The sequence below is a fragment of the Saccopteryx leptura genome, chromosome 3 (genome assembly GCF_036850995.1).
Source record: "Saccopteryx leptura isolate mSacLep1 chromosome 3, mSacLep1_pri_phased_curated, whole genome shotgun sequence".
NCBI lineage: Eukaryota > Metazoa > Chordata > Mammalia > Chiroptera > Emballonuridae > Saccopteryx > Saccopteryx leptura.
In genome coordinates this window covers 144,151,517-144,262,238 of record NC_089505.1, presented here as the reverse complement: position 1 = coordinate 144,262,238, position 110,722 = coordinate 144,151,517, and the positions used below count along the sequence as shown (strand labels likewise).

Genomic DNA, 110,722 nt, shown 5'->3' with positions numbered 1-110,722 from the left:
ATACATCACCGCCTCAACTGTCAGCAACATTGAAAGCATTGTATCACTCCTGCTTTATTTATAATTAGGACAATGAATGTAACACACACAGGTCTCCCCACCTGTAAATGATACTGAAACTCATGACTGGACTCACAGCCACTACCTCATTCACCTGAAAAATTTAAGCAAATAAATAGGACAAACATTTTTTCTAACAAAACCACTTTTATTTTTAATTACGTACTACTACAGAACAGAACTCAGTGTGGAAGCAGTGTTCACTTGATTTCAACTGGTTATGTTTATTAAAGGCTTGTGTCCCTGTGTAACCCTACCATTGTGCATAAATGTTCACTGAATAATATCCCAAGTATGATTTCCTTCACTGTAGCATCTTAAATCAGTGGCACTACTTTAAAACCAAAAATTTCTTAATCCCTTTAGAAAAATTAAGTATATTTGCATTCAGAGGTCACAAGTGAGGAAACAGACCGAGTAAAATTAGATTTAACCAAGTGAAACTGCCAATATTTTACTTTTGATTTATGAAAATGGCAATGTCATATGGTTCAACCTTTTTCTACTAAAGTTTTTATAAGTTTAAGGAAATGTCATTTGCATTCAACTCTTTTAAAATGAAGTGATTATTAGGACCAATACTGGAACCTCTTAACTAGAGACAAAATTCCTTTTGATAAAATCTTTAAAAAGTTACTACAAACTGTAAAAACAATGCTGCTTTCTATATGGCATTTCAAGTTAAAAAAATTATGATCAAACTTGGATAAAAGCTCTAATTACAAGTCTCATTTTTCCCTTAATTCCACTCTAATACTACTCATTTCATAAATGAATAAATATACTATTTAGTATTGTACAATAGATACATACCATTGACAGTTGCTATACTATTCCAGGAAAGGCAAATATTTCACTGAAAATATAAATTTACTAGATATAAGTGGGATCATTTGTTTATCCTAAAGTTCATTGCTTTACTCAACCCAATCCCTATACCCCAAATATGAGAAATTTACACTAAGAAAGGGACTGCTTTCAGTAGAAATTAAACCACCTTGTACAATTCTGATGGCAACTAATCAGTGATGGATTTCATCATGTAAATATGTAGATTGAAAGGGGGAAGAACTTGATTTGGAAAATGAATGAGGTAAATGTCATACATTCAACAACTTGTAAATAAATACAAATACAGTATTATAGGAACATAACATAGGTTTAAGGGTTTTATTATCAAAGTCTTGTAAAACAATTTCAGAAACTGTACATCAACATGGCACAGACTGTAGCCTACTTTTGTTTTTACTGCACAAAAGTGAAGCTTGAAACTCCTGTAACTAAGAAAACAGTTAACTACTTTGCATTTAACATGGAATCACTGTGGCCATAGATTACTACTGCAGAAACAGTAACACAAATTTATAGGTTTTATACAACTTGAGATCAAATAAAAAGTACATTATCAAATACATTTGTCTTTAAAAGCATATGAAGATCAATTTAAAATGCACTACCCTCTTTTCCAACACTTATATTAAAACAAATTAATAAAAGTGGAAAATTGGAAATCAGGACAAAAGACAACTTTCTTTTACAGATGGACTCAGGATAGGCAGATAGCTTTCACTGATGTAGGTGTGGAATAAATTATTTCAGGAAAAAAAATTCCCAAACACCTTATGAAAAAGTATACAACTCTACTTCAAAATATGCTATTTACTCACTGCCAAAGACAGTTTCATTTGAAATCTTGTTTCTGTAATTAAAGCCTAAGCAGCCATCAAAAAAGGTTAGTGCATATATAACCTTTCAAAGTTAAACAAAAGCCACAAAAATTCAGCCACAAGGCTTAAAGGATTATCTATTTCAAATGCTTATTTCCAGATGTAACTATAGAATGTTAATTTGTCATGTCAATAAACAAGATCATAAGTAGATCCATCATGTTGGAGGATTTTAATGACATTTAGGATATTCCTGCCACAATTAACATGCAATCAGTGCATTCCCTACATGGCTCTATTACGGCAATGAATCAAATTCTAGAAATACTCTAAGTGAACTTACTTAATAAAGGAGGTCATACAACATAAACAATCCATGCCTGCTGTAGATGCATGCAGCTTTTCATTTTTGTTATGAAGCAGCACCTGAATAGTAAAACTGCTTGGTTACGTTCCTCAATCAGATCTCACCATGTCAAGAATTGGTTACCCATGAATCATTTCCTAAAAGCTTTGGATGTAAATAGTATCAACATCAGGAGCTTTATAACCATTTATAACAGCTGTATACACCTAAGGTTTGAGATGAACAACTACAGCATTAAGGAATCACACAAAGGAATGACACTGATGCATGTACACAGTGGGCTCCAGAGGCCATCCTCAGTCACTCATATCCATGTCTTCTTCATGATGATCATCCCCATTCACTTTGGATTCTCTTAGTGAATCACCAGTTCCCTTTTCCACAGAACATTCTTTTGTTTTAGGGGAACCTGGTTCTGTTGGTTTCTTGTCCTCCTTTTTCTCTTTCTCGCTGTCATACCCTTGTTCCTCTTCATCGTAATCCCGTGTAACCTGCTTTGCCAAGGAGAATAATAAAAGTAAACGTCTTCACAGAAAAATCACTCCTTACAGGTACTAGTACCACCCAAAATACCAAAATAAATTAGTCTGTAAACATACTTTTACATCTTTATCGCTCTCTGACTTCCTTTCCCGATCCTTTTCCTTATCTTTACTTTTCTTCTTCTTGCTTGTTGATCGTTCTCTTTCATCTCTGCCTCTTTCTTTGTCTTTATCTTTCTTCTTTTCCTTTTTATGCCTAGGATAACAGTAAAACATTTTCAAAAAAAGACGCTGTAATTTAGAGGACACACTCGATGAGCTTCACCCAGAAGTACACCAGTAAGTTTCAACTTTAGCTGCTGAGCCTGACCCAAGTTCCCATGGATAGAGGATGGTAAAGATCCACTATCAAAACACTGGGTACAAGCTGTGTACAGTAATAGAGGCAAGAAGACTAATTCAGTTATAGATCTAAAACGCTCAATCCTCAAAAGTGTTTATTATAACACAGTCTCAAGCCATAAAAAGAAAATAAAAGCACACTCACAAGCATTTGACTTCAAACAAGTTTCTGAAAAACAGCATAGACCTAAATCATTAACATTCTTACCTCCTAGGGGATGGTGAGCGAGACAATTTTCTTTTTGGAGACCTAGGCTTTTTAGGAGATCTTGTGCCACTCCTGCTTCGTCGTCGTCGTCTCTCTCTAGAACCACAAATGTACAAACTAGACTTAAAATACAGACACATCAAAGCGGATGTGTCTATGATGGAGCTCCATTATGGACCCTGACAGCAGGACTCTGACACTGAAATACCCATTTCTAAATGCCATTCTGAGCTGAAGAATCTAATAATAAACCACAAGTCTTTCTTTTTCTTTCTTTTTTTCTTTTGAGAAGGAGAAGGAGGGAAGGAGGGAGGGAGAGGAAAGGAAGGAGGGGGGGGGGGGAGAGAGGGAGACAGGAACATTGAGACACTCCTGTATGTGCTCTGACCAGGAATCGAACAGGCAACTTCCATGCTCTGGGATGATGCTCCAACAAACTGCACTATCTGGCCAGGGCTTAATTTTTATTGACTTTTAGGAAGACAGAGAGGAAGGGAGGGAGAGAGAGGGGAAGGGGAAGCAGAAGAGAAGCATTGCGTTGTTCCACTCAGTTATGCATTCACTGGTTGCTTCCCTTTGTGTGCGCTCATCAGGGATCGAACCTGCAACCTTGTTTCAGGATGGACCCTCTTAACTGACTGAGCTAACTGGCTAGGGCCAAACCACAAGTCTTTTTCAAACTTTGTGCTTTCCTTAAATGTCTTCAAGAAAACTGATTTCCTGCAATTCTTCTTTTCTTGGGGGTGGGAGGGAGAGAAGCATTAACTCTGTTGCAGCACCTTAGCTGTTCATTGATTGTTTTCTCACATGTGCCTTGACTGGGGGGCGGGGGGCTCTAGCCAAGTCAGTGACCATGAGGTTTCAAACCTGTGTCGTAAGGTCCCAAGGCCAACGCTCTATCTATTGTGCCACTACCTGGTTAGGCTCCAGCAATTCTTCTTAAAGACTTACATCATCATGATATCAGAAGTGTTAAACTCAAGGAAAAGACTGATTAACGAAAGTTCTAATTCAAGAGATAAAATCTGTCAAGATATTTAAGAAATCAGTTTTAGGTTCACACACCAGTATCCAGAAGGGGTATGGGATCATACGTTCTGGTAAGGCAGGTGCTAATAAAATAGAATAAAAAAAACCTCTTAAAGCATTTGAGAACTAGTTAATGGTCACAGAGAGATAACAATGGTTCCCTATACTCTAAGGAACTATTTCCACCCAATCCTGATTTGAGCAACTCATGTTTAAAATGTACAATGTATTTCCTCTCAAAATTGTGGCCTTTTCCCGTCCCTTACTGTCTGCTTCTGCTACTAATCTTGTTACTAGGACTGGCAAGATGACCATTATACAACTTAGGCACAAAACCCCATACTCTGTTAGTTGTGTAGTTGCTATAAAAGCTTTTTTTATTTTTTAAACCTTTTCAACCCTGTGTGACAGCCCTGCTCCCCCACCAGCACTGGAAACATTACCTACAACTTTTCATTCATCAAGTATTTACTGAGTTTGTCAGGACCATATACCTCATAGTTTTTGTTACTGCTTTGTGTAACTGTGATACTCCAAATTCCCTTGATGGGAAAGACATTTTATATTTCTGTGCCCCTTGACAGACTGTAGCACAACTGCAAATAGGTATTCAATACAAACTTATAGAATATGCTGTAAAGTGATCCAATAATCAAGCAGGGTAAGGGACTTATGAATAAGTACATTAAATAAAGCAAAAGGAAAAAAAAGGAAAAAAGCCTGTAGTTAGTAGAGAAATACACGTTGCACACGCCATCTTTATGCCCTTTTGTCACCTCCCTCAGGCCTCGCTGGGCATTTTCTTGAGCTCTTATACCTGTTTTCATTTTCTTTTTAAAATAGCCCTCCCAATCTGCACAGGGCCAGTTGTATGTACTACTCTTGCCATTTAATACAAGGGACTTGAGCCTCCTTGCATTTTGGTATGTGCAGGGTGTCCTGGAACCAAGACCCCAAGCTCAGGCAAGGAATGTATTTATCTTGTATGAAAATATTCCTCAGCCTGTAAAGAAACTGCATACTCTATTGCTATCGCATCACAACCACTAACCTACTTTCTGTTGTAATAGATTTACCTATTCTGGACATTTTATATAAAAGGAATCATATAATTTATGGTTCTTTGTGACTGACTTCTTTCATCTGGTAAGTTTTCAAGGTTCATCCATATTGTAATATATATCAGCAGTTGGACCATTTTCATTGCTGGATACTCCAATGGACAGATACACACCATTTTGTTCACTCATGTTACTTAATGGACATCTGGGCTGACTTTCTGGTGACTATGAATAATGCTATGAAAATCAGTGTACAAAGTTCTGTGGGGAATGTCTTTGTTTCCCTTGGGAAAATCCATAGAAGTAAAATTGCTGTTTCAAAAAATTCTTTTGTTTCACTTTTTAAAGAACTGCCACACTTTTCCAAAGTGCACCATTTTGCATTCACGCCAGCAATATACAGAATACAGAGTCCCAAATGCTCCACATCCAAGCCAACTCTAATTATCTCTTTTTGATTATAACCGTCTTAGTGGGTGTGAGTGGTTTTGATTTTCATTTCCCTGATGACTGTCACCCATCTTTTCATGTTTACCAGACATATGTTTTTGGAGAATAGTCAATTCAGAATCTTTGGCCATTTAAAAATTGGGTTGTCTTTCTGACTGAGTTGTAACAGTTCTTTATATTAGATACAAGTCCCTTTTCAGACACAGTTTGTTATTTCTAACACTGTGTTGTCTTTTCTTTTTTAATAGTATTCTTTGAAACACTAAAGGTTTCAATTCTGATAAGCTTCAATTTATATTTATCTGTTGTTTCTTATGCTTTTGCTGTCCTTCCTACAAAACCACCACCAAATTCAAGGTCATGAAATTTTACTTCCATGTTTTCTTTCAAGAGATTTTTAGTTTTACCTTTAGGTCTTTCATCCATTTTGAATTAATTTTTATATATAGTTAGCCTCCTATCATTTAATAATTAAGAAAACAAACAATGCAGCTCAATGTGCAAACTAGACCGGAAGAAAATGGAATTAAGTATGGCTAGCCCTTACTAAATTCATATAAATTCCAATGTTAAGTGTGAAAACTGTTTTCCTGTGGAGTAAAGTCTATGACACTGAATTTTTCCACTGGGGTAGGTTAAAGAATTACAAGTCTAAGAATGATCCAGTTTGGAACCTGCATTGCTTCCCATTATTTTATCAATGAATTACTATATATAACGTAAAAAATTTTAAATTAAAAAATTCAAATATGGACATTTTAAATATGATTTGCTATAATAAATAAATTTAATGTAATAATTGGGATGTGAAATGCATATAGCAACCTCAAAAACTGATCTCTGTTGAATTCCATGTTATTTCAATCACACACTACACCATAAGTATTAAATAAAAAGATGAACTTCAGGTTATTCTTCACAAATTGCCTTTAAAACTTGTCAACACTCAAGTACGTGCAGGGTGGCTAAAAGTAGGTTTACAATTGTTCATATAGAAAATAATACAATAAATAATAATACAAGAATATACTCTGTTTCATGCATTCACAACTGCAAACCTACCTTTGTCCACCCCTGTATGTACTGGGAAACATTTAATGTTCACAGTCTACAGATTTCCTTGCAAACAAAGGTTAAAAAAAATGCCCAGAATTCCTAAGGCCTTACCTGCTTGCACTTCTGGACCTTCTGGCTGTGCTGTAACTTTTTGGTGGTGTTTTGGAACGTTTCTTTTCTTTGTCCTCTTTCTTTTTGTCTCTAATAAATGAACACAATTTATGAATGCATTAGAACTTTCAGCTAACATAACTTTATTTTAATAGATACTGTATAGAAACAGAATTCAAGTGGTATCATTTGTGGTAAAAAAAATACTTAAAAAAAATCCCATTTTCCTGGGTTTCTACATAAAACTTCTCTCCAATAGAGAAAAAGTAGACTGGTGAGAAGTTATGTTTGGCATACCTACAAAAACTTTTTAATAACTATCTCTAGGTTCTTCAATAGTCCTTTCTCTTTCAATGGATTTCTCTATTTCCAGACCCATCATGGCGCTATATCCCATCAGGCCAAAACCTGTAACGCACCACCAAAGTAAATTATTAATTTTCTTCTAAAGCACACACCTCATGTTAAACCACCATCATGGACCAAGCCAACTTTCTCCCTTTTCTGCTGCTGCTACATATTCTGGGATACTCTCAGTGCTACCAGAAGAACTACCACATCAAGATCAAGATTGGCTGGTACTACAACCACATCTCAATCTTAGCCTTTCTATAAATATTGGTAAACCGACTTTTACTCTCCACAGCATCCCCCTCACCCCCTTAAGATCACCATTCTCCCAAAAACACTGGACAAAGGGTAATCAATATATTTATGAAAAATCCCTTACTGCCATACGCATACCCATCCTGAACTATTCTGTAATTTTAGAGATTTAAGTAGCTCTTTTGTTGCTCTATGATACCCTCCCCTCTTTGGTTACCCTTCTTCATCAGTTACCCTTTCTATTCAAGTCTTTATGATCACTGTAATAGTCCCTTAAGGAGTCTGGTCATGTTCTCCACTAATTTATCCTATACCCTCTTATCAAAAATCTTTTCAAAATAGAAACTTAATAGCTCCCTGGTTCATCACTTTTCAATCGCCTCTCCTTGTCTCCTGTATCTGGTCTGTCTCCTTACAGTTTCTGACCTCATTTCCTGGTCTTCCCACAGCAAAATACCTGCCATTTCATGAATTCAAGCTAACTCCACAAATAACATTCTCTACCTGAAACTATGTCCCCCACACTGGGTCCAGTCAAATCTATCTTAAGTCTCCTTTGACACTTGAGTTGGGGTGGTGAACACACAATACAATAAACAGAAAACGTATTATAGAATTATATACTTAAAGCCTAAATAATTTTATTAGCCAATGTCGTATCAATAAATTCAATGAAAAAAATCTATCTCAAGTTAATACTTGTCACTTCTCAATTGAGCCTCTTTCAACATCACTAACAATGGCCCTTCCTGTGTACATTCACCTTTTTACTAGTATAAAGAGAATTTCTTGAGAAAGGAATGCCTAATTCCTCTTTCTAAACAAGATTGTTCGAATTAAGAGATGACCCACTCTATAAAACTTGACGAAAAGCCTCGTTACAGGATGAACACACTGCAAAGCTATCCCAGAACTTATGTTCTCAGTTAAGTTATATGTTTACCAAGAAGAAAATGTTTTTGGTTCCACTGTCCTTTATTTTAATTACATAATAAATAAATAAATAAATAAATGGGTGAAGTAGTATTAAGAACTACTTCTAAAAAAATAAGTATTTTAGAAAGAGATAAAGGACAGTTGCTAAAAAATTTTAAGTATTGCAAAATTGTGTGTGATAACAATTTATAGAAAAAAAACAAGGTACTTTTCAAGGGACAGTTCCCTTACTACTTTAAAGGTGGTTCAAATGAAAAGACTGATTTGATGTATGTTACTTAAGACCACGCTTACTAATTTAAAAAGTTTCACCTTAAACAGAAAAGACCGATTATTAATGCACACTTACATAAAAATAAAACGTCAGGATAGAGATATATATATTTTTAAAGTAAATCTTCACTTCAACTCTACTGGTCCCCAAATCATGAGACAAGAGACTCTAAACATGACTCAATCTCTGGCATATAGTATATCTTAAATAGTTTAAGTGTTACTGATAAAATATATATGAAGATAAATTAAAACATGGCTGTCTGTCATAAACTCTTTGGCATACCCTCAAGAATGGCTGGTAGCAATGAATCTTTAGTGATGGTTGAGTGGAAAGGAGAAAATGAAGGGAGGTAGTAGGACAGCTAAGAATTTCTATGAGAAAGAAATCATATCCAGGTCTTCAGTTCTAAGTAGAAACCTCATGTTTACAAAAAAAAAACAAGAAAACAAATGTTGGCCTCACCAAACTTGCATTTCTCCTCTTGTCTAGCTCTATCTCCCATTAGCAGGTCTTTTGTCATTAAATACCACAATATCTGGGGTCTTGGGAACTCTAAAATTTGTCTCCCCGCCCAGTGTTAATAGTCTACTGTACCTTTTTAAAAAAATTATTATTTTTTTTGACAGAGACAGATAGGGACAGACAGGAAGGGAGAGAGATGAGAAGCATCAATTCTTCGTTGAGGTTCTTTAGTTGTTCACTGTTTTCTCATATATGCCTTGATCTAGGGGCTACAGCAGAGCGAGTGACCCTTTGCTCAAGCCAGTGACCTTGGGCTTAAGCCAGAGACCCCATGCTCAAGCTAGCAACCTTGGAGTTTCAAACCTGAGTCCTCTGAGTCCCGGTCCGACACTCTATCTACTGCACCACCGCCTGGTCAGGCTGTACCTGGTTTTTGATGTGCTCCTTGACCTTCTACCTCTCTCTCTGGAATGAGATCTTCTTCGTCTTGGACTTTTGGATCGTCGCCTACTCCTTGACTTAGAATGTGATCTCCTTCTTGATCTGCTTCTCGATCGCCTAATAAAAAGAAGACAATACATATACATAAATGTAAAAAGACTAGTTCTGCTTGTGACAGTTTTACTTAGCAGCAGATAAGACTCGTCAGATATATGGACTAACCATCAATAAGTGGAGGCAATTTCCTGGCAGTTGTTCCCTTTTTTTAGCGAGCGAGCGAGAGAGAGAGAGAGAGAGAGAGATGACAGACAGGAAGGGAGACAAATGAGTAACACCAACTCACACTTGCAACACTTTACTTGTTCACTGATTGCTTTCTCTTATGTGCTTTGAAAGGGGGCTCTAGCCAAACCAGTGACCTTTAAGTTCAAGCCAGCAACCATGGGGTCAGGGTCATGTCTACGATCCATGCTCAAGTAGGAGACCCAGTGCTCGATCTGGCAACCTTGGAGTTGCGAACCTCAGTCCTCAGCATCTCAGGCCAATCCACTGCTCCGCTGCCTGCTCACGCTGCTGCTATTTATTTAGTCCACATAATAAACACCTTTGATACTCTAGAAATATGTAATACCCATTGTTCAAGCTGTCATGCTAGGCCTACACCCACTGAAATTATATCACTGATCTTGAGGGAAAAAAGACCCAAAACACCCCAACAATATGCATTACCTTCCATATAATCTGTATTTTAGCATGTTATTTCTTTCTTTTTTTTTTAAAGATTTCATTTATTGATTCTAAAGACAGGAGAAAGGAGAGGAGAAAAGAGAGAGGGAGGAGGAAGAGAGGGAGAGGAGGGAGAGGAGGGAGAAAGGAGAAAGGAGAGGAGAAAAGAGAGAGGGAGAGCAGAGAAAGGAGAAGGGGGGGGAGGAGTGGGAAGCATCCACTTGTAGTAGTTCTTCTTGTATGTGCCTTGACCAGGCAAGTCTGGGGCTTTGAACCAACCTCCACTTTATCAACTGCGCCACCACAGGTCAGGTGGGCATGTTATTTCTTATTTGATTTCTCACTACTACAGGTTAAATCTATCAATTATCAATTACATATGCTACTCTACATGCTTTACAAACACAACTCATTTTATCCTCATAATAAGCCCTTAACATTATTCCGTTTTATAAATAGAAACCACTTAGTGTTGCCTTCTACAATTTCTAATTGTTGTTCTCTGAAATATATCCCACTTCCTTAATTTACAATTTAAGAGCATTGCAGGCCTTATACAGATTTATACAATTCAGTACAAACTGCCTCTTATTCTCCTTTTGTCCTCGTTGTTTCTACATGATCATTTCTTTCCTGTTATGTAACAAATGTTTCTCTCTGTATCCTCTTCCCCCATTCCTCTCCTCAATCTTATACTTCTTTTCTAGATAGTTTCTGTCTCTTCCTGAATTTAAGTACAGCCGACCTTTTGATGTGTCATTGATTCTCCTTCCTATATTTTATTCTCTTCTAAGATTAAACACAAATTGCAATCTTTGATCATTTAACTTCTAGTGACCATTAAACCTCTATTAAAAACTCAAGTATAGTTTATACTTTTGCCTTCACTTTCTCAAGGTGCCAGAGGTCAGACATTTAATAAATGGCATTAATCTCATTTATAAACCAGTTAAAAACTGAGGGCATTTCTTATTTAACGTCTTTCAGGGTAAAACTACACATTACAGAATAGTTGTAATTTAAATGAATTACAGCACTCTGGCCTTAGTATAGGCATGTACCCTAAATATTGACCCTCTTTGTTCTTTCAATGATATGCTAACAAAATTTGTTGCCACCACTTTCTAAAAACAGTTGTTTCAAAACCACACACTAGGATCTCAAGACCAATAAATTATTTTAATCACCTCTTATTTTTGACCATATATGTAACTATTAACTAAAACAAATTTTGGGGGGGGATTTTTCAGAAGTTAGAAGCAGTGAGGCAGTCAGACAGACTCTCTCGCATGTGCCCGACAGGGATCCACCTGGCACGCCCATCAGGAGGCAATGCTCTGCCCATCTGGGGCATTGCTCTGTTGTAGCCAGAGCCATTCTCGCACCTGAGGCGGAGGCCATGGAGCCTTGGATGCAGGAAGGGAAGAGAGAGACAGAGAGGAAGGAAAAGGGAAGGGTGGAGAAGCAGATGGGCGCTTCTCCTGTGTGCCTTGATGGGGAATTGAACCCGGGACTTCCACATTCCGGGCTGACATTCTACCGCTGAGCCCACCGGCCAGGGCCAAAACAATTTCCCTTAATAACATGTCTATATCCTAGGAACTTTTCATGTAATGTTGACCTACCTTTTTTTAAATTCAATAAGGACACTTATCTATCTATCTTATCAACTACTATACCCTTACAAAGTTACTACAGCGCTTAACTTAAAGGTACTTATTTTTAATGAAATATTGACCCTATAAAATATCATAATCAACAATTTCTTAAGAGTTAAAAACATGCTGAAAAACAAAAATTGTTATTAGAATTAGTAACTACTAATCTTTTGAGAATTTTTGCTTTAAGTCTGTGGTGGCGCGGTGGATAAAGCGTCGACCTGGAAATGCTGAGGTCGCCAGTTCGAAACCCTGGGCTTGCCTGGTCAAGGCACATATGGGAGTTGATGCTTCCAGCTCCTCCCCCCTTCTCTCTCTCTGTCTCTCTGTCTCTCCCTCTCCTCTCTAAAATCAATAAAAAAAAAGAAAAAAGAAAAATTTAAGTCAACAATAATTTTAGCTAAGCTAGATCACACATTTTTCTTGCCTTTGATTGTGTATAGAAAAAATACAGATGCAAAAAACCCCCCCATAAGGTCATTTTTACCAGTTTCTTTCTAAAGAAAGTGATTGGTAATAAAGTTTTTAAAAGTCAGTAAGTAGAGGTATCGCATCAACCTATTTACTACAGCATCTTCATTGAAACAGTTATTTTTCAAGAGTCATGTGCTACAGAGCCACTTTAATGAACTAGTTTATGTGAGCTTTTAAAAATCAAAGAAATAGAGATCAGCATAAAATATATAAGTAAAAAAGCTTATTTAAAGTAATGGTCAATTTTATATCAAAAACATTTTGTTCAGGAAAAGAAATATTTCACTGTTATTTCCCACTAGTCACATTAAAGTAATTAAAACTTGACAGTTCTAGGATGTATTTGGTATTATATACAGAAGACATACGTTCTTCTTAAGTGCTAAAAACTGAGCCACAAGAGCAATGACCTGGAAGATTAGGATTCTAAGTAGTGCCAACACTTCATATAGGAGTGAAATATTACCTGTATTTTAAACAAAGAAATGGGAGTTCCTTAGGAGAAAGTGAAAATATGAGAAAGAGCGTTAGGCAGAAACATCTTGAGCAAAAACTTGAAAGCATAAAGAAAGCAATTATGTTCAAGCAACTAGTAGTGCGATGAACTGTTTTGGAGTGGTAAATGACAGGTGTGGAAAGAAAAACTAGGTTGAATAATAAAATATTCTGAATGCCGCTTTGAGGTTTTTTTTTTTTTTTTTTTTTTTGTATTTTTCTGAAGCTGGAAACGGGGAGAGACAGTCAGACAGACTCCCACATGCGCCCGACTGGGATCCACCCGGCACACCCACCAGGGGCGATGCTCTGCCCACCAGGGGGCGTCGCTCTGCCGCGACCAGAGCCACTCTGGTGTCTGGGGCAGAGGCCAAGGAGCCATCCCCAGCGCCCGGGCCATCTTTGCTCCAATGGAGCCTTGGCTGCGGGAGGGGAAGAGAGACAGAGAGGAAGGGGGGGGGGGTGGAGAAGCAAATGGGCGCTTCTCCTATGTGCCCTGGCAGGGAATCGAACCCGGGTCCCCTGCACGCCAGGCCGACGCTCTACCGCTGAGCCAACCGGCCAGGGCCCACTTTGAGGTTTTATGTACCACCTTATTAAGGCCACAGGGAAGTTCTCCAAGATTGAAGAAAGTTCTGATATAATCCCAATTTGGGTTTTTGACAGACATCTTTAAGAATGAGACAGGTTGGGAGAAGGTAGGAAACAGAAAACAAAAATCAAGACAACAATGTTAATATTCTGCTATGGACTGAATGTTTGTGTCCCTCCCCAAACTTTTTTTTTTTTTGTGACAGAGACACACGCACAAAGATAGGGACAGACAGACAGGAAAGGAGAGAGATGAGAAGCATCAATTCTTTGTTACGGCACCGTAGTTGTTCATTCATTGTTTTCTCATATGTGCCTTGACTGGGGGTAGGAGGTACAGCAGAGTGAGTGACCCCTTGCTCAAGCCAGCGACCTCTGGCTCAAGCCAGTGATCTTAGGGTTTCGAACCTGGGTTCTCTACATCCCAGTCTGACGCTATATCCACTGCCTGGTCAGGCCCTCTCAAAATTCTTATGAGAAACCTCAGTGTGATACTGTTAAGCCGTGGGGCTTTTGGTAAGTGATGAGGTCAAGCTCAAATGAACAGGAGTAATGTCCTTTTGAAAGAGACCTCAGAGAACCTATGCCCATTATCTTGTGAGGACAAAGCAAAATGATGGCCCCTATTAACAAGTAGGTCTTCACCAGATACCAAATTTTCTAGCACCTTGATCGGTTGGGCTTCTTATCCTCCAGAACTGTGACAAATAAAGCTGTTGTTTATAAGCCGCCCAGTCTATATATAGTATTCTACTACAGCAGGTGAGTAGAGAAAGATACTGGCCAAGAAATGGCTTGATAATGTCATGGGGTCCAAAACAGCAAAATTAGTTTCAAAATAACGTATTTGCCTTTTTTACTGTGTTGACATTTGCATGAAAGGTGCAACAGCATTGTGGTGTAGGGCTCTGGTCAGCAGCCCCGTGGATAGAGCATCCTCCCAGAGCACTGCACATATGAGAAGCAATCAATGGGCGCATGCTAACTAAGTAGAGCAACAAACTGATGTTTCCCTCTTTATCTCTCTCAAAAAAAGAAGGCAATGGTGGTGTAAAAGTGCTGGCATCTTTTCAGCACAAACCAAGGTAAGTGAGCTGCACTAGTGGTCACTGTATTCTTCATTGGCATTTGTAGGAAGCACTTGCAGAATAAGAAATTTAAAAATTCCCTAAAACATTATTTTCAGAAGAGATGTCTTTGATCAAGTGATAACAAATATTAAATCTAGTCCCCTAGATTTCTGCACAAAATAGGAAGTATGGATAAATCACTTCTGATATTTATGTTTTTTTAATTTAATTTTATTATTATTTATTTATTCATTTTTTAGAGAGGAGAGGGAGAGACAGAGAGAGACAGAGAGAGGAGAGACAGAGAGAGAGAAGGGGGGAGGAGCTGGAAGCATCAACTCCCATATGTGCCTTGACCAGGCAAGCCCAGGGTTTCGAACTGGCGACCTCAGCATTTCTAGATCGACGCTTTATCCACTGCGCCACCACAGGTCAGGCCACTTCTGATATTTATTAATGTGAAGGGCTATATCAAGGGAGGCACTTGTGGGATTGAGTTTTGAGCTTAACCAGCTTTTATCATGAAATATCACCTTTACTTCAAATAACTGATAAATATATGGTTGCTCAGACTTGGGTATTTGAAGCCATTTTCTTGAAAAACGAATGAAGACTATCACATTAAGGAAAACAATTCAATTTGTTACCAATGAAAAATCTGAGTTTTCAAGAGAAAATTTTAGAAAACTTGAACCCACCATTGTGAATTGACAGTATTTTCTCATGAAATTTGTGGTGGTGACACCAGATGGCATTTTTTTGTGTTATGTAACAAAATATGTCAACAGTTGAAAACTTACATAAAGCAATCAATTAATTATTTTTCAAGCTAACAAACAATTTTATAAAAGAATGCTTGGGAAAAAGATCCATTCTAAGTGTAAGGAAAATTAATAGATTTTAATGTAACAGGTTATGACAAGTTCATTTATGGTTTCAGATTCCCTATTGCAACTATCTTTTAAGAAACTATCACTAGTCAAGTTTTTGAGTTCTAAGACCATTAGCTACAATTTATCTGAAAAGACCACAAAATAACTACTTTCCCTTTTCTATGTTTGTGTGAAGCCAGATTTTCTTTCTATACCAACGAAAATACATTGCAGTAAGTTGAATGCAGAATCCTATGTCTAGATTATAAACATTAATGAAATTTGCAAAAAAAGTAAAACAAAACCACTCTTCTATCTTTTTTTAAATTTCAAAGTTGTGTTACTATGAATGGGTTTACTATCATTTTTAAATGGCATTTTAAATTTTAATATAGCCTACATTAACAGCTATAACCAACATATACAAAACTCTTTGGGGTTCTCATAATTTCTATTAAATATAAAGAAGTCCTAACACTAGCAAGTTTGAAAGCCACTGGTCTTGAGAACCTTACAAATTTATACAGGATGTCACATGGAAAAGAAAATAGACTTATTTAGTCTAACTCTAGGCAGGATAAAAAAAAAAATTATACTATCAGTTTATCCAGCAATACAAAAAAAATCTCAAAAGAATAGCAAGTTATGTCATTTGCAAATAAATATTCCTGTATTAGAGGAGTCCTCTGCAGGTTGCATGATGACCTTCAACTTAAGTCTTAGAAGTTTAGTGAAAAGCTAGAACCCAAGTAAAAAATTTCAGGTGCAATTCCTTCCAGACTACTAACTCAATTTAGTGCTTAAGTCCAAACACCTTTCTCTTATCCCTAGATATTTTTGGGTTTTAAATCATCAATAATAAAATTTTATTTATTTAAAATTTTTTCATTGATTTGAGGGAAAGAGTGGGAAGAAGAGAAGGAGGAGGGAGGCAGAGGGAAGGGGATAAAGGGAGAGGAACAGAGAGAAAGAGAAAGAGAGAGAGAGAGAGAGAGAGAGAGAGAGGGAGGGAGGGAGGGAGGGAGGGGAGGGGAGGGGAGGGGAGGGGAGGGAGAGAGAAAGAAAGAGAGAGAGAGACATCAACTCTCCATTCTACTGGGATGATGCTTTAGCCACTGACCCACTCAGCCAGGCCTTAATCATATATTTATACCATTTCTCCTTTTATATATATATGCATGAATAATTATTCACAAACTGCTAACAGCACTGGTTACTAAAACACACTTTAACCAGGAGCTGCTAGGTGAACAAAGAGCAAATTAAGAAGGATGTGACATAAAGAAATTGTCTTTGTCTACAGTACAACTCAATTCCAAGAGCAATCAATCTAACCTGTGCCTAGAAGATGAAGGAGTTCTCCTCCTCCTGGAGCGTGATCTTGATCTTGAGTGCCTTCGTTTTTCTTCTTTTTTATCTGGATTTAAAAGAAAATAAATCTGGATTTTAAAATGTCAAATCGATTATTCCCATAGAGGAATTAATGTAAGAATTTCTTTAATTACAGCTTTTACATGTAATCCTTAAATGTTACAAATGATCATTTTACAATCAAAATGTTGAAGCTTACTGAATACAAATTTTACAGGGCTTTGGTAGATCTAAATTGAAATTAAACTTCTGATTTTTAGCTAGCCAAATGAAAAATTTCATTTCCAGACTGAGGAGGCTGTCAAGTGTTGTCCATAAAATACTATGAAAAGTTCTCTCACCCTTTAGAAGGTTTATAAACAAGGAGTCCCTTTTTCCACACCTAGGGTCTATTTTCCCAAAATAACTACATTTCACCAAGATTAAAACTTTAACTTTTTACATGTTTATGTAACAATTACATATCTCTAACCAGCAGAACTATATATACATAAATGTTTAACTTAATAGTAAATGGACACTTCAACCTTTGAGCAGTACAAACGTTCATGTACATCCTCATGCCTCCTTACCATCCAGAGTATGATCGATTTATCTTAAAAATGTGTAAGGCAACATTAAAAAAAAGGCAAACAGGGCTCTGGCCGGTTGGTTCAGTGGTCGAGCGTCAGCCTGGCATGCAGAAGTCCCGGGTTCAATTCCCGGCCAGGGCACACAGGAGAAGCGCCCATCTGCTTCTCCACCCCTCCCTCTCTCCTTCCTGTCTCTCTCTTCCCCTCCTGCAACTGAGGCTCCATTGGAGCAAAGTTGGCCCGGGCGCTGAGGATGGCTCTGTGGCCTCTGCCTCAGGTGCTAGAATGGCTCTGGTTGCAACAGAGCGACGCCCCAGATGGGCAGAGCATGGCCCCCTGGTGGGCATGCCAGGTGGATCCCGGTCGGGCGCATGCGTGAGTCTGTCTGACTGCCTCCCCATTTCCAACTTCAGAAAAATACACACACACACAAAATAAATAAAAAGGCAAACAGGCTCTGGCTGGTTTGCTCAGTGGTAGAGCGTCAGCCCAGCATTTAGATGTCCCATGTTCAATTCCTGGCCAGGACACACAGGAGAAGCGCCCATTTGCTTCTCTACCCTTCCCCTTTTCTCTTCTATCTCTCTCTTCCCCTCCTGTAGCCAAGGCTCCACTGGAGCAAAGTCAGCCTGGGCGCTGAGGATGGCTCCATGGCCTCTGCCTCAGGCACTAGAATGGCTTTGGTTGCAAAGAAGAGTACTGCCTCCTAGTGGGCATGCTAGGTGGATCTCAGTCAGGTGCATGTGGGAGTCTGTCTCTCTGCCTCCCCACTTCTCACTTCAGAAAAATACAAAATTTATATATATATATATATATATAAAGGCAAATAAATGCTCTTATTTCTATAAATTGGTTATCAAACATGATTTTAAGTTTATAAAACTGTAATTGGAACTAATTTCATTTTTTGAAAAAAAATTTACTCCTGGGGAGACAGCGAGCATGAAAAATACTACTCAAAGGGTTAAAATCTTGGTCCATCAAAATGTTCTTTCTTCACCACTTAGCTCTATGTTCCCTTGCTAAATTAATAAATGTCTATGTTAAAGTGGTTGAAGAAAATTCTCTTCTTCCTCACCAATTTGGAATTGTGTAAGTGTAGGAGATAAATCTAGAATACTCTGTCCCATTTCTTAGTTAACACATAAGAAATCTTTTTTTTACATAGGACCTAACAATAGAAATAAAACCACTGCATTTATGAGACAATCATCAAAGTGAGAATGAGTAGTTCTTTCACATTCAGATCATTTCATTCACAGAATTCAACTTATTGTTAATGTCATTATTAACAAAAAACTTGGAAAAAATTCATAAATTACTTTAAGTCATTCCAGTTATGTTTGCAATGAAAAGTTACATCATGGTGTTCTAGCTTTGGAATCAGAGATCAGTTGTGTATCTAGAAGCTCCTACTGTTTGATGTGATACTGATCTAATTATTATTTTGTCAATTAAATAATGCACATAAAGCACTTGGTATTAATTTATCCAAAATTTTTCCAAATATAATACCTACTAAGAATCTTCCCATTTACTAAGAAACAACAGTGAAAAATAAACAAAACTTCATTTAATGGGGAAAAAATAATCCAGGACCAAAGATTGAAATAAACACAGGGAGACAACAGGATAAACACCTATTATTCCCTCACAAAAAGTAATCTGCAAAAAAATAAGGTATTTACTTCTTTTAAACAAATGACATCAACAGAAGCATCCTCTCCAGGTCTCAATAAATAATAAGATCAATTGGGCTAGCGCTACATAGGCAATCATAAATGATTAAAAACAACCCCCAAGTCAAAAGTTAAAAACAACAAAAATATCATGCCCAAAGTGTTAGATAATCCTAGGCACTAGCAACACGTTAGAATGGATCATTTTTTGTTGGGGAAGCAGGGGTGGTGCCTGTCCTGAATGCTGAGGGATATTTAGCAACATCCCCAGACCTCTGCCCAGTAGATATATTTGGTACCAGCGAAGCAACTAAGTATCTTCAGATATTTCAAATATTTCTGCATAACAACACCAACCCACCCCTCTAGATCACTTCTGAAAAATCACTACATGATCTTTTATCAGAATTTGGAAAATTAAAATATGGTTAGAGTATTAAGTCAACAAATTTCCAAACTTATGTAATCGTCATTTTGCCAACAATCATGTAGCGTAAGATTCAAACAAGTACATAAACATATTTTACCTGGTTCTATGGCAGCAGAAATTAGGGACTGTGCTTCTCGTACTCTCTTCATGGCTTCCTCTATCTCTTTACTAGAGGTATCTGATTTCAGACTTGGTGAAACAAGACCAGCAGCTACATGATTCAACCTGAAACAAACAAGAACTGAGACCAGAAATATTTTAAAATGCACAAAAGCATTTCAAATAACTTTGTTTCATATAACATTTTAGTAAGACATTCCAGGAAAAAAGAAGAATTTCATTATTTTAGTAAAACTATACATAGCATACTACCCTTCTGAATATTAAAATGGCATTTGCATTTTAAGATTCAAGATATCTGAAATAAGAAAAATGCCTATTTAACTATGCTGAACACCCATTACCTTCCCATAAACATATTCTGAGAAACGCCAGTACATGGAAATATGGTGATGATAAAGATGTTAGATAAATAAAACGTTCTTTCATATGATTTAAAAAACATTCTACATCATAATTTTGTTGGGCAAGAGCATTATTTTAAATTTGTAGACGGGAAGAAACTGAGGCAGAGGCCAATGGCACATGAAAGTTACTCATAAAATTCCTGACTGGAAAGGGTCAAGATGTACCTTTAAGGGTTTATACATATGAGAAAAGACATCAAATTTAGGACAGAAGTTATCTTTAAGGAGAGAGGGAAATATAAACAAAAATGGGTATACAGGGAATATCAATTTTACTGATATTTTATTTTGTAAGCTGGGTGATCGATATATGCTTGGATTTTACCTGATAATTTTTAAGGAAATAAAAGCCCACTAACTACTATAGTGAAATGATTCTGAATGATTCTGTCCTTCCTCTGCCCATACCTTCCCACTTATGCATAGTGATTTTCACCAAGGACAAAAGCATTGAAATCACCAAATAAAATAACTGACTTTTTAATATGTATCAAGTAAGAAATATAATAATTACAGTAGAAAGAGAACTTTTCAAAGTACCTAAAAGACGTTGGCCCTTATTATGTGCCATACGCCACTCCTTCACTCTAGGACTGTGTTTCTCTTACTTCTGTCCCCTAACTCCTACTTATCCCCTAGGGCTTAACTTCTCTGATCTTCAAATTAAGTTTTCCTCCTTGAAGTAAGTTTCTGTAGCAACTCTGTACTTCCTCTTAGTTAGATCCACATGCTTTACTATATTTAAATACTGTCTCCTTCCTGACTATAGTATAAATGCTATAAAGGTACAAGTTTATAGGCCCTGGCCGGTTGGCTCAGTGGTAGAGCACTGGCCTGGCGTGCAGGGGTCCCCGGTTCGATTCCTGGCCAGGGCACAAAGGAGGCACCCATCTGCTTCTCTACCCCTCCCCCTCTCCGTCTCTCTCTTCCCTTCCCGCAGCCGAGGCTCCACTGGAGCAAAGATGGCCCAGGCACTGAGGATGGCTCTGTGGCCTCTGCCTCAGGCGCTGGAATGGCTCTGATTGTGGCAGAGCGACGCCCCAAGATGGGCAGAGCATCGCCCCGTGGTGGGCGTGCCGGGTGGATCTGACTGCCTCCCCGTTTCTGGCTTCAGAAAAATACCAAAAAAAAAAAAAAGAAAGGTACAAGCTTATAGTAGGTCCCCCCCCCTCCTCTCCAGAAAACAGAGAGGAGAGAGAGGGGGGGGGGGAGAGAGAGAGAGAGAGAGGGAGGGAGGGAGGGAGGAGGTGGTGGGAGAGAAGGAACAGGAAGCATCAACTCACAGTAGTTGTTTCTTATGCATGCTCTGACTGAGCAAACCAGGGTTTTGAACTGGGGACATGAACGTTCCAGGTCGATGCTTTATCTATTGCGCGACCACAGGTCAGGCAACATGTATATATTAAATGAATAAAGCAAATAAAAATATTTGGCTCTTTTCCTGTTATTTTGTTATAAACTATTTACAATTATTTTGAAAGATTCAAAATACACTAAATAAAACCCTCTATATACAGGACTTACCACTACATTTTTCTCCTTGTTTCTAGAAAACCAAATTATGTATTACTGCTTGCCCCGAGAAAACTTTCTTTTCAGTTATCTAAAAAATAACTGTTCTCTACACATACTATGTATCATCAATGGAAAGAGAAAAAGTCCTTACTTGGGATCAACAGTACTCATAAGCTTTAGCAACTGATCTGCAGCAAGAGACTGTAAAAATAAAAATTTAAGAACAGTGAGAATACATGAAGCAATAATGACTGTCATTTTATTTTTTCAGGATATTGCAAAAATCCTAGGACAATCTGACAAACCTAAAAAAAGTAACATTTTGGCACACTGATGACCAACAGAAATACAATGACATCTAAAGGACATCTTATATTATTTCCTAGTAGCCACATTAAAAAAAAAAGAAACAGGTAACATTGGTGGCTATAGTAGTCGATATCCAGAAGTGTTTTAGCAAATTAAAGATGATAAAGCCAAACAATGTAGATTTTACAAAACAATGACCTCTTTCAAGACTTTCTGAGGGAAAATAACGCTTTCAAGAAACATGTAAAACAAACCTCACAGTGCTTAGCCAATATAACAAAAATATTTCCAAAAAAAACTTTAGCCAAATTACAATGAGAGAAAACAAAATTCCCACTGAGCAAATGATAGGAAAACAAATTATACACCCATGTTGTCATCCGTTCATGACAATTTACTCTGGCTCCGTAAGATACTGATGATGTGCAAAATTCCTGTGAAAATATTCTCTACTTTGAACCATATAAAATGAGCAATTCTTTAATATGTAAAGAGCTAATGATGTACTTACCTTTTACATCTCTTTTTAACTAGATTATATGTATATAGAAAAACCCCAAACAAAAGCAATCATTTATCACCTGCTCTTGAAATATATAGTAACAGAAAATAAAAATATATTGTTAATTATAAGAATTAACTCAAAGTCAAAGGGTATTAAATTATACCTGAGAGTTCAAGTTTGCTCCAGGAAGCCCAAGTGCAGCAAGGGCAGGATCAAGAGTAGGAGCTCCCAAAGCAGCCAGTGGAACAGCGCCAATCTGTGAAAGTGCAAATACTGATTAAAATTTAATTTCTGTACCTTACAGGGTATGTGTAGGTGGGAGTCAACTTTGTTCCCTCTAAAGGGCAAATAAATAGTTTTAAGTGTGGTAGGCTATGCGATCTCTGTTGCAAATGCTCAACTATACCACAGTAGCTTGAAAATACATCAAAAAATGGGCACAGTTGTGTTTTAATGAGCAAAAATGGGGGTCTGGCCTACAGTTTGCCTACCTCAGGCCTCAATTTCCACCCGTTATTACAGCAAATTTATCTCTACAATCAGAATATAGGGGGAAATAATTTTCAATATATTCCTGTGCCAATTATAAATATTTATCATTCCTCACTCCAAACCCAGTTCTTTGCCCCATTTTTGCGATACTGAAGGTAGCACCCTGATAAGCATCTCATTGGAAAGGCGGCAAGTGAAGCTCTATGTATAGGGGAAACTGTAACGACAGTGAGAAAGGGTTTTCTCCTCCTGGTTCCTATGTCCCCTTACTGATTGTTACTGCAGCACCAGCTGGGATACCCCATGGCCTTTAACTCTCAGAGGCATCTTCCTAACAAGTTCTGTAGCACATTGGAAACTTCTCTAGTGTCTACCCCTTTCAATCAAAGGAGGTCTAAATCTTATCCCAGGGTGTGTGTGTGTGAGGAAGCTCCCTCATCTAAATGTGTCCTTTTTTTTCTTGTGTTCTTTCTTTCTCAACTCTAGAATTAATGGTTGCTTCCTAAATCAGCAATTCCTGTAATTCCTTAGAGTTCCCCTACTAAGCTCCCAGTACTAGTTACCAACTCCTTATACTAAACTTTCCCTGTTCAAATTACTATGTGGTTGTCTCTTATAATTCTAATTAATAATTTAAGACACAAACCATGCAAAATCTATAGCTCTGAAGATAGTTTGACCTTCTCTAAAAGCACTGTGCTAAAAGTTCTCCAAGTTTCAATTAGATTTTAATACAAAGTCTAAACTTTCTGTAATTTAAGTATATACTGAATGCAGTTAAAATACTGTTAATATAAGTTACTATAATAAGCTTAGTTATTACACAATTTTATACACCAATGGTATCTACATATTTCTCAGATATGTATTTTATTAAGTGACAAAGTTATACTAAAAAAGCTGGGAATTCCTAATTTCAGTCTCTTTCTATGCCATACCATTCATGTAACTAACTGAACTAGACAGGTAAAATGATTTAATGAAAAGAATTTTGTTAAACGGTTCTAGTTGAAGCTCCATCATTTGCTTTAAGTATAAAACCAGTGACCCAGTTACAATCTGAGTGGTTATAATTCACAGTATTTAAAAAACTCTGGCTCTAAAATGATATCCTATTTACAGCACTATCAGGGTTAGAAACATTACCCAGGAGAATTTTCTCCAACTTGAGTATTTCATCTTCCTCATATCAAATATATATCCATGATTTCATTTTTATTGCAAGCCATCTACTTAATTAAAACCTCAAGGTAAAAGCAAAACATCAAAAGGCATTGGCAAAGAAAAATAATGTCTGAAATTCACCTTTATTTTCTTCCCTGATCCAAATAAACATACCATTTTTAACAGCATGCTCAAAAGAAGTCTTATGCTCTACGAGATCTTTTTCATATTACTAGATTATTTTGAGAGTCAGTCACAAAACCAGTACAGTATATTTGTGATTTTCAGTGTTCTTAAAATGCAGACTTCTAAGAGATTCTCCTTAGTACTTAAGATTGCAATACAGCCTTTTACAGAATTTTACACATCATATCATTCCATGAACTAAAATCACAACAACACTTAAAAAGCTCTAATGTTTATCTTTATCTACAATTGCGTTTCTTTCTATCCTCTTAAAACTTTAACAGAACTAGTACCTGGGTAAGTGGGTTAGGAGTAGGCAGAAGTCCACCACCAGGCAGAAGACCTGCCACTGCATTAGCTGGTGCCAACAGAGACAAAGCCTTAGTCTCATCAGGAATAACTCCTGCAGAGAAACATCCTTGCATTAGAATACACCCTTTTGCAAGACAGAAAACACACAAAAACACCCAGAAAATGTCTCCCTGATACACCACCTGAGTTTGTTGAAAGTACTTATGTTCGCTAAAATATAAAGCTTGATTTCTATGATTATTTATCATTAATTTTATGTCAGAATGAAACTTCAATGTGTGAAAATTTGTTTCCTTTTTTCTCTACAAATGGTTAAGTTTCTAGAGTAAAAAAAAAATAGCACAATACACACTACTTTTTTGTTAACACTGCCAAGATTTCATCACCTGTACTCGATTTTTAAGTCATGAACCAAACGTAAGCAAGCACAGTCGGTTCTCCAGGGGTGTGCTCTCAACTTTCAAAAGCTGTTTTATGAACAACGACTCGTGTCGGCTGCTTCACTATAAAGCACACAGAAAAATCAAGATACACAAGACAAAAAAAGTTTGATTTAGGGGTTAATAATATGGTACAGTTACTATGATTTTCTTTTACACCTACCATACAAATTTTGTAAAACTTATGAGAAGAAAAGTATGTAAAAGAAATATTCTGTTGGAATCAAGCGTAGGGCTTTTGCTGATTCATGAAAATGAAAATGAATGCTTCTGAAGGTCTCTGAATACACACAGGATGTGTGTGGGAGTGAGAGAGAGAATAGGTACAACATGGCACATTCCTTACCTGTACAGTAAATGCTTTATGTTCCCACATGTGCCATGCTAACCATACCAAAAAATGTTGCTATATATATAGTGTCAGTTCAAAAACTAACTTAGCTAAACTCCTAAAGCCAAAAACATGTATGTCTGTTTTTAAAGCCTAATCTGTGTATTCAGATAAAATCTAAGGGCCCTAAGACAAATATTTATATAGACAATATAAATTCTATCCAACAGCAAAAGCCCTATACAGATGGATTAATCTGTTAATGTGCCCAAGCCCCCAAAATGAGAGTTCAATAATACAATTAAAACTACATATTTGCAAATACCAATAGTATTTCTGTAATACATATTAAGAAACTGCATCTCATCATAAAACATACAATATGTACAGGGCACTTAAGAGAAACTGGATAAGCTGCAGAAGAAAACTGTTGGGTGGTATTTTCAGCAGGGCCTGGTATATAGTTCAGGCTGAACCAGGGAAAAGAACTGTAAAACACAACAACAAAAAAGAAAAACCACTGTTAAATAAAGGTAATGGTTCCTTCCACCTATACTGAGAAGTGCCGATAATATAAACAAATGTATACTACACAGCACTGTTATCTTGCTTGTGTCAGAGCTGTCATCAATTTAGATACCAAGAGTTATGGAGGGAGGGGGAGGGAGAAGATCATTTAGATATAGGGCATTAAGACATTAATATTAACAAACCTACAGAGATTATGGGATAATCTTGCATGCAAAATTATGTATCAAGAGGATAATATTAAATATCAACATCTTACTCAAATTAGTGCATTTGCAACATTTCTGGCAAACTAAAATCCTCTTGAATTTATTGAGACACCTGATAGAAGATCTGCATTCATTAAAAAAAAGTCATGCATCTGATCCTCTGATTAAAAAAAAGACTATTTAAAAATAAAACTACAATTTAAAAATAGCAATGAGGCCCCTCACCAGTTAATTTTCATGCGTCAAGAGTATTTTTTTTACTGCTGCTTTGATAGAACCATGAAATACTGCATGAATGTGTAGAAATGAAAGAAAAAGAAACAGACAAAAGAAACAAACATTAACCAAGGAACCTAAATACCCCCAAATCCATTACTATTAAAGAGTTCCTTCCAAATCCAGGTTATCTCAGTTTTACCAATTAGGACTATTCCTTACTATAGATGACTTTGTGTCTACTGTTTTAAAACATGACCAAGAACCAACACCAAAGTTAAGAGCTAAAACTAGGGAGAATGGTGACAAAGGGATTCAGTACATCAGTTATTTAGTAGAAATAACATTAATACAGCATACCATATCATTAAATACATCAAAAACAGATTCCAGAACTAAATATTTCAGCATTTCTACATACACTCCTAAAATTTCACTTTTGAAACAGATCCAGAAAAATTACCATGGTTTAAAAATATTTATGAAAGTTAATTATATGATATACTGTATTATGTTCAGGGCTTGGGAACTATGATACAATACTTAGCCAGTAAGAGTTCTTTAAATTTAAAGGCTATTGTTCTGCACATTTACTCACATGATTTGAACCTTGTTCTAAAAACTATCATCTATATTTTACTTATCCTAAATTTAAATTCTGTATATTTTCTCTTGGTGGTAAGTCTTATCCTACAACAGGCACACTGATATAAAAGGAACTGCTTAATCAAAACATACTAAATCAAATGTTTATTAGCATATATATTTTAAAACCTTAAAATTGGGTTTACACACTTTAATATCATAGATATACGTACTATTATATAGCATGCCTTTAACCCATCTATGAATGCAACTTAATTTCTTTAGAAAACCACAGAGGCAATTTTTCTACGTTTTAAGGACTAGACATTTCACAACTTTTACAAGGTATGGTGTAAATGTTCACATGGTACTCAAAGATCTGATATAGCATCTATCGTTAACAATATCAAGATTCTACTTCCACTGACCAGTACATTAAGGGGAAAGCATTTAAGTCCTGGTCAGAATTCAATGCTGCAAATTAACTTAAAATCCAGTAATTATTTACTTAATTAAAACCCAGTAATTTTATCCTATTTCAGTTATTTCTTTGACCAAAATTATAGTTACCAGAAAGCAAATAAAGTAGCAGTACACTGGGAACAAACTAATGATAAAATATGGCTTATAAAATTTTACAAAACGGAATTAAAATAGTTGTCTTGTCACAGTGGCTTTTTTAGATCCGAAAACCCTGCTCATTATTTCTGTCAAATTACTTTAACAGCCTAAAATGTAAAAAGAGAGAAAATGTAGTTAACAAAAGGTTACACCAGGAAAACACTTGGGGAACTTGAGTGCTTGCTGGCCTTTAGTTAATGTCTAGAATCCCCTGTAGCTGCAGAGGACCCAGTTTTTCAGTCATCTGGAAGAGTTTTGCATTTGCCTTCTCCACTACAAAAATCACACACACAAATAACAGAGAGAAGAATTTATTATTTAGAGATATTCTAGAAAATATAGCAAGAATGAACAAGAAAATCTGGCAATAATAAAAACAAAACACCCAGTGCCCATCTGGCACCTAAGCTACAGGAAATCTTGAACTTTCATACAAACCGAAATCATTGTAACCCTTGGTATACTGGAATTCAATGTGGGATATTTTTTTAAAGTTATCAGTGGGAGGAAGCACTAAGGAAATAAAACCTAGTCATTTATTAAATATAGAAATAACATCATGCATTTATTTGAAGGCTCCTGAGTAAAATGTACATGGAATAAATAATTCATCTTCTGGACTTTTTCATAAAACTCGATGTTAAATTAACTAAGTAAATATATCTTAAGGAATTATAATCAGGAATACAATTTTAAAGAACTTAAAAAAATTTAAAAGAATGCAAAGGTTAAATATCTTATAAAAACAGTTCTGATTTCTAATTTTTAGAATTAAAGAAAAATCTGCAAGTAAAAACATGGACCACAGTATAACAAGGGTTTCAAAATGTTAATAGCTTAGCTTTTTAACATGCTACTAACGCTCACTCTAAAACTATACTGAGGTAGATGGTCATCAGAGGATGCCCACATAGATCGTTAAACAAAGCACAAACCTTCTGCATATGGTACGACTATCAATGCTCTGTCAACGAATACAGTGTTTGTCAGATGCTGTGCCACAACTGCTGAGTCCGGATCATGGAACTTAACAAAGCAGACTCGGGATGTGACTGGCAAAGGTGAATCACTGAAAAATAAACAAATAACATAAAAGTAGAGAAAAATAATATCAGCTAAAACATACATTATGATTCATAAACCCACACTTGCATTTCAAAAGCAAAATAGGCAGATAAAAATAGTAACTGCACGTTACTTTAGTTAACTGCAAAAAATGACATTACAAATAAAGTACTGCCCACTAAGCTCATGTAGCAAGTTGCATGTAGACAAGCACTGTTTAATTTTGCAGTATAACATGTCAAAATCAGTTTGAAACCTAAGTTTCAGAGTTCGAGCAAACCAAAAGTGAAGTGTCAACTTTTAAAAAATAATATCAGCCCTGGCCGGTTGGCTCAGAGGTAGAGCGTCGGCCTAGCGTGCGGAGGACCCGGGTTCGATTCCCGGCCAGGGCACACAGGAGAAGCGCCCATTTGCTTCTCCACCCCTCCGCCGCGCTTTCCTCTCTGTCTCTCTCTTCCCCTCCCGCAGCCGGGGCTCCATTGGAGCAAGGATGGCCCGGGTGCTGGGGATGGCTCCTTGGCCTCTGCCCCAGGCGCTAGAGTGGCTCTGGTAGCAACATGGCGACGCCCAGGATGGGCAGAGCATCGCCCCCTGGTGGGCAGAGCATCGCCCTGGTGGGCGTGCCGGGTGGATCCCGGTCGGGCGCATGCGGGCGTCTGTCTGACTGTCTCTCCCTGTTTCCAGCTTCAGAAAAATGAAAAAAAATAATAATAAAAAATAATATCATTACCAGTTGTTTTAAAATAACGGTTAACAAGTAGTCTTGGATTAGAAAATTTTTTAAGAGTAAAAAACATAAAGAATTTGCCAATTAAGGAAACAAAAAAATATTTGACAATGGAGTTTTATTTGTTGACTAAATATACATAAATACCCATTCCTCTTTCACCTACAGCATCAGAAAAAAATTTAAACACACATGGGAACATTACTCCACCCCCTAGTATTATTATACAAAATTTTAATAAGCAAAAGGAGTCACTTCCCTCAGCAATTTCCTTCTGAGATAAAACAAAAGCAAGTGCTGTAGTACAAGCTATGGCAGCCTGTAAGATAAGATACATTAGAAAGGGACTTTTTAAAATATAAGATGGTTCAAATTTTTTGCCATAAAACTTTCTGCGAAAGATTAAATAAAGGTAGGAGCTGCTCCGTAATCCCAAACCAAGTTATTTTAAAAACAATTCCCTAAGACAGTAATGACACCATCCCTGGTTATACATTAGAATCATCTGTGGGAAGAAAAATATCCTGGCTCTCTATGCCAAAGCAATTAATTAAAGATCTCTGATGAATAAAATACTGAGTGCTTCTTCCTTCTTTATTTTAATCCTGACAATTTTTATATGCACTCAGGGTAAAGAACCTCTGATTTATTATGATAATCCCATTATATCTTAAGACTCAATAATGAAAAGGAATATCCTGTTTGCTGTATCCTTGGAAACTTATTCGAGACCTATTGTTAGCCTTTCTAATAAACTTGATTTTCAGATGTAAGTAAAAATGTATTTATATCATATGTGATTACGCTAGGTATTTTTCAGAGGTATTTACTAAAAATGACCTTTTTCTACTAATTTGTGCATTAGAAGAAAAATATAAAGTTATTAGTTACAAGGACTAACCTAAATATATAAAACCTGAGAAGTCAAACCCAGTAGAATGAACAAGTTTACCTAAAGACATCACTCTTAGATTCCAAGCACAGATTCTTATCTAGGTTCAAAGCAAAGTTGACAACATAGTGACACGAAATTTAAGCCACCTTGTTATATAAATTTACTGCTAAATGTTTTTGAAAGGAAACTGTTTTTAAATGTAGAAATAATGTTTTTCTTAATGTGAAGAATTACTGGTCAAAAATTTAACAATGTTGCAGTAGTGGAAAGAATTCAATTCCAGTACTTCTTTTCTGACATTCATATTTTAACCAGTAAATTAAAAAGCTCTTTAAATGCTATCATTTTATATTCTTAACACTTAACATAATGATTTGGAAAGTAGTAGGCACTTAAACTTTTTTCGTTTTCTTTTTTTGTCACAAAGAGAGGGCCAGATAGGGACCAACAGACAGGAAGGGATAGAGATGAGAAGCAGCAATTCTTTGTTGAGTCACCTTAGTTGTTCATTGCTTTCTCATATGTACCTTGACCTGGAGGCTACAGCAGACCAAGTGACCCTTTGCTCAAACCAGCGACCTTGGATTCAAGCTGGTGAGCTGTGCTCAACCAGATGAACCCATGCTCAGGCCGGTGACCTCAGGGTTTCGAACCTGGGTCCTCTGTGTCCCAGTTCAATGCTTTATCCACTGTGCCACTGCCTGATCAGGTGGCACTTAAAATTTCTTAAAAAGTGACACTGTAGTCATCTGACTAAAAGAAAAAAGTTTCTATCAAGTATTAGTCAGGTATCACGTTCTTAAAGAACATAAACATTATAAACAGATATGTAAAAATAAATTAGAAAGTATTGCCTACATGATCACAATGTATTTCCATTTACTTAGCAATCCTAAAATGATTAATTTTTCCTTTACCCACTCATTATAGGAATGCTACCATTATTACTTGGGCTATTTCAAACTTGCAAATGGTGGTGAGGTAAAATAGGAATAATTTAAATACCATGAAAAGACAGTAACAGTAAGACAACTCAGAACCACAAATAATCCATCTCTTCCCATTTCAAACAGTCTAATTTAAAACCACTGCTATTTGGCCCCACAATTATATTACTACCATTTCTCAGTTAAATTTATTAAGAAACATGTTAATATAAGATAGAAAATGGATGCATGAATTTAATATTCACACCCTAGTATTCTGTGCAAGTACCACTCCTTATTATAAATACAAAGCAGGGCAGTGAAAAGAACTAAGAAACAAGATAGGAAAAAGTGGGCTGGCTCTGTATGATGCTTTTGTCCTGTACCTTAAGTGGTGGTATTGTGTCTAATGTTTCAAGTGTCCTCTAAGACTGAGAATCTTCTGGTATGCATATAGAAATCTAGATTTCTTTTCTACCTCAAGCCCACTGAGTCTCAGACTCCCTTTTAAAAGAGGGCTCCAATTCTTAACGAAATCCCTAGTTGGTATTTGTTCCCATTAAAGTTTAAGAAATTCTGGTTTAGGCCATTGATACTACACTTTCAATTCCCACCTTCATACTGCGCTAATCAGTTCTGAGCAGAGAACTTTCAGCTTATAAACAAAGGCATCTCCTAAGTCCCCCCAAATAGAAAGTATGTAGGCCCTGGCCAGTGGTCTCAGTGATAGAGTATCAGCCCAGCGTGTGGATGTCCCAGGTTTGATTCCTGGTCAGGCCACACAGAAGTGACCATCTGCTTCTCCTCCAGTTCTCCTCTCTCTCCCTCTCTCTCTTTCTCTCTCTTCCCTTCCTGCAGCCATGGCTCAGTTGGAGCAAGTTGGTCCCAGGCACTTAGGATGGCTCCATGGCTCCACCTCAGGCACTAAGAGCTCGGTTGCTAATCAACAGAGCCAATAGGCAGAGTATCGCCCCCTGGTGGGCTTACTGCCCCCCCATCATGTTGGGGGGGGGTGCACATGCCAGGGTCTGTCACTCTGCCTCCCCTCCTCTCACTGAATTAAAAACAAACAAAAAACAAATAAACAAAAAATAGAAAATGTGACAAAGGTACTATTCACCTGAAAACTTGATCCTGTTGACATTGACTTCACATGCCCTCTCCCTCACTATGTCCTTACTTAGTTCTATGAAAATACAGTAAAAGACTACATATATTTTTAAATACTTTTTTAAAGGTAAACTAAGGTCTCTCCCTTACCTAACTATATATATACTAAGTTACTTAAATGATGATTAAAGTATCTATCTTTGGCCATTGAAACAATATTATTTAAATAATGAATTTAAGTTTACCTGCATTGTTACAGTAGTAACCTTTGTTACTGCATAACTCTGACATGTGCTTTACTGGGGATCATCAACACTCCAGTCATATTTTCCATTATAAAATCCCACTAAAACCCAACATTTGAAGAATAGCTACTAAGTGTAAATTCCACTCACAAGTTGCAGGGCTAAATCAAGAAAATCATGACCAAGTGATAAAGGACAATCACAACATCAGAATTGTAATTGGTCTGATACTGGTACAGTGGCTTGGGCATAAAAAATAATCTAAATGAATTTCAGTTCACTCATTTTGTAAAACAGGGTAAAATACATTCTCCCTCTGGATTTTTAAGGGCTGAGTAAGATAAAATAGGAAACCATTCAGCATTAATAGACACTCAACCCCTGTTGAATTTCCAATATGCATTTTAGAAACTAACCTTTTTTCTTTAAAAAAATAAAATAAATGGGAAGGACAGTGACAAATACTTTCAATGGCTGTAGGGCTATCATACTGAAAGGAGAGGGTTAGAATATTGTTGTGAAGACAATTTTATCATTGAGTGAAATTACAGGCTAGCAATTTTTGGCTTAAAAAAAACCCCAAGAACTAGCTGGATTTAATAATGAAATGGGGAGAAACCTTGAGAAGATTGCCACTGTAATGTTTGGCATGATCCAGATTCCATGATACCCTCCCTCCCAAACAACAGGGAGCTCAGTAATATATGTAAAATGTCACCCCTCACTCCATGATATTTATGATTCCAAGGGCCTCATTTTCTAGAAGAGGGAGAAAGTTAAGCTTAACCTGTTAATGCTTGGTGCTATAGAGAAAAACAATAGTTAAATTGAAGAGAGAAGACAGGGAGAGGGAGCAGAGATGCTCTATTTTTATATAACAGAGGCTGATCAGGGAACAATTCTCTGATTAGGTGACATCTGAGCAACAAAAGGAAATAGACACGTTATGCCGTATCTAGGAGAAAAGAATTCCAGGTGGATATGAATGCCTTTGGGGGGAAAAACACACACCCTAAAAAAAACACACAAAAAAACCAAAAAACAACAATAATGATAAATAAAAAATCAATCAATCAAGTGTCAAATGTGTTTACAATGAAATAATTCATTATTTCATGTAATCTGAGCCATTCAATCTTATTCTGAGTAAGAACAAAGTTTTGAAATGATGAACCCTTTTGGACAACAAGGACTTCATAGCACATTATCAGAAGCGATACTGTTGGAACTTAGCAAGCTTAAGGAAATTGTCAAATAAGTATATATTTCCAAATTAGGAACATCAGATCAGCAACAAAAGGAACCTGTCTTGTTAGCTCAGTTGGTTAGAGCATAATCCCAATACACCAACCACCTCTGGTCAGAGCACATACAAGAATTAACCAATAAAGGCATAAATAAGTGGAATAACAAATTGATGTGTCTTTCTCTCCCCTCCCCCTTCTCTTAAAATCAATGAAAAATAATGAAATAAAAAAGATTAGCAACACAAGTAGACATCTACATAAGTACTATTCAATTTGAGGTGACTAAGGTAATGTAACATTCACTATATTGTAACTTTGTACATTTTTAGGAGAGAAAACAGTCTTTCTGTGGGATCCTATATATATGATGGAGTCAAAGAGCAAAAACGTGTCAATATATAACTCCTCCTTCCAATACAGGGAAAAGTCCTCTTAATATGTGCAATACTCCTGATCATGTTATCTAGTGCACATCAGCTATCCCAATTGTGATGGAACTACTTACTCCTTTGATTATAAACAAAAAAGCTATGATGGTCCATCATAACTCCCTTTCATAAACTGACCATGCAATGGATAGAGGATGAACCAGAAAACTGCCTACACCTCCCTATGTTATCTTTCCAATACATGAATCATATAAAGGACATCTTCAAAATAAAACACTTCAAGGTCAGCAAGCATAACAAAATTCTTAATAACCCGTGGGACTGGAAAGAATTAGTTGTAAATAAATTTAGTATCTCCAATACTTTGAATAACGTAATTATAACAATCAAATTTAGTTTATTAATTTTACTAACAACTTAATAAGCGTATGTTGGGAGAAAACTGTAACAGGAAAGCATCTATTTCTTTATGTTTATATTATGAAAGCTCTTTGTCCTTCATCACTAAAGCAAATCAAATTTCCATTCAAAATAATTAAAACTACATCTTCCCAGAACTGCATGATTCTTGCAAATAATTCTAAAACCTCTCTCAGAATGTACATTCCCCTAAAAATTAATCAGCACAACCATTTGAAAACACTAAGAATCAACAGAAAATATTTTAAACAAAGTGATGAAATAGGTAATAATACCAAAGTATGACCAACTTCTATTAATTATTTTGGTGTACAAATGTACAGAGCAATGATTACATCCACCAAAACAGTAGATTCCTATTTCCTGTTTAGTACTTAAGTGACATTATAAAAGTGGGATGGGGGAATATCCTGATAGTAACATCTGAATTTGCCCTCTTCCAAAAGAGCAAATGGCTTTTATTTCTAAAACTGTTCTATTATTTACATCTAACCTCATAGCTTCTTTAAAATTTTTTCTTTAAAAGTATTAAATCCACTCATTTAGTACTTTTGCGATTAAAATAATAAATGTGAGACAACAGTACATAAACAAAAAACCAGACACTCTAAATTAGTACAATTGTAAAATATTCTAAGTGTATAATTATTTAAAAAAAAATTCTAGTTTTCAGCCATAACCCCCTTTTTTGATTAAAAGCAAATACTCAGGTTCACTGAATTCAGTCTGACAAAAGAGTATTACTAATTCTGCATTCACTAGGCCAGAATCACGGAACAGCAATACTTAGCAATAAGTGAACCACCACCTACAAAGCTCAATAAATTTACATAGGAATGAACAATTTTGTTACTTTTCAAAGAGCTCTAAGAAACAACTGGTTTAAAAAAAATTAAAGCACATAAAATGCAGTTATCTTGTTTTAATTGCCCAAAGAACAACGACGCTGGCACAATTTAACGGGGGGAAGAGCCTGAGGTAAAGAGCCAGAATCTCCTAGTCCTCCCATACGCTTGCCCCTCTTTGCATTTTTAGTAGGAAACTATGCAGATTCCTTCATGAGCAAACACAACAGCCGCCTGAACTAGAGCACCTGGTCCGGGACAGCGTCGGGCAGGCCCAGGAAATGGTGCGGTTAGGCCCGGCCTGGGGAGGAGTTAGCAAAAGCGGCGATGGTGGACGGTACTCACTCCGGCGGGAAGAGGCGCAGTTCGTCGATCTTGCCTAGGAAACCGAAGAGGGTCCGCATCTGCTCAGAGCTAGCGCTCGGGGAGACATTAGTCACCTGGATTACCTCGGTGCCGCCGCCTCCGCCGCCGCCGCCGCCCGGCCCGCCGCTGGGGCCCGGGCCCGCAGTGCTGGGGACGACGGTAGTGTTGCTCATGGCGCTGCTCGCGTTCTCGCTCCTGCTTTAACACATTAAACACACAACAAACAGTGAGAGGGAGGGGAAAGAGGAACCGGTTCGCCGAGAAGACAGGACGGTGTCCACTGTTACGGCTTCTGCTGCTGCCTCCGCCGCTCTTTCTCCGCCCCGCCGCTCGTGGGAGGTTGGGGGGGGGGGGGAGAGAGCGCGCGAGTTCGAGACCACGAGAAAACAAACGGCCACCCCCACTTCGCCTCCAACCACCTCAATTGCGGCCCCAGCTCCCACAATGCCTCGCGTCACAATCGGCTCCGCCCCGCGCAGGCCCAGCAAGCCTCGCCCAAGGCTGGGCAACGCGAGAGGCACCCGGTCTACTGATAGACGTCAACACTTTCACGACCAATCTTTCTTTTCTTTTTTTGAAGAGAAGTGGAAGGCATTAATTTTTCTTTAAAGCAATATTTACTCCCCTAGAAAAAAAAAAGCCCACTTTACTGACTACTCCTAAAAATATGCTCACGGTATTTCTTTACATACACAATCTACTACAGATATGTGTAGTTACTAATGAAATTTCCACACTAGTTACCAAGGTTTTCTTCTCTAAAAGTATAAAATTTTCTGAGTTTTACATACATTTTGGTAACATTACACTAGGTTATAATTTGCTTTGTTGCTAAACTTTCAAAAATATTTTAATATGACACTAATGCTTTATTAGCTAACTTTATTTAACAACTGGACTAATTAAAAAGCACACTGTGCCCGGACTATGGTGGCCTAGTGGTAGAATGTAGACCTAGAATGCTGAGGCCCCTGTTGGAAATCTTGGGCTTGCCAGTCAAGGCACATATGACAAGCAACCAATGATCAACTAAAGTGAGGCAACTATGAGTTGATATATCTAGCTACCCCCACAGGCCCTCTCTCTGTAAAGTCAATAAATCTTTGAAAAAATAAAAGCACATTATACAGTACCTAAATGTATTAAAGTATAAGATCTGAACTACAGAAAACTTGCTTTACATGCATATTCTTGCTTAAATTTTTAAAAACCTTGACTATAAAGATTCTTGCCTAATTTTTCAAGTTTATCTAAACTAGTGTTTTACTTTCATCTAGTTTTATTCAATGAGTTGCAATATCCCAAACCTGATAAAACCTTTCATTTCAGCATCTTTATACAAGTTATTAATGACATCTGTCATTTAACTGCAGTGCCTTTCCTCACTGATACAACTTCTGCAAGCAGTTAGGGCTTCCTTTTCTCTGCTTAACAACAAAGAATATATGTTATAGTCACATGCGTTCCCCCCTCTCCTACAAAGCTGTGAATTTTCTAGGTCAGTTGAGGACTTAGCACAATGTCTGTCACATAATCCATGCCCAATAAATGTTGAACACGTGCATAAATATGCCTTAATAAAAAGCCATTTATTCTATGACAACTGTTAAAATAATTTACTTGATCCCAGATATTTTTGGATTAAAACCTGAGACTTTATAGAATATTTTCATTTAGGCCCTGGCCAGTTGGCTCAGTGGTAGAGCGTCTGCCTGGCGTGCAGGAGAACCCAGTTCGATTCCCAGCCAGGGCACACAGGAGAAGCGCCCATGTGCTTCTCCACCCCTCCCCCTCTCCCTCCTCTCTTGTCTCTCTCTTCCCCTCTCGCAGCCAAAGCTCCACTGGAGCAAAGTTGGCCCAGGCGATGAGGATGGCTCTATGGCCTCTGCCTCAGGCACTAGAATGGCTCTGGTTGCAACAGAGCAATGCCCCAAATGGGCAGAGTAGCGCCCCCTGGTGGGCATGCCAGGTGGACCCCAGTCGGGCGCATGCGGGGAGTCTGTCTGACTGCCTCTCGTTTCCAACTTCAGAAAAATGCAAAAAAAAAAAAAAAAAAAGAATGTTTTCATTTAGTAAACAACTGTATGGAACAATGCAGTCAAGAGTATAATTAGTGAGGGATTAGAACAGGAAGTTATTGAGAATTGATGTAGGGCCAACTGGCCAGTTTAATAGCAAAGTCACTTCTCTTAGCTCTTACAAAAAGAGGGATGGGTTGGTGAATTATTAAATAGTCATGGATTGCATGTTTTAAAATTTTTTATGGCATGCTGATTGAAAATCACTGTCCTAGAAAATAGGACCTGCTAAAGCCTCAGAAGAAAATCCCCTACCTCCTAGCCAAGCATGCTATTTCCACACTGCCTCTTCTAATGGTCTAAAACTCACTCTTGCCCAAAATCCCCTGGGAAGAGTGCCAAGTTCAATATCCAGTTGGAGTGCCTCTTTTTTTGTATGTGTGACAGAGACAGGGAGAGGGACAGATAGGAACAGACAGGAAGGGAGAGAGATGAGAAGTATCAATTCTACGTTGTGGCACCTTAGTTGTTCATTGATTGCTTTCTCGTATGTGCTTTGACCAGGGAGGGGGGGAGCGCTACAGCAGACTGAGTGACCCCTTGCTAAAGCTGGCAACCTAAAGGTTTTGAACCTGGGTCCTTCACATCCCTGTCCGACGCTCTATCCACTGTGCCACCGCCTGGTCACGCTGGAATGCCTCTTATGTGCCAAGTATGCTACAATGTCCTATGCTAAAAGGACAAATAACACAAGGGCGAGGTTCATGAATTTTTTAAAAATTTTAACATTTTTATTCTCTGTGGTAGACACACAATCTTTGATATTATCCTACACTTTTATGTATGCTTGACATATTTTATAATTAAAATTACACATTCAAGCCAAAGCAAAAGATAGTCCTGTGATAAAATCTTTTAAAGAATCTGAAGTCAGTTTCTGTATAATAACTTATCGAACATAGATAGATGATGCCACCATATGAAGAAACAAAGTGGAAAAACTCTTACTCTAATATGGAGTATTTTTAAAATATTTTATTTCAAATCATCAAGCAGCTACAAAAAGACACTGAACTCAGAGCCATAAGGCTGGCTTAAAATACTACCCCGTCATTTATTAAGCATGATTTGAGGAAATTTCACTTCACTTCTAAGAACCTACTTTAGTCAGGAACTGACTGAGGAGCTGAATCATAATTCTGAAAACCCTCCAAGTCTAATAAACAGATTAAACAATTAACTACAATTATTGTCTGTTTCCCATAGACATGAAATAGTTAAAAGAAAGTAAATATTTCAAAGCAAAGAAAATATAACAATCTATACTAGTTTTAAATCACTTCAGTTTTTTTAGGCTTCAAATTAAGCAAGACTATAAGAAGTACAGAATCTGGAGATAGCATTTTTAACTCCAATATCATAAAAGGTTTATTAAAGACCTGCAATTTATTTTCAAATATTATGCACCTACTATGGTCTAGGATTTTTGCTAGTCATTGGATATAGCAGAGAAAAAGAACAGGCGGTGTCCTTGACCTCATGAAATTTCAGGTCTAGTATGAGAAACTTTCAATAAACAAATTGTAAGGGATCCTTACAAAGATGTAAGGGAGTAATGTGCCATGATGAAAATAAACCAGGATAGGAGATGGGGAGGTGGTATTATTTGAGTTATTTGAATTTCTGGGAGAAGAACAATCTAAGCAGATGAAATAGCAAGCTAGAAAGGTCCTACAGATAAGAACAAGTTTGAATAAGTAGGAAGACCATTCTTTCTGAATAAATGCTTTCTAGTTTATATGAGAGAGACCTACATGGTGATTCTGTCAATATCATGTGAAAGATGTATATATACAGAGGAGAGTCACAGTTCATCCTTGGAAATGGGTTAGGGAAGACTTACAGTTATAATTGAATAATAAATATATATTACAAGGGTTAATGCTACTTCTAATCCAAAGCAAAAAGTGTTCTGTCATTTTGGCCTATATAGTCATATTTGGTTTCTATATACATATTATAGTTCTTAATTTCTGATAGGCTTTTGAAATACAAAAAATAATTTACAGGCTACCCATAATGGGCCCCTAATGCTCACAGGTAGGGAACCCCCCAGCACACTATTAAGAATAATTTAAACTGGTTATTGGCAAGAAAGTCTGTCAAAGAATATTAAAAAATAGTGGTTTAAGTAAATCCTCAAAGACAATACCAGTCCTCAGTCATAATAAACAATCTTTTGCCTGACAAGGTGGTGGCACAGTGGGCAGAGCGTTGATGTGGGGCACTGAGGATCCAGCTTCAAATCCCCAAGATCACCGGCTTGAGCACATGGGCTTACCAGCTTGAGCGTGGGGTCACTGGCTTGAGCATGGGATCATAGATATGACCCCATGGTCACTGGCTCAGCTGGAGCCTTCTCCCACCCCCACCCGCGCTCCGCCCCACCATCAAGGCACGTATGAGAAAGCAATCAATGAACAACTAAAGTGCTGCAATTATGAATTGATGCTAATTATCTGTCTCCCTTTCTGTCTGTTTGTCCCTGTCTGTCCCTCTCTTTCTCTCTTGCTAGAACAAATCAAAAAAGATTTCGTTTTTTCAGTCTTAAGTTTCTAAAAATCAAATTTATAACAGAATGAACTAGATAGACCCTTTCATTACATCCCTCACAAAAAGTAACTCAAAATGGATTAAGGACCTGAAAGCACAAAACTCCTTCCTAGAAGAGAACACAGGAAAAGTGACCTTTGAAATAGGGTTTGGCAATATATATTTTTTTTATTTATTCATTTTAGAGAGGAGAGGGAGAGACTGAGAGAGAGAAAGAGAGAGAGAGAGGAGAGACAGAGAGAGAGAAGGGGGGGAGGAGCTGGAAGCATCAACTCCCATATGTGCCTTGACCAGGCAAGCCCAGGGTTTTGAACCAGCGACCTCAGCATTTCCAGGTCGACGCTTTATCCACTGCGCCACCACAGGTCAGGCAATAATTTTTTTGATAAGACATTCAAAGCACAAACAATTAAATAAAAAACAAGTGGAATAACATCAAACTAAGAAGCTTCTCCACAGAAAAGAAAATCATCAACAAAATAAAAAGACAACCTATGGAATGGGAAAGATATTTGCAAACCATATATCTATCTGAAAATGTACAGAGATGTCATATAACTCAACAGGGAAAAACAAATAATCCAGTTAAAAATGAGCAAAGGACCCGAATAGACATTTGTCAAAAGAAGCTACCTGAATGGCCAATAGGTACACAAAAAGATGCTCAGCATCCCTATCTTTACAGAGATGCAAATCAAAACCACATGATATATCACCTCACGCCTGTTAAAATGACAAGCGTTAAAAAGACAAGAGATGGCCCTGGTCAGGTACCTTGGTTAGTGTCGTCATGATATGGCAAGGTTGCAGAGTTGATCCCCAGTCAGTGCACACACAAGAATCAACCAACAAATACACAGTAAGTGGAAAAACAAATCAATCTCTCTTTCTACCCCCCTTCCTCTCTCACTAAAATCAATACATAAAATTTTTTAAGAAGACAAGAAATCATAAATGCTAGGAGAATGTGGAGAAAGAGTAACGTGTACTACTGGTGGGTTTGTACATTGGTAAACACTATGGAAAACAATATGTAGGCCTGACCAGGTGGTGCAGCAGTGGATAAAGCATCGGACTGGGATGCAGAGGACCCAGGTTCGAGACCCCGAGGTCACCAGCTTGAGCGCGGGCTCATTTGGCTTGAGCAAAAAGCTCACCAGCTTGGACCCAAGGTCGCTGGCTTGAGCAAGGGGTTACTTGGTCTGCTGAAGGCTCGCGGTCAAGGCACATATGAGAAAGCAATCAATGAACTAAGGTGTTGCAACGAAAAACTGATGATTGATGCTTCTCATCTCTCTCCGTTCCTGTCTGTTGATCCCTATCTATTCCTCTCTCTGTCTCTCTCTCTCTCTGTCCCTGTTAAAAAAAAAGAAAAAGAAAACAATATGTAGGTTCCTCAAAAATTTACAAATAGTACTACTACATGATCCAATTATCCCATTTCTGAAAATATATCCGAAGGAAATGAAACCACTATGTTGAAAAGGTATCTGCACCCTCATGTTCACAGCAGCATTATTCACAATAGCTAAGACATGGAAAACTTAAGTGTCCACCGATAAATGTAAAGAAGTTGTGGTGTATATATATATATACACAATGGAATATTATTCAGCATTAAAAATGAGTGAATCCTGTCCGTGCAAAAACATGGATGGACCTTGAGGGCATTATGCTTAAGTGAAATAAGTTTAGACAAAGAAAGACAAATACTCTATGACCTCACTGTGGAATCTAAAACAAATAAACTTATAGAAAAAGACATCAGATTTGTAGTTACCAGAGGCTGGAGGGTGAGAATGGGGAGAAATTGGAAGGAGGCACTTGACAGGTGCAAATTTCCAAGTTATAAGATATGTAAGTACTAGAGATGTGTACAAGATGACTATACTTAACACTGCTGTATGACATATATGAAAGTTGTTAAAAGACTAAATTCTAACAGTTCTCATCTCAAGGAAAAATATCTTCTGTTTCTATATGAGATGATGGATGCTAACTAACTTACTGCGGTAATCATTTTACTATACATGTTTAGTTAAATCATTAGGTGTACACCCTAAACTTACACAGTGCTGTATGTTAATTATATCTCAATAAAACAACAAAAACATTTGAAGTGAAGACATTTCTAAGGAAGAATAACTGATGTATTTGAATAGAAGTTTTCCAATTAAAACAGAATAAACACAAGTGTGTACTATCACTCTACTGGCTGGGCACCAAGATCCCAGCTGGTGAAGTTAAGTCACCTCTGTTATTGTTAAACACCTTCTTACTGATTAATGGAAAAGACGGTGGAGTCCTCCAAATTGACACAATTTTGCAAATGTGCAAAAGCAACAGGCCTTTTGTCAAATTATTAAGCAGATCCTTCCCTCTAGCAAATACAGGGAAGGCAATGTATTAATCTTTGCGTTTCTAATGCACACAATATTATAGTGGAACTAACTCAGCACTTGACAAAAACTTACTGAATAATATCAATGTGCTAGAAACTTTACAAATGCCTTACACAATCTGTTCAACAAAGGCTAGGTGAATGAAGACAGGAATACATTTGTTCAACTTAGGAAAATTTGATTGATATTAACTCCCAAAGTAGTTAGCTATAGAAAGCTGTAAGGAAAAACCTAGGAAATAAATTGTTTCTTATAAATCTGTAACTTAAAAATGTACCTTTAGATCTATATTAATTTGTATCTGTAATTCTACAAATTAGATAATTGTATTTCCACGCTATTCCTAGTTCTATAAATTACTGTATTTCCCCAGATAAAAGAGGCACCTTTTTTCAAAAAACTTGAAGTCTAAAAACTGGGTGTGTCTTACACTGGGGTTGTAGATTTCTTTTACTTGCATTTCCTGCTTTTTCATGCTTGTTTTTGCACTCATTGTTGAAGACAGACACAGATGAGGACAAGCTAATGCAGGGGTCCCCAAACTTTTTACACAGGGGGCCAGTTCACTGTCCCTCAGACCGCTGGAGGGCCAGACTATAAAAAAAAACTATGAACAAATCCTTATGTACACTGCACATATCTTATTTTAAAGTAAAAAAACAAAACGGGAACAAATACAATATTTAAAATAAAGAACAAGTAAATTTAAATCAACAAACTGACCAGTATTTCAATGGGAACTATGGGCCTGCTTCTGGCTAATGAGATGGTCAATGTGCACCTCTCACTGACCATCAGTGAAAGAGGTGCCCCTTCCGGAAGTGCGGCGTGGGCCAGATAAATGGCCTCAGGGGGCAGCATGCGGCCTGCGGGCCGTAGTTTGGGGACCCCTGAGCTAATGGATGGGAGTTTTGACAGTGATGAGGAGTTGCATAAATTTTATGATGAATAAAACTTGAGTTCAATAACTTTATAGAATACATTGTTTTTCAAATTTCAGGCCCCAAAATTAAGGTGCGTCTTATACATGGGAATATCTTATACATATGGAATACGGATAGATTATTCTACAAATAACCAAAATCAAAATAGTAAATAATTAAAATCAAATATTGTAAACCCCATGTTCCCTTTCTTCTGTTCCATCTAAACAAAGGGGAGACACTAAAATACAAGTTAGAATTAGGGAACTGATGAACAGATGGATGGATGGACATATACACTAAGACATTATAAAAGTCTACTTAAGCTTATTTGCAAATACTTGCTTCTACTGTCTTATATTGCCTATTAATAGCAGGAATTCTAGACCCACATTTTAAAATGGACAGCACAAGCCTGGCTGGTGATGGTGCAGTGAATAAAGCATCAACCTGGAATATTGAGGTCGCCACTTTGAGGTTCTGAACTTGCCCAGTTAAGGCCCGTATGACAAGCAATCAATGAACAAGTGAAGCAACTATGAGTTGATAGTTCTTATTGCCCCCCACTCTGTAAAATCAATAAATTAAAAACATAGTTAATCATAAAAAAATAGTTTGAGCATTAAGATACTACTGCCTATATCCATATGTACAGTATTCTCTGCTATAATGCATATGCTTGGAAAATAAGTCAACTTATTTGTATAAATGTTAGGCTTTTTTGATTGAATGGGATTAACAAAAATATCTGGATGGGGAAGCTACATATACTAACCACTCAGCATTATCTTTTATGCTATATAAGATTCTTTTGGAGTTTCAAATGAGAATGGACACAAGAAAATGCTTCATAACATTAAAAAAAATTAAGCGAAAATAATCCAGTTAATTTATATGTATCTTTAAGTAAACAGTTTCAAGTATTTTTTTTTTTTTTGTATTCTTCTGAAGCTGGAAACAGGGAGAGACAGTCAGACAGACTCCCGCATGCGCCCGACCGGGATCCACCGGGCACGCCCACCAGGGGCGATGCTCTGCCGCGACCAGAGCCACTCTAGCGCCTGGGGCAGAGGCCAAGGAGCCATCCCCAGCGCCCGGGCCATCTTTGCTCCAATGGAACCTTGGCTGCAGGAGGGGAAGAGAGAGAGAGAGAGGAAGGAGGGGAGGGTAGAGAAGCAAATGGGCGCTTCTCCTATGTGCCCTGGCCGGGAATCGAACTGGGGTACGCCGCACACCAGACCGACGCTCTACCGCTGAGCCAACCAGCCAGGGCCCAGTTTCAAGTATTTTTAACATTAAATACGTAGTTTTTTTTCTAATCAAGGAGTTAAACATTTGTACCATTTGAACTTCTTTACCCACTATGATGTAAAATTAACTTTTTCTTCATGAAACAAAATTATTTCTAAAGTCTTATAAAACTGGTAAAATCCACAAGTGTACTCAACTCAGTAAAAACAGAATCTACATTAACTAAGTGCTTTTTAATCTTCACAACACTTAAAGGTGGTACAAATGATTAAGAATGGAGGCTTAGAAATGAAAAAGAACAAAATCTTACCATTTGTGAAAGCATGGATAAACCTACAGGGTATTTATTACGCTAAATGAAATAAATCAGTCCAGGCAAAACAAATACCATATGATTTCACTTATATCAGGAATCTAAAGAATACACATGGAAATCTAAAGAAATGAACAAACAAAACAAAGAATACAGAGAATAGACTGATGGCTGCCAGAGAAAAGTGGGGTTGAAGGACTAAGGGCACAGGGAAAGGGATTAGAAGTATAGACTGGTAGTTACAAAATAATCATGGAGATGTAAAGTACAGCATGGGAAATACAGTCAGTAAGATTGTAATAACTATGTATGGTGCCAGGTGGGTACTAGAAATAATAGCGACAACACTTTCTAAAGTATATGACTGGCTAACCACTATGCAGTACACCTGACACTGATACAAAATAATACTGGTTTTGATCAAAATAATATTGAACATAAATGGTAATTAAAAAAAAAATGCAGGCTTAGGATCAAACTGAGGAAATCTATCACCAATTAGAATAATTGTGCCCTTTGGTTCATTACTTTGTGGTTCAATTTCTTTCTCTGAAAAATAAAATTAAAATGCTTACCTCACAGTTGTTGTGAGGCTAAAGTGAGAAGAATAAAGCAAATGATTAGTAAAGATAAACATTACTCTATAAATGAATGGTTACCTCACTGGGTATCATTTCATATCATCACTCTACCTTGGACTAATGCTACTTCATCATTCACATGAAATTATGAATCAGAAAAGTAAATATACAGAAATTTTAAGATCCCACATTTTAATTAAGGTTTTTTTTTGTGTGGCAGAGTAAACATTTATTATACATAAATGCAAAATGTTGAATGAGTGTACAGCTACAGAGCGTACACAGGCAGCAGTCTCCCAGGCCACTCTTCTACATGTTGTCAGCCACTGGAAGAGCTGCCTCTAATTAGCCATGGGAACTCCAATTCCCTTTTGTGAAAAATCAGAATGATACCATTTAAAGGTTTTAAGATTTGAAATATTATGAATATGAAGCATACAGACATTCAATAGATGGTGTATACCATTACAGGCAAGTCTATGTTCAACTTCCTCATCTTTTTAATAGATGAATAATAACAATAATGTTCTTGTCTTACCTTAGAGCATTATTGTAAATGTGAAAATACTTTGTAAACTGTTAAGAGGTAGTAAACATATGAAATACACTATTTTTAGATGCCTTTCTCCTTTAAGAGTCTGTTACAACAGATTTAAGATTTTCATATTGATTTTGATCCTAAAGCAGTACTTTACAATGCATACAGGATAGATGGATGGCTAAACAAAACATTTCTTTTCTGACAAAACACAGATGTTTCTTGGAAAACTCTTTCTAGGAATGCTTCAATTACCCTTCTACATTTACCTCCCTTATTTTCAAAAGACATAACTACACATTTATTTAATTTTAAATAAAAGATGTGACATGGGTCAAAGCAACAGACGAGATGATCAAAGCATAGTTTAAAAAAAACAAAGAAATATTAGTAAGTATAATAAACAATATGAATTTCTGACACACGTTATTAAAGCTAAAGGCCCAGGATGTTTCTTTCCCCCATCTGCCACCTGAGTCACTTGAAACTACGAACTGAAGTTAGTTTCAAGACACAATTAGCTCACACGTGGAGACACAAATAATTTTGAAGGAGGGAAGAGATGGTAGAAAGGTAACTTTCATGGAAATGAAGAGTTAAAAGAAAGAGCTCAGCATCTTTAAAATCAAAAGAAAATCAAAGCCATATTAACTGTTATTAACTGTACATAAATTTAGTGATGAGTGCAAAACACTTGTCTTTAGAAATATGAAGAGAAAAACTGGGTTCACAGATATGCATTGTAGAGACCAAGTACAGGAGGCCCTCGGGCTACAACAATCTTAACATACACGTTTTGAGTTTACGAGGCTCACTCCCATAAACACTTAAAAAAAACTGAGATGTGAGTGTTTTGCTGTTAGTGATGTACCTACTACGTGGGTAAACTTATGGACTATTTGGACTTACACCAAAATTCGGGTTATGTCAGGAACTGTGTGGTAACCCGAGAGCCCCCCGTATTTAAATGTTCACTAGTATTTTAACAACCCAATGATATCTTTCAAATTATTTTACATTATTAAAAAAAATGTAGAAAAAATAAGTTAAACTAGCATTTATATTAATTTTAATTGTGAGTATAAATATTCCACTTGAAATTTGAGCATCAAATTGTTAAATAATAATCTGATCATGATTGTCAATAAACTATCAAATTATCTACATTTTCCTCTCTTATCAACTTAAGTTGACACTAAAAATAAAGTCTCAGGAACCGTATCTTGTCATATTAAAACTCTTGAGGAGCTTTCCTCATATAGAACAATATTTTCCATGCATAAGTTAATGCCATCCATTTTTCAATACCACAATTTCTCAATTTGCCTCAATAAATGCATCTTTTTTGTGTATGTGTGGCAGAGACAGAGAGAGTCGAGAGAGGGACAGATAGGGACAGACAGACAGGAAGGTAGAGAGATGAGAAACATCAATTCTTTGTTGCGGCTCCTTAGTTGTTCATTGATTGAGGGGGGGAGGGCTACAGCAGACCGAGTGACCCCTTGCTCGAGCCAGCAAGCCTTGGGCTCAAGCTGGCGACCTCGGGGTCTTGAACCTGGGTCCTCCACATCCCAGCCCAACGCTCTATCCATTGCGCCACCGCCTGGTCAGGCTGCATCTTTTTTTGAATTGTGCCTTTCACAAAAATTCTAACATCTAGCAATGTTCATAAGAGTAACACAAACACATTTGAAAAGGTCATTAAATTTTCAAATTAAATTTACTAGGGTGAGGTTGGTTAATAAAATTATATATTTCAAGTGTCGGTTTCTATGATTCATGATCTGTACACTGTATTGTTTGAAAATATCATTCAATTTTAATGATGGAGATAAGCTACTCTTACTTAAATAGTCTTATTTTCCCTTATGAAATATACAGCGTTTTTTTGGCCGGTGTAATTCTTAGGCTCAATATATTTTGGTTTCTTCATTTTCTTTTTTAATTTAGCAAAGTAGTTAGAAGGGTAAAACCTTCCACTACTTTAATAGAACGAGTATATCGTAGCTAGACAAAATCTGTTGCAAAAGGTTGCTATGCAGTAGTTTCCAGCTCCTGTAAAGGCAGACATTTCATATTATTTTAATAATCCTTTTTAAAAAAAAAAAAAAAAAAGCAAATACCTTCACTTAAACGTTCATGTTAAAAATGGGAGTTTTTTTTATTTGTAATGCATTCTTCCCAAAGTAATGCAATTGATATAAAAAGCTAACCCCTACAAATATAACTGTATATACTCTCATAATGAAGCTCAATTCAAGTTGATAAGCTTTCAGTTTCCATCAAATGAGATAAAACATAATTTTCCAAATTGCCCGAGGAAATAATTTTCACCCTCAATTGCACTCTCTACACAGGTACAACCATAGTGTACTATGGATACATACTAGTAAAATTTTTGCATACTTCTCTTTATATCTATTGTAGTTTACCAAATGTGTAAATCCTTTGGATTTTTCCATTGACCAGGCTATACCTCTCTTAGATCTTGCACATTATTTAAAACAATGTTGAAGCCTGACCAGGCAGTGGTGCAGTGGATAGAGTGTCAGACTGGGATGCGGAAGGACCCAGGTTTGAGGCCCCGAGGTTGCCAGCTTGAGTGCGGGCTCATCTGGTTTGAGCAAAAAGCTCACCAGCTTGGACCCAAGGTCGCTGGCTCGAGCAAGGGGTTACTCGGTCTGCTGAAGGCCCGCGGTCAAAGCACATATGAGAAAGCAATCAATGAACAACTAAGGTATCGCAATGAAAAACTGATGATTGATGCTTCTCATCTCTCTTTGTTCCTGTCTGTCTGTCCCTATCTATCCCTCTCTGACTCTCTCTCTGTCCCTGTAAAAATATAAAAAATAAAAAATAAATAAAATGTAAAACAATGTTGAAGAATTTATTGCAGAGGGAGGAGTGGCTAAAGTAACATTTTACACTTGAGCAATTCACCCTCCAAAGGTAGGCTGTTAAAATCCTACAAAAAGAGAAAAAAGTTTCTTTTTTCTAATAAATTAATCTCTTCTAAAACATAACTGAAGGATCCCTCAAAATGGCTCCATAATAAAAAGCAAGTTGAAAATGACAAGATAAAGGCCACTAGGCAAATCATAATGATTAACAAGAAAGGTTTTGGAGAGACATCTAGGTTCAAATTCCTAGCTGTAGAACTTACAGAAACTAGTGACCTTAAGCAACTTTATTAGTCCCTTTTATCCACAATTTCTTCATCTGCAAAATTGGTCACTGTGTTAAAAAGAGATAGCACAGGGGTATTATTAACACCGAGCGCGTCACTCAGTAAGGGCTTAATGGGTGACTATAATCATTATTGTCAAGACAAACTGGGAGGGAGCCAGAATCTCATTAGTGACCTAGCAAAAACGACTATGGTCCTTGCTTTCCTTGCTTTGGTATTGGAACTAACCGCTGGTCCTTTTCTGTGTTTATTTTTAGTGTATAGAACTCTACAGTATTAAAAAGGGGAAAAAAAGCTAGAGGGGATTAAAAACCGAATTTTATTATACAAGTAGCAAGAAACAGGACACGGGCAAAACTGTGTGCTGCAGGATTTATTCTGCCTTTCAAACATCCTAATGATCCCCAGCCGAGTAGATGGGGGCATAGGACGGTATTTCCCAGTACAAGCTTTTTAAAACAAAATCATTGCAGACAAAACAAAAGTTTAGTACCCGGGCAATATTAAAGATTATGAGCTCTTAATTATTTGTTTGATGTGTCAATGAAGCTGTACCTTCCAGACAGAAACTAACTTTCCAAGAAAACCGACTTAAAAACAAAATTTTCATTTCCTATTCTGAATTGGAGTTCCTTTCTTCAGCAAGCGCTCAATAGTAAAAACTTTAGCTCCACTTATTTTAAAAACCAAATGAGATAGAAATTATTATCCCTAAGTTAACAACAACAAAAAGTAGTGAGCTTTAAAAGGGGTAAGGTAGATTGGTTAAAGTTACATAGCTTGTAAGATACAGGAGCAGCTGAGATTCAAACTCGGTTATCTCGACCTCCAAAGTCCAAGATGTTTTCGCTCTAGTCAAGCTGGCGCCTCCACTTGTCTCCCTAAACCCTCTCTGATAGAGAGAACACATCTTAGGCAACTCCTCCCCCCTCCCGCCGTTGCCAACCCTTCCATCTCACACCACCTCCTTTGCTGGGTTATGAACTCAACACTACAACAGGCCAGATGCACTAATTCAAGGGATCGGAGTCTAGTCCGGAAGCACAGAAATGTTTTTATTCTCTCTGGTGGGTGGAGGTTTGGCGCCACCAACACCACCAGCGACAACACAGGCTGGGGTCCAGCGAGGCTGCAGACCGCACCCAGGGCTCAAGTTTTAGTCAAGGCCCACGTTCAGTTCACGCCAGAAGGAAGACGAGAAGGTTATTCTTCCCCGACACCCTGCCCACGGCGGGAGCACAGATGAGCACAGGATGGAGTCGCAGTATCCCTGCACACAGTACACCCTCTAGGGCTTCCTCCGCCGGTTAATCACACTTACTTGAGCGAAGTAATTGCAGGGCACAAGCCGGCACCGGCAACGGGAAGGGCTCCTCTGTCCTCCAGCTCCAGTCACGGACAGTGACGACATCGGTACGGCGCCGCCGAGAGCGAAGGCCCGGCACCGGGCCACGAGCGTGGCGCGCATAGCGCGCGCCCCCGGCGGGGATGGGGCCGCGCACGGCGCCTCTTGATAGCGTCACGCACGGGGATCTGCTTCTAGACCCGCGGGTTTGAACATGTCGCGTCTGAAGGTAGGCGCCGGGCGGGATCCCAGAGCGGGTTTCAGAGCTGAAAAGCGAGACTGCTGTGTATCAGTACCCCAGGGGCTGTTAAAGGCGGCGAGGAAGAGCGGCCAGCTAAACCTGTCGGGTCGGAACCTCAGTGAAGGTAAGATCCAAGGGACAGCCCGATTTGTGTCATGTCAGAAAGCACTGGTTCCGGGCACCTCCTTTTCCTCTGGCCTCGCTTTGGCCACCTTTGCCTTGGACTTCTAGCCGGATCCCCCATGCTCCTAATGGAGGTACTCATTGGCCAGGTCGCCCGGGTTCGGTTCCTACTTAAGCTCCAGGACTGCCAGGTGAAGGGACACTGATGGGAATATGGCCAAAATGTAAATGGGGAGCCTTGCGGGATTCCCACCGTCGATGAAATAAGCAACATAATATGTGACTAAATTAGCTATGAAATGATGGGCAAATACGTCGTTTCTTTGGCCCTCATTTTCCTCCTCTTACTGTGATCTAAAATCCTATACTTCAACAGCTCCTTTGTGAACTTAGTAAATGCCACAGGCCCATGACCAGACACTTTGCTTTGTGCAGTTGGGCAGAGCCCTAAATACGAAGAATGATGAGCATGCTTCCAAAATTGCGGATCAAGATAAATGCCATATAGAGTGAATTTGGGGCTACTCTGGACAACCTAATAAAGATCAACAAGCAGAAATTTGGATACAATGAATACGTAATAGCCAGATGTCCTTCTGACTATTGAGGGAGAGGGAAATGGGGGAAGAGACAATGTGTCTTAATTTGTATTTAATGTTTTTCTCTATTTATAGATATTTAGGTTTTAGGCTACTGGGATTAGAACCTTCCATTTTCTTTGGAATGATTGCTATTTTATTGTGCCATGTATAGAATATACCAAGCAAATACTTGCTGAATGAATGAAAGGCTATATGACATAAAATCCCTGCTCTACCAAAAAAAAAAAAAACACAAAACTTTAAATCACTGGGAACATAAGTATTTTAAAATTACCGATATATACATACACTTGCTTTTTGCAAAGCTTGGAACATTTTTCTTTATATGTGACTGGGGTTCACTCCTTTGCTTCCTCCAAGACCCTGCTCAGAGATCAAACCTGGAGAAGCCCAGCCTAATCACTCTACTTATAAATACCTTTACTAACACTCTGTTCTCTTACCTGTTTAATTTTTAAATAGCACTTAGTCACTGTCAGAATTTATAGTAAGTATTTGTTTGTTTATTGACTTCCCGGCCATCCCACTAGAATGTTAGTTTGCAAGCTTAGTTTTTTTCATTGTTGTATTCCTAACATCCAAAGTACTGTTCAGTACATAACAGATTCTTATTAAACATTTGTGGAAGTAAATGATTGAGTGAATATTTCCAAATAACAAAGTAGTGTGTTGGAATGTACATATTGATTGGACCCAGATGATTTAGTCTGTTAAAAGTTTTAGGGAACAAATGAATTTTGATTCTTAGTTTCGTGATGGCATGGATCAGCGCTCTCTAGATTATTATTGTATATATATATGTATAAATAGTGTCTAACACAATACCTGACACATACTAGGTTCTTAATAAATTAATAAATGATGTCGAATGGAAGAATGTACAATATTTCATAGGAGAGAAAAGATATAAATGAGAGAGGCACATGGTATTTGTAGCTTAAATGTAGAAAAATGATTGTTATAATCCAGGTGTTTATCTAGCTGTAACCTTCAATTTCATCTGTCAGTCAGCCTTGAACACACAAACCATTGTAATTCTGATCTATTATTTATATCTCCTTATATGGGGCCCCACTCCTTATCTCCGTATCTTTGCTAATGTAACTTTGAGATGCTTAATTCTTGCTGTGCCTTATTTTCTCTTTTATAATGTGTTAATAATAATAGGACCTACTGAGGCTTAAATGAGATAATACATGTAAAGTGACAGGTACATAAAAAGTACAATAAAAATCGGCTATTGGGCCCTGGCCGGTTGGCTCAGTGGTAGAGCGTCGGCCCGGCGTGCAGCGGTCCCGGGTTCGATTCCCGGCCAGGGCACACAGGAGAAGCGCCCATCTGTTTCTCCACTCCTCCTCCTCTCCTTCCTCTCTGTCTCTCTCTTCCCCTCCCGCAGCGAGGCTCCATTGGAGCAAAGATGGCCCGGGCGCTGGGGATGGCTCCTTGGCCTTTGCCCCAGGCGCTAGAGTGGCTCTGGTCGCAGCAAAGTACCCCCCCCCACCCCCCGGAGGGGCAGAGCGTCGCCCCTGGTGGGCGTGCTGGGTGGATCCCGGTCGGGCGCATGCGGGAGTCTGTCTGACTGTCTCTCCCCGTTTCCAGCTTCAGAAAAATACAAAAAAAAAAAAAAAAAAAAATCGGCTATTGCTGTTATCATTTGAGTAACTTCCTAAGGGGTTGCCTGGATTTCTTGTTTTAAATCTCACCCTCTAAATCAGTGTCATAACTAAGAGTTATCTTTCCAAAGCACAGATCTTACTTATCACGTCACTCACTTACTATGTCACTCCCTATAACTCAGGATTCAGTATGAAGTTCTTAGTACAGCATACAAAAGCCTTTTGCACTCTTACACCTAAGTATGTAGGTAAGGCCTCACATCTCTTTTCAGATTCCTATACTTAAACAATGACAAAAACAAAAATTCTTTTCCCCATAGTTTACATTACTAATCACTCTTAGTGTTGCACCATTCAGAGTTTTGATAAATGCATAATGCCATGTATCCACCATTACAGTTTTATATAGAATAGTTTCCTTCCTTAAAAATTCCCTGAACTCTGCCTATTCATTCCTTACTATGTTTCCCCTGAAGCTGTGGCAACCACCAGTCTTTTTATTCTTTTGATAGTTTTGCCTATTCCGAAATGTCATATAATTAAACTCAGAGTATGTAGCTTTTTCAGATTGGCTTTTTTCACTAAGCAATATGCATTTGAGTTTCTTCCATTTTTTTCCCCTGAATCAGTAGCTCACTGAGTAATATTCTATGATACGTATGTACCATTTTGTTTTTATCTATTTACCTTTAGAAGGACACCTTAGCTGTGTCCAGTTTTTGGAAGTTATAAATGAAGCTGCTCTTTGTGTATGGGTTTCTGTGTGGATGTGTTTTCAACTCATATGTGTATAAACATAAGTACACCATTGCTGGATTGCATGGTAAGACAATGCTTAGCTTTGCAGGAAATTGCCAGAATGTTTTCCAAAATGGATGTACCATTTTGCAATCCCATCAGCAAGGACTGAAAGTTCCTGTTCCTCTATATCTTGGCCATCATTTGGTATTAGCTGGTTTTTGGTGCTTATCTATTCTGATAGGTGTGTAGTGGTATCTCTTTGCTGTTTTAATTTGCTGTTCCTTAATGATATATGTGTTTCATCTTTTCATGTGTTCATTTACCATCTGTTCTATCTTCTTTGGTGAGGTGCCTGTTTAGACTTTTTGCCCATTTTATATTTATTTTTATTTTTTGTATTTTTCCCAATTGAGAAGCGGTGGGGAGGCAGACAGATTCCCGCAGGCCAAACTGGTATCCACCCAGCATGCCCACTAGGGGGCGACACTCTGCCCATTCGGGGCATTGCTCCATTGCAACTGGAGCCACTCTAGTGCCTGAGACGGAGGCCATGGAGCCATCCTCAGCACCTGGGCCAACTTTGCTTCAGTGGAGCCTTGGCTGCGGGAGGGGAAGAGAGAGAGAGATAGAAAGGAGAGGGGGAAGAAGCAGATGGGTGCTTCTCCTGTGTGCCCTGGCTGGGAATCGAACCCAGGACTTCCACACTCTGGGCCAAAGTTCTACTGCTAAGCCAACCAGCGAGGGCTTTTTGCCCATTTTTAAGTTGGATTATTTGTTTCCTTATTGTTGAGCATCTTTGTCCTTTATCTTTTTATGCTACATGTCTGCCTAATAACTGATGCTTCAATATAAGTGACACATAGAAGTAAGACAGTGGCAGTGGCCTGTTGGTTATGGTTTTTAAAATCTGTGTTATAGGAAGTATAGATAAAAACCTATAGCAGAATTTTTTGACATAATCAAAATATTGCAGAAAATGATATTCTCTTATGATAAACTTACTAAATTATCCCTTGTACTGGCCCACATATGCTTGTACTTTTAAAAATATACCAATGTTTTTAGAAAGTCCCTTCATTATCTTTATTATTATCCCCACGTAGTATTATCTAAAATTATGAAATATGTTCAAAAGATATTATCAAACATGGCTTTTTTTCAGATTGCTCTAAATCTTATGGTATACCATAAGAGATATTTTATCTGATATAAATGAGATAATAAATATGAAAGTATGGTATGAGGAATGCTACATATTCAAGTAGCATTTGTTGTATATCTACTACTATCTGTATTTAAATAGCATTTGTTGTGTACATTCTAATGTTTCTTCCAAATATTGCACTAGGTACCAAGGAAGGAAAACGATTTTATTTATTGATTTTTAGAGAGAGAGAGAGAAAGAAAGAAAGAGAAAAACAGTGGGGGAGGGGAGTGAGAAGAGAGAAACATCAACTTGTTGCTTCTTGTATGTGCTTTGACCGGGTAAGCCTGGGGTTTGGAATCAACAGCCTCAGCATTCTAGGTCAACACTTTATCCACTGTGCCGTGACAGAATCAGGCTATATAAGCATTTTAACATGAGATTTATTCAAATTTATTTATTAAGAATTGCATTTATTTTTTTCTCTTTAAGAATTGCATTTGTTCAATAATAAATTTTTGCTATACACCAAGTCTTTCTTTCCTCCTTTGTATACATATATGTTTATTCATTTACCTGTTTATATGTATACACATAGGATTACTTTCACATAGTATTATATCTGTATTTTTTAAATTGGCATCTTTTTTAACCCTTTGAATAGTACAAACTTTCATGTACGTCCTCGTGCCTCCTGACCATCCAGAGTACGATTGATTTATTTTAAAAATGTGTAAGGCAACACTAAAAAAAAAACAAATGTATGTTCTTATTGTTCCCATAAATTGGTTATCAAACAAACATGATTTTAAGTTAATAAAACTGTAACTGGAACTAGTTTAATTTTTTGGAGAAAAAAAACACAACTCCCAGGGGTCAGCGAACATGAAAAAAACTCACTACTCAAAGGGTTAATATTTATTAACCTTACTGGGGTATAATTTACAAACAGTATGTGCATCTATTTTTTGACAAATATATACAGTTGTGTAATCACTACCACAGTCGAGTCTAGAACGTTTCCAACACTTAAGAAGTTCCCTTATCCCTTATGCACCTTTACTGTCAGTGTAACTCTAGTGCTCCACACTGCTAGGGATTGATCTGCTTTCTGTCAGTATAGATTAGCTTCTTCCAGATTTCATTTAAATGAAATTATACATTTGTGATTTTGTTTTAGTCTTCTTTTGCTTAGTATAATGTGTGTGTGTGTGTGTGTTTTGAAGTTCATCCTTTTTACTCTCAAATAGTCCATTCACCTCTTGATAGACATTTGAGTTTTTTCTAGTTTGGGGCTATTATGAATAACATTGCCATGAGCTTTCAAGTACAGTCTGTTATCATTTATGTTGAGTATGAAGATAAAATAGAGAGAAGCAACTGGAGTCAGATATCCCTTCCAAATATGCACTGATAGGCAAGACAGTATAGCTTTGCTGGGGCTTGAATCCCATCTCTGCTATTTACTGGCTGTATAATGCTAGGTAAATTATAATTCTCTCTGTATCCCATTTTTCTCATCTAGAAAACGAGTACAGTAGTAGCACCTACCTCAGAGAGTTGTTACGAGCTTTAAATGAGTTAGAAAGTTGCCTGGTATTTGTAAATCTTATGTTATTATTATCTATTATTATTATCAATCTCAATATATATATATATTTGTTATAAAATTTATAACATTACCTTATAAATGTTGATCTCCATGTCTTCTGTTATTCTGTTAGCATAATGATAGAGTCCTGTCTTAGTTCAGTATATATGTACCATTAGGTGCAATGCAAAGTGCATATATAGGAAATAAAGTTGAATGAAAAGCAAGATCTCATGTGTAAAATATATATCATATACTGTTTTTAATAAAATCAACTTCCACTCTAATCTACTTAAAATTCCTTGCTATGTGACTTATTTGAAGTGTTTTTTGTTTGCTTATTTTTTTCAGCAAATTGCTTTTCAGTAGGCAAACTGAATAGCTATTATAAAAGTATGTCACTTAGTATCTAACTGCTTGTATTCTACCCCATTTCCCACCCCCCCCCTTTTTTTTTGGTCTTATTCTGGTGGAAATAGTGCCTCAGTGTGTCTGGAGAATAAATGTGGATATCCCTGAGGAAGCTAATCAGAATCTTTCATTCAGTGCTTCTGAGCGATGGTGGGAGCAGACGGATTTGACGAAATTAATCATATCCAACAATAAACTTCAATCACTTACAGATGATCTCCGACTCCTGCCTGCACTCACTGTTCTTGATGTAAGTTGACTGATTATAAACATGGGTCACTAGTTGAAGAGACTCTAAAGCTAAATTTAGATGTTGGTAAGCAGAAAACCCATTGCAGTTGGTAAAATACAAGGAAGAATAACAGATTATCATAAGGTATAATAATGGCCTGACCAGGCAGTGGTGCAGTGGATAGAGTGTCAGACTGGGACACAGAGAACCCAGGTTCGAAACCTCAAGGTCGCTGACTTAAGCACGGGCTCATCTGGCTTGAGCGCAGGGTCGTTGGTTTGAGCATGGGATCATAGACATGACCTCATGGTCACTGGCTTGAGCCCAAAGGTCACTGGCTTGAGCCCTAGGTTGCTGGCTTGAGCAAGGGGTCTCTTGTTCTGCTGTAGCCCCCTGGTCAAAGCACATATGAGAAAGTAATCAATGAACAACTAAGGAGACTTAGGAGCCACAACAAAGAATTGGTGCTTCTCATCTCACCTTCCTGTCTGTCTCTCTCTGTCTCTGTCACAAAAAGAAAGAAAGAAAAAAAAAAGGTATAATAATGGTTAGGGGTATAGAGTCAGTAGTCCGGCTTCAAAGTTTGAGTCTGCCACTTGATAGTTGTGTAAACTTGGGAAGTTACCTCTTTGTTCCTCAGTTTCCACATCTGTAAACCAGGACTGATAACCTATTTTTATAAGCATTGTTTTTAGAATTAAATGAGTTAATATATAAAAACAGAGTCAGTATTTAGTAAGTGGTTTTTGCCACTCATATTTTTCTATTGCTATTATTTTTAACATCATAATTATTCTAGACATTAAAGCACGTAAAATTGACTCTTGAACAATGCAGGGGTTAGAGGTACCAATCCCCTGCACAGTTGAAAAATCTGTGTATGACTTCTGACTTCCCAAAAACTTAATTACTAGTAGCCTACCTCTGACCAGAAGCCTTGCCAATAATGTAAACAATAGAGTAACATGTATTGTGTGTGTTATATGCATTACATACTGTTTATTTTTACAATAAATTAAGCTACAGAAAAGAAAATGTTATTAAGAAAATATTGATAAAAATACAATTACAGTATTTACTGAAAAAAATCCAGATGTTAAGTGGAACTGTGCAGTTCAAACTCATGTTGTTCAACGGTCAGTGGTACTTAAGATTATTTTTTTGTGTGTGTGTGACAGAGAGAGAGAGAGACAGAGAAGGACAGACAGGGACAGACAGGCAGGAAGGGAGAGAGAATAGAAGCATCAATTCTTTGTTGCAGCTCCTTAGTCTCCTTAGTTGTTCATTGATTGCTTTCTCATATGTGCCTTGTCTGGGAGCTGCAGCAGAGGGAGTGACCCTTGCTCAAGCCAGAGACCGTGGGCTCAAGCCAGTGACCACGGAGTCATGTCTGTAATCCCATGCTCAAGCCAGCGACCCCGAGCTCAAGCTGGTGAGCCCTGCTCAAGCCGGATGAGCCCATGCGCAAGCCGGGGTTTTGAACCTAAGTCCTCTGCGTCCCAGTCCCAATCTGATGCTCAATACACTGCTCCACTGCCTGGTCAGGCAAGATGATTATTATTATTATTTGTGACAGACAGAGAGAGGGACAGACAGACAGGAAGGGAGAGAGATGAGAAGCATCAATTCTTCGTTGTGGCACCATATTTGTTCACTGATTGCTTTCTCATAAGTGCCTTGTTGGGGGGGGGGGGCACTACAACAGAGTGAGTGACCCCTTGCTCAAGCCAGAGACCTTACACTCAAGCTGGTGAGCCATGCTCAAACCAGATGAGCCCGCACTCAAGCCAGCAACTTGGGGTTTCAAACCTGGGTCCTCTGCGTCCCAGTCCAACACTATCCACTGCTTCACTGCCTGATCAGGCCAAGATTATTTTTTTATTTAACTTTCTTTCAACATTGACTTCAGTTATTGAACTTAAATTTTTGTGACTTTATTCAGGGTCTATGTTTTAGGCTCTAGTTGCCATGTCATGTGATAAAGCATGAGTAATTTATTTCACAATCCACACACATCTAATGTCCTTTACTTAGGAACCTCAAATATCATCTGGTTCATGTCTGAAAAATTGGATTTAGTCAAATTTCTAGATTTTTATTTTCTTTATTTGAAAAGTGAATGGATTGGCCTAGGTGTTCTCTAAGGTTCCTGAAAACAACATGATTCTTTGAGAACATGAGAGAAGTTCCTCAACTCCTTCTCATTTATTTTTTTTGTATATGTTGACATAAATCATGCCATCGGAGGGCTGTTAGTTTCTAACCCTTCCAGCTCTCATTTGAGATGGAAATTTCACTTAATGAGGTGTTTTTTTAATTGTAATATTTAATAGTGATGGCATACTTGATGATATCTGAACAGCAGTTTGATCTTTTCAAACTTCTTTTCCTTTTCTGTACATAGAACAAATTTCAAGTACCCAATATGACGCTATTGAATCAGAAGAATGGGATTATTGTTGAACACAGTGGTAAAGCTAATATATGGTTAAGTATAAGACTTGAGATAGTAACTTTTTTTTTGTATTTTTCCAAAGTGAGAAGCGGGGAGGCAGAGACCTACTCCTGCATGCTCCCCACTGGGAATCACCCGGCACGCCCACTAGGGGGCAATGCTCTGCCTATCTGGGGCATTGCTCTGTTGCAGCCAGAGCCAGCCATTCTAGTGCCTGAGGCTGAGGCCACAGAGCTGTTCTTAGTGCCCAGACCAACTTTGCTCCAATGGAGCCTTGGCTGCGGGAGGGGAAGAGAGAGACAGAAATAAAGGAAAGGGGTAGGGTGGAGAAGCAGATGGACAGTTTTTCTGTGTGCCTGTGTGCCCTGGTCGGGAATCGAACCCGGGACTTCCACACGCCGGGCCGACATTCTACCACTGAGCCAACTGGCCAGGGCAATATGATAGTAATTCTTTTCATAACTTTTAGATACATGACAATCAGCTGACATCCCTTCCTTCTGCTATAAGAGAATTAGAAAATCTTCAGAAACTTAATGTCAGGTAAGATTTAAACTTATTTCTAATATTCTTTAAAAGTTTTTTCTAACACTAGAATGTATTGTATTATTTCAGAAAGTGGTTAAAGCAAAGTAAGAATTGTAAGTTTAATTCTTAGATTAGATTATTTTTGTCTATTTTTTGTTTCAGAATTGCCTACGTTTTTCAGTTTTATAAATCTAAGGCCAGTTGATTTACTTATTTTTTTAGTACAGTTGATTTTTTAAAAATACTTTTGTTTTATTTTTCATGAAACAATTTTATGTGATATTTCAGAAAACTTTTTTTTTGTACCTCTCTGTTGATATCTTAAGTTTTAAGTTACTTTGATATTCTAAAAAAATATCTAAGTTTTAAGCAATAGGAAGAAATTGAAAACGGTTCTTTCATTAATGATGAAAAACTTCATGGTTTTAATATTAGTGGTTTTTAATCTTTCTGAGGACTCCTGGTATTCAGTGGGTATGCTTCTGGTACTCATTAATAGGTGTATAGGGGGGCCAGGTGACTAAGGCTCTTTATTACACATCCAGACTTTCAAAAAAGAATAACTGCCTGATATGTTGTATGTACACAGATTAGGAGAAAATGGGTTAGGGGATATTTTATTTAGAAGAAAAAACAAAAAGGTTTAAGAATTCAAAACATAATTAGAAAACTATGGTTTATAAAATAGATATAGGTACAGATCTATCTAACGTAGCATAGCCAACTCTCTGTTTTCCGAGGTATGTTATTTGAGGAAAACAGTACCTCAAATAACAGCTCTTATCTGGTGAAAAACTTAAAATCATCATAAATCAACAAAAATATCTACACATAAAAAAGTGCAAATTATATAGAACTACATTAAAACTTCTCTTTACAAAGGAGGTGAAAGAGAATGGAGTGTGTGTGGCTTTAGTGTTAGCTTTCACTGAGTATGAACATTAGGGTAGAGGAAATAAGTGAGGAAAGGAAATGGAGGAAATATAGAGTTAGAATTACAACTCAGCCCAACTAGATCCCTATCAAATATTCAAAGATTTCAATTACATAACCAGCAGTAGTCACCAATTTTTGACAATGTTTTATGGTTATTTTAGCACACATCTTTTGACATTTTTGTTTCAACTAGTTTCATCTTAATATAACTTAAAGTTACTGTTAGTTACCCCCTTATACAGTCTCCAGTATTTGTTAAATAATTGTATATGGCATGGAAATAGAGTAGAATTCCTAAGTGAGTAGTTGAGATAAATCTGGGAACCAGTTAAGTCGTCGTCTCTTAATTATCAGGGAGTGTATTATCCTCAGTGACTTCAATAAGTTAAATAGCTCTAAAGAAGGACTGAACTGAAAAGTTAAAACTAAATACAAGGAATGGAGTTTCATATTATGTTCAAATGGGACATGTTTGGTCCTCAGCCAGAAATAGCTATTTTTGTCTTGAGTGCTGTTTAAATTATAATGCCATATAAGATGTGAGTCCATTGTAGTGTATGTGTGCATATCATATCAGAATTGTAAAATATTGAGAGTCCATTGTATCTTTCACGTTATATGTAAAATTAAGAGTTTATTATAAGCAAGCAATGAAAAGTTTACAAATTATTTATGTGGTTAAAAATTTTATTTCTTTATTGTTTTCTTTGAAATCCTCAATTTGATTACTTTAGATTACTATTTTACTGTGTGTATACTTTTAGGATGTGAAATTTGATAACCATTTAAAATTAGTAGCTATATTTCATATTTTTAATGAGCTCATGTAGTTGGTTAGCATAAAAAATAAATATTTAATATGTTGTCAACAAATTATTCAGCATTTATTTTATTAATTAATAGTCATAACAAACTGAAAATACTCCCTGAAGAAATTACACATCTAAGAAACCTGAAGGGCCTGTATCTCCAGCATAATGAACTAACTTGCATACCAGAGGGATTTGAACAACTTTCCAATTTAGAAGATTTGGTATGTCATTGTTTTTATATAATTTGGGGCTTATAGGACTTTTCGTTAGGCTGAGAATTTGGATGTATGATTGAAATCATGAGCAAAAGGGCAACTGATTATATGATAGTTTACCAAAAACAATGCATCTCAATTAGATTATTAAATTAGTAATTGTAAATGTGTATTTTTCTGTGTTTTCTTATGACATCACTTAGGCTTTAATGTGGGAATAGAGTTTGGGAAAGGGGTGATAAGGATCACTTTGTTATTCAGAGGCTTTTATGGTTTAGCAAATTAGAGGAAAGGTGTCTTTAGCATAGACCAATTCCCTTTTCTATCCCCATTTCACTTCCTCTTTATAGACCCTGTAGCTTTTCTGCCCTCTGAGTGCTCCTCTGAACACCTAGATAATCCCTTTCAGGCCTGCCTTTTCTTCTCTATTTTTTATTTTTTCCTCTATTTTTTAAAATTGGCCTCATAATCTGGCAAAATTTTTATTATATCTGTGTCACATCTTAAATAGAAATAACTGTAAAGGAATATAAATACAATTTTAATCATATTATTATTATAAAAACAATAGACTTTTTGTTTTATACTTTTACATAGGTGAGGTAGATAGTTTTATCCCCTAATTCAGAAAGAAACTAAGAAACTAGGCTTATAAAAAAGTAACTAATGGGAAGCCATTCAACTAATAATTAAGGAATGCTGGATTTTAACATAAGATAGTTTGACTCCAAAGTGTACTTTTTTTTCTACTTTACCACTGAAGGAGTAACATTCCAATGTGAGATATCTTATCTGAAAGACTTTAAGTATATTAAATCAGATGTTCTAATAATATCTACTCTACATAGTTATTTAATATTATACTTTTGTTCTTGTTCCTATTACATATTTAGAAAACTCATTTATGTCATTTTAGCCTCAAAAAAATTATTTTTTTACTTTATATTTATTTTTTTATTCAGTGATAAAAGGGGAGGCAAAGAGAGACTCCTGCTTGCGCCCTGACCAGCAAGCCCACTAGGGAGTGATTCTCTGCCCATCTTGGGTGTTGCTTTGTTGCTCAGCCACAGAGCTCTTCTTTAGTGCCTGAGGCTGAGGCCATGGAGCCATCCTCAGCACCCGGGACAGCTTGCTCCAATCGAGCCATGGCTGCAGGATGGAGGGAAGAGAGAGAGAGCGAGAGAGAATAGTGAGAGGGGGAAGGGTGGAGAAGCAGATGGACACTTCTCCTGTGTGTCCTGACCAGGAATTGAACCAGGGACATCCATACGCTGGGCTGACACTCTACTATTGAGCTAACCAGCTAGGGCCAAAGTTTATTTTTTATTAAAGGAACAATTATTTCTTTTACCTCTATTTTTTTCTGTAAGTGTATCCTTCTTGATATTTTCCTTTATCTGCTGTAGTGTTTGAAATATGCATAGTCTCATCAACCATTTCTTTAGTATCTCTGTCAATCTGTTTAGATTAGAGATAAGATTTGGAAAGTAAAAGGCATAAAACAAATGGCAAAGGAGGGACTATCAGATTTTTAAAAATTTGATGACAAAGGGTAGCAATTGGATTTTTTTGTTCAAGATTCTACAGTAAGAAGTAGACTTTCTAATAAACCATAGCAGTTCCCAGTTATTTCCCCTTATGGATTACAGGTAGCAAAGGATGTTTTAGTTGAGCATTGTGTTCTTAAAGACTCACTATCAACTAACCCATGATATGAGCAACAATATATTAAAACATTAAAAGTATAATCATCTGTAGTAATTTACACTAGTAACATTTCTTAGTTATGTAAAAACTACTTAGCTTAATGGAACTAAATAAATATTTATTGAAGAATTGGCAGCATAAATACTGCTTGTATTTTACATCTAATTTAATTATTAACTACAGTAGTTAAATGTTTAACTTTACTAGTAATTTGCTGATAATGGATTCTTTAAAGTAATTTTGTGAATTACTATATTTTCTCTGATAGAAACTTTTATTTTAAGCTTTTTATTTTGCAATGATTTTAGGTTTATGGAAATGTAAAGATAGTACAGAGTTTCTATATTTGCTTCACCCAGGTTTCCTTAGTGTTAACATTTTGCATAATCCTGGGACATTTGTAAAAAGTAAGAAATTAACTTTGGTACAATATTACTAACTAAACTATAGATTTTATTAGATTTTCCCAGTTTTTTTTACTAATGCTCTCTTTTTAAATATTATGTAATTATATAAATTTTATTTATAACAAGTTTTAATGTTGCAGGGAAATAATTATGACAAAATATTAAATTTTTAAAATAAATGCTATACTACATAGTATTTTAGTTAAAGTTCAGCTCCACAAGGACACATTTTACAGTAAGAACCGGAAGGGAATATACTCACATGTTCCTCATCATTCAGGGTAGTGAGACTATTAATATTGTTTTCTTCTTTTCTGTATTTCAGAATTTGCCTCAAATAATAAGAGGTAATGTTCTTTTTTTTTTGTTCCAGGATACAATCCAGAATACTACATTGCATTAGTGTCAGCAACTTTTAATTTTATACAGTATTTATTAGTAACCTGTTAATTCATAGAGATTAGATGCTGGTCTGGCATTTTTACATTTTCTAATCATATTTATTTAGAGTTATACAATGCAATTGAAAGTCTTCAGAAAGCATTTCCTTTAAGTTATTTCCTATTTATTGTTACTACTGGTCCTACCTAATAGTTTGCTGATAGCTAGTAAAGGACTTACACCAAATTCAAATATAAGAATTAATCTGATTTATAACATTGTTTTTGTTGTTGTTTTGTGACAGAGAGAGACAGAGAGAGGGACAAACAGACAGGAAGGGAGAGAGATAAGAAGCATCAATTTTTCGTAGCAGCACCTTAGTTGTTCATTGATTGCTTTCTCATATGTGCCTTGACGGGGGTGAGAGGCTACAGCAGAGCAAGTGACCCCTTGCTCAAGCCAGTGACCTTGGGCTTCAAGCCATTAAACTTGGGTGTGAGCCAGGGATCTTGGATTCAAGCCAGAGACCTTGGTCTTCAAGCCAGTCACCTTTGGAGTCAAGCCAGCGACCATGCATTCATGTCTATTATCCCACGCTCAAGCCAGCGACCCCATGCTCAAGCTGATGAGCCCACGCTCAAGTGGCGACCTTGAGGTTTTGAACTTGGGTCCTCTGCATCCCAGTTCAACGCTCTATCCATTGCGCCACTGCCTGGTCAGGCATATAACCTTGTCTCTTAAAGGGGTTTCAAAAAAATTACCTCATAACTGTTGAAAGAAATAACAGAAACAATGACTTAAACATTGAAGTATAAAAGTTAAGCAATTTTGAATGAATGAACAGTAGTGTAGTAGGCTTCTGGACTTAGTCAAAGAAGACTGCTGAGATCATCAGAAAATCAACAGGGAATATTTTTTCCTCAAATATTAAAATGGCCATATTTTCAGCTTTATTTTTTATAATGAATTTTTTTTATTTTTTTTTCACTTTTTCAAAATTTTTTTCCATTTTTTCAAAATTTTTTTCCATTTTATATTATAGTTTATCCATAGAGTTTGCCCAGTTTATCACAGGTATTAAATACATATTGAATAAACAAATGGATTTTTTACATTGAAAACAGGATATATAATATAGCATGCATGATTTAGTATTAATAAATCATGTAAACTATTCCTGAATTCAGAATTCATTCTAATTTCTCTCTGCTACGTTATTGGTATGTAGCGGGTCCACAGAGCACTGAGGTAACGAATGGCGATTTGTGAAATTGTCAGTAAATGAGGGTTACAAAACGTAGCACCTCGGACATAGGGTTTTATTAAAATAAAGTTTCAATTCTTGCAAAATTCTGAAGTACCCTCTAGGGATAATATATTTATTTTTTTATGTACTCATTCATTCTGTCGTTCTGTTTTTAAAGGATCTTTCGAATAATCGTCTTACAACGGTTCCTGCTAGTTTTTCTTCTCTCTCCACCCTGTTGCGACTCAATCTTTCCAGTAATCAACTGAAGAATTTGCCAGCAGAAATAAGTGGAATGAAAAGTAAATCTCTGTTCTAAAAAATATGTAATTTGAAGTTGGTACAATTTACATTTAAACAAGTAAATTTTAATATAGTTAGTTGTAGAGAAGTAAAATAATAGATTTTATAACGGTAAAAGCAAACAATAGCAACTAGTCAGATTATCTCCAGATCATTATTATTTAGCTACCTCCCAAATAATTAACACGGAAAAGATACTTTGGCAAATCAAAAATAGGAAAATAAAATATTATTATAAATTGTGATAAATTTTTTATTCTTGTGATAAAATTTTATACCTGAGAAATTAAGTTTTTGAGCTTTGCTGTATTTTCACTCATTCATTCAACATTTACTAAGAGGTTAGTCCCCTTTTGTAGGTGTTTCTACCTATAACCTAAGGTTCATCATTAATATGGTTCATACTTATGGTTCATAATTAATGATAAGAGATAGTCTAGTTTTGCCTAAATTCTGTATGGTTGATTACAGATCATTTTGGGGTGAATTTATAAAATAGTGTGTTTTACTTTAGATGAATAGTTATTTGTCATTTATAATAGGAATTCATAAGTTAATTCTGCATAAATCGAGTTGATATTTTAGGGGAGCCTTGTGATACCAATAGTTAAAACTGTTTGTCTCGACCGTTTTTCATAAGTTGAGTGGAAATATCTTGAGATACCAAAGTACTTTGTTTTTTAAAATCTGTTACAATGATGACGTGAACTTTTATTAAACAATTTTAAAATTAATTATCTTTATAATTAAATGTAAAAAATCTTTGTTTATATTTATTTAATTTAGTGTTATTTTAGGATTCCTGATTATTACAGTAGTATACAACAGCACAGATACTTAGGTTCTTACGATTACGTTTATGAATACATTTTCTAAATGTACCTGTAATTATAGACCACTATTTTTTCACTATTAAAATAATTTTATTTTTTATTAAATGTGTTTTGCAGGATTAAAGCATTTGGATTGTAATTCAAATCTCTTGGAAACTATCCCTCCTGAATTGACTGGCATGGAATCATTAGAATTGCTTTATTTGCGGAGGAATAAATTATGTTTTTTACCAGAATTTCTTTCTTGTAAATTATTAAAGGTACTATTTAGTTGATTATTAAATAAGTATATAGTTTCCTAAAGTTAATATTGAAAATGAAATTTTTAATATTATTTTTACATGGAAATATATATAAGTGCTATGTTTTTCCTATATAAACAATTGTCAGAATTTTAATTTGACTAAATACATTAATGGTATTATTAATAATGGATTTTTAAAAAATAATCAACTTAAAAGAAAGAAATTTGTCCATTTTATCTGGTGAGTAGTTTATCACTGGAGAAGTAGTAAATAATGAGGCTAACATGCTAAGGTGGAGCCATACTGTAGGAGAGCTGGACTACCAGAATCCCAGGGAGGAGTAGGTACAAAACACACCTGACCGTAAGACACACCTCGGGTTTTAAGGAGGAAAATAAGAAAAAAAATTCTGAACCAAATGGTATGTTAAAATATTTAATAAAATACAGTATTTATTTCTTTAAGCTGCCACCTCTCATGGTTGCTTTATCGTAATCAGGCCTATTAAAAATTAATTACTTTCTTTTGTTTTTAAGTATTAAGCATTAACATTGTCTTTTAAATTTGCTGTGCTTTGCTTTCCTTTTTATGTGTGTACTTTTATGCCTTAGTGTTAAAAAGTTTCTTTTATGCAGGATGCTGACAGAATTGGAAATGAAAAAGTTATAATTTATAAGATTACTTATTTATTTGATAATTGTAGGATCTGTTCTTGGAAAATTTATAAGTTTATATAATGCTCATTAATGAAAATGGTGAATAACTAACTGACTGCAGTGTAAGTAACTTTTTTAACTTACACTGATTTGTTTTAAAACTTTGATCCATCATCATTATTCTTCTTGGATATGTATTTTTATTAAATTTATAAATGTAACTACTAAATCATTTCTCTTTTTTGGTTTTATAAACTGAACTTTGTACCAAGTTAAACCTTTAATTATTTTTAAATTACTAGAAAAATTTTGAAACATTTCTTATTCATTTTTCTTTAGCTGTAAGATAGCTTAAACATAATTGAAAATTTAAGCTCCTTAGTATTGTAGAAAGTTTTTTCCATGTGCTCTTCAGTGATTTGAAATTAATATTTCAATTTCATCTTTATTATGTAGTATGATATTGAATACAGAAATATACATGATTAATCTTTGGTTTTGTAGGAATTACACTTAGGTGAAAACCAAATTGAAATGTTAGGAGCAGAACATCTTAAGCATCTACATTCTATCCTTGTGCTAGACCTGCGGGATAACAAGTTAAAATCTGTTCCAGATGAAATTACACTACTACAGTCATTGGAAAGGCTTGACCTAAGCAACAATGATATTAGTAGGTAAGTTTAAAGATCAAATGAATAAGAAATCTTGTCTGTATTTGGTCATAATTTACATGTTAAAATATTTCTAAAAAAAATCCATGTAGAGCCTGACCTGTGGTGGCACAGTAGATAAAGCTTTGACCTAGGATGCTGAGGTAGTCGGTTCAAAACCCCAGGCTTTTCTGGTCAAGGCACATATAGGAGTTGATGCTTCCTGCTCCTCTCCCCCTTCTATCTCTTTCTCTCTCACCCTCTTGCCCCCCTCCCCTCTCTAAAATGAATAAAAATACAAAAATATATATATATATATATTTTTTTTTTTGTATTTTTCTGAAGCTGGAAATGGGGAGAGACAGTCAGACAGACTCCTGCATGTGCCCGACCGTGATCCACCCGGCACGCCCACCAGGGGCGACGCTCTGCCCACCAGGGGGCGATGCTCTGCCCCTCCGGGGCGTCGCTCTGTTGCCACCAGAGCCACTCTAGCGCCTGGGGCAGAGGCCAAGGAGCCATCCCCAGTGCCCGGGCCATCTTTGCTCCAATGGAGCCTTGGCTGCAGGAGGGAAAGAGAGAGACAGAGAGGAAGGAGATGGGGAGGGGTGGAGAAGCAGATGGGCACTTCTCCTGTGTGCCCTGGCCGGGAATCGAACCCGGGACTTCTGCATGCCAGGCCGACACTCTACCACTGAGCCAACCGGCCAGGGCAAAATATATATTTTTTAAAAAAGCATGTAGAGATCTTTTTTTCATAAATATATATTAAACAGGTATCATGTACAGACCTACAAAGAGTAATTAGATTTTGTCCTTGGCAGCAAGCTGAATGTGAATGTATTTACAAGTTACTCTGACCTGGTGAATGTAAATACTCAGAAGGCTGCACTTTGATCTGCTTTCCTCACTGTTCTAACTTCTGGATCAGTGCCCGGATACCTAGAAGATGCCTGATAAATATTTGCTGAGTTTGTTAAATGAATATAGAGCCACAAGAAAGATATACATTGTGGGCTTGAAAGAGATACAGGAATTACAATTTATTGAGAGGTATCAGGGTAAAGCTTGTGGGAGAAACAACATTTTTAGATGATCTTTAGGATTGGGATTAGGGCAGACATGGCCAACATACGGCCCGCGGGCCGGATCCGGCCCACGTAATGAGTTTATGTAGCCTGTGATTAAATTTTTAATATTCTCTGCTACTTTAAAATCTCAGCTACTCAGAAGCAGAAGTGAATTCCACGCGGAAAAGAATTCCACGTGTGACTGATCTAGGATTAACTTCCAATAATTGGTTGAATGGATTCGTGATACTTCTTTATTTTTTAAAAAAGTTTCATTATAAAGATTTACAACTTTTATACTTATCTATACTTGATACGAACTGTTTGATGTTTAGCGGCGATGTGAAACACATTCTTTTAGGCGGAGTTTGCCAGTGCGCACCCAAGGTCAAACAATTCGTTATTTTTGTGGTCAAGGGGGCTGAGTCAAGTGGCATTGTAGCATAGACAATAGCTGCAGTTGATAACTGAAAACGTGTCCAGGCTGTTTGTAAAAGGAAATAACTTTTATTTGCGATAGAACCCCTTCAAACTCATTCTGTTAATTAAATATTGTTTCAATTGACTGTGATACAGTTTGGATATTTACACAGTATGTAATTATATTTTTATTAAAATATATTTTTATTAAAATAAAATTGTATATTAAAATGTTTTTCACTCACATTCAAACAAATTATGTAATAAAATTTTGTTTACTTAAACGAATCGTTTATGTAGTTAACATTTTTAAATTTTAATATTTCGTCTGGGGGGGGGGGGGATTTTCTTTCTAATCTGGCCAGGGGGCAAAAACTGTTGTCCACACCTGGATTAGGGTGAGGCAAGCTGATTGCCTAGGGCACAGAATTTAAGAACATACTCAGGCACGCTTCATTCTAGTTCCACCCAGTGATCTTTAAAGGATGACCACAATTTTCAAGTGCACATGTAAGGTGGTCAAAATGAATCACTCGGAAGGAGGAAACTACAAACAAGGCTTTGGAAGTTCAGAAGTTGTAGGGATGTATTAAAACAGGGAGGAATCAAATTGAACTAGTGAATAGGGTGCAAATAGAGATTTTGTGAGAATTTAGGGCTTGAAAGATAAGTTGAGGCCATGTGGGAGAGGCCCTTGAAATAACTGAAGAGTCAGTGTTCATTAGTTGAAAAGGTGGAGAGCTACTGAAAGGTTAAGTACAGAACCCATTTTTTTTTTTTTGTATTTTTCTGAAGTTGGAAAGGGGGAGGCAGTCAGACTCCCGCATGCGCCCAACGGATCCACCCAGCACGCCCACCAGTGGGCGATGCTCTGCCTATCTGGGGCATTGCTCTGCTGCAACCAGAGTCATTCTAGTGCCTGAGGCAGAGGCCACAGAGCCATCCTCAGTGCCCCGGCAAACTTTGCTCCAATGGAGCCTCTGCTGTGGGAGGGGAAGAGAGAGACAGAGAGGAAGGAGAGGGGGAGGGGTGGAGAAGCAGATGGGTGCTTCTCCTGTGTGCCCTGGCCAGGAATCAAACCCGGGACTCCTGCATGCCAGGCTGATGCTCTACCACTGAGCCAACCGGCCAGGACAGAACCTATTTTATTGTGATCTCATTACAAAATAAATTCGTGATAATGGGTGCGATACATTGGATAGGAGTGGTTTTGTAGGTGGAAAATCTAAATAAACTATTAGATTAACCTAAAAATGTTTAGCATTAAGGAGCAGTTTCATGATGGCTATGTAGATTTCACATGCAACAGGATCTAAACTATGGTGACAATGAGAATGAAAAGAAGAGAGATTTGAGAGGCGTAATGTCTTAGAACGAGTGTTTAGAATCCATGACCTGTGTTGGCGCTGAGGAGGGTAGTGAGCAGAGTCATAAAATGGAATAGAACCTTAGTACAGGGAAGGGCAAAGTAGGTTTACCGTTAGTTGTGAATATGTAAAGCACTATTCCTGTATTATTTACTATTTATATTCCATACAAACACTTGTAAACCTACGTTTGTCCTACCCTGTGTTTGGAAATAGAATTATTTCTATGAAAACAAAAAATATGACTCAGACTTACCTAGGATTGTACACCAGTTAGATGTCTGAGGTTTTGTGTTTGGATGTCAAAAATGGTTTGCTATTCGTAGAAAGAGAAAAGTTAGGTAAAGCTGATTTTTTTCTATTTGTATATTATAATAATTATTTTTAAAAATCAGAATTGTTTTTCGTAATGTACATATTGCATATGGTATGTCTTGGCCATAGATTTGAATGCTTGAAGAGAGATAATTTTCACTTCTAATATTGACAGAATTAATAAATGACCTAGATTAGGGGTCTCAAACTCAACTCAGCATGTGGGCCGCAGAGCAAGATCACAGCCGTTCCGTGGGCTGCACTAGGTCTACAAAAGGCAACTGTTACGCAACACTTTTCTCACTGCAGTTGAAAACCAAAAAAAATCAGTACAACAAGCACAATCGTACATGCAGTTTACTCAGTGTCACAAAACGACCAGAAACTGTAGTTCGCATCACAACTGCTGTTAACTAAGCTAATATCTAGCTAGGATGCTAGAGAAATGAAAAATACAAGTAGGCCCCTAGGCTTACTTAATTTTATCCAAAATATTTTGAACTTCGTGGATTAGTCTGCGGGCCGCACAAAATTGTTCTGCGGGCCACATGCGGCCTGTGGGCCGCGAGTTTGAGACCCCTGACCTAGATATTCCTAAAAATGCTTGCCTTACAACTAGTGAATGAAATAATCTCTTGCCTCTTAGAAATATTGACATATAAATTTTTCCACATGGCAGTTTTATTTTGGCTACTGTATAAAAGCAGTGAAATGCAAATCTTTAAAACAAAACCTATAATAAAAATGTTAAAGTAATTGGTAGAAATATTTCTGCTATATTCCTCTTTTTTCAGAGATCTGGATAAAAGGTACATATATATCTATCACTGAGCCTAGAACATAATGGCAATAAATATTAGTTTCTTTCTACTTAGATAATTCTTTCTAATTAGACAATTCTTTTCATTTTGTACTTCTCTAGAATCTCCTCTAAACAAAAAAAATTTTTTTTTGTGACAGAGAGAGAGAGGTACAGATGAGACAGACAGGAAGTGAGAGAAATGAGAAGCATCAAGTCTTCATTGCAGCACATTAGTTGTTCATTGATTGCTTTCTCATATGTGCCTTGACCAGGGGCTACAGCACACCGAATAACCCCTTGCTCAAGCCAGAGATCTCAGGTTCAAGCTGGTGAGCTTTGCTCAAACCAGATGAGCCTGCGTCAAGCTGGCAACCTTGGGGTTTCTAACTTGGGTCCTCTGCGTCCCAGTCCGACGCTCTATCTACTATGCCACCGCCTGGTCAGCCTCCTCTAAACAAACTCACACTGCTACCAGAATATATTTTATAAAATAAAAATCAGGTCTTCTGCTAAAAAGCTTTGATGGTTCTGTATTATAACACTTTATCAAATATGTCTATACATCAGAATCACTAAGAAGCTTTTAGAAAAACAAATACAGTATTTCCCCTCACATCTTATATGCTGGAGATATGTTCCAAGATCCCTACTGGATGCCTGAAACTGGATAGTACCAAACTTTATTGATAGTTTCTGTTTCTTATGCAGACCTATAATAAAGTTTAATTTATATTAAGTACAGTAAGAGATTAACAATAACTGAACTATAATAAAACAATTATAACAACATACTGTAATAAAGTTATGTGAATGTCTTTGAGGGTGTTATTAAGTAAAATAAGGGTTACTTGAACACAGACATGTCATACAACAGTCGATCTGATAACCCAGACGGCTACCAACAGTCTTCAGTGGGGAGTGCAGTTAGCATGGCTGCACAGGACAAAGGGATGTTCTTGTTCAGGAGGTAATGAGTTGGACTGCATGAGACTGCATCATGCTACTCAGTACAGTGCACAATTTAACACTTGTGAATTAATTCTGGAAATATCCATTTAATATTTTCAGATGGAAGTTGATCACAGGTAACTAAAATGTTCCAAAGTGAAACCGAGGATAGGGGGGATTACTGTACAAATTCTGATGCACTTAAGAATCAGGACATCTAATAATGATGGGATTGTAGAATTGGTTTTTTGTTGTTGTCTTGAACAATCTCCTAGGAGATTTTGATGCCTCTGATTTTTCAGCAATTGGGAACTGATATCTTACAAAATAAAGTCCAGTCTTTTTGGATAAAATTCAAGGGCATCGCACAGTCAGACTTTATTCTCTCTATATGTCATCTTTCATTCCTACAGGTATGCTGTTCTCAGACCACACTACACTGAACTATAAATGTACTGACTTTATTTTGTTCTTTTACTCAAAAATGCCCTTTTCCTGCCTCACAGACTGATGGAATCCCATTTCTGTTTTTAGGATTTGCTACTTCCTTCTCCCCATTGCTAATTTCTATATTTCTGTGGTTTAGTGTTTGTTTTATTACATATATATTTATTGGTGTATAATTTATATACAATAGAATTCACTAATTTAAGCATACAATTTAATGATTTTTGACAAATGTGTATGTTTGTGTAACCATTGTCATAGTCAATGTAGAACATTTCTGTCTCCCTTAAATGTCCTCATACCCTTTGCAGTCAAGCCCCTTTTAATACCTCAACTCTAGCAATTACTGATGTGCTTTGCCTCTGTAGTTTTGCCTTTTTAATCACACAATATATAATTTTGTGTTTGTCTTCTTTCACGTAGCATGAGGCCTTTGCAATTCATTCAGGTGATGTCTGTATCAGCAATTCATTTTTATTATTGAGTGTTAATCCATTATACAGTGACACCAGAATTTACTCATCTCTTCAATAGTTAGCTGATGGACATTTAAATTATTTTCAGTTTATTGGCTATTGTGAACATTCGTGTAAAAGTCTCTGTGTGGACATTGGTTTTACATCTTCTGGGTAAATCTGTAGGAGTAGGATTGCTTAGTTGTATGAAAAGTGTATCCTTAACTTTAAAAGACTGCTTTCCAAAGTGCTGTACTAGTTTATGTGATAATTCTTATCTACTTTGTTTTGGTTAACCATATACGTGACTTTTTCCTTTGTTGAACTGAGGACTTTTTAAGGGCAAGAATCTTGATATCCTTATACCAAAGCCTACATAATATTGTGGATACTTAATTTTGAGATTGGATATTCAGTCTCAATAGGTTATTTTGTGTGATGAAGATAGAAATGGCCCTGGCCAGATGGCTCAATTGGCTAGAGCACCGACCGGAAGCACAGAGGTTGCCGGTTCAATCCCCGGTCAGGGCACATATAAGAACAGATCGACATTCCTCTCTCTCTCTCTCTCTCTCTCTCCCCCTCTCTGGCTAAAAATCAATCAAAAAAAAAAAAAAAAAAGATAGAAATGACTTTCTCATGGAATGAAAATATGAATTGAGTGATTAAAAATTATCTTTTTGTCTTTTTTTAGGAAGAATTTTGTTTACTTGCTTGAAGGGAAAAATTAAAATATTTAATATCAGCAAGGATGACTATTTAAATCAGTGATTAATTCAAATTTATATATTGAACATATTTTAGCACTGGATATAATATAGCAGATGTTTTATAGCTCACATTTTTTTTAGCAATCACAGTATGACAATTTCAAACATATCTGTTTTTTTGGGTTTTTTTTCTTTTACATGTTCAGCATTTACCTCAAAAGGAAGTATTGTAGGCCTGCATTGCTTGGGTTTTCTTTGTTACATATATATGTTGTCAGTTTGATACTCAACTGTTCAGTTGAATTATACTTCATCTTTTTTTTAATTTAATCAGAATTTAAATTAAAAAAAAATTTTTATTCATTTTTAGAGAGGAGAGAGAGAGAGAGACAGAGAGGGAGAGAGAGGAGAGAGAGACAGAGAGAGAGAGAGAGAAAAGGGGGGAGGAGCTGGAAGCATCAACTCCCATATGTGCCTTGACCAGGCAAGCCCAGGGTTTTGAACCGGTGGCCTCAGCATTTCCAGGTCGACGCTTTATCCACTGCGCCACCACAGGTCAGGCCCTACTTCATCTTAATGTTTCCCTGAAATTGATTTAATCTTTTGTAGTCTGCCATATTCATTGGGAAAACTTCATTTGAAATTCCTGGCACTAGAAGGAAATCCTATGAGAACCATTCGAAGAGAAATTATAAATGTAAGCATATTTAGAAATCAGCTTCAATTTTTAAATTTAAAATTCAGACATATGTGTTAATGTATAAAACTTTAAGATATGTCTTAGTAAATGTGTTCATCTCTTTCTCTTTTCAGAAAGGAACCCAAGAAATTTTAAAATATTTACGAAGCAAGATTAAAGGTACTTTTAAATTTTCTTCTATAGATTGAAGGATAATATGAAATATAGTGAAGCGTTAATAGTGCATAAATTTACATGTATTTTGGGTATAGTTAAGTAGAGGAAATGTTTCCTGGCATGTGTGGCTCTAATTTTGAATCCAGATAGGCCACAAGTATATTGAAGTTATAAAAACATCCTTAAATCAACAATAATATCATTCTGTCTTTAACCTATTGTTTTGTGTGTTATAGTATACCAATTAGAAAAAATAAGAAAGATTCAATAAGCACCAGTGCTTTAACTTTGAAAGGCGCAAAATTTGACTTTTATGGTGTAATATTTGGAGTTTATACACACGCACACGCACACACACACACACACTTGCTTATATATGTGATATAGTGTGTGAGTTTTATATATATGATACATAATTATAATAAGATACATGGATATATATACACACACATTGACTGGAAAGTATATTAACAGGTATTTGAATATCTGCTGCATTTGCTAAGTTCTGATAAAAGAAAAGACAAAACACATTTTTCAGTATATATTCATTTAGCATGAACATTTGTCAAAGGAGAAAATGAATCTATGAATTTAATATTTATTTTTAGAGAGAGGGGAAGGGAGAGAGATGAAAGTCATCAACTTGTAGTAGCATCACTTTATTTGTTCAATGATTGCTTCTCATATGTGCCTTGACAGGGGGCCTTCAGCCAAGCCAGTGACCCCTTCCTCGAGCTAGCGACCTGTTGTTCAAGCCAGTGACCTTGGGCTTCAAGTTGATTCCATGCTCCAGCTGGCGACCCTGTGCTTACACTGGATGAGCTCATGCTCAAGCTAGTGTGACCTTGGGGTTTTGAACCTGGGTTCCAGGTTGCATCAGTGTCCCAGGTTGATGCTCTATTCACTATTCTACCACTGGTCAGGCTCTATGAATTAAATTAAAAACAATTCTTTTATTTATTTATTGATGTTAGAGAGAGAAACATTGATTGGCTGTTCCATTTATTTATGCATTCATTGCTTGATTCTGTTATGTGCCCTGACCTGGGATTGAACCTGAAACCTTGGTGTATTGGGATAATGCTCTAACCAATGCTAAGCTGCCCAGGTAGGGATGTAAATTTAATTTTTAATGCTTCACTAAAACTATTATATATCCCTTTATTTTTTCCAACAAGAGAGACAGAGAGAGGGACAGATAGGGATAGGCAGGCAGGAAGGGAGAGAGATGAGAAGCATCGATTCTTCGTTTCAGCACTTTAGTTGTTCAATTATTGTTTTCTCTTATCTGCCTTGCCTGGGGACTGAGCCAGTGACCCCTTGCTTAAGCTATCAACCTTGGGCTTCAACCCAGTGCACTTTGGGCTCAAGCCAGTGACCATGGGGTCATGTTAATGATCCCACGCTAAAGCCAGCAACCCCACACCCAAGCTGGTGAACCCGCACTTAAGCCTGATGAGCCCACACTCAAGCAGGTGACCTCGGGGTTTTGAACCTGGGTCTTCTATGTCCCAGGCTGTTCTCTCTGTACCACTGCCCGCTCAGGCTTATATAGATATGATATATCCCATTTTTATTTAATGTATATAATATACACTAGAGAATTAAGATTAGAGCAAAAACATTTGTTGTCTAATAAGTATGTATATTGCAGCAGATACCACCAAACCACTCCAAAACTTAGTGGATAAGTGCAGCAACTGTCAATTTAGCTCAAAAACTCTACTGGTTATGCACAGCCTCGCCTAGCACCATATGACCAATTAGTATATGTGAAATAAATAATCGTATACATCAGTAATTTTTATTTTATGCCTTGGCCTTATAATAAATTATTAAAATAAGGTCTTTCCAGAAAGTTTTCTTTCTTTTCAGGTTTGCTTTCTCCTATAGAAAAACTTGTTTATTCTAATATGAATAGAAGTCATGTCAGAATAATCAAAAATTTTTAAGGTAATTTTTTAAGAGTAGTTTAAGGTTTACAAAACATTGAGAGAAAGGTAAAGAGATTTTACATATATCTTCTAACCCACACATGTATAGCCTCCTCAGTATCAATATCACTCACCCAGTGATGAACTTACATTGACATGTCAGAATCATTTGAAGTCCACTGTTATCTTATGGTTCACTCTTGGTGGTGTACCATTATTTTAATATCATACAAAGTATTTTTGCCACTCTAAAAATCCTCTGTGATCTGTCTCTCCATGCTTAGCAACCAATGATCTTTCTCTTGTCTCCCTGTTTTTGCCCTTTCCAAAATCTCATATAATTGGAATCGTACAGTTAGTAACCTTTTTAAATTGGCTTCTTTCACTTAGTAATTTTTTTTTTTTTTGTATTTTTCTGAAGCTGGAAACGGGGAGGCAGTCAGACAGACTCCCTCATGCACCCGACCAGGATCACCCGGCACGCCCACCAGGGGGCAACGCTCTGCCCATCCGGGGCGTCGCTTTGTTGCGACCAGAGCCTCTCTAGCGCCTGAGGCAGAGGCCAGGGAGCCATCCTCAGCGCCTGGGCCATCTTTGCTCCAATGGAGCCTTGGCTGTGGGAGAGGAAGAGAGAGACAGAGAGGAAGGCGAGGGGGAAGGGTGGAGAAGCAGATGGGCGCTTCTCCTCTGTGCCCTGGCTAGGATCGAACCCGGGACTTCTGCACACCAGGCCGATGCTCTACCACTGAGCCAACTAGCCAGGGCCTCACTTAGTAATTTATATTTAAGTATTTTCCATATGTTTTTATAGCTTGATAGCTCATTTATTCTTAATGCTGAATAAAATTTTACTGCCTGGATGTACCACAGTTTATTCACCTCCTAGAAGATATCTCAGTTGTTTCCAAGTTTTGTCAATTACTATTAAAGTTGTTATTTTTTTTTGTTTGTATATGTCTTGTTTTGATACCATTTGTGAAAAACAGTATCTTTGCTCCATTATATTGCCTTTGCTCATTTGTCAGGGATCACTTGACTATATTTATATATTGGGGGGGGTTTACTTACAGGCTTTCACTTCTGTTCTTTTGCCACTATCACAGTGTCTCTATTAATATGACTTTATAATAAGTTGAAATTGGATAGTGTCAGTCCGCTAACATTGTTCTTCTCCTTCAGTATAGTGTTGTCTATTCTGATCTTTTGCCTCTCCATATAAACTTTAGAATCAGTTTGTTGATATTGACAAAATAATTTGGATAGGATTTTTTTGGGATAGTAATGAATTTATAGATCAAGTAGGGAAGAACTGATCTTGACAATATTGGGTCTTTCAATCCATGAACATGGAATTTCTCTTGTTAGTTCTTTGATTTTATTCATCAGAGTTTTATAGTTTTCCTCAGATAGTTCTCTGCATACAGTATTTTATTAGATTTATACCTAAGTATTTTATTTCTCAGGTGCTATTGTAAATTGTATTGTTTTTAATTTCAAATTCTACTCATTTATTGTTGATATAGAGGAAAGCATTTTCCTTTTGCATGTTTACCTTGTATCCTCAACTTTTTGTAATCACTTATTTAGTTCCAGGAGGTATTTTTGCTGATTCTTCATGTTTTCTACCTAGATGATTGTGTCATCTTTGAACAAAGACAGCGCTCTCGCTTTCTTCCCTCCCCACAGCTCTCTCTCTTTCTCTCTTCTCCCTTTCCCTCATTCTCCCCCTCTCTCTCCACCATGTCTATTTTGGCCTTACTTCCCTTAGGCATTTCTCTTTGCTTTTCCCCCTAAGCTGCAGGGGCTCTTCCTTTGCCTTTATGACTTGTTTCCTGAGCTCAGGCAGACCAGTGGGCTTACTTCTTCTACCTCTGTGACTTTCTAAATAAACTTTTGCTTGTATTTAATCTTGGCACTGAATTCTTACTTAGCCAAAACTCAAGTACCAAGATTGCTGAACTGAGGTGCAATGGCAGTAACATTCTGGTGCTGTTCCAACCTTCCAAACACGAAGGTTTTTATCTGAGTCTTGTTTCTTAATACCAGCTTAAAATCAGTGTTCCAAAGAGCAGCTTTACAGTGGTAAGACTTTGGTCCCCTTCACCCTCTATTCCTAGTCTACTGAGCATGTGTGTGTGTGTGTGTGTGTGTGTGTGTGTGTGTGTGTGCGCGCACACACACACTTATCATGAATGGGTGTTGGATTTTGTCACATGCTTTTTTATGCATCTATTGATATGACCATGACATTTTTATTTTTTAGCCTGTTTATGTGAAGGATTACATTAACTGGCTTGTGAGCCTTGAACTAGCCTTTCATACTTGCATTATATCCCATTTGTCATTTTATACTTTTTTAGATTTGATTTGCTAGTGAAGGGAACAAAAGTTTTGCCACCCCGAAGCTGCCTTTTTGGAATAATTGATTTTAAGAAACAATCCGCAGCCTTACCAGGTGGTGGTGGTGGCACAATGGATAGAGCATCTGCCTGGGATGCTGCTGGTCCCAGAGTCAAAACCCGGAGGTCGCGGTCTTGAGTGTGGGCTCAGTACTTTGAGCACAGGGTCGCCAGCTTGAGCAGCGGGGTTGCCAGCTTGAGTGTGGGATCATACATATGACCTTATGGTTGCTGGCTTAAGCCCAAAGTTTACTGGCTTGAGCCCAAGGTTGCTGGCTTGATCAAGGGGTCACTGGTTTGACTTGAGCTCCCCTGCCTCCATCAAGGCACATATGAGAAAGCAGTTAATGAACAGCTAAGGAACCCCAATGAAGAGTTGATGCTTTTCATCTTTCTCCCTTCCTGTCTGTCTGTCCCTGTCTGTCCACCATGCCCCACCACATACACACTCACACATCTTGGCTGGTTGACTCAGTGGTAGAGAATCCACTTAGCATGTGGATGTTGTAGGTTTGATTCCCAGTCAGGGCACACAGGAGAAGTAACCATCTGCTTCTCCACCCTTCCCCCTCCAGGTACGCATTGCCAGGGGGGAGGGGTTGCTGAGGATGGATCAGTGGAGCCTCTGCCTCAGGCACTAAAATACCTGCATTTCAAGCATGGGTCCAGATGAGCAGAGCATCTGCTCCAGATGCAGTTGCCTGGTGGATCCTGGTTGGGGCATATGCCCCAACCTCTCTGTCTCCCCTCTTTTTACTTTGAAAAGAAGAAGAAGAAAAAAAACAATACTCGAGGGAGCCTTCCCTCCTTTCCTGCCAGAGAGATTCAAAGAAACCTGCTTTAAGAAGAGATCCCTGGACCTGTGGTAGCACAGTGGATAAAGCGTCAACCTGGAATGCTGAGGTTTCTGGTTCGAAACCCTAGGCTTGCCTGGTCAAGGCTCATATGGGAGTTGATGCTTCCTGCTCCTCCCTCCTTCTCTCTCTCTCTTTTACACACAATCTCTCTCCTGTCTCTCTAAAAATATGAATAAATAAAAAATTAAAAAATAATAATAATAAAATAAAGATTAAAAAATACTTAAGAACAATAAAAGAGGTACACACTAGATTGTTATTAGAGTTTTAAAATATTAACAAAAAATATTAAAAAAAAAAAAAAAGAAGAGATCCCTGGCTTTCTTACCTTGGATATCTTCACCCTAGCATTAATGAGAAAGACTCCAAGCCTGTAGCTAGAATACACCCTGTGTCCAGTTGTTCCTGAGTTGCCTAGCAAAACTTTTCCTTTCATATATATTCTGCTTTTCCTCAGTGACCTGTAAATTGCCCATTCTCATTTCTGAAATCTAAGACCCTGTTTTTCTCCAATTTTCTTTTTTCTAAAATGTCTTATATACCCAATGTTGCCTTTTTATCTTTGGAACTTTTGTGCCAATGTGAATACCCCTTGCACATGTATTAAAATTTGATTTTCTCCTATTAATCTGTCTCTGTTCATTTGATTATTCGCCCAGCGAGAAGAACTTAGAAGATGGGAGGAAAACTAGTAATATTTTTTAGCACCCATATTTGTATTGTGTTTGAGATTTAGTATTGTGTGAGATTTTTACGTGTATTTTTATGAGAGATACTGCTTTCCAGTTTTCTTGTAATCTTTTTGACAGATATTAGGATAATGATGGCCATGTAAAATGAATTAGGAAGTACTCCTTCTGCTTCTAGCCTCTGATATTGGTGTAATATGTTCCTTAAATGTTTGGTAGAATTCACCACTGAACCTGTTTGGAAGGTTATTAATTATTGATTCAGTGTTTGTAATAGATATGGCGTTTTAGTTTTTCTGAGTCTTCTTGTTTGAGTTTAGCAGATTGTGTCTTTAAGGGTATTGGTCTATTTCATCTAGATTATCAAATTAGTGGGCATGTTGTTCATATTACTTCTTTATTATTTTCATTCCATAGGATCTGTAGTGGTGTTTCTTCTTTCATTTCTGATATAAATAATTAGTGTACTATCTCTATTTCTTAGCCTGATTTAGAGGCACAATTTTATTGATCTTTTCAAAGAACCAGTTTTTGTTTTCAATTTTCTCTATTGATATCCTGTTTTAAATTTTATCAATTTCTGCTCGACTTCTTATTCTATCTCTTCTCTTTACTTTGCATTCAATTTGCTCTTCTTTTTCTAATTTTCTAAGGTGGAAATTTTGATTATTGATTTTAAGTCTATGTTAGTATGTGCATTCAGTGTTACAAATTTCCTTCTGAAAACTCCTTTTACTTCATTCAACAAATCTTGTTAAGTTGTGTTTTCATTTTCATGTAGTTCAAAATATTTCAAAATTTCTTTTTAGATTTCTTTTGTGAGTCATTTGTTATTTGGAAACCTGTTATTTAATTGCCAGTATTTTGGAATTTTCTAGTTGTCCTTCTGTTACTGATTTCTAGTTTAATTACGTTATCTGAAACCAGACATTGTATGATTTCTATTCTTTTAAATTTGTATATTTATACATTTTAGTTTGAATATATGTTTTTATTTCTCTTGCATTTATTTCTAGGAGTAGAATTACAGGGCCATATGGTAACTTTGTTTTGTCACTTGTAGCACTACCAGACTGTTTTATAAAACAACTGTACCACTGTATATTCTTACCAGCATTGTGTGAGGGTTTTGATTCTTCCATATCTTCACAACACTTGTTTTCTGACCTTCAGATTCCAGGTATCCTAGTGGATGTGAAGTATCTCACTGTGGATTTGATTTGCATTTCCCTGATGACTAATGATGTTGAGCATCTTTTCATGTGCTTAATGGTCATTTGTACATCTTTGGAAAAATGTCTCTTCATATGTCTTGCCCAATTTTTAATTAGATTATTTACCTTTTTATTATTGAATTATAATAGTTTTTTTTGTTTTGTTTTTTGATTTTTGAGAGAGGAAGGGAGAGAGAGAAGCACCAATTCATTGTTCCACTTCGTTATGCCAGTGATTGCTTCCCATATGTGCCCTGATTGGGGCTTGAACCAGTGACCTTGGGCTCCAAATGGCACACTCAGCCACTGACCAGGCCAAACTATAATAGTTCTCTATGCAGTCTAGATATAAGTCATATGTCAGATATATGATCTGCAAATATCTTCTAACCCACTATGGGTTGTCTTATTTCTGTTGATGGTATCCTTTGAAACACAGAAGTCTTTTTGAATTTTCATGAAGTCAATTTTTCTGTTTTTTATTTATTTGCTTATCTTTTGGTCTCATATCTAAACATCCTTTGCAGAATTCTATTTTATTAAGATTTGCCTGAGTACTTTCTTTTAGCTTTTATATTTTTGCTTTACATTTATGTCTTTGATCTATTTTGAGGGTTTTTTGTTGTTATTGTTTTATTTTGTTTTTTATGCAAGAGAGAGAGAGAGAGACAAACAGACAGACAGACTGGAAGGGAGAGAGATATGAAGCATCAATTCAGAGTTGTGGCACCTTAGTTGTTCATTGATTGCTTTTTCATATGTACCTTGACCAGAGGGCTCCAGCTGAGCCAGTGACCCCTTGATCAAGCCAGCGACCTTAGGCTCACACCAGCAACTTTGGGCTTCAGGCCAGCAATCTGTGGGCTCAAGTCGGTGACCACAGGATCATGTCTATGATCCCATGCTCAAGCCGGGGACCTTAGGGTTTCAAATCTGGGTCGTCAGCATCCCAGGCCAATGCTCTATCCATTGTGCCACCATCTGGTCAGGCAATTTTGAGTTAATTAAAAAAATTTTTTTTCATTGATTTGAAAGAGAGAAGGGAAAGGGAGGAAAGGGGAAAGTATATAGAGAAAAAGAGAGAGAAGCATCAACTCATTTCACTTAGTTCCATTTTTAGTTGTGTACTCATTGATTGCTTTTCCCACGTGTCCTGGCCAGGGTCAAACTTGTGACCTCTGGCATGTCAGGTCAACGCTTTATCTACTAAGCCACCCAGTCAGGGCCTTAAGTTCATTTTTACATGTGGTATGAGATATGGGCCCAATTTAATCCTTTTGCATGTAACTATCTAGTTTCTCTGCACCATTTGTTGAGCAGCCAATTCTTTTCTTATTAAATGGTCTTGCCATCCATGTTGAAAATCAGTTGACCATACATATAAGGTTCATTCTGGACTCTCAGTTTTATTTCATTGATCTCTCTGTCTAGTCTGTGCCAGTACCACACCATCTTGATTACGTTTGCTTTGTAGTAAGTTTTGCAATCAAGAAGTATAAGTCCTCCTACTTTATTCTTTTTCTCAGGCTTGTTTTGGCTTTTCTGGGTTTCTTGCAATCCAATATGAATTTTAGAATCAACTTACACAAAGAAATCAGCTGGAATTCTGCTGGGGGATTACATTGAATCTCTAGACCAGTTTGGGAAATATTGCCAAAAAGTGTTATACAGTATCTGGAGATGAGTGAGAGGATTGATTGTGTGTGAATGAATATGCTTACATGTTAGGAAGTTTCTATTGAAAATAAAGTCTTGGATTTACTAAAAAAAAATCTTAAAGTAAGTAGTATATTTATGTTTACTAGATTATGCAAATTGTCAGATTTTAAATGATTGGGGATAATAATCTTTATTGCATCCTAAACCCTGGCCAGTTGGCTCAGTGGTAGAGCGTCAGACTGGTGTGTGGAAGTCCCAGGTTCGATTCCTGGCCAGGGCCCACAGGAGAAGCACCCATCTGTGTCTCTACCCTCCCCCTCTCCTTTCTTTCTATCTCTCTCTTCCCTTCCCACAGCCAAGGCTCCACTGGAGCAAAGTTGGCCTGGAAACTGAGGATGGCTCCATGTCCTCCACCTCAGGTGCTAGAATGGCTCCAGTTGCAACAGAGCAATAATACCCCAGATGGGCAGAGCATCGCCCCTAGTAGGCTTGTCAGGTGGATCCCGGTCGGGCAAATGTGGGAGTCTGTCGGCCTCCCCACTTCTCACTTCAAAAAAATACAAATAAATAAATTAATAAATAAAAGATAGGCATATGCCTATTTGGTAGACATTTATGGGCAGAAATTCTTTTTTGTTGTTGTTGTTAACATATCTTCTAATGGACCATATTCTGCTTTGGATAAAGGATTTCATGTTTCTTCTGAGACATGTTAGTTATTCTTTGAAGGTTCTTTCCTACTTCTAAGTTTCTAAAGAATTGATTGATAGATTTTGAAGCCACATTATAATAACTTTATTGGTTTTCTATTAATTAAATATTAAATTCAAATTCAAATTTGAGTTATTGGAAATAAAGCATATGACTAAAGACATTCTCACTAATAATATCAAGAAAGCATATTAATATTTTAAAAATGACTTTATACTATATATAGTGGTTTTATATGACTGTTTTTCCCCAGATGATGAACCTAGCCAAAATGACCCTGTTATTGAGACTGCCATGACACTACCTAGTGAATCCAGAGTCAATATGCACGCCATCACCACATTAAAGATATTAGACTATAGGTATGTAATCCATTTCTTTAAACATAAAACACATAGGATACTTAGACATACTACTTCTGAAAAAGGACAGTTGATGAGGAAGAATTCATCAAAGTGCATTAGTATACTTGACTAGAATAATAGCAATTGTAAAATTAATGAAGGGATAGAAGATTAAAAGTACAGTGAACTTAAATGCTCATTCATTAGGTGGTTTATGTTTGCTATGCTTGAGATAATTGATGGTTATTGATAGTAAAATTTTTATAATAAAGAATATTTATGAAAAATAAAGACTGTTTTGCTATTATAAAATATAAAAGATGACATATTTGTTATTAATAAAATTTTCTGACTCCAGAAATCAGAGAGGATTTTATATTGGTGGTTGAGGGGGTTCTATATTGGTAATTAAGAAATAAGTATTGTTTAGTTAATGATCACTCCATGCAGGCAAAGCTTGAGAAGTTGTATCCTGTTAATATATCTAAATGTAAGTCAAATAATGTCATAGTAATAATGTTGTTTTCTTGTACTTACAGTCCTTCAGTAGATATTTCACTGAGGATGCTTTTAAGTGGATGATGTATTAGGGATTAAAAATTGTAGAAGAACGTGAGGGATGATGGCTAATTATAACAACAAATAGTTAAATGTCAGTTCTATGCTTTCATTTAAGATTAAATTTATATTTTATTAAAAATCTTACTAAAAAAATTTATCTTTTTAAAAATGAAACTTACATTTACATTTGCAAGGATCCAGCATAAATAATAATGAATAAATAACTCTTTAGATTCTAATGTCACAGAACTGAGATTTAGAGAAGGTAAGTGACAAAGCTTGTTAATGGTAAGATCAGGAACAGTTTATTATAAGGCCACTACCCTCTCTGCCTTGTCATGCTAAAGGAGAGAGAAATTGGTTTAGGTTATGAGAACACCAATTTAGTATAATGTTATCTTGCAGTTAACTATGATATATACCTAAAGAAAGTTGACAGATAACCCCTATTAGATATTTTTAAGAAAAGGGGCAAAAACAGATTTAACATTACAGATTTAGTTCTACTCTGAGGAGGTAGAGGAATCAATCCATTTACTATGACTTCTCGACATCTTAGACTCTGAAGATATATGTTTTAATTCACATTGAGTACTGTATATAAATGCTCAGAAGGTACAATGTGCTTGGCACAGTTAATATTTTGTGGGGTGGCAGGTTTTTGTGGCATTTTTTATAGAACTAAATAGTCAACTACCTTCAAGATTTTCTTATGAAATCTTTAAAGTTCTTCCAACATGAAAAGTAATAATCTTATTTTTCTGGACTACTAAGAATAATGCAGATTTTAAACATTTTTCATTTAGTGATAAACAGACAACCTTGATTCCTGATGAAGTGTTTGATGCAGTAAAAAGCAACATTATCACTTCTATTAACTTCAGTAAGAATCAGCTATGTGAAATCCCCAAAAGGTAAGAACTGTTCATAATGCCATTTCCATTAAGTTGTGGCTCATTCTGTTTTGTTTGCATCTTAGCTGCAAAAATAATTGTTTTCCATAGTTTTCAAATTTGAAAATATATGTAAAATTTCTTGCATTAATACTTGAGTTATTTAGCAAAACTTACAAAGTATTTTTGGAGGTACTGTTAATATTTGTTACAAGATGTATGTATATAGGTTTTTAAAAACACTTTATTTATATTTTAAACTTGTAAAATAGATATTAGAATTATTAAAAAGAATTTTTCCCTTAAAATGAAATCTCGGGGAAAGTTTTAAAACACTATACAAAGCCAGGTTCATGTAGAATAGTAGGAATTTTCATTTGGGGCTCTATATTAATGAACTGCCAAGCCACTGAATTTTTCCACTGATAGCGAATACAGAATTGACTAAAACATGTCTTTATTTTCCTCCCAGAGAAGAATTCTTCATTTCCAAATATTAGAAGTCATTTGTGTTATATTTTAATACATCTTTGTTTATGCTAATTATAGCAAAATTTTTAGGTTATGAGAGGAAAATTAGTATAGTGTTGCACTTTTACAAGTGATTGTTCTCTTGCAGTAAACTATATAACCAAAGAAGGGTGACTGACCAGTAACCTTGCAATTATTTTTTTTTCTTTTTATTGAATTTATTGGGGTTAACCTTGCAATTAAAATAACAGTATGGGAGACAGATAGGGCAGTGTTAAAGAACTGGGTAATAGAGTCCATTGCTTTTATCTGTATTCCAGTGGTGTGACTTTGGATAGGTTAGCTGCTTTTAGTTTCCTCACCTCTAAAGGGGAGATAATAATTTATTTATTATTACCTATATTACCACCTATTTATAAGATTTAAAATTTATAAAAGTCAAACTATAATTTACTTTTCTGTTTTTCAGAGCATAGTTTGGAAAATGTAGATCTTGAAAGATGATAACTCTGAGATTCCATTGCAAGAGATCTAGTCCATCTTCTCATTCTTTCATAGTAATTAAAGGGCTCTGAAGATCCTTGATAGAATAGTTGAGCATTTAGATTTGCTGTCAGATAGGATAAGTTTGTCATGGGGATTCTGGATCAAACCAGCTAATTGGGGAGGAAAGTGAAACTTACCATTTTAGCAGTTTAGAAGGCCAAAGAAGATGTATAGTAAAGACATACTTCGCTTAGAGTTTCTGAACCACTTTCCTTCTTTCTTAAATTATTTCACAAGTCAGTTTTCACCATATTTTCTGATGGTAAAAATAATATTTATTTATAAATTTTATACTATATGGAGAGACAGATCACTTATAGTCACATCACTGGTTTATTAGCTAATGGCATATTTTATTTCAAGCTATTCCTCATTTATAATTATATTACAATTGTTTCTTGACTAGTTTTTTTTATAAGTGTTTCCCTATGTTGTGAACAATATTTTTAAAATCAAATTTATCTATGTATTATAAGCTTGAATATGGCAATAAGTAAAACAAAACATATTTCTTTATGCTAGATTTCCAGATGAATTACTAAAGCAGAGTACTCTTTATATATATATATACCATACTATCCAAAAACTTTCCAAAAAGTTAAATAGTTACATATCCAAATTCAGTGTATCTTTCACTGTCTTCTTTAGAACAATATTTGATATCTTTCCTTTCTTTATTGCTTGCTAATATAGACAAAAATGATTTACAGTCATAGTTTGATTCCTTTGTTAGCAAAACATATATAGTATTTCTTGTTCTTTTTTAAAATTTTCTTAATTTAATTTAATTTTTTTTTTTAGCGAGAGAGAGATGGAGGGATAGACAGACAGGAAGGGAGAGAGATGAGAAGCATCAATTCTTCACTGTGCCTGACCAAGCAGTGGTGCAGTGGATAGAGCATCGGACTGGGATGTGGAGGACCCAGGTTCGAGACCCCAAGATCGCCAGCTTGAGCGGGAGTTCATCTGGTTTGAGCAAAGCTCACTAGCTTGAGTCCAGCAATGCTGGCTCGAGCAAGGGGTCACTCGGTCTGCTGTAGCCCCCCAGTCAAGGCACATATGAGAAATCAATCAATGAACAACTAAGGAACTGCAAAGAGGAATTGATATTTCTCATCTCTTTCCCTTCCTGTCTGTCTATCCTTATCTGTCCCTCTCTTTGACTCTCTGTCTCTCCCACAAGAAAAAAAAAAATCTTCATTGAGGCACTTTAGTTGTTCATTGATTGCTTTCTCATATGTGCCTTGACTCGGGGGCTACAGAGACCCCTTCCTTGCTCAAGCCAGCAGCTTTGGGTTCAAGCCAGTGACCTTGGGTTTCAAGCCAGCGACCTTTGGGCTCAAGCCAGCGACCATGGGGTCATGTCTGATTCCGTGCTCAAGTCGGTGACTTCGGGATTTAGAACCTTGGTCCTCAGCATCCGAGGTCCGAGGCTCTATGCACTGCACCACCACCTAGTCAGATAGCATTTCTTGTTCTTATAGTTAAATTAATAGCATACTTTTAAACTATTAAACTAATTATGCTTACTTAGAAATGTTTAATTCTTCCTTTTTAAATCTTTGACTTAAGTTGCTTAATAGTGATCCTTATTGACTGACCAGGTGGTGGCACAATGGATAGAGCGTCGGACTGGGATGTGGAGGATCAAAGTTCTAAATCCCAAGGTCAGCTTGGGTGTGAGCTCATCTGGCTTGAGCATGGTGTCACTGGCTTGAGCGTGGGATCATAGACATGACCTATTGGTCACTAGCTTGAGCCCAAAGGTCACTTTAACCCAAGGTCGTTGGCTTGAGCAAGGGGTCACTCGGTCTGCTGTAGCCCCCCCCATCAAGGCAGATATGAGAAAGCAATCAATGAACAACTAAAGTGCCTCAATGAAGAATTGATGCTTCTCATCTCTCCCTTTCTGCCTGTCTATCCCTATCTGTCCCTCTCTGACTCTCTTTCTGCCTCTGTCAAAAAAAAAAACAAAAAAATAGTGACACTTACCAAACCTAAGAATTAACCTAATGTTTTCTTGCAGTCATGATTAAATGTAATGATAGTTGGATAATAAATACTATACTTATAAAATGTAGACATATAATATTTTAAAAACAGTTTAAAGTACCCAGATATTATACTATGCAGTCTAGAAAAACCCTACTCTGTTATATAATATGTGTAACAATTTATTTTATGGATTAAAATCATTAACAAAATACAGCATAAAAATTGCCTAGGTTTGCTTTTTCTTCTGTGTACATAATTGGATTAAATATAATATAAATGGGTTCTTAAACACACAGTTAAGGACGAGTAGAAATTCTGGGACAATCTTAAGGCTGTTTTTAAAAACCTGTTTTTATTAGTTACATATCCAAACTTATTGAAATTTTTGTGGAAAGAAGTAAAAGTTAGGGAAAATCTTAATTAGCGGAAATAATATAGGATTTTTACCCCTATGGGCTACTTGTAGTTTTGATGTTCTGAATTCAAGTGCTAACATCTTGTAATTATTTTTGTTTCAGGATTGTGGAACTGAAGGAAATAGTTTCTGATGTTAGTCTCAGTTTTAATAAGATTTCCTTTATATCCTTGGAATTATGTATGCTTCAGAAACTGACTTTTTTAGATATCAGGTATGTATTGTTACTATTGCTTCACTTTTGTCATTGTAACTTTTCTTTGAGTTTTGCCTAACTTTTGCCTGTCCCTCATACTTTCCTAAGTAAGTATGGAAATTAGTCTTTAACTTACTAATAATATTTTAGGATAACTCTAAAATTAAACATTTAGAAAATATTTTATTGGGATATCTATAATTTTAGGCTATTTACAAGTTAAGTGATATGACATAATTATTTTAAAAATTAGAAACTATTAACATATTCTTTAGATTCAGGCTTACACAAAATTACAAGTAACATGTGTAAAGTGTTTACTTCACATTGTTTCTTTTCTGAAAATAACAGCATAAAGCTGTCAACCCAGTGCTGGCACAGCAGCTAGCTAGCATGCCTTCTCTTAAAAAGAAATTATTTTGTTCCAAAAAATTATATTAAACATTCATGGCCAGAAATAAAGAAAAGTTACACTGTGAGTGGCAACACAAAGGAAAGAAATTACTTAAGGTTCTGCAGATGTAATAGGAAGTTTAATTTAAACATGTTCAAAGTTGATGTGACAAGATCAGAAGTATCCCCGTTCTTTGAGGGTAATAATATGTGTCTCAGTGTTAGTCATTTATTTTCATGGGCTTTAAAATTTTATTTGTAAACTATATGTCTACTATTTAGGCTTCCTACTGCTTATATATTGTTACCAAGTGTATTTTTTAGTTTATTTAAAGTACAATGTCTCTTGTTCTGCTCAAACAGTAGTAGTCAGATAATGATAATCTAAGTTATAGCTGTTTTATTTTTCTTGTAGAGACAAACAATTTTTATTTATGAGATTAAAGCAAATCTACTTTACTCTGTTCTTACTAAATGTAGACTTTCCTTTATTTTTGGGTAGCAATTACACTGGCAAAACAATGTAAAACCACATATTGGTTCAGTATTAACAGCAAAGAAAATGAATTTATGTCTCCATTGCTGCCGTCTTATTTCTTTTCATCTCAGTCTTTGTGGTGTGTGTGTGTGTGTGTGTGTGTGTGTGTGTGCGCGCGTGTGTATAGCTTTGTGTGTAACCACATCTGGAGGTTTCTAATTAAGTGACTAAACTATGCTTTCATGTCTGATATCAGTTAGGTATAAGACTTTTTAGGTAGGAAAAGGATAAAAACCAGTAGTAGGTTATTCATTACAACCCAATAAAGACAATAATGGGAGAAAAGTACATAGGAAAGAAAAAAGAACATAGGTTGAACTGTAGAGAGTAATTCTCTTAAATATTAGGCTTGCTTTTTAACTTCTGAATATAAAGAAATAGGTTAGAGAAAAGTATTTATTGTAATATGTTACCATCTAACTGGATATAATTTTCTCACAGATACTTTTTCTTTTTTCTTTTTGTGAGAGAGAGAGCCAGAGACAGGAAGGGACAGAGATGAGAAGCATCAACTCGTAGTTGTGTTACCTTAGTTGTTCACTGATTGCTCCTCATACGTGCCTTGACTGGGGGGCTCCAGCTGAGCCAGTTATTCCTTGCTCAAGCCAGCGACGTTGGGATCATTTTGATGATCCCATGCTTAAGCCGGCAACCTCAGGATTTCAAACCTGGGACGTTCGTGTCCCAGGTTGACACTCTATCCACTGCGCCACCACTGCTCAGGCTACAGATGTTTTCTATTATTAGTAGGTACACAGCTTGTAGAATCCTACCTTTTTGTTAACCTTTCTTCTGACATTGTTCCCAGGTCCTTCCAACAGTGAGATTCTGTTGACTGCCATGGTTCATCAGAAGATCTAAAAAAAAAAAAAAAATGCACTGTGCAAATTGATATTCTAAACTTAGAGTAGAACGGACTTGCATAATGCCTATGTAGTAAAAGTTTCACATTTCCAAATATGTAGAATTCTTTACTTTCCTGTTTCACTTTTTTCATATATTTCAGTTTTTTTTAGATTAGAATTTCATGTCTGTGTGCAAGATATATCTGTATTAACACTAATCAAATATTGGTGGTATCAAATAATGTGGTGGTTACAGGACCCTGTAATAATCTAAAGGGCCCTGACTGTGGGGAGTATTGTTAAATTCAGTTTGAAGGATATAAAGGGTTAGTTTATAGTGTTTGTCCTGTTAAATCCGTTGTTAGAGAGTTAATACATTATGGCTACATATTGGGATTTGACACGTTAATCAGATAGTCGAGGCAGCTGACTGATTTAGCATTCTCAGCACTCAGTATTAAAGAGAGAAGATTGAAGATTGACAAACAGTTATGTAATTTTTTGTCTGATCAATACTTTATAAATTAAAGCTGAACAAAAATGTTTTGGAAATTATCTTCTTCTTTCTAATTTAGAAACAATTTTTTAAATTCTTTGCCTGAAGAAATGGAATCATTGATAAGACTACAAACAATCAATCTTTCCTATAATAGGTAAGAGACAAATGAGTGACTAACGATTATTCTATGGAAAATTTGTAGATCTCACTAGAGAATATAATTAAGAGAGCTAAACAAGAAGGCCCTATTTGTAAAGAGGGACAAATATGCAGTGATGGAAACTGATTTGACTTTGGTCAAATAGGTATGATAGGTATGGACATAATCAACCGATCAAATGCTATAGAAATGTTTACCTGAAACCTTTGTACTCTTATTGAGTAATGTCACCCCATTAAATTTAATTTTCTAAGTAAAATATTTTTAAAAGGCCCTATATTTTTACTTTATTTAAATATCCAGGCTCATTTTCACTTAGAATTGAAAGTGATGTTGCTTTTTTAGAATTTTTACAACTGATATGTAGTAGATTTTTTGTTCCTTTTCATTATTTTAATAAATAAAATTGCTATAATGGAAGCATAGTACACAAAAGTGTTTCCTGAAATTAACCTGAAGATTAAAGAGGCAGCATTGAAACTGAGACACAGGAGAAATAGGCAGACCTTTGCCAGACAGACAGGAATAAGGCAGCCCATGTGGAACAAGTAGCATGTACTAAGGCGCAAGGATGTGAAAACATGCTGTGTTTGGGACACTTCAGGAAGTTGAATACGGCTCCACCCATACAGTGAGTAGCTAGAGGAGTGGTAAGGAACAGGTAAAGCTGGGCATGTAAGCAGTAGCCAGCCCTATGAGAACGTTTTATGCCAAAACAAATTTTGATTTTATTCTTTAAACACTATAAAGATACTGCTGATTATTAAGAATACCTAATATTTATTGGGAGCTTATTATCTGCTAACACTGGACTAAGTATGTATTTTCTCATTTAATTCTCACAAAAGGCTGACATGGTAGGTTCTGTTATTATGGCCATTTAAAAACCGAGTATTAGGAGTTAAGTAACTTACCTAAGGTTCACATAGATAGTAAATTATAGAACTGGTATTTGAAGCCAGCTGGTTTTACATCAGAAGATGGGCTATTAATAATGTCATGTTCTTTTCAATGATGAAAGTTGATTTTGGTAACAATTTAATTTAAATATGAATAGCTAACATTTATTGTATTCCAGCTACTATCTTAAGGTCTTCAGATATATTCATTCAATCCTTACAAGTGTGTAAGTTTTGTACTATTATTATTCCTCACTAACAAATGAGGAATCTAAGGCATACTGATGTTAAAATGCTGCATGTTTTAATTTTTTTTCTGTCTGCTCCATTATTTTTGCTTTCTCATGTGTAGGTTATATCATTGTTGTCATTATTTAAACTATATGCACTTCTCAGATCTCTCCTAATTTTATTTGTGAATTGAACTTTCATTTCTTTGTTGAATTGTCTATTGAGTTATCAATTGCATTGCCAAGTAATGTCTTTGGGGAAGTGACAAAAGTTAACCCTAACTTCTGTGTTAACAATTGAGCCGCATCTTTTTAAATTACCTCATTCATGAGTTGGTGAGAAAGAAGAAGAGGAGGAACTGCTTGGAGGCCGTTTGGTCCGTCTGCCCTCCTGGTTATTGACTCCCCTGGTCCCTCTGGAAGTACTGAGCAGCCTTGAGTTTACCCTTTACTGTTGCATTTTTTTTTTATATCGAGGCAGCAAAGGAAGGGCAGTATGGGTAAGTGACAAGGACAAGGCCACAGCTGTAACGTCTCCTGCAGCACATCCTTATCTTTTCTAGTCTGCTTTGTGAGGGGCAGTTTGTCTCACACTGAAACCATGCCAGCCCCTGTCCCCCAAGAGATCCTCAAGGATTTTGTGTTATTGTTCTGAGAGCCATTAGCCTTTTTATCTCTCTTGTGGCATCTTCATGTTGCTTTGGATGAAGAAGCCAGCAGCCTAGGCTAGTTTGTCCTCTTTTCAAGAACCAAAAATGCACTCATTTTTTAAACTGTAGTCAAAGCAAAATAGGAATCTTGAATTTTTTACTTAATTGTTGTCAGTGATTCTGTTTCATAAGAAATAAAAGTGAACTAAGGAAGAATTCTACATGGAGACATTTTATGTGGAATCTCAGGAAGATTTCTTTGTCTCCTGAACTTGAAAAGGAAAACATTGGAGAATTTACTCTAAACTTTTATTTGGCTTTATACAATAAGTAGAAAGTGTTACAAATCTGTCCACTTAATATATATTTCAAGGTTTCCAAAGTTTGTTCACTTTCTGGATAATTTGACTATAGGACTTAAACCAAATATAAAATAACACACTGAAGAAAGCTATCTCAAGATATCAAATTTAAGATCATCTACTTAAAGGAATGATTTCGCTTTTGATTCCAATATATTTAGGTGTTCTGTTCTTATTTAAATAGGTTCAAAATACTACCTGAAGTTCTGTACCGCATTCCCACACTTGAAACAATTTTGATTAGTAACAATCAGGTTGGATCTGTGGACCCTGAGAGACTGAAAACAATGGAAAATCTGATCACATTGGACCTTCAAAATAATGACCTCCTGCAAATACCACCAGAGCTCGGCAATTGTGTGAACTTAAGGTAACTACACTACTCAGTTTTTCAATTTATTTGATTAATTTGTTGTAATGTTGTTTTGGCCTAACCTGTGGTGGTGCAGTAGATAAAGTGTCACCTGGAACGCTGAGGTCACCAGTTTGAAACCCTGGGGCTTGCTGGTCAAGGTACATATGGGAAGCAACTACTATGAGTTGATGGTTCCTGCTTGTCTGCCCCCCCATCTAAAAATCAATAATAAAAAAAATTATAAATGTTGTTTTGTATTTTTCTGTTGAGGTACTCTAGCAGGAAAGTTGAAGTAAAAAAATTGTAATCTCCTATTAAAAATAATAGGTTAACACAGGCATGGCCAACATACGGCTCACAGGCCAGATCCGGCCCATGTAATGAGTTTATGCGGCCTGTGATTAAATTTTTAATATTCTCCACATGACGCACTGTGGAAATGAAATAAGTGGTACTTTTAAATCGTTATACATAAACTACGATATCTAATCATTGTACAACAATGAAAGTTAAAATCTCAGCTACTCAGAAGCAGAAGTGTCTTTGATTATTGGAAATCAAGATTTTTATTTTTTATTTTTTTTTAATTTATTTATTCATTTTTTAGAGAGGGGAGAGAGAGGGAGAGAGAGGAGAGAGAAACAGAGAGAGAGAGAAAGGGGGAGGAGCTGGAAGCATCAACTCCCATATGTGCCTTGACCAGGCAAGCCCAGGGTTTTGAACCGGCGACCTCAGCATTTCCAGGTTGATGCTTTATCCACTGCACCACCACAGGTCAGGCTGGAAGTCAAGATATTTAAGAAGATAGTGATACACGGAAAAGAATTCCATGTGTTACTAATTTAGGGTTAACTTCCAATAATTGGTCAAATGGATTTGTGATACTTCTTTAAATTTAATTATAAAGATTTACAACTTTTGTACTCGTCTGTGCAATTTTTATAAGCAATTGAATAATGGAAAATATAGAAATTTTAAAAAACTTGCCAAGAAATATTTAGTAATCTTCAGCTCAAATTATATTTGTGAACAAACTTTTTCTTTAATGAATCTAAATAAAAGTACATCAAGATCAAGATTGAATGATTTACATTTGGAGGCTGTGTTAAGAATAGCTACTACAAGTATAGAGCCAGATATTAAAAAAATAATAGGCGATGCAAAGCGCCTCAACACATCATATTAGTTTTTTTGTTAATTTGTTGTATATTTATTCATAAATTACATAATAAAGTTTTGTTTACTTAAACGAATCGTTTTTGTATTTAAATTTTTAAATTTTAATATTTTGTCTGGCCCGTGAAAAAAGTTTTCTTTCTAATCTGGCCTGGGGGCAAAAACTGTTGGCCACGCCTGGGTTAACAGGTCCTGGCCGATTGGCTCAGTGGATAGAGCATTGGCCTGGAGTATAGGCATCCCAGGTTTGATTCCTGGTCAGGGAACACGAGAAGTGACCATCTGCTTCTCTCCCCCTTCTTTCCCTCTTCCCCTCCTGCAGCCAGTGGCTTGATTGGTTCCACCATTGGCCCTGGGGGCTGAGGACACTTGAGGATAGCTCGGTTGGTCCTAGTGTGTCAGCCTCAGGCACTAAAAATAGCTCAATTGATTTAAGCATTGGCCCAAGATGTGGGTTGTGGGGTGGATTCCAATCAGGGTGCATGTGGGAGTCTGTTTCCCACACTCCCTTCCTCAAAAAGAAATAACAATAATAATAGGTAACAAACTCAGATTCCCAATTTTGTTTTCCAGATTTTAACAAATTTATTTTTAGCTTTGTTTATATGATAATATATATGTGTGAATAAAGTAACAGATTATTTTTAGTAATACTTTACTTATCTCTGTGTAACTTGAAACTACTGCATAAAAATGTTAGGGAAATATATTTGTATGTGCATATAGGGTTTTTAGAGTCTGAAATTTAGATTACCACTATTTATTCCAAGTGGGCTTCACGTTGGGACCTGGACTTTCTTGTGTTTGGTGTTATCTCAGCTTCACATGCTTTTACCAATAATCAACCTAACCATCATATTTGAAAACCTTCCTTGTTCTCCAAGCAGAGTTAGTCAATCCTCTATTTTTCCATCCTGCTTTGTTTAGACTCATTTATATTGATACTCTTTTTTAGTCCTCCTTTAGAATAGAGTTGTCCCAGTGCCTGGAACATAGTAAGCACCTAATAAATGCTTGTTAAATGACTATAAAGGGAGTTTGAGATGTCAACAGAAAGCCATGTAGTTAACAGAATGTCAAAAGTAATTTCATTATTGAAAGTGGCATCTGATGGTTGGGCATATTTTACTTTACCAGGCAGCGCTGGCATCTGCTCTGGTGACTCTTATTAGTGAATTATGGGAGGCAAGTACAGTTGATTATCGTGGTGGGCAGCAGTTGTATGCTGTAAAGCAGGGGTCCCCAAACTATGGCCTGCGGGCCACATGCAGCCCCCTGAGGCCATTTATCCGCCCCCGCTGCACTTCCAGAAGGGGCACCTCTTTCATTGGTGGTCAGTGAGAGGAGCACATTGACCATCTCATTAGCCAAAAGCAAGCCCATAGTTCCCATTGAAATACTGGTCAGTTTATTGATTTAAATTTACTTGTTCTTTATTTTAAATGTTGTATTTGTTCCCGTTTTGTTTTTTTACTTTAAAATAAGATGTGTAGTATGCATAGGGATTTGTTCAAGTTTTTTTTATAGTCTGGCCCTCCAACGGTCTGAGGGACAGTGAACTGGCCCTCTGTGTAAAAAGTTTGGGGACCCCTGCACTAAAGTCTCTGTGAACACTAAATTAGTGAATAGTGAACCATTGCTCTTAGGGGAGTATAAGGGTTAGGTTCTTCAAGCCTCTGGTCACAATACTTTCAATCAATACATACATACCTTTTTTTTTAATGTGTGTATTTGTATTAAGCCACCTTATTTAATATTGTTGATTCATTCACATTGAACTATGACCAAACAACACTACAATTCATGCCTGAATGAAGCTTATCTAATATGCATTTTCTCTATGAGACACATGGTAGCTTTGTTCAAGAAAACTAGACAACACTTCAGCATGGCAGTTGAGGGCCGTTTTAAACAGTGAAATTAACAACAAGTACAAAAATATAAAAATCATCACACCAAATAGACCAGGAGAAGGACGCTTGTGTGAGGTATGAGAGCTGAAACAAGAAGGTAGGGTCACCTGCGCAGCCTCAGCGGAGAGTGTACCTATCCAGGGACTCAAACTTTGTGCTGCTCTGTGTGTGTCAAAAAATCCTGAAAGTGCCAGCTGTATTGATTTGGGGTATAGATAAGTTTTAGTGAGTTGGCAAGTTAATAGAATCTGGAATAAGGATTGACTATAATTAAGTTTTTTTCTAATTAATTAAAAAAATCAGTCTTTGAAAGAAGTCTGCAGCCTCGTGGAAGTATTTGAAGATATAATTTAGATCTGTTGTATATAGTATGGTGTGAGTCCATTTGACTTTTGTTTCCACAAAAACTTAAGTTATTGAAAGTTAATATAAAAGTCTCTTTATCTTATACTTTAAGGTATTTCATTAATTATTAAAGAAAGAAACTAAACTGTTAAGTCTTAAAATGGAACCTCATTTCAGAACGTGTAAATAGATTTTTGTATGTGTATTTGGTCAAGGGTGGGAGGGGACAGACGTGTCAGTGTCTTCCAGGGTAGAAGGGGATGTCATGATTGCATTTTAGTTTTTGGTACTCTTGTCAGTGTGCTGATTTTATAATTTTGTAAATACAGGTGTGACAAAAGTAAGTTGACAATTATTTATATGGAAAATCATACAGTAATTAATGATAATACAAGAATAAGCTTTTGCCTACTCATAACTCTAAACTTACTTTTGCCACATCTTGTATAATTTGACCATTTAGCATATAGTCATTATAAGATTGAGAAAAGGATGACTTAAATGGTGGTTTATATCACAATCCCTCTCTTTAATAGCTGTGTGATCTTGGAGAAGTCTTTGTTACCTTTTTACCTCCCTGAACTTGTATTTCCTTATCTCTAAACTAGGAATATTTATGGTACCTACATTATAGCATTGTTAAGATAACTAATAGACTCAGTGAATTTAAATTACTTAGCACAGTACCTTTCATATAATAAGTATTGTTAATGTTCTTTTGGTTATTAGTATAGTTCTAATTCCAACTATTTAAATGCTTAGATTTGAAACGTAGAAATAGAAAAAAAATACACAAATCTTGTTTATAAAATTATAACAAATTAGAAGAAAGCCTCCCTGATGAAAAATGTTTAACTTTTTAATATCTCTCTCTTGTTTAGAACATTACTGCTAGATGGAAATCCATTCCGCGTTCCTCGAGCAGCCATATTAATGAAAGGAACGGCTGCTATTCTGGAATATTTGAGAGACCGAATTCCTACTTAAATTGGAGTTGTTTTATAGTTTTAGTCATGTTAATTCTTAGAATTTTTACATTTATAACATTTTTTAAAGGTGTTGTGTACATTTATAATGGTGATGACATGTATAGTGTGCATATATATGTTCTGAATATTTTACGCAAGATTTATCCTACTCATTTACATTTCCTTATAACACAAAGCAGTTTCTTCAAGTGAATTTTTATTTAATGATGTCTAAGTATTAATATTTCATACAAAAATCTAGAACTTCTAGATTCAAGAAATTTAAAGAGATTGTATCTGCATATTTTTCCCTCATTGTTAGTTTAAAATACTTTTTCCTTTTTTTTTAAAAGGTACTGAAGACCTTATTTTATTAATTCTATAGATATTAGCAACAGAACATAACTAATAGTATATACTGCATAGAAATCTTGAAATGTACTTTAAATACTTACTAAGCAGGTATTTGTACACATAATTAACTCTGTTGACATGTTCCTTCCTTTTTTTTTAAGTGAGAGAGAAAGGGACAGACAGACAGGAAGGGAGAGAGATGAAAACATCAACTCATAGTTGCGGCACCTTAGTTGTTCACTGATTACTTTCTCATATGTGCCATGACTGAGGAGTTAAGGGGGCTCCAGCCTAGCCAATGACCCTTTGCTGAAGCCAGTAACCTTGGGGTAATATCTATGATCCCATGCTCAAGCCAGCAACATTGCGATTTCAAACCTGGGTCCTCAGCATCCCAGTCTGACTGTATGCACTGTTCCACAGCCTGGTCAGGCTGTTGGTGTGTTCTAATCCAACCTTGTGCAGTTTGTTGTTGTTGTTTTTTAATTTCCAGGGTCCTAATTTTACAATTTGCTTGTAATCTTCATAAGATGAACCTTGAAGTCATGAGTTAATTTTATAAAAGGGAAATTGTTATATGTAAACTTCATTTAATATTAAATATAAACATTTTTATTTATACCAGAAATATCAGAAGTAGGCTGATCAGTCCATTATAAAACTTTCCATGTGATTCTGTTAAGTAGCCAATAAATATAATATGTATTAACTTAGATAGATGGGTAGCAAGATAGATAGATTGATGATAGATAGATAGATAGATGATAGATAGATAGATAGATAGATAAACTACCTAGCTAGTTTTTGGATGATTGAGGCATGCTCATATTAATAAAAACATTATTGTTAATAAAGATAAATAGTACATGTTCATAATAAAAGTTACATTTTTCAAATATTAATTATAGTGTATGTGTTTTTTTTAATTTTATTTGGAAAATTAAATTTAACAAGGTGACATTGATCAATAAGAGTACATAGGTTTCAGGTGAATGTTTTTATAGCATTTGAACTGTTATGTTGTATACTCATCACCCAAAGTCAAATCATTTTCCATCACTGTATATGTGTCCCTCTTTATTCCCTTCCCACCACCCCCTCCTCTATATCTCCCTCCCTCTGGTAACCACTTCACTTTTATCTATCGCCATGACTCTCAGTTTTATATCCCACCTATGTGTGAAGTCATACAGTTCTTAGCTTTTCCTGATTTACTTATTTCACTCAGTACAACACTCTCAAGGTCCATCCATGTTGTTAATGGCAGTATGTCATCATTTCTTATGGCTGAATAGTATTCCATTGTATGTATGTACCACATCTTTTTTATCCAGTCCTCTATCGAGGGACACTTTGGTTGTTTCCATGTCTTGGCCACCGTGAATAATGCTGCAATGAATATGGGGGTGCATGTGTCTTTATGTACCAATGTTTTCGAGGTTTTGAGGTAGATACCAAGTAGAGGGATTGCTGGGTCATATGGTAGTTTGTGTATGTGTTTTTAGTTTAAAACAAACATGCTTTTTTTTTTAAGAAAAATCTGCTTTGACATTAAACAAAAGACACTTTACAATAAGGTAACATTTATTATTTATACAATAAAGAGACTTTTATGTTATTCAAAACACTTTTTAAATACTGAAAAAGTTGAGTACACCAAAGCCGAAAAATGGCTCTGCTATACACTGCACAGCATTATTTAGTCCCTGTATTTTGTATCTGTACAGAAAACATCTTCAAATTGCATTCTAATCACACTGTACACCTTTGCCAATCAGTGTTAATACATAAAACTAGAGAATACAGCTTGCATTTGCAAAGAAACAGACAAAGTAATTTCACCGATTCAGTCAATTTAAAATATAGATTCATAGGACATCTTTGCACAGTAGATGAAGCAGCTTTCAAGGTTGTTATGGTTTCATACTGCAAAAAAATCATTAAGTACATTCACAATCTATGTTAATAAAGTAGTAAATATGTCTTCATTCAGTTTTATTTACATCAATGTAGCTCAACCAAAAAGTACTATTGTGATATAGTATTTTTAACACATACAAAAATGACAATTTTTATATATAATTTAAGCTCAAAATCACAATTATCTCAAAATATTAATTACAATACAGCCATTTCAATTAAACATGTTGTGATTTAATTTTTTATAAAATGTTAAAATACTTTTATTAAAGTAAGCAATTATTTTTGAATTGGCTAGAGTTCACCTATGTAGAAAACTTTAAATGTTAAGAGGTGTTTCCTGCCCCCTCCCACTCAGATTTGTATACTGCCACCTAGGCTAGCAAAGAGACAGAAAGGCCCCAATTTATAAAGATTAAGCCTCTTTTGCTATACTGCTGTGGCTTACTGTTTCTCCATAAAAGCTTTACAAGGGGAGTGTCAATAAACTATGCAGTGAAATGCATGCATTACTATACAATATGTCTACGTAAAATGGTAGCATTTACTAGTGTACATTAAAATGTTCACAAAGACTGCAAAAGAAGTCATAAAGAAGCACTTATAAAGATCTGGCAATTGTAAACTTGAAAACTACTTGATAATATAATGGAATTTCTTTGAAAACAAATCCCAACTCAAGTTTTTTCTCTGACTAAAGGAGCTCTAGTTACTTGACCTTAAGATGTCACTGTTGTGCTGCACATATGGTAGTGAAGTCAGTTGTCAAAAAAGAATATAAATCTAGAGACCGTCTTCATTTTCCTAAAATAGTGCATTTCCTAAAATGTTGTATCACTATAGAAATTCGTCTTAAACTTACAGAAGACTGAAATATTTACTTCCCAAATTATATGATCTCAAATAAAAAATGAACAATTTTAGTGTGTATATGTATTTATCATATGAAAAAAGTATTAATATAAATAGGTGGAATTAGAATTTGATAATAAGGATTATGCCCCCAAATAACAAATCAAACTAATTATCGAATAGTTCAGGAATGAAATAATATTTTTCATGGCTTCTTATAATTCTTTATAAACCAATTAAAAACCTATCGCTTTCTTTGTGTAGAATTACTGGTAATTTTAATACTTTTTCTTTGAATAAAAAGAGGTCATAGTTCATATTACGATTTATTTATACATAGCTGGGTGGGGGAGTGCCCTTGGTGGGTATGGCATGGGAAAATCAAATTGCAGTACTTACAAACTTTATTTTTGCAAGGTTATTTGAGATGGTCTTTGAAATTTACAAATAGCTTTACCTCTGATTTTAAACTAGGAAAAATTTTCTCCTTCATATGAAGACAATGTCATTAGCTTCCTTTAGTCCCTTCTCTACACTGAGTACAAAGAGAAACTTGATTGGCTCTTGAGAAAAATATCTGGTTTATCAATTATCTTTCTCTTCATTCCAAACAAAAAGAAATAAGGCTTGCATTTTCAAGGAGGAAAATATTAGTTGAGGGTATTAAATGGAAATGCCTAAACATTATAAAGCAGTATTAAAACATTTATTGCATTTCATTGACACTAGGTGTCATCAAAGCTAAAACCAAATTTCCTAGAGTAAAACTTAGCATACAACATGCCTTACTGCCCTGAACAGATACCTTTTCCACATTGAAGAGTGCAAAGGCTCCTCTGAGTGGAAAGACTCTACAAATATTGAAAATAAAATGTATTCCAGCACCACCTTGTGAAAATAAAATAACCATTCTAACAAATATGAGAACTGCTTTATGTTTTATGAGCCTGAGTTTCATCTTGGTTTTCCTAAACTGTCCAAAAAATCACATAAGATATCTTGAATAAATAAGAGGTGTTTTTCAGCAGAGTGTTGGGGAAGGGTGAGAGGGATGGAAACACAATAATGTGGTTTCTTATGTCCATCAAATGTTTTCCTTAATTGAGCTATCATAAAGAGCTCCTTAAAAGAGCTATCATATGGACCTGCATACCTGGCTCACCTCATCACCCGTGCAAAACAAGTGCTCAAAGAAAAATGCCTATGCACGTGTGTCTCAGCAGAGACGCAAACCTGAGTCACAGAAAGCTTTTAATATAAGAAAACTTTTTTTAATGTAGGAAAATAACCTTTAAAGGGCCAAAAATATCTTTATACACTATAATTAGCTAACCAAAATTTCAATGTACTTAATTAAGTATTACATATTTTATAAGACCCAACAAAAAAAAGGAATAATTTACATTTGATCATTTTTTTTAACTACAACTGAGATACCCACATTATTTTTTTATATCTAACATCTGTTTTTATTCCCCTGAATTCATTAACTTTTCCAAAAAATAAAAGCACATTCAAATAAGAGGACTGTTTCGTTTCTGATAAACAGTCCGAGTTTTTTTCTAACTGTTGAGGACATAGGAGATTCAGGGCTGCTGAGCATATAACTTAATGGCAAACCGCAACAGAACTCTAAGATTCAAAACAAAACAATGTATTTTAAGGAAAACATTACTTGAAAATATGTTATCGAAAGAGTTGGGCCAAAGTCTGCATGAAACAATTCTCATTTGCAGGCTTCTTTTCTACAGAGAGTGTCTTAAACACTCCCTTTTCTCTATGCACTATTTCCTCAGCTTTTAGTGGGTTTCTTACCTTTTCCATACTTGAACCCTGAATTCTCCTAACTGAACGAAGCTTCCTTGTTCACAGCCAACCACCAGTTACAATGTCCTCTTTATGTTTCTCTGTTAGCTCTTCCTCATCTTCAGGAGCAGAGTTCTCTGTGGTTTCCCCTCCTGTGCCACTTAACTACTCATTAGGAGAAAATCTGTTTAAATGTCCCCATTGTCTTATCATTAGATACCGGTTTAAGGTTCAATTCAGGACATACTCATTCCCTGGGCTGAATACATCTCATATGCAGTCTGAGAGAATTTTATAGAGAAATGAATATAAGTTGCTGCTTCGTGCTGTCCCCAGCTGGCCATTGTCAGCCGGGCCATTGCTTTGATTATGCATTCATGTCAGTTAAGTCACTGATACCTAGTAGAGGAATCCTGAACCAAAAGATCCAATCCTTGCATCTGTCCACGGGTAGGAGGGCCCTTTGGATAGCTGCATCAATAGGTGAGGGACTCAGGGCAGTATCCTGGATTGGTGTCTTTCGGGTGAGTGGGGCTGGTTTGGGAATAGGGTTGTAAATGCATGTGGTAGGGTTAAGAGATGAATTATCCTAGCAAACTAGTCTCTTCATGCCTTTTTATAATGACTCTTCCTGAGAATAGCTAGAAGGATTTAGTAATGTGCAGAAGGCTAAAAGCAGAGTCACACTTTCTCTGCCAACAGACGTGTTACCATGGGAACCAATGTAGAAAAAACGAAAATATGACAAGAAGCTGAGGATTAAATGTGGAGAAAATTGATAGGGAGTTGGTTTCTACATGGCAATTTGAACATTTGGGATTTAAAGAAACAGTGCATTTCCGTGTGACCAGAACCATGAAAACAGACAAAATGACATGCTGGTAGATGGCCCTGTAGTCTGAGCTGTAGGAATGCAGGGAGAAAGCAGTAAGCATGCTGTAGTTTGGACAAGGGGAGCTCTGTAAAATCCAGTACCATTCCTGGGGGGCTGAACTCCAGCTTGAATGGTAAAATAACCATGTGGTCAAAAGGTGCCCTTGGAGAGGCACATCCATTTCAGCTTGACAAATAAAAGCAGCCTGCTCTAACGGTTCTCACCCTTCCAAGGCCAGCGCACACTACCTGACAGCAGCGTTGCATACACTGTTGCTTCCCAAGTATTAAAACAAAAAATAACCCACTGCAACTTTTAAATCTGCAGCACGCCCTCTCCCAACAAGCTATTGTAAGTAACCTAGACTTTAGTTTTTCCTTAAGGAATAATTAGTCCACCTCACCCGACACAAATCCTCCCTGTATACACCCCTCTGTCACTCTGGAGCTGATAAACTGATGAAACCAGACTCTAGGTTCCAGGACAATCCATAACAAGGACTTGAAGTTTCGGCCCAGTCGGAGAAAGGCAGACCTACGCATTGTACTTTCAGAGGCTCCAGGGAAATTGCACTTGTCCCCAAAAGCTGGTTTCTGAGATCCCAGGATTAATGCCTTATTTCTGTGACTTCAGCCTTTGGTCCACATTGAACTGCAATTGCCCTGAGGAGATGAGGGAAGGTCACACTATAGCTGACCTGATTTGACCCTTCCTAGATGGCTAGCTTTCAAGTAGTAGTGATAGCCTTCACCTGACCCACCACCCCCAACACACACGCATTAAAAACAATGAACAAATTCACCCCGGAAGTAGGAGACAAGCCACTATCAAAGAGCTGTCTTTAGGATACAGTCGAACTGCAAATGGTCTGAAGAAAAGACGCTCTTTGTGCAGTGTTTAGTATGCTGGACACAGGTTTCCCGGCAAATGCCTATTTCTCACTCATGAATGACATGCTGATCTATTTCTTAGACTTTCTTTTTTAAAATTATTTATTTGTTGATTTACTTATTTATTTTAGAGAGAGAGGAAGGAAGAGAGAGAGACAGGAACATCCATCTGTTCCTGTACGTGCCCTGACCAAGGGTTGAATCAGCGACCTCTGTACTTCAGGATGACGCTCTAACCAACTGAGCTATCCGGTCAGGGCTGTTAGACTTTCTAACTGAATCCTTTGACAATGTCAATGAGTTCTTGAAATGCTATAAGCCCATTAATTACTTTTTTTGCCCAAGAGAGCTTACAGAGCTTACAGTTCTAAAATCCAATAAAGTCTGAATTTTCTCTCTTGCAGTTTGGAGGCAAAGTTGGTAATAGAGATTTGAGTACAATGATCTTGCTTATGCAAAAATAATTTCTTCTATCAATATTCTAGTGCATTTCAGAATTTGAAGCTTCTGGGGATGGTTTGTGTAGGAAGGAAGCATTAGAATAACCTGGTGCAGGACTAATCTTTAAAGTTAAACAAAGCATGGCTTTACACTAATGAGTAAGCCAATCTCTTCCTGAGATAGGCAAATAAAACCTAATAGGGTCTTCACAAAGAGCTATGCCTAGTGGTAGTCAACCTGATCCCTACTGCCCACTAGGGGGCGTTCCAGCTTTCATGGTGGGCAGTGGCGGAGCAACCAAAATATAAATAAAAAGATAGATTTAACTATAGTAAGTTGTTTATAAAGATTTATTCTGCCAAACTTAGTGAAAATCTGACATAAAATACTTGGTAAGTAATTATTATTATATGCTTTAACTTGCTATAACTCTGCTTTATAAATTTTATAAAGTAAAGTTACTTTCTTACTTTATAAATCTTCATTACTGTGGAACCGATGGGCGGTTAGAAAATGTTACTCCTAACAGAGATACAAGAGTGGGCGATAGGTATGAAAAGGTTGACTACTCCTGACTATGCCTTTGGATTTGAAATGTGATAAATAAGAGACTACTTCTTTTCAGTTCTGACATGGTCTCTAAACTCAGGCAGCAGATGCTTGGAGGGAGATCCTCTGGTTCGGTTTAAACTAATGATTTCTGTGACTGGTAGATCATTCCTGGGACATGGTGGAGCTCCTCCAGGCTGAAAGCGTCACCTGACGCTATTGTATTTAATAGTTTCACCTCAGCTGTTCATTCCTCAGACAAGATTTAAAAAAAAAAACTGTCATAATAAATCTCATAACGTATTAAGAATTCATACTTGACTCCTTCAAATTTTTTAAACACTTTGATTTTTTTTCTTTATTTTCTTTGCAGTTGTATAGTGATTTTATGCTGTATGTTCCTTGCAGAGTTATTAGACTTTGGGGTAAATTTTTCACAGTTTTCTCTAGTTTATTGTACAGGTAAGTGTAAAGTTCACAAAAGAACCAATCTTGCCAATATTAGGACATTTATTGCTTTCAACAACAAGTATGTGGAAATCAGAAAAGCTGATTTATGAGTGGAAGGATCATTTCAGCCTAGTGGGCATGTGGTGAGTAAGTCTGGAGATCAAATGTGCAGCATGATGACTTTAGTTAATAAGATTGTATCAAACACTGGGAATTCACCAACAGAGTAGATTTCAGGTATTCTTACCACACGCACGCATGTGTGCACGCACACACAAACACACACAGTAAATTTGTGAGGACATGAGATGTTAATTAGCTTGACTATAGTAATAATTTTACTGTATATATACTATTGTATACCTTAAGTATCATATATACAGTTTTTATTAAAAGCAAAAACTAAACCCCCAAACAACAACAATGAAAAAAAAAACCCAAGGTCATAACCTTCCATGGCTGTTATTTCTGGATTAAGATGAGGTTTTAAATAAATAAATAGTTCAATTTAATAGTGAAAAAAATGATGACTTTTTATGTATGCCACTGAATATACACAGATACTAGGCTTTTTGCAATACCTTTCAACCTTTATCTCCAGCAATATGACCAAAGTAGCACTTGAAGGTCAGAAGCCCTCTGATTAAGTTTTTAAGAAGCACAATCTCACTTTCAAATGTAAGCATGCTACACAATCCATTACAAATGGTTTTAATAAACTCACTGTTTCTAAGTTGATGCACAAAGATGCTGAATTGCTACAAGGCAAAACCCACCACTTCATCATCAAATGGCAGCTAATTTTCCAGACCATAGTTGAACTCATGTGATTTTGAATCCACTAAATCCACTATTTTTATACAGTGGATTTTAAGGGTAAACATATAAATTGGCTAGAGGACAAATCTTAGTATGGTCCAGAGGAAGACTTAAGAAAGAAGTACTTGAACACCTCTTTAAGCTAGATCTATTCAAACCTACATACAGGCTGGGATGAATACTCTAAGTATAAAGCATAAATTGTTGAGGGGGGTGTAGGTGAATATACTGGAGATATTATGGAAAGTTCTAAAAAGAAAAGACACGGGCCCTGGCTGGTTGGCTCAGTGGAAGAGCATCAGCCCCGCGTGCAGATGTCCTGGGTTCATTCCCCGGTCAGGGCACACATAAGAAGTGACCATCTGCTTCTCTCTCTCTTCCTCTCTTGTAGCAACTGGTCTGAGTATCATCCTAAGGTGCTGAAGATAGCTCAGTTGATATGAGTGTCAGCCCCAGGCAAGGGTTGCTGGGTGGATACCAGTCAGGGCATATGCAGGAGTCTCTCTCTATTTCCCCTCTTGTCACTTAAAAGAAAGAAATAAAAGAAAAGGAAAAAGAAAAGACATAGTCCCTTATCTTTGGGTAGTTTATGATGATCTGGTTACTACTTTCCTACGTCACTGGGATAGTAATTATCAGTTTTGGAAATATATGAAACCTAAAAAACAAGTTCCTCATTATGTTTACGTGAGAGACAGGGAAAGAGGAAGGAGGAAGGAGAGAGAGAAAGAGAGAGAGAGGTTTGAATTCCTCTAGGAAATGGTCACATAGATCTGTAATATTTGAATATTTAATAGCAACATTTATGGTTTTATAAAGAACATATCAGAATAATGACCTACTAGAGAATCTGTTTGATCATAATGAGACTGTGAGTCTACCTACAAAATACTGCTAGGTTGAACAACACCACAAGTATGGCTGAAAAATTATGTCCAGACTGGCTCTCAACGATGGACAGTTTAAAACAAACAGAAGGAAGACAAGGAAAGACAAGTATTTTAAGTCAAGAATAGTTTGTATAATGATAACATAGAGGAAAAAATCAAATTAGGAGATCACTCTTGCCCACTACCTACAATCTCTTCTTTTACAGGTGAATTCTGGCTAATGAACAAGAATGAGTTAGAGTCTTGAGTTTGACTGTCACTCCTTTGTTTTCAGGGAGGTGATACAATGCACA

The 110,722-nt window shown here is 36.5% G+C and overlaps 2 protein-coding genes across 8 annotated transcripts; one reads left to right on the top strand and one right to left on the bottom strand.

Annotated features, from left to right (window-relative positions):
- Nucleotides 1–682: 682 nt before the first annotated feature.
- Nucleotides 683–50,997, bottom strand: SRSF11 (serine and arginine rich splicing factor 11). 6 transcript variants are annotated; one of them, XM_066376559.1, is made up of 13 exons: nt 50,876–50,997; nt 35,708–35,923; nt 28,429–28,562; nt 24,545–24,654; nt 22,573–22,665; nt 21,747–21,796; nt 19,651–19,778; nt 16,837–16,918; nt 9,601–9,732; nt 6,894–6,983; nt 3,187–3,303; nt 2,694–2,832; nt 1,217–2,588 (listed from the first exon to the last, which is right to left on the bottom strand). In XM_066376559.1, exons 2-13 carry the CDS (start codon nt 35,899–35,901, stop codon nt 2,391–2,393), a joined length of 1,467 nt encoding a protein of 488 aa, XP_066232656.1. In that variant the 5' UTR covers nt 35,902–35,923; nt 50,876–50,997; the 3' UTR covers nt 1,217–2,390. The 6 variants fall into 6 exon arrangements, with proteins under 6 accessions (XP_066232659.1, XP_066232656.1, XP_066232657.1 ...); XM_066376560.1 differs by having other exon boundaries at nt 35,708–35,926; nt 50,876–50,988; XM_066376562.1 differs by lacking the exon at nt 50,876–50,997 and having other exon boundaries at nt 683–2,585; nt 35,708–36,141.
- Nucleotides 50,998–51,075: 78 nt separating this feature from the next.
- Nucleotides 51,076–101,840, top strand: LRRC40 (leucine rich repeat containing 40). 2 transcript variants are annotated; one of them, XM_066376555.1, is made up of 15 exons: nt 51,076–51,264; nt 57,437–57,618; nt 60,525–60,598; nt 62,423–62,552; nt 66,466–66,589; nt 67,541–67,683; nt 68,829–69,001; nt 76,121–76,208; nt 76,325–76,370; nt 86,087–86,192; nt 87,542–87,649; nt 91,159–91,269; nt 93,603–93,680; nt 96,012–96,197; nt 100,498–101,840. In XM_066376555.1, exons 1-15 carry the CDS (start codon nt 51,114–51,116, stop codon nt 100,601–100,603), a joined length of 1,806 nt encoding a protein of 601 aa, XP_066232652.1. In that variant the 5' UTR covers nt 51,076–51,113; the 3' UTR covers nt 100,604–101,840. The 2 variants fall into 2 exon arrangements, with proteins under 2 accessions (XP_066232652.1, XP_066232651.1); XM_066376554.1 differs by having other exon boundaries at nt 86,084–86,192.
- Nucleotides 101,841–110,722: the final 8,882 nt, after the last annotated feature.

Coding starts and splice junctions, on each gene's coding strand:
- LRRC40 (XM_066376554.1), top strand. CDS start 51,114: ATGTCGCGTCTGAAGGTAGGCGCCGGGCGGGATCCCAGAGCGGGTTTC. Junction 57,619..60,524: donor CTGCACTCACTGTTCTTGAT/GTAAGTTGACTG, acceptor CATAACTTTTAG/ATACATGACAATCAGCTGAC. Junction 86,193..87,541: donor TTAAAGATATTAGACTATAG/GTATGTAATCCA, acceptor TTTTTCATTTAG/TGATAAACAGACAACCTTGA.
- SRSF11 (XM_066376559.1), bottom strand. CDS start 35,901: ATGAGCAACACTACCGTCGTCCCCAGCACTGCGGGCCCGGGCCCCAGC. Junction 9,733..16,836: donor CCTTCATCTTCTAGGCACAG/GTTAGATTGATT, acceptor TCTTTTTATTAG/GCGATCGAGAAGCAGATCAA. Junction 3,304..6,893: donor AGGTCCAGAAGTGCAAGCAG/GTAAGGCCTTAG, acceptor TTTTAAGTCTAG/TTTGTACATTTGTGGTTCTA.